Genomic DNA, 119,808 nt, shown 5'->3' on the forward strand with positions numbered 1-119,808 from the left:
GGCCAAAATGTCCCTAGTTGAGTACAAGTGAAAGAATGGTTACCAGCATCTAGACAATCAATCTCTGAAAGGGCACATTGTCCAAGAAAAATGGGAACCAAAGAGAGAACACTTTTACATTGTATAAGAATTGCCATTTTGTGTTGCAGACATGCTATGCTAAGCAAGTATTCATGGGTACAGAGACAGGGCTTTCCCTGGGAGAAGCCTTTCTTACATGACATGGAGTCTCAGGGTAAGATGGAGTCGGTTTGGTCATTGCCTCTATAGCCTGAATAGAGTGCAAGCTAATTAACCAAGCTAACATATCTGTCACTCAAATACTAATTTTTTTTTTTTTGTGTTGAGAACATTCAAAATTTATTCTTATCAGTTTTGATAGATATACACACTATTAATTACTATACTTTCCACACTGTGCAAGAGATCAAATAACAACATTCACTCATCCTATAACCTTTGATCTTCATCTCCTCACTCCTCCCTTTGCCCCCATCCCCACTGCCCCTGGTCACCTCTGTAACCACCATGTACCCTCTGCTTCTATGAGTTCAGTTGTTTTGGATTCCACATGGAAGTGAGAACACGTTGAACTTGTCTATCTGTGACTGGCTGATTTCACTTGGCATAATGTTCTCCAGTTCCAGCCATGTTGTCACAAATGATAGGATTTCCTCCTTTTTAAAGGCTTAATAGTATTCCTTTGTGCATATACACCATATGTCCTTTGTCTGTTCATCTGTGACACTAAGGTTGATGCCATAACTTGGCTATTATGAGTGGTATGAACTTTTATTGGCTTTCTCCTTTCAGGGGCAATGGTCCTATTCAGGGTCATTATGACTTCCTGTGTGTCTAGAACACTGTTTTGTATGTGGTAGAGCTCCCTTGATACCAGTTGAACAATCACAGGAGCAAAGGTGGAGGTGGTGACTTTGGCCTTTTGCAGTAAACCTTTCCTACTCTTCAGGAATAGTGGGCAGTAAATGAGGGGCACATGGATGGCAAGAGGAAAAGTCAGGGAAGCCATGCCTGCTTCAACTCTGTATATAACCACCCCTTATGCTTTTGCTCCCTTCATCGGATTTTTACAATAAGTGACCCTCAACCTCTTCTCTTTTGATCCTAAATGAAAAGAGAAGTTTTGCACTTATGTTAGAGAAAGGTGTTCCTTGTCATTTGTTTATTTATGTGTATTTTAAACTGTTACAAATGAAAGAAAAGAAGTCCAGTGTGATTTAACTTATGGGCTAGGCAAATTCTATACTTTTTTGTTCTTTCTTTTTAATTTTTTTTTTTTTTTTTGGCACTGGGGATTGAACCCAGGGGTGCTCTACCACTGAGTTTTACTTTTTATTTTTTAGAGACAGGATTTTGCTAAATTGCTGAAGGTGTGAGGCTTGAACTTGAGCTTCCCCTACCTCAGCCTCTGGAGTTGCACTAAATCTTAGTAGTAGAAGGGAACAAGTGCTTTTACACACATTATCAGTTGGATTCTGATTGCATGCAAATGCTTTTAAAAACATTGTTAGTATTTTCATCTTATAGATGGGGAAATAGACCCAGAAAGGATAATTTTCTTAATGTCATTTAGTAAGTGGAACATTCAGAATATGGACATAGGTTTTTGTCACTCCAAGGTCCCAGTGCTTTCCACTTTACTACGTGGGACCCTACGGGGGCAGTTTTCTCCAAATGGTGTAGACAAAAAGGCTTGAGTTGGCAGTTCTGTGTAGACTCTGTGGCTGGTCACCCAAGCACCTTTGGTGGCCTTTTCTTGGATTTTTCCTTTACTCAGAAGGGCAGCCTTACACAATGATTGTAGATAGTGACATGGAGAGAGCTTCAAGAGATCAACCTCAGGCTGGGGATGTGGCTCAAGCAGTAGCATGCTCGCCTGGCATGCGTGGGGCCCGGGTTCAATCCTCAGCACCACGTACAGACAAAAATGTTGTGTTTGTTTTGTAACAAACAAAGATATTGTGTCCGCCGATGACTAAAAAATAAATATTAAAAAATTCTCTCTCTCTCTCTCTCTTAAAAAAAAAAGAGATCAAGCCTCTTTTTTCTCTGGACTTATCCTCATGTGTTTGGGACAGTGAAAGAGAAAAGCAGAAACCCACTTCATTCTTTTTTGAGCAGCTGGATGTGAAGACATGAGGTGAGAGGGCTCCATGATGATCAAACTCAGGACTGTGATGTTCAGAAAGCTTAGCACCTTACATCATGGCCTGGTGAACTGTCCTATCATGTCATGGACTACAGAATTCAGAGACTGACATAGGTATTTACTTTTTAGTTCTTAAAGTACAAAAGAGGATGGGAATGGAGAGTAAATTAAACAAGGAAATTCAACAACTACTCAAGCACAAGAGCTTATCACTGCATCTCAGGGGGTCTAATATTTTATACCTGAAAGTGCATATGGTGATGGTGGTGGGAAAGATAAATGTCAATCAGAGCATTGGTGCCACTGCCAATGTGCACTCTGTTTCCCTGACATTTGTGGCCCTTGGCTAAGTTGTAGATGAATAGGCACAGAAATAATGTCAAAGATTATTTAATATGTCCTCCTGCTGACAGGCAGAACGGCACCTTGAAAGAAAGTTGATATGGAACGAGCTTGGCTAAGTCATGGTAATTGCTCACAGGAAGGAAAGTATCAGCAGAATGAAGTAAGGTTAATGGAAAGGGATGGATTTGCTTTGGCACCGAGGTTTGAAGCATGGTCATTCTCAGCCTTTTACATGAACGCAAAAATGTTGATTTTTTTTTTTAATGGACTTGCAGATCCTGAGAGCTAAACTCTCCGTGAGGCCTTTGAATAGTTGTCAGGTGATTTTAGGTGGCCTGCATAATTTTCCCAATTCTAAGTCAAACGAGTGACAAGCTGAATTCTGAGTGTAATTCCACCAGAGAAACCACTGAAAGGCAGAAGTTTCTGAAGCCTGGGACTTTGTCAGTGTGCTGGGCACAGCAGTCCCTGTACAATCTAAGATACTCTTGAGCGAGATAAGCAGACAAAGTAGCTGACTCATCGATTCAGTGAAAAAACAAAAACAAAAAACCAAACACTTGGATGTTTCCTCCAAATTACATAGAAATTAACAATTTCAACTAAATTGACAGTATTGGCTAGCAGTTCCAGTGATGAATTAACATCTCTCATTGTCTCTTTAATATTTTCAACATTGTAGAGCTAATCAATTTTCCAACATGTACAAAATAGATGCCTGTCCTGTAAACCCAATACCAACACATGGTATAATATGAATAATTTGATTCTAAATGAGTCAAAAAGGAAAAAAAAAGTTATTCAAGTGTCAGATTCTTTTACTAAAAATAACCTGGGAATTTGAGAATTTTGTCTATACAGCTCAACACATATAAATAAAAAAATAATATAAAGCTTTTCCTTCTTGAGGTGGTGAGATAAGTGGAATTGGATATTTTTATATTTTTACATATTTTTGAATAGTCTACAATAAATGTTACTTTTTAATTGGACAAAAAAATAGTTTTGAGTGGTTAAAAAAAAAAAAAAAAAGGACAGAGGTATCTTGGTGACCAGGAAAACATTCCCAGTATTTGAAACAATCTGGCAAGAGGTTGGAAGCAAACGGCAGAAATCTGACTACACTCAAGGAGTTTGCCAGATGGCAACAAATGACTGCCAATGTTCAGTTGCACTATAATTGTTGTACACTATCTGTCACTTGGAGAGCTATCTTTTTACAAGACAAGTGGTGACAGAATGCTGTATTAAGATTACCCAAGAAATGAAAAAAAAATGAAATGGAAAGTCCTTCTTTTAGCAATGAGCCTGGGGTATGAGGACTTGTGGGAAAGGTTTGGCTGAACACAATTTACAGATAATTTTTTTAATGCCTTCTGAGATTGCATTATTTTGATTGACTCTAGTTGGGAATTCAGAGGGGAGATTTGTTCTTTTATCTATAGAGAAACTCCATATCTGGAGTCATGGTTAAAGGGTTAAATTAATCTCATTTCAAGTCCAGTTAAATGTTTCAGAGATTCCATTTACTTTCAAACATCTGATTTGTTGATTGCAAACTCATTTTATTCAGTTAGGGGTTATATTTGAAAATTACATATTTTATTTCTTTCAGATATATTCTATGTATCTCTATTAGAGTTTACATATCATGTCTTTACTATCTTGACCAGCTCCTCTTCGACCCCCAATCTACCCCAATGACTGGGTCTTGCTGTCTGATTTCACTCCTATGTTAGTGTACTGACAGAGATATTCAAACCAGGGCTTTCTCAGCTGTTTCAGATGAAACTGTAGATGAATGTGTAAACTTGGAGCGACCGGCTTAGCTGGGAAGTTATGTGTAGCAGGTGACGGGGGAGGACTTTCACTACCGGAATTGAAGTCAGTTTTCAAGGAGTGCCTATAGAATTCTTGTGTGTGGGGGAGACTGGCGGTGTGGGTGCAAGACAGAGACCTCTTCACATGTCAGATAGATAAAGATGTGGGTGGTGAAATGAAGTCACATTTCCACACCTTCACGTGCTGAGTGGGGAGAAGAGCCAAATGCAGCATCGATTGGTTAAAATTAGCTTATTGCTTTTGGTTTATGATGTTTTAAAGACATGCTAGAGATATTCATAAAGATGTAAAAGATAAATTTAAAATCCACATAAATTACACTAAAAGGTCACTGTGGGGTTAATACAAATTGGTAACCAAAGGAATAAGGTCTTAGTCAACACATTTCCATGTCCCCCTGAACACAAATAGCCTCAGACCTTCCGAGGGTGTTCCTTTGAGATGTTTCATCACTGACGTCATAGTGAGTGCCACCTCCCTCAGACTACTTTAGGCCCTGCCCAGAGTCGGGGAGTTCAGACAGCCTGGGAGAGGAACAGGAGTTGGGGCCTGAGTGGGAGAGAACAAGGAGAAGTCTACTCAGCCAGGGCGTGTCCTAGACCCTCTTCAGGTAACCCTGAACAGGATTTCCTGCTCAGCAGATGATGTGTGTTTGTGTGCACAAATTACTAATGAGGGAGACAGAGGAGAGCTTCTATATCTCAAAAATAGATGACGCTCCTTGTACATGGTATTTCTTAAGATGTAAAGTGAATATTATTGATTCTTGCTTTTCTTTGGTGTGCATTTTCTTTTTTTCATATCGTGGAAGAAAGTTTATCTTCCATCTTCTCAAAGTTTCTAATGAAAGAAAGCCAATGCCAAGCTTCTTGTACAATCTATTCATAGCCTTTTGGTGTTTGGCTCATCTATATGACAATCACTTCAGATCACAAGACATGAACTTGATGCTAGGGAAGGTTTAGAGTGAAGTCAAAGCTGTTTGGTGTATTAACAGCAGAAAAATAAAACACTGCTGATCTGAATTTCTAACTTTGGTCTGTTCTTCTTAAAGGGTGAAAAAAAAGTCTACACCTTACATTCAGCACAGACATTGATTGGATTGGGTTCCTTGAAAATTCTCACTTTAATTATTTATGTTTTGTTCATTTAAAAATACACAAAACAATAAATATTTAAAGAAGCCATTGAAGTGCAATAAATTGTAAGAGGTGAACCACAGTAGACACAGAAGTGTGATGGGTAACCTGGTAACCTGTCAATTCAGAGAAAATTGAAAAAAAACTTGTGGAGTCCATAAACATATGCAGTTTAAACAATAATTATAAGTTTCATCAAGAAACACATTTTTGCCAGCACCCAAGAAGTCCAATCCTGATCACCCCTCTTCTGCTCCTAAAATGTTAAGATTGTCTTGTCCCTGCTTTTCTTTAAAGTTTTACCATGTCTGTATTCCTATACTATATTTTAAATTCCCTATTTCTGATTTTGTCTAAATGGAGTCATATTCTATGTTCCCTTTGTAAATTCTTTTTTTGTTCAACAATCATGCTTGTGAGATCCATTTATCCTGTTGTGTGCAACTGTAGTAGTTCCTGTACTTTCTTTACTCTGTAGCATTCAAATATATGCACCACTGTACTGCTGATGAACATGGGAGATGTATCCTGTTTGTGAACATTGTGAACAATGTAGTGAACATTCTTGTGTTTGTACCTCAGCACGTGTGTGCTTGAGCATCTGGGGGTAGAAGGGAAATTGTTAGATATTAGGAAGAAAGCCTTTTACACTTTAATTTTTAAAATGTCAAATTATTTTCCATAGTGGTCGAAAATTCATACTAACTTTGTTTAGCCATGGCAGTTAATTGCAATAATAATTTGTTCTTGTAATACGTTGGTGGAGTGATCACAATTCTGATAACTAATTCTAGTCTCCCACTTTTAGCTCTGCTTCCTACTTTCTGAGAGTCATTACACAAGCAACTTCTCTCTAAAAGTCAATTTCTCAGCTGTAATTTTGGCAAAGACAAAAATCACAATAATACTTGCCCTAGTGTACAGGTAACATGAACAGAGCTGTTGGAACTGCTTTTAATAGCATCTTTCTCATTATCCAAGTATATTCCTGTTGGATCGCTATCCATAATTTCCTTATATAATAGCTTAATCTAATAAGCAGATTTGATGGGAAAGTTATTTTGCTTTCCCTAGATTGGATTGTTTTGATCACTATAAATAGGGTTTCATAATTTCTGCTTCTTCCCCCTGCCCACCTTTCTTCTCTCTCTCTCTCTCTCTCTCTCTCTCTCTATCTCTCTCTCTCTTTGGGGGGGGGTAAGGGGATGAACCCAGGGGTGCTTTACCACTGAGTCACATCCCAGTCCTATTTATTTATTTTGAGACAAGGTTTTGCCAAGTTGCTGAGGGTTTCCCTATGTTGCTGAGGCTGGCCTTGAACTTGTGCTCCTCCTTGAACTTGTTAGCCTGCTGCCTCAGCCTCCTGAGTTGCTTGGATTATAGGCACACACCATTATACCTGGCTGTATCGCTGCACTTCTTGAGAACTTAATCCCAAAGTAGGCATTTGGATCAGGGTTTGATTTCAATTAGTAAGTTCATAAGGAAGAGTCTGTCTTTGATTCTCATTCCTTTGCCTCCAGCCTCCTTGGCTGGATTCATTCTCTTCCTGCTCCCCTCTGCTCTTATGTGCATTCTTATATATTCTCTGTTATTTCTTTACCCATGAATCTTCTGTTTACTTTCCTTTCCAAGCAAATCTTTGTAAAGTTTTTCATTGGCAAATTACTATTTCCTTCATGCTGAAGGTCAAAAGATGGATAAAAATTAAATAGGAAATTAAACATAGATTCACCATTATTGGCCATTTTAAACCCCAACTCAACAGTCTACTGGTTGAAATAATCTGGTTTGAACCTATATGTCATATTAACATAATTTAAAATTTGATTATTCAGCTGAAATTTACACAGCTAATAATTTGGTCTATTGATGATATAATAAATATTATTAATAATTGAGTCAGGTTAGATGGTTAAAAATACCATTCAGGTCAAAACCTTGCTAACAAACCTCTCTGTCCCTTGCACTCCCATCCTTAGCAAATAGAATGTCCTTTCTGCCTAAACTTTTTCATTCTGTAGTAGAATTTGGTCCAAGATATCTAAAATATATGTATCTACATAAAATTATTTAACATAGAAATCTTCTATTTTATTGGGCTGGAGCTGTAGCTCAGTGGTAAAGTGCTTGCCTTGCATGTGTGAGGCACTGGGTTTGATATTCAGCACCACATAAAAATAAAATAAAAGATACTGTGTGTCCATCTACAACTAAAAAAAATTTTTAAAAAGAAATCTTATATTTTATTTATATTGCAAAACAAAAGCCGATTATAATATATCACTGAAGCTAATAATTTGATTGACTGCATTGTGTATGTTCTTCAAGTTTGATTTCCTGCAGGTACAATCTGTACACACTCTGAAGATACCATCCCTGCTCTTTGAAATGTTTACAATTTAGGCACATCCTGGGCCTAACTAAAAATAGCTGGCACAAGCATTTGTTGAAATAGGAATACCCATTAAGTTAACACTTGCTTCTTGGACTGAGTACCTGTTATGTGAGGGACTTTTGTTTGACCCCTGTAGGCTTTGTGCCCAGTGTAGGCTTATACAAAAACCATGCAGCTGTTGGAACTACTTTGTGCTTTCATCAGGGTTAGATAAAGACCTATAGCAGCCTGAAACCTGAAGGATTATGATATCCCACATCTAAATGTTACCCAAAACAAGAACAATACTAAATTGTAACTTTTTTTTTCTGTTTTGATGCTCCTACTTAGTGATATTCAGTTAGCAAAGTGAATACATGCATACACCCGCAGAAATTGAAGAGAGAAAAATGTAATATTTTATATTTTATTGAAAGCACCAATACAATCATCCAAGAAGAAAATCAGAACAAAAGTATTGGTGTTTATCACAGTGGGCAGAGAAACCAGGCTCTCTGTATTAGAGTTCTTCCGAGAAACAACTGTATGTGTGTGTGTGTGTGTGTGTGTGTGTTTAAGGAATTGGCTCCTGTGGTTGTGCAAACTGATAAGTTCAAAATCTTCAGGATAGGCTTGCAGGCTGGAGACCTAGAGAAGAGTGATGGTTCTAGTCAAAGAATCTGAGGCTACATGTTAGAAATCAGACAGTCGGCAGGGTTGGTTTCTTCTGATACTACTCTTTTTGGCTTGGTGATGTTCATTTTCCTGTGTTTTCACATTGTCTTCCCTCTGTATGAGTCTGTCCAAATCCCCTCTTCATATAAGGACACCAGTCATATTGGATTAGGGATTACATTAATGACCTTATTTTAACTCAATTACCTTTCAAAAGACCCAAATACAATCACATTCTTGGGTACTGGGGGTTAGGATCTCAACATACGAAATTAGAGGAAGACACAGTTCAGCCCCAAACCACCTCCTTTCCCACAATACTTCAATTTCCTTTGGAAAAGAATAAGCATCATCTTCCAGGAACACTTGTTCACCTCCCCATGTTTTCTTTGTCACTTTCTGTTAGGAGGTGAGGACAAGCCGGAGGTCTTGCTGTGCCCCCAGAAGTCTACCTGAAGGTCTCATCCAGCCACTCTGAGGATGGAGCTATCCACCCGGGAGCTGTTTCTCAACTTCACCATTGTCCTGATTACAGTCCTCCTCATGTGGCTCCTTGTGAGGTCCTATCAATACTGAGAGGCCATGCCTCACTCCTGGGACTGACTGAGATGCTCTGGAGCTGCCTGCTGCATACCCTGAGGTCCCACTGCTGTCACTGTCATGGGAGGCCATTCTGGACACCCCAATGCACCTCTGATCTGCACTCACAATGCCTGACATGCCCCAGCACTAGGATTGATTGTTTTCTCTAAGATGCTGCTCTCGCAGGCTGCCAAGTGCTTGCCAGTGAGTGTTAGATTTATTCCCCAGCTCTTACTGCAAATGTGTCAGACAAGCCTCAAGGTTAAAATTAAACGGGATTCATGATGATGTAGAATTATAACAAGCCCCTGATCTGTCTCACTGCACATCCCTCCAACCCACACTGTCTGCAACCAAACTCTAATTCAACCCTCCAGAAGAAATGTTAGAGGAAGTCTTTGTCAATCTCTCCAGCGATCATGTGAATAAAGTTAAGTCAACCACAAAAACAGATTTTAGAATTTATTTTAGTTACTAGGTGTGATACAGCATTTGACCCTTGGCTGGGATTGAAGTGACAAATGCTACAGTATTTCTAGCATTTGAGATAAGCCAAGATGCTCCAACTGCTGAGGATTTGAAACCAAGTCAAGTTAGAGTGTCACATTTCAAATAATCCCATTGGTTCAGAGCTCCTCAAACTTTTCCCTTAACTTGTCCAAGGACAGAAGGAGAGTAAGTTTATTCCACTATGAGATCTGGACCGGAACCTGAAGTGCCCACTAAAAGCACAAAATATCTTTGAAGTATTATGTTTTTTCCTTAGAATTCACAAGAAATGTGTATTCTACTCTGTAGCATCTCCACGTTTGCCTTAGTGTTTTAAAATATTTAGAATTCATTATCTATTATTATTATTAAATATTTAGAATTCAATACCCTATTTACCACTGAGTAAATCAAAGTCATTTCCCTAACAGCAGCATATTCGGGTTTATTGTTTGTATACAAAGGGAGCTAGTCAATAACTACCATTATAAAAGGAGGAAAATGGAAAATACACATTACTTATGTTTATGAAAGAGACATGAAATGGGCATTTCTTAAACATGTTGCTAGAATTAGATGTTCCTTGGGTCAGTTCTGAGGTGACATCGGGGACAGAGGAATGTGGTTAGGCCTCATCTTTCCTAGCACCTCTCATGGAGGCATTCCTTGCTATGAACTGGATCTATCCTGGGGAACTGCCTATGTAGCATTATGGTTCTCAGGCCTGGGAAAGTCAACAAAGAAAGTCAACAAATCTAGGGCTGAGTTTTCAAGATCCTGATGCTGGGTTCACTTCAGACCAACTAAATGCAAATATAAGGGGGCAGAACCCACACATAAGCTTCATTAAAAAAATACTCCCTGGGCTGGGGTTGTGGCTCAGTGGTAGAGTGCTTGCCTAGCATGTGTGAGGCACTGGGTTCGATTCTCAGCACCACATATCAATAAATGAATAAAATAAAGGTCCATCAACATATTAAAAAAAATGTCCAGAGGATTAAAAAAAATACTCCCTACCCCAAACCCCCAAAGTCCTCTAGATGATTACATTGTGTAGCTGAGTTGAGAGTCACCGATACCTACTAACCATTGCTTCTCAAACTGACGTGATTGTGAATCATCCTGAGATCTCATTTAAATGCAGATTCTGGTTCAGATCTGATTCTGATTGTCAGAGGTGGGTCCTGTGAGTCCACATCAAATATGCTCCTAAATAATGCCAGTGCTGCAGTTCCACAGGTCACTACACTTGAGTGGCACCTCAGAATCCCCTGAGAACCTTTGGAAAAACACCCAAGCTTGAGCTGTGTTCCTAGGAGTTTCTAATTTAATTGGTCTGGAGGTAAACCTTTTTTGAAGGGGTCCAGGTGATTCTAATGTGCAGCCAGCATTAAGAATCTGAATGCAGTTAGAGAAAAAAAATGGGTATTTTGAGAGGTTCTCAACAAAAGTTGGGAAATAACAGTGTATGGTCCTCAATGTCTTGGGCCTAATTTTGGAGTTAGACTACACACATGGATGTACAACTGTTAATGATTCATATACAACACACCTGCTCAGAGGCACGTGGCTTGAGGGCCCTTTTGAAGGTTAGTAGAATCTCCTGGTGTGTGTGTGTGTGTGTGTTTGAGAAGGTGAATGTGTGCTGGTGGGGAAGGGAATGGACAAGACAAGAGGAGTGACACATTCCCTCCAGACAGTGGACCATCTGATTTTTCCCTGAAGTCTCTGTCCTGGTGCCACATTTACAGGGGGCACCATTTCGTGAGTCCACTGTAGGTGAGCCCCGTGCTGGCCACTTTCCACATATCAGGCCATTTTGTGGATGTGGGAACTGAGGGTCAGACACCTGGCTAACCAGACATAGGTGGTGAAGTTAGGATGTCAAATAGTGTCATCTCATCATTGACGATTGTTTGATGATAGATCTCCAAACCATTTGACCATGTTTTAAGTTTTATTCTCATATGCTTTAGCTTTTGAATACATCAGCCTAATTAGGTAAAGGTAACAATTGTAATTCTCTGTTATTTCTCTTGGTTTATCAATCTTCATCTTTCTTTTCCTAATTTCCTGTGAGTAGATCTATTGATATTTTTAGGTCACATTGTGGTCATCTTTTCAGAGGTAGGATATCATTAACAATTTTCAGTTGTGGGTCTAGGAATCTATGTCTAATATCTTCCATATACAGGAGTCCTTGTCATTATGGCTAAATAATGACTGACTCAGAAATCTTTGATGCATAACCTTCCCTGGGACTTTGGGTACTCTGAATCATTGCAGTACTTTTCGCTGCCCTCTTGGCTCTGCCCACTCGAAAGGGGCCTGGTTACCCTAAACCAAATATTAGCTCTTCTCTAGAACCAGAGCTCTGAATCTTAGTTGTTAACTGAAGTTCTAGCCCATGAGCTTGAGCCTACCATGACTTCTCTCTCTTTTAGTTCATTCATTCATTCATTTAAGTACTTATTGTGAACTCATGTAGAGGGAATTGTGTTAGACACTGGGGATAAAATGGCTAATAAGACAGAACTGAAACAGGTGTTGTGGCACCTGCCTGTGATCCCAGAAGCTCTGGAGGCTGAGGCAGGAGGATCATCGAGTGATCAAAGCCAGCCTCAGCAACCTTGTCTCTAAATAAAATACAAAATGTGGCTCAGAGGTCGAGTGCCCCTGAGTTCAATCCCCAGTACCCCCAACCCACCAAAAAAAAAAAGAGACAGAGTTGAAACATAGAGCATCTCTCCAACAGCTGGCAGTAATGATGCTTTATGAGGGCCAGTCTCAAGACTCTGACCACATCTGTTTGACTTCCAAGTTGGACCACTGCTGAGATCCTTTGGCACCATGCTTCACACACTGGAAGGGACCTCATGCCACCAACAGTTGTTTGGACCATGATTATGTTTACAGAGAGTTTAGACACTGGGCCTTGGACCACCTGGCCACCTCTATTGACAGCAGCCAGACCGGTTCTCCCCAGTACCATCTCACCTGTGGAGCAGCTCCATGCTGGGTGATGTTCTCCTCTTTCTGTCATAAGTCCTGGGATGCCAATACACATCACATTATTGGTTTGTTTGTGCCTCCCATGTGTATTTCTTGTCTATGGGGACTCTTCAGTGTTTAATTTTTTGTTCCTAAAATTGTCTTGGAACTGAGTTGCCCACATTACAATGCCAACCAACTATTTGAATTAAAATAACATCTTTCAGAGCTGGTTTGGATTTTCCTTCCAGTATTCTCTAAACTCAAATAAATGGGACATTCTTAGAAACATCCTGTATTTTTCTAACTATTCTCTCACATTGAAATAAATAAACAAGCTTTTAAATCCATTTCTGGCAGTTCCGACACTATATCTGCCCCCAAATCTTCTCCCTGGGTCTAAAATATGGTTGTCTCCATAAGGTATAAAAATTATTCAAGTAATACCAATATTCTTCAAATTATTTTATGAAATAAAAAAAGGAGCACTTCCAAACTCATTGTGTGAGGCCAATATCATCCTGTTCAAAACCAGGCAAAAACACATCAAAGAAACAAAAATTCAGACCAATATCTCTAATGAACATAGATGCAAAAATTCTCAATAAAATTCTAGCAAATTGAATACAAACACATATCAAAATGACAGTGCACCACAATCTTGCAACCCAGGGATGCAAGGATGGTTCAACATAGGGAAATCAGTAATTGTAATTCATCACATCAATAGACTTAAAGATAAGAATCATATGATCATCTCAATAGATGCAGAAAAAGCATTTGACATCATACAGCACCCCTTCATGTTCAAAACACTAGAAAAACTAGGGACAACAAAACATATCTCAACATCATAAGAGTTATCTGTGCTAAGCCCCAGGATAACATCATTCTAAATGGAGAAAAGTTGAAAGCATTCCCTCTGAAAACTGAAACAAGACAGGAATGCCCTCTTTCACCACTTCTGTTTAACATAGTTCTTGAAACACTGCCCAGAGCAATTAGACAGATGAAAGAAATTAAAGGGATATGGATAACACTATTTACCGATGATATGATTCTATATCTAGAAGAACCAAAGAATTCCACCAGAAATTTTCTAGAACTGGTAAATGAACTCAGCAAAGTATCAGTTTATAAAATCAATACCCATAAGTCAAAGGTATTTCTGTACGTCAGTGACAAATCCTCTGGCACCATGCTTCACACACTGAAAAGGAAATGAGGAAAACTTCCTCATTTACAATAGCCTCAAAAAAAAATACTTGGGAATCAACTTAATGAAAGAGGTGAAAGACTTCTACAAGGAAAACTACAAAATGCTAAAGAAAAATTAAAGAAAGACCTTAGAAATGGAAAAATATACCTTGTTCTTGGATAGGCAGAATTAATATTGTCAAAATGATCATACTACCAAAAGCACTATACAGATTCAATGCAACACCAATCAAAATTCCAATGACACTCCTCATAAACAGAAAAAGCAATCATGAAATTCATCTGGAAAACTAAAAGGCCCAGAATAGCTAAAGCAATAAGAGTGAGGCACGTGTCATCACTATACCAGACCTTAAACTATACTACAGAGAAATAGTAACAAAAACAGCATGGTATTGGCACCAAAATAGACCTCTAGACCAATGGTATAGAATAGAGGACACAGAGACAAACCCACAAAATTACAGTTATCTTATATTAGACAAAGGTGCCAAAAACATACATTGAAGATAAGATAGCCTCTTCAACAAATGGTGCTGGGAAAACTGGAAATCCATATGCAATAAAATGAAATTAAACCCCTATCTCTCACCATGCACAAAACTCAACTCAAAGTGAATCAAGGACCTAGGAATTAAACCATAGACATTGAGCCTAATGGAAGAAAAAGTTGGCCCTAATATCTATCATGTGGGATTAGGCCCCAATTTACTTAATAAGAGTCCTATAGCTCAAAAATTAAAATTAAGAATCAATAAATGGGATGGATTCAAATTCAAAAGCTTCTCAGCAAAAGAAACAATCCGTGATGTGAATAGAGGGCCTACATTTTGTGAACAAATTTTTACCACATGCACATCAGATACAGCTCTAATCTCTAGGATATATAAAGAACTCAAAATCTTAACAACAAAAAATCAAATAACCCAATTAATAAATGGGCCAAGAATTGAACAGACACTTCTCAGAAGAGGATATACAATTAATCAACAAATATATAAAAAAGGTTCAACATCTCTAGCAATTAGAGAAATGCAAATCAAAACTACTCTAAGATTTCATCTCATTCCAGTCAGAATGGCAGCTGTTAAGAATACAACAACAATAAGTGTTGGCAAGGATGTGGGGGAAAAGGCACACTCATACATTGCTGGTGGGACTGCAAATTGGTGCAGCCAATATGGAAAGCAGTATGGAGATTCCTTGGAAAACTGGGAATGGAACCACCCAGCTATTCGTCTCCTCAGTTTATACCCAAAGAACTTAAAAACAGTATACTATAGAGACCCAGTCACATCAATGTTTATAGCAGTACAATTCATAATAGTTAAACTGGGGAACCAACCTAGATGCCCTTCAGTAGATGAATGGATAAAGAAAATGTGGTGTATATACACAATGAAATATTACTCAGTAATAAGAGAGAATAAAATCATGGCATTTGCAGGTAAATGGATGGAGTTAGAGAATATAATACTAAGTGAAGTTAGCCAATCCCAAAAAACCAAATGCCGAATGTTTTCTCTGATATAAGAATGATGATTCATAATGGGGTTTTGGGGGCACATGGGAGGATTAGAAGAACTCTAGATAGGGTAAAGGGATAAGAGATAGGGCAAAGGGGTGAGAGGGTAAGGGAGGGGCATCGAAGTAGAAAAGATGGTGGAATGAGATGGACATCATTACCTTATGTATATATATGCAGACTCAAATGGTGTGACTATACTTTGTATACAATCAGAGATATGAAAAATTGTGTTCTGTATGTGTAATATGAAATGTAATGCATTCTGATGTCATATATAACAAATTAAAATAAAAATTAATAAAAAATTATTCAGATAATTCATGTACTAATCCATGGCTCTAAGAAAAGAGTCCTGTGGTACTTCAATATAGAAAACAGGTTCCATAATTACATTTTTATCTTTGCCTCTCTGACTCAAACTAGGGGTGTATGAATATTGTCATAAAATTGTAAAGATTCCATTGTTCTCTAGACTAATTTGGGGCTCTCAATCAGTCTATAAGAAATCTCAAGGAGATAGTCCATTTTTTCATTCTGCTATTTCCTTAGCCCTCCACTGTCCCTTTTGTTCCCCTGGAACATAATTCTTTCTGCCATTCCTGGCTCCCTCCAAAGATGTTTTGGTGCATGATCCTTGCCATTTCTACCTGGCATCCCTAGAACCTTCCTCAGCAGGTGGATATGTCCATTCTCACCTTGAAATCCCAATCCCCAGAATCCTGTTTTGAATTCCTAGAGAACCCCAGAAAGCACAGAGACAAAATAAACTAACCATTTAGTTCTATTATCTTTTTCTCTGATGTTATCTAACATTTTATAACTTTCCTATTTTCAGACTCTGAAAATTTTTTTTTTTTTGGCACAGAAGACCCTTCTTAGCTGTGCCATGTTTACCTGTAACTTCTCTTTTGTTCACCTGTCCCATGTGCCCTCCTCTACTCTCATTTCCAAATATTTATCACTATTTGTAATTTTCAAGTATGGCCTGGTCTCCTCTGCTGTGGTTTCCTTGTAAGGCTATTCCTTTTCCTGAACTTACTACTTTTTATTTTCCTGGCTATCTCCTGATCATTTGCTAAGATTTCAAGTGTCCTTCCCTCTTAGAAGTTACCCCCAAATAATTCCCTTCTCTGGGCCTCATGCCTAAATGCTTCTAGAACTCACCACATTGTGTTGGTTTGTTTGTGCCTCCCATGTGTGCTTCTTGTCTATGGGGAGACTTTTCAATATTTAATTTTAGTTCCTAGCTCATCCATCATCATCACTGGATAAGTGTCTGTTGAACACATCAACGACTGGCCAGATATAAAAGCCTTTGGAATAGCCAGGTACCATTATCTATGGCTAGATCTGTGTCCAACACAGAAGGATTTAACAAGAGGCATTTAAAAGTTCTACTTCGAAAAGTTCCATTACATTAATGAGCAAACCAAACTTTTTAAAAACTTTAAGCTGTTGAAACAGCTTTTTCAAAGGCAGTTATGAAATATTCATGATGCTTACTTCTTTTTGATCTGTCTATATCAACCCCTGAACAATTTGACAATGTTTATGAATTACTCATCAAAGTACAATGTGTTCAGCATATTTTCAAGTTCATCCATCAACAGGGTGATACTGGAGAACTTTCCATTTTTCTAGCTGTGTTAAGTTAGAGTCAAAGTTCACAAATATTTACTGCATGCCTACTGTGTGTTAGAAAATTTCGTGTCCTATTTTATTTAATTCTCTTTTATCTTGTGAAGCATTCATTAATTTATTTTTTGAGATGGGGTCTCACTGTGTTGCCAAGGTTAGACTCAAAACCCTGGGCTCAAGAGATCCCTCTGACTCAGCCTACCAAATAGATGGAACTACAGGTTCACTATGGCTAGAGATAACAAAGTATTTTTGTTTATTCATAATTTAAAAGTGAGAAGACCGAGGCTCAGAAAGGACAAATGATCAGCCATAAAACAGAGAGTGTTAGGGTCGGTAAACAAGTCAAGATGGCGCCTGGCATTTTGCCAGAGGGAGTGGTTTGCGAAGTAACGCCATCGAGCCATTAAGATGACAGAGATTCCTTAATGACCGACTGCTATATCTAGTTTATGTTAATAAAGTTAAGCTGTGTGTAATCATTAAGATGATGATTCCTTATTGGTTAACCGCTATATCTAGTTTATGTTAATTAAGATAAGCTGTGTGTAATTAGTTATGTATATATACCCCTACTGTCCTACAATAAATGGCTCCCACTCCTGCTGTATCAATCTTCACAAGTTCCTCTTCACCCCTCGGTTAGTTTGCTGCAGCCAGACTGTGGCAAGAGAGATTAGAGGTAAATCTCATTTTCTCCACCTCTGAGATCAGCAAATGTACCTTTCTCTAATCATCAAGGCTGACCCTCTGCACTATAAGATAGGAAATTCTGGGAGGCAAGACATGTTCTCTTATTCTGGGCCAAAAATGTCAAAGAAATGGTGTATATCAGAGGCCTTCAGATATGTGGCTTACTGGCTCTATAGCTCAGTCATACAGGATGTACAACTTGTACAAATTTTTCTGTCCCAGGAGTTTAAAACAAGCCCTGGAAAAATCTTTTCTTGTCAGTCAAGTGAACACTAGATAATAAGAGAGGAGAATATTGATGGCTGATTAGCTATTTTCAGTGTGTCAGTGTTATCTACAGGGATTAAGTGGAAACGACAGTTCCATCTACAGCATTAACTGGTTATACACACTTGCAGAATTTTGTCAGATGGTAATTTTCATCTCCCACTCATTAGATTACTTGAAAATATTGCTTTGGAAAAAGCTTGGTCTTTTGGATTCACAGACTGAATTTTGCTTACTAATATGTGACCTCACACAAGTTGCTGAACTTTGATGGGCCTTAAATTCCTTAGTCGTAAAAATAGAAGAAACTGGTGTATAGATGAGTGGTAGAGTGTGTGTTTAACATGTGAGAAACTCTGGATTCAATCCTCAGCACCTCATCCCCAAAATGGAGAATAATACATTCTACATAGGGTCACTGAGTTAAATTAGATAATGTTTGCAAAGTGTTTAGCACAATGCATGCCAATTAGTAAATGCTTACAAATGATGGTTAATGTTATTACAAGTAAAGTGTTAACAATGCTTGGTACACAGTAGGCCCAAAAAGTGTTAAGTATTGGTAATATTGTGGCTACTGCTATTTCAAGAGGCAATAATGAAGCATTTTGTGAAAGTTTTTTTTTTTTTTTTTTTTGTGTGTGTGTGTGTGTGTTTAGCACTAGGAATAGAAGCCAGGGCCTCATGCATGCTAGGTAAGTGCTTTACACTAAACTATACAATTAGCCCCATTGAAAATACATTTTAAAATATTTTGTAGTTGTAGATGGACAGAATACCTTTGTTTTATTTGTTAATTTTTATGTGGTGCTAAGGATTGAACCAAGTGCCTCACATATGCAAGGCAAGTGTTCTGCCACTGAGCTCCACTCAGCCTGGAAATATATTTTTGAAGCAGGGGAAAGAGGTGAATTGGAGATTCCTTTGCTCTGAAAAGTACACCCTGTTTCTCAAAATGTGAGCATGATTGAATTAAAATATATGAAATACTTGTTTAATTGCAGCTTCCCGTACCAACCCCAGATCTACTGAAAGGGAATTTTTAAGAGTGGGTTCTGGATTGCCACATTTTAAACCAGCTCCCTGGTGATTATTAACTAAAGTTTAAGAACAATTAATGTACAGCATCCTAACATACCAGCTCTCAGGATTTGCACTTCTAATTATTATCAAGGATTTGGGCAGTGGTTGGACTGAGAAGGGCACACGTTTCTACTTTCTCAGAGGGATCACAGAATTCTTACTCCCATTCCTTTACATTCTTCCAGAGAAAGCTCTCTTTGCATCTTGTACCATTCTTCCTAGTCAGTTTCCACACTGGCTCTGTGGATTCCCTCCTAAACAAGTTTCTTTCTTTGCACCTGCATATTCAGACCAACTACAGCTCTACTTTTTAAAAAGTTAACATTTTTAAAACTGAGGTTATGTAATGTGTTAGCTTGTAGGTAAAAGTTCTATTTTGACATTTTCAAAGAAGATGCTGAAACTGTCATTCAAATTTTAATAGCTTTTAAACATTAAACATCAAAAGGTTTTTCCCATTTATGTCTCCCTTTGACCCTCACTGTTTTCCCTGCATGTCAGACAGGTAATGTGCTAACCTAAGCAATAAGGTCTGAAGGAAGCACATGCCACACCATGATGTGAAGACCTAATCATCATACTATGAACCACAGAAGGATCTGACTCTTATTTTATTCCTCCCAGCAGCTAGTCTACACCCAAGAATAAAAACAAACAAACAAAACAAAAACAAAACAACAAAAACTCAGCATAGAAGTCTTTACTTGAGACTCAGATTTTCAAAATTCAGAAATGTGTTAGCTTCTCAGTAGATGAGTAAAGTGAAAATAAATTTAATTAATTAATTTTTTTTAGTTATAGATAGACACAATACCTTTATTTAATTTATTTATTTCTATGTGGTGCTGAAGATTGAACCCAGTGCCTCATACATGCTAGGAAGTGCTCTACCACAGAGCAACAACCCTGGCCCTGAAAATGAATTTTCTCAGCAGCAGAAATTTCATTCTAGTCTGCATGATGTGACATCGTTTGGGGGACAGCGTTCACAGGCCTAGCCAATACTGTGGCCTATATCCTACTGTGAGTTGTCTCTTTTCCAACTGCTTACCCACTTTATATTCCTCTGACACAGCCTCAAAAAGGACAGAGAGAAAAGAGTATTTTCAACAGATGCTGAGTCTATAATGATGACATACATAGTGATACTCAACACCCAGGGATTCACATACACTTGCCAATCCAAAGCCAATTTTTCTTCATAATGGCAAACTTTTCAGATATCCAAAGGTTTCACGGTGATTATCAGACAATTCAACACAAAAGCTGCTCCTGTTCTTTGCTGCATCCCTATTGGGCTTTCCATTCATCCAGAATGACAATGTCATCATAGTGCTTTACAACCAATTTTAAGATTTCTCTTGAACATTAAAGTCACACTTGGAATCAGGTGACATTGCAAAACCCTTTTTGAAAGTCATTACTCCCATCCGACCCCACCCTGTCAGAATGACAGGGTTACATTCAGAATACAGACCAACACAGTAAGTGGGAAGTTGAACTTGTAGGATTTGATTTGGTCACATGATAATTTCAACAAATCTTGACTTTGGGAATGGGAGACAGCCATATGCAATTTGATAGACTGCCAATCTCAGATACATTATGCATTATACCGTATGTCACTGACTTCAAGGATGATTTTTGAACCAGTTCATTTTGAATGCCACTTATGAAAGATCACATCTTTGACATTTGATATGACTGATGATTAGTCTCTGAGCTATAAAGCATTCCATTCCAGAGAAAGATGTGTATAGTGAAATAAAAATCTTTCCCCTGAAGAACTCTGCTTGGTTCTATTTTTCCTTTTCCAAACTTTTCATGATATTTTCAGTGTCCCAGATATGCTTATTCTGACACAGTCTTGATTGACATAGACTTTCACCCAAGGTTCTATCTAATCTGCAAATAAATTCTCCAGAATCAAGGGACATATTTCTATCTACAGTGAAAAGTAAAGCAAACCCAGTTTTCAGACCTGTCTGTACAAACCGTATAGTTACTCACTTCCAGGGATGAGGATACAAGGATATCTCTGCTGGGAGAAAATGATGTATTAGTATCTGGCAAGCAGGACATATATTTTGATGGGCCCCATTTTATTTGCAATTCAAAACTGGCAAATGTTCTTTTAAATATTAGTTCTGATGACTTGAAAAAAAAGACGTCGGAATTTTTAAAAAAGATATCAGAAGCTGTGGGCCCTCCTTCCTCTAGTTTGAGTGTCAATCAGAAAAGAACTTTCTCCCAAAATATAAATTGCTCTAAGTTACTGTGCTGTTTTAATTACAAATGATTATAAACCATCATTATAATATTTTATATTTTCTGGGGAGAGACAAATCGATTAAATTGTATTTGGCATAGCCATATCTGTGTGATTAATTTTCATGGAGAAATAGGGAAAGAGAAGCAGTGTGGTCTATCATTGCCTATTTTCATGTGGTGGACCTTTGAACTTATGGAAAATGTGGAGTCATTTCAAATGAGTGCTTTACATGGACAGCACCCAGTGACAGTATTTATACCAGACCACCTGGTGTAGGCATAAATTGCAACAGAGAGGTAGAAGAAATAACACTGTAATAATTGGGGGTTAATTTCAAACACAGGAAATAATTGTTTCCTTGTCACAAGAACTCCAATAATGTTTCTGGGATATTTTTGCTAGAGGGATTTCAAAGATATTTAATTCAACAGTGAAATTTTATTGAGAGGAGACAGGCTGAGAGAAGTTATACAACTACTTATGATTTATTGATGGCAATGCTGGAGTGAGAAGCCAGATTCCTAGGTTTAGGCCAACATTTTCCCAACTGGCAGCTCTGAATAATTGGATTCCTCTACTGGAATCTGGCTTCACAGCTCTTAGGCGGGAAGAAAGGGAAAAATCTGGTTCCCTTAGGTTGTGTCCCAAAGATTGTATCCCATTCCACACATATGGTCAGAGGTGTGTGATTATGTAGTTACCCAAGACCATGTTTCTCTTGCAGTGGGCTGGAAGATGGGTTGACATTTGACCTGACTGGCTGGATATCCAGGCATCTGTACTGAAGATTCAGCTTTCTAATAGTTTGGTTACTTGAAAAAGGTGTGCACAGGGTGCTGGAATCAGAATCAAAGGACATATTCTTATGAATTTCTCAGAACCCTTTCTTATGGCTATTTAATAAGGGACATTTTAGTTGTCATTAGGATGAAAAGTGGAAAAGAAATTTAGCAAGGTTGAAATTAGCTGTGGGAAGAAATAAACAGCTCCCATGGCCTCTGAGAGTCCCATAGTAGGATGGTTTTCTTGAGAACTTTATTTACAACTCTCAGATGTTAAAACCAGCTGCTTACAAATATCTTTCATATCTTTCTCTACTCTCAAGGAACATGATCTAAATATGAATCATCACAGGCACTGAGATCTTGGCTAGAAAAATCTTCCTAGTGACACAGTATCCTGTTCCTTAAGAAGTGCCAGAGGAATTCTTTCCATTGCTTCTTCCTCAGAAGAGAGGCAATGGGGTGGAATGGAAAAAGCACAGGTTTTGGCGATAATTAGACTTGAGTTTTAATTTTGACTCAGCTGCTTAGTGATTGACCTGACAAGTAAATTAAACTCTTTGAGTCACAGTTTTCTCATCTAAAAATGGAGATAATGTTACCTACTTCAGAAGTTAGTGGCAAAAGTGGCAAAAGTGTTTATAAAAATATATGTGAAAGGTTGAGGTTGTGGCTCAGTGGTAGAGTGCCTAGCACCTGTGAGGCACTGGGTCCGATCTTCAGCACCATATAAAAAATAAAAAATAAATAAAATAAAGGTATTGTGTCCATCTACAACTAAAATAAAAATTAAAAATATGGGTGAAGTACCCAAACAGTAGATTCTGAATAAAGCATAACTTGCAACTATAAATTTTTTTTTTTAGGTTAGGCGTGGCTAACTAGAGCAGAGTACTGACTTCCTGTATCACAAAAGCTTTTGAGAGTTTATTGCCCTATGAATTCTTAACACTTGCCAGTGTTGGTATGTGTTGGGGGTGGAGGGCTGGATGAGAGCAGACAAAGCAAGACACTGGTTCTTATCTTTTTTACTAAAATTTTAGTACTTTGTAAAACCTTTTTCTTTCTCATTCCTTTGTTTCTCATTTGCCTTTTAATAGTATTTACTTTTCAAATAAAAATAATACATTAATACATTCTTGTTAGGAAATGTGAACAGAAGCACCCCTGTCATTCCTTTTTTCTGACTAGGGGTGAATCAAAATAGCTGCTGCTATAGAGATGAAATGCTAGCAAGTAAACAGTCAAGGCTGGCTCTTCCTGTGAGAAGTCAAAATTGTCTTAAGTATTCTTGTGGGTTCATTTTTCCATATGAAGGTTAGAAGCAGTTTTTCAAGTTTTGTCAAAAGTCCTTTGGGATTTTGATTTGAGTTACATCGAATTATAAGTTGATTTTAAGAGAATTAGCACCATTAAAATGTTGAATATTTTCCATTATAAGCAGTTTTTCTCCAAATTTTCTAGTTTGTTTTTATTAAAAAAGCTCTTCAGTAATTTTTTTGGTTTAATTTAAAAATTAAAATTAAATGTGAATATACATAAAGACCATGAGATTTTTTCCTATGTACTTTGTAGTTCTTTTGCTATTAGAAGTGGAATCATTATCTATTAATTTATAAATAAGATATTTTAAAAATAGCAAAATTAATTTTGATATTAACAGCTTTTTTATAATACTATGTTTACTTTATATCTAGCCACATGACTAAATTCTTTGTTAGTTCCAATAGTTTTATGGTTGTTGCTTAGGAATTTCTAGGTGGGCAAACACACTGGGCAAATGGGGCAGATTATTTCTTCCATTCAAAGTTGTATACCTTGTGTCTTCTTTTGTTGTGGTTCCTGTGGTGTTGGCCAGATTTTCCAGTAGTAGGTTGATGAACAGTGATATAGATCCTTCTTACTTTATTATTCTTAATTTATTATTCAGTAATTCTTCCTTACTTTAGTGAGAATGCTTCTGTTTTTCCCCACTAGGTATCATTTCAACATAAATTTCTAGTAGATAATTTTTATGTGATAAGAAAAGTTTTTTTCTGTTCTGAATTTGTGAATTTTAAAAAATCAGGTTGTGCTTTTACCTTTATTAAATGTTTTCCCAGCATCTATTGAGATCGCCATGAATTGTCCTCATCTGACCTGGTAACCATCCTACTTACATTCATGGGATACATCCTATTTGATCACACTATACTCTGTGTACTGTCAGAGTCAACTAATATCTTATTTTGGATGTTTGGTCTTGTTCCCATCCCCAAGATATCTATTATATATTTGTGAATATTCTAAAATCTGAAAAATCCCAAATCTAAAACTTTGAGATATAATTCACCTTCTACTTAGGGCTAATATTTGACAATTCAAATGGGAAATAAAGGGAGGCCCCTTTATCCTCCTTTCTTTACATTTGCATTGTTTTATGTATATTTCATCTACATAATTAACACCACCGCAGGCAATGTAATGGTTTTTCTTCCCATAGTCACACGTTTTAAGCAATGTAAGAGGAAAAAATAGTCTACTTACCTAGATATTTATATTCTTTATTCATCCACACATTCCCTTGGTGTGTGTCATGTGTGTCATTCTCCTTCCACCTGAAGAATTTCATTTAGTGTTATTTAAAGATAGGTAGGCTACCAACAACTTCCCTTAGTTTCCTGTCTCAAAATGTCTTTATTTGCCTTCATCTTCAAAAGGTGTTTTCATGAAATATGGAATTCTGGGTAGTCTATCGTTTTCTCCCAGCACTTTATTCATCTGTCTTGTGCCCTATACCTAAAGTTTTATTTGTCTCTGGTTGATCGCAAGCTGTATTTATCGAGCTTGCTCCTTTTCATGATTTCCCTGACATTCTCTGACTCTCAAGGGCCCCCTTTTCGTGGTCTTTTGATAGGAAGCTGGTGTTTTAGCCTCTCTATGTTCTTACATATTTCTCGTAACTGGGTCTGCCTCAGTAGAAGAGGGTAGAGAGAAAAGAGAAAGAAAACAAGTAAGAGAGATTCCCCAATACTCTCCAGAGCACAGGGACTCCCTTTTCAATTCCTCTGGTAATGAAGGAGTTTCTCAGAGTGCAGGTGCCTGCAAACTCACCACTGCTGCTGCTGTTGCAGTTTCATGACTTGCCATCAGGTAAGGCCAGGGGCTTAATGAAAGAAAGAGAAAAGGTACACTTAAGATCCTGCAGGGTTCCCTACCTGGTCCTCTGGCTAGAAGAAGAGAGCCTGTCTGGAGCTTTTCTGTTCCCTCCTGCTATGCAGTTCCAGGATTTGGGTTGCCCTAGAGTCTAGGTTAGGAGTTATATGTAGAAAAATAAGAAACAGGAAACTCACTCCTGTACTGATTGTTCTATGAGTTTTGAGGAAGAGATAGAATGGAAGAATTTTACTCATTTTAGTCAAAGCCAGAATTCTGTAAGATCAAAATTTGAATAATCTAATTTCCCTGATTACATATGGTGATGAAAGATTGCTAGTGCCACAGAGGCTTGCCAAAGCATATGAAAACTCTTGGAGAAAGGTAACAGAAGTCTAGGCTCAACTTACTAAATTTTTCATTTATAATATCTGGTACTGAATAAAATATAATCAGACATAGTTCCAGAATCCACAGAGCACTGTCAGTTGTCTGCAAATTTTATTCTTTGAATTTGGTAGACAAGGTTGGAAAGAAGTTGGCGGGGAGCTGCTGGGGTCTCTGCAACACTGGAGGGCATAGCCTGCCCACTCGATAGTAGTGGAGAAGAAGCTGGCTTTGCCAGCTGTGACTTTTAAAGCTGAGGCTGGCAGGCATCTCCAGCTTGATTAACTGCTAACACCAAAACAGGCTTTCTTAGCTTCAGAGGCCTGAAGCTTACATATTCCCCACCTGCCAGAAGAAGTGTAGAAACTCTGATTTCAGTATCTGCTAATATAGGAATTTCATACCTTTTCAGGCAAGTATATTATTTTAAATAATTTGGTAAAAGATTAATTGTAATATTTTCTGTCTGCTGTTTAAGTAAATGTTTATTTTCTTTATAGTAATATGAATAATCACATCATATAATCTGATTTATAAAAAATGTAACTACTATAATCTGTAAATTTCTTTACTCCCTAAATTGAGAGACATCTATATTTAGATTCCTGTAGATAAAACTTCAAGTGATGGACATGTGCCATGTATGTAGTTGCTTCCTCCTCAAGGGAACTTATGCTTCATCTGCTTTACCATCTCTATTTCTTACTACTTTATTACTTATAGAGGGCTTATTTATTATCTAAACAAGAGAAAAGCCTGAGACAAAATATTTTATTTATTCAATAAACAACACAGGTAGTTGCAGCTATAAAGTAAACCTGCCACAATTATAGCACTAGAGAGGGGTACAGTACTCTTCAGTTAAGGTTATGGATCCTTTGCGTGGAATGAACCCTTCTGTGAACTTTTTTTAGAGCTCCCTTAGGAGTTGCTCTTCATACACAAATGTGTGATCAGACACAAACACAGTAGAGGGCGCCTCAACATAACACAAGAGCCCTGGGGCCTCCAAATAGCTCCGTGATTATTGGGCCTTTGCTCAATTCTTACCCTTATGGTTTTCTTTCTTTCTTTTGTACCAGGGATTGAACTCAGGGGCACTGGACCACTGAGCCATATCCCCAGCTCTATTTTTTGTATTTTATTTAGAGACACTGAGTTGCTTAGCACCTCGCTGTTGCCGATGCTGGCTTTGAACTCGCAATCCTCCTGTCTCAGCCTCCTGAGCCTCTGGGATTACAGGTGTGCACCACTGAACCTGGCACACTTATGATTTCTTGACCAGCATCTGGAGAATGTTTATAATGTACAAAGCATATTGAGGTGCAAAGATGAATTTGACTCAGTTCCTGCTTGAAAGAAGCTTATCTGCAGTCAAGTAGAGGAGATGAATGTGTATGTTAACTAACTAAAATAACAACAGCTTACTTTCCACAATGTTTTGGGCACCATGCTTAGGGCTTGGCCGTTATTATCTCAACTCTTCAAACTAAGAGTGCTTCTAATTAGGTATTATTGATAAGTCTAGCATCATATTGAGAAGTGCAATAGTAGAAGAATGAGAATGCTTGGGAAGAAATAAGAATCTACCTAAGGAAGTTAATAGAAAGGAAGGGGGAGGTGGCATTAACTATTTACCTGTTTGCTTTTTCCTCATCTGTGAGCTAGTGGGGTGCACATACTATCTTGTTCAGTTTCAAACCTCAGTGCCCAGCCTCAATAAATACCTGATAGATAGATAAACAATGTTTGAGCTGGATCTTCAATGGTGAGTAGATTTTCATGAGACAGAAAACAAAACAAAACAAGACAAACAGACAAAAATATCACCCCCTCCCTCAGGCCTACTAAGCAGAGGGTGCATCCTAACAAAGCCATTGAGATAGGATGTGAGAGTCAGAGAATATCAAGTAGTTTGAATTAAATAGATTGAATGAAGTGGGGGAAGAAGCTGGTTGGTTTCTCAGCAATCGCATAACAAATATCCTAAATGGAGTGGCTTAAACAACAAGCACTTAAAATTGCTTATGAGTGTACAGGATAGCTGGGGGTGAGGGTTCTACTGATCTGGGGCAGACCTGATTTTAGCTGGACTTGGTCATAGATATGCAGTGATGTGGTGGGTAGTGTGGGGCTGGTTTGCTTAGGATGTGTGGTGGTTGACTGATGTTGGCTGGGTGGATAGAAGCAATGGAGCCATGTGTCTTTGAACATTGACTATGACAGCCCTGGCTTGTTCATGTGGCAGTGCAAGGGTTCCACAGAGGTGGGTAGATATGGGCAAGGCCTCTTGAGATGTGGCTTGGACGTGGTACTTTCTCTTTCTGCCACATTCTACTAGCCAAGGAAAGTCACAACCTGGCTTAAATTCAAGGTTGGGGGGATGGACTACATCCCTTGATATGAGGAGCTACCAAGTCAAAATTGTAAACATGGGGTGCAGGGAGGGGAGCAGGCTTGGAGACATGTTTGGTTTCAAGCTATTTTAGTTGAGGTCGCATACGGTTATGGTTTGGATCTGAAATATCCCCCAAAGTCTTATGTATTGAAGGCTTGGTCCCCGATGCAACAATATTCAGAGGTGGAGCTTTTCAGAAATGATCATATCATGAGGGCTTTGACCAGTGATTAATCAATTCAGTGAATTAATAATTTGAATGGACTAGTAGGAGGTTATAGAAACTATAGGCAGGTGGTGTATAGGTCAGAGGGTTGCGGATGTAGATATAGATCAGTGGTAGAATGCTTGCCCTTGGGGACTGTATCTTATTCTTGGTCTCTTCCTCCTGGCTGCCATGTGTTAAGAAGCTTTCCTCTACTCGATCCTTCCACCATCATGTTTCTGCTTCAGAGACAGTTGACTGACCCTCTGAAACCATAAGCCAAGATAAATCTTTCCTCCTCTAAGTTATTTTTGTCAGGCATTTTGATCACAGCAACAGAAAGTTGACTAACACGGATACCAGAGGGTTATCACCATCTGAATGCCAAGTATGCACTTTATTTTGTAGGAATCGGAAGCTCTCAAAGGCCTGACATAGGTTTGCATTTTCAAAAGATCTCTCTGGCAGTGGCATGATAAAAAGTTCAGAGGGAGAAAGCTCGAAGGCAAAGTTCCTTTGAGGAGCCTAACGCAACTGTACAAGATAATATGGGTTTGAACAGCATTCATGACATTAATTTATTCCATCTAGTCTGCCGAGTTAGATCAAGATCATCTCCTCTATTCTCTGCCTCCACTAATTCATTTCACACAGAGATTTACAGAAGTGAGTTTAAACATGTGGGTCTAGAAATTAATTTAGATGGTCTCTAAGTTTTTTCCCTATGTTATATTTTCATCATTCTGAGAATCAGAAACTTGTCTATGGTTGTTTCAAATGCTTTCAGCATGAAAACTCTCTTAAAGTCATTATTTTACATGAAAGAATAGTTTGTGGAGAATCAAGAAAGTTTTTTTGAGCCAGAGAAAAATGTGATCAGAGCTGCTACTTTTGGTAAGTTAAATTTCACACTGGAATAGGATGTATTAATTGGGGAAGTTGTACTGGGGGACCTATTTTGAGACTGCTTTGGTTTGGATCTGGAATGTCTTTCAAGGGCCTGTGTGTTAAAGGCTTGGCCCCCAGTCTGTGGTGCTGTTGGGAGGTGGTGAAATTTTGGGGGAGGTTGGGCCTAGTGGAAGGAAGTTGGGTCACTGCGGGCATGTCGCTGAAGGGGATATTGGGACTCTAGCCTCTACCCCTCCAGCCCCTTTGCTTCCTGGCCACCATGAGCTATGAAATCTTACCTGCCACATACTCATACTATGACATATTGTGCTACCACAGACCCAAAACAACATGGCCAAGTGGCCTGAAACATCTGAAACTGTGAGCCAAAGAAACTCTTCTTCCTTCTAAATTGACTATCTCAGGTATGTTGTCATAGTGATGGAAAGATGGTGAATACCGAGACCAAAAGAATAGTTCATATATAAATTCATAAGGACCTGAATTAGACAGGGAGTGGTCAGTGAAGGATGAGCCGTAAGAGTGGGAAAGGAGGAATGGTCTGCATAGTAGATCTAGTAAGACTGAATACTAGGGTAAACTGTGGTTGACAACAATTATTTGCATGTTTCAAAATAGTAAAGATGATTTTCAATGTTCCCAACACAAACAAATAATAAAGGTTTGAGGTGATGGATATGTCAAATATCCTGATCTGATTATTATACATTGTATCCATGTATTAAAATATCATTCCACACTCCATAAATATGTACCGTTGTTCCATGTTTTATTCAGATTATACTCCAAGCACTGATTCTCAGAAGGTGAATTACACCGTTAAAAGTTCAAACATTCTTTTGGGCTTCATGGCCTCGTGATCTGACTTTCTTGTTTGGCTGTCCATATAAATTAAGCAACTAATTGTGAGTCTCCACTGGGTGATCTGAACCTAGGAGACTCAAGCCTGGCTCTAGGCCAAGCTGAGGTGAATAACATTCACTTTCAACGTTCTTTTCATCCCTTTCTCTTTCTTCAGTCCTTGATGAGTCTGCAGAGAATGTGCTATGCAGGCACTGTTCTGGCACTACCTGAACAAAGAAACCCGAATTCCTGGCCTGGAGGAGCTTCAAGTCTGGGGAACAATTACAATTTGGTGACACTGTTTGTAAAGGACAGGCACTGAGCTGAGCTGAGGGAATAATAGAGAGCTTCCTCAACCAAGACTTGGAGGTTCAAGGATTTTCAGAGGAGCTAAAATTTGAGTTAAGGCAAGCAGAGGAATTAGACACTGGCATGAAATTGGCTACACCATTGCTATGTACTAGATGTAAGACCTAAAGCAAGTTTTGAGCTTCACTGAACCACAGTTCTCTCATACATAAAATAGGGATGATTACGCCTACTCCACAAATTGTTGTGGAGGGCGTAGAGAATGCTTGTCAAGTATTTGGTACATAATGATAATAGTAAACAATTGTGTAGCATTTACCTGTACCAACCATTATTCTTATTCAACAGTTATTTGAATTTCTCAGGCAGTTATTCTCAGGCAAGTAAGATCATCAAATCCTTATAAAATCCCTCGGATGTGGGTGCTTCTTTTCTTCTCATTTTATAAATGAAGACACCGAAGCCAAAGGTGTTAAATAAGCAGCTAGCTTTTTCGTCACTCGTAAGTGGTTAGACTGGAATTTTAACCTATGCTTTTAATTGCTATCCTATAGAGTCTCCATAAAAAGTGCAAAAATAAGGGGTTATTAGTAAGAAGAAAAAACACACAAAGCAGAGGAAACAGTATGTTTTAGCACAGGAAGTAAAATATAACACTGTGGCTTATCAATAAGACTGGTTCTGGTGGGATATTACTGTATTCAGTTAGGATTTTCATTAGCCAGATAAGGAAAACAACTCAAAACAGCTTAAGATAAAAGAGAATTTGTTAATAATGTCAGGGGCTCACCTGATGGATAGGAGGTTGAAGAACCAGGCTTTAGAAACATTTAGGATCCACAGAAGCCTATGGATACCAATAGGCATTGTGGGAAGGGAAGAGTTTAATGAGCAGCACCTAGAAAGAACAACACCCACCCTAGCCCAGCTGGCTCAAGTTCAAAGCCCTTGGAAAATGCCCTAATGGTGGAGCTTAGTAATGTGTTCTAAGGATGGGGGAAGGAAGATCTGAGCTTCTCATCTTCTACTAAGGGAAATGGTTTCCAAGAATTATCCTCTCTCCAAAACACGCAGTGAAGAGTTATCTCCCACCAGAAAACTGGGTGGTATTGGCATGGACTATTAGGTTGGGATGGATATCAAAAGCTCGGTAATGACCTGGAGAAGTACGTGTATTCAGATTAATGATAGTTGATAGAAGTGTCATTCCTGATGTCATCGAATAAGTATTTATTTGAACTCTGAGGCTTTGAGTTCCCAGAAGAGACATTTGATCATTTTTTCTCACAGTCATAAAAGTCGACATGGCCTCATTACTCTTAGGGGATTTGAAACATTTCTGGAAAAAAGATAATACCCAAAAGATTATTCTTTTTTATCATATTTGAAGCCTAATATGTATAGCTCCCTCATCCTCAGCTTTGAAATGACAGTTTTTTGGCTTTTTCTCTCTTCTTACAGTTCCCTGGTAAAGAGCTGATTCTTTAACTAAAATTAAGGTAGATGAAATATCCCAGAAATTACATGTTCTGTTTTATGGCTGGGTTCTTTAATACAGAGTGAGAGAATTTTTAGAAGTGGAGGAAATGTTAGAAATTGCCTAATGTCTTCATTTTCTGGATGAGAAAACTAAGCTCCAAAGACTTTTGTGGCCAGCCCAAGGTCAAACAGAAACAAAACTCAGGTTGTTGATTTTAACTCCCTACTTTTTCCATTCTGATTCAGATTCTTCAGTAAACTGTCTGAGCTTCAAAATTTGCAGGGATTATATTCTCTCTGGGGATTATAAAACGGCTTCTCTCCATTTTTCCTGCATCCCAACATTGTCTCTTTTTAGTTTCTACCTCATTTAGCTCTTGCGTCTGGCCAGTGAGTATTTGATCGTATTGGAAGGATCATTATGTTCTCTACACTCTGAGTATTAGTTTCTTCTTCTCTGCTCCTTTATTTTTTGCCCAGATACCCTGTGCCACATAACAGTATTTCAATACATGTGTGAATGGAAATTTGTAGATTGACTAGTTTGATTTCCAATCACTCCCCACCTCCCCCCAAATTTCTGTACTTCAAGCCTCAGGCTGCCCGCATGCCTGCTATGGCAACCTACTTAGGCTACAGCTATGTGTTCATCTCTTTCCTACTCTGTTTCTAACCAACAAAATGAACCCACTATCTTGGGCTTAGTTACCCTTGTTAACTTTGATAACCTCATTATTAGGCATAAATGGAGAATGTCAGTTTCAGATACCTTCAGCTGCATCATAAACTGCCATGGAAATTAGTGGCTGATAAACCCAATCATTTATTATTTCTCATGAGTCTATGTTTGGATGCATCTGCTGCTGTGGTAGAGCCTGGTTAATCTTGGCTTTTTCAAGCATCTGCCGTTGACAGACCAACCGGGGACGGGTTGATCTAGGATCACTTTGATAAAAACAGCGTGGCTTTTGCCACCTGGTCTTTGGCCTTCTGGAAGGCTAACCTAAACTTGTTTTCATGGCCAAGCTCAAATAGAGAAGCAGTGGAAAATTCAAAGGTTCATTTTCAAGCCTCTGCCTGTGTCATGTTGATACTATTGGTGAAAGGAATGCACAAGATAAGCCAGTAGTCAGTGGAGGAGAGTAGACAGATTAAATCCAGGAAATTGTGAAAATTGGGATGGTCTAGTACAACATCCAAATTGAATTAAACATCAAATTTTGTGTGTGTGTGTGTGCACACGCACCCGCGCTCTGTTTTAGTGCAAGATAATAATAGTAATCAGTGGAGTGTACTTTAGTTGTTGCTTTGGCCCTCTGATCCTCTGTTCATTTCTACCATTTCTTGCAAAAGTACCTGTTTTCCTCAGTGACTCCTCCTCTTCGTGGTGTATGTAATTTGGGAGAGCGGCACATGACCACATTTCATCAATCAGAATACCACCTCCCCCTAGCCACAGTGTTGTTCAGGGATGGACATATTTCTCAAGTAGGGCTAGTAAGGGTCTGTATTCAAGATCTTTATTTGAAGCAGCCTTTCCCAACAAACTCCTTGTCAGGGCACAAAGCTAAAAGTATCAAGCTTCGTTGCTTTAGTTACTGACACTGTGGAGCCAAGAGATGGAGACAAACTCAATTCAGTGATGTTTTTTGAACCGCTAGATGTATCTATATCTGAAGCTAGATGTATGACTTATTTTTTTCAGTCATGTGTGTAACCGAAAAAATACCATCCCTAACCTCATTTTCAGTCATGTGAATTAATGTCCTGTCTTTTTATCTAGATGAGTTCAAAGGTTAAAAACACATAAATAATTAGATCATTTACTGCAATAATAAGCACTTAATATGTGTTATTGCTTGTTTATACCAATTTGAGTTGGGTTTTCTGTGGTTTGCAGCACAAAGAATCCTAACTGATGCAACTAATGAGAAAGTAAGATGTCAAAAGGATCCATTTACAAAAGCAACAGGAAAAAAACTTAAAAACCAAAGCTATAGGGATTAACCTACTGAGAAATAAGAGAGACAAAGGTGAAGACAATGACAACACTTTATTTAGGGACCAGAATAAGACTTAAGTATTTGGCCTGGGAATGTGGCTCAGTATTAAAGTGCTTGCTTGGTGTACATATGGCTCTGGGTTTGATTCCCAGCATCACAATAAATAAATAAATCTGAATATTTGAAAAGAGGCAACCAGAGCCTGAATAGGAAATTCCTCATTTTAAATAGATAAAATTTCCATAAAATAATCTACAAAAATGTTTCTTTATTGGCCCCTTATTCCTTTCCTATACACTGATCCACCTACCCCAACTCTTTAAATAGAAACTCTTCTCCTTCTGTAATCATGGACTAATTCCTTCTGATTTACTCTTTCAAACATTTTCTGAGTCTGTTTCTTCTTCTGCATGCCTGCCCCAAACTTCCAGTTTGGGTCCTTATAAACTGTCACCCATAGTGCAATATCAACTTCCCAACAATCTTGCAGACACTTATTTTTCTAAAAATTTTACCGGTTCTTTTTAGTTGTACATAATGTTAGGATTCTTTTTGACATAATTATAAAAGCATGGAACATAATTTGCTCTAATTCAGTCACCGGTACTTCCCCTTCTCCTCCCTGCCCCTCTCCCTGTTCCCTTCTCTCTACTCTACAGATCTTTCTTACAGACTTATTTTTGATGCTTCAAATTCACCCTCTAGTCCCAGCTCTTTAACAAAGCATTGAAGACCGTCATCATCATCGTTGTCATTCTTACCCCATACTCCCTGTTGTCTGACAACACTCAGTGGCTTGCAATGCTCTGCCTAGACTCTGCTCTACCTTGCCTTCATCCCTTAGTTCATGTTGTCCCTGAGAGTGGCTTCTCCCACAGCACCCAATGTTCAGCAACAGACATTCCAGTTGCCTCCCTGAAGGGCAATGACCTGTTTGTGTGTTTACCTCCCAGCTTAGCTTGCAGGTAAAGAGTGTCTATCATTCATTTTGGTATCCTGGTGCCTAGTACAAGGCCTGGTATGTAGCACGCCTTCCATGAAGACTTGCTGATGAGTAGATGAAAGAATGCATCTACTCATTGGCTATCTAGCTCTCTGATTGCACAAGAGCAGGAGAAGTGACTATTTCTTTGATGGATTTTCCAACTATATAATAGGACCATAAGGAAGCCTTCTTCAGGCTGTGAGTGGGAGGAAACAAAGAATATTCAGGGTTGAGCAGTGAGTTGGAAAATGAATGTGGTCACTTGTGCTGAAACTGTCATTCTGTGCAGCAGCAATAATAACAAAACATAAATATTCATGTTCATTATACAGAGAGTTATGAAGTGTTGGCAGAGGATGTGCTGTCTGGAATTTTTGCTTCAGTACCTGAAGTTATTACTGATTAAAAACAAAAACAAAAACAAAACAAAACCTAAACCTAAACCCAGTGGTCTCTGAGAGCCAGCAAGGTGATGAGAAACTCTCCCAGTAATGGCTGAGCAAAAGGAGGTTCCTGGTGAGTACCAGCCCAGAGGGCTCCTGTCTGCCAAGACTTTTATTGGGAATATCATTAGGGTCAGCCCCAACTCCTGGTTGAAACCCGAGCCTGATTGTTTAAGACAGTTACTTCTTGTCTACCAAAGAACATGCAAACATGTTGGCTCCTGAAGCTATTCTTTCTTTCTCAGAGAGTATTATTTTATTATTTAAATGAAAAAAAAATTTAAAGATTATAGGCACTATGTATACTCATGGAAGAAAATGTGGAAAAAATAAGATGTATAAGATAAAAGTAACCACTAATACTTCTACTCAAAGATTACTATTTTAGCATATTTTCTTTCAGTTATTTTTCTAAAAAATACAGAATTTAACTGCTGAACTGGTGGGATCTGGTTGTATCTGGAGAGGGTTAAAAAAGCTGGTTTTGCAACATATTCTTGCCAGTTGCTGGCTGAAAAACTGTGATTGGGGCTGTTCCCATTATCATTATTTTTAATAACTTAAGTCATCTAGTGTCAGAAGTCATCCCATACTCCTCCCTATATTGCATCACTACAACCAAGAGTTAGCAAATTCTATTGTTCTCACATAGTTCGTACTACTCAAATAAATTTCCTCCTCTTTGAGGGACACAGTCTTATTCCCTCAATCTCTTTGGTTCAGGCCCTTGAACCAAACCTTGACCTAATACTTGACCTCATAATTAATGCAAAAATTAGCTCAGAATGTATCACATATTTAAATGTAGAGTATGCAACTATAAAATTTTTAGAAAACAAATGGAAAATCTTCAGGTCTTAGGGCTAAAAAGAATTCTTAGGCTTATCCAGGCAGGGAATGCACACCTATAATTCTAGCTTCTCAAGAGGCTGAGAATTGAAATTTTGAGGCTAGCCTGGGCAACTTAGAAAGACCTTACCTAAAAAAAGAAAGAAAGAAAGAAAAGAAAACAGGTATATAGCTCAGTGACAGAGTTCTTGCCTAGCTAGCTTGTGCTAGGGCCCTGTGTGTGATCCTTAAAAACACACACACACACAAAAAAAAAAAAAAAAAAAAAAACAACTTACACTTGACACCGAAAACATGATTCATTAGAGGTACATTGATATATTGGGCCTCACCAAATTTAAGATATTTTGTTTTGAGAAAGACTTCCTTAAGAGGATGAAAAGAAACTACAGACTGGGAAAACATTATTTGCAAACTGAATACCTGACAAAGAAGTAGTATCTCATATATACATAAAAAAATCTTAAAATTAACCAAACAATCCACTTAGAAAATGGGCAAAATCATGAACAGACATTTTACTACAGAGGATATAAAATGGCAAATAAACATATGAAAAAAGATTTAAAATCCTTTGTCATTAGGTAAGTGCAAATCAAAACCACAATGACACATCCCTGTACCCCTATTGGGATTGGGGATTGAATCTAAGAGTGTTCTACCACTGAACTACACCCCCATCTCCCCTTAAAAATTTTTTTTTTTTGGATACAGGGTCTTTTTTAGTGGCCTCAAATTTGTGATCCTCCTGTTTCAGTCTCCTGTCTCAATTTTCTGAGTTACTGGGATTACAGGAATGTGCCACCTACCCAACTTCCTTCTATAACATTCTTGAATTGATCAAACAATAACAATGGAGTGGTTGCCAGGGCTTAGAAACAGGGATTGAAAAGGAAAATACATACAGCTATAAAAGGGCAGTGCAAAGCATTCATATGGTATTGGAACCATTCTAAATATTGACTGTGATGGTGATTGTATGATTTTTTTTTTCTATAAACATGAAAAAACACACAAACACAAACACACACTTCCAAATTAGTACATGTACATCTGGTAAAATCTGAACAAGACAAATGGTTTGTTATTGATGTCAATTTTCTAGTTGTTATATTGTAGTACAACTATGCAAGACATCATTGGGGAAAACAGAACAAAGGGTAGATGAGATGGCTTTATGTTATTACTTATAACTGAATATTGTATGAAATGCAATTCTTAAGAAGTTTAATAAAACATGCTTTCAAAAGTTGGAAAACACCTAATTAATGTGATTAAAATGTTAATCCATAAAAACAACAAACCCACAGAAAATTAGTGGTATTTTAGATAGATCCTGTTTAGATGGTCCACGTATACATACTTTTGTGTAAATGGAGGTAATTTTTAAAAAGAAGACCCTTCACATTTATGTAGTTTATTCATTCATGTTAATTCAGTTTATATTTAAAAAGGGTCAGGATTTAAATGGGTAAGAATGAGCAGGGAAAAGACATCAAGCCAAGAAATTAGCTATGTGGCTTATAATAAAGATACATATAACCTCAAATCTACAGCTTCATAAGGATGTTTAAGTAGCTTTCTTATAATTGACATGTGTTTAATATTGTTTTAAGTTCATCATCTTTATTCTAGATCATGAAAAAATGTTCAGATTATTGTTATTCTGTGTGATACTCTTTGGTTTATTTAAGAATGGACTCTATCTTGTTCTGCAAATGTTTTGTTCCTCTCTTAAAATAAGGTCAGAACAGTTGAACCCTCAGAATTGCATTATTTGGGTTGTATTGTTGCCTTTAAAATTCCTGGGTTCATTCGAGGAAGCACAAGGCTTTTGAAATAACTTCCACGAATAGTCACTTTTATTGACTGAATTAAGCCCCCAAATCCAATAATATGTATTAGAAATAGTTATTTGGAACAAATTAAGGAAAAATGAAGTCATAAAGGTGAGGCCCTAATCTAATAGGATTGGTGACCTCATAAGAAAAGATCTCTTCCTCTCTCCTCCTGTCTCCATATGCATGCAGCGAAGAAAGGCCATGTGAGCACACGGTGAGAGGTTGGCCATCTGTAAGCCAGGAAGGAGGTCTTCACCAGAACTTAACCATGCTGGTACCCTAATCTCAGACTTTCAGCTTCCAGAACTGTTAGAATGTTGTTTGAGCCACCCAGTCTATAGTATTTTGTTATAGTACCCTGAGCAGACTAATATAGTTGTCATGGTACACCTAGGTAGTTCTATTCACTGAGAGGAAAACTTTGACTAACAAGAGTTTGTTTCCTCCAGCATCTAGGAGGCTGGCCATCCTGACAGACATCTTGAGAGAAGGAAACTCTTTGAGAAAGACCATCAGTGGGAATCTGTACCTGAGGCAGCAGCAGATTTGGCTATTATAGAAAGGTTCCTAAGAAACATTCGAGATGGGGAGGCAGCCCATCCTCCAAGGCTGGTGTCCAGGGTGATGGCCATCCTCCTCCATGCTAACTTGTTTGCACCTCCAGAGATGAAAATAGAATGCACAGTCCTTCTTTGTTAGAGGTAGGCACAGGGTCAAGTTACACTAACAGGAAAGTTAGGGAAAACAAAGGGTATGTTTCATTCATTTCGAAATCATTAACAGCTAAGGCCAAACCTTGTCAGGTTTCAGTGGAGAGCAACCAGATCAATATTCTCTAAAGCAGTACTTCTCAATTTAATGTGCACATAAATCACCTGGTGAGGATGTTAAAATGAAGATTCTCAATTCAGTTGGTTTGAGGAGGGGCATGAGGTTATTAATTTTTAACAATGCTCATACTGAGGGGACAAAGACTAGATTTTGAGAAGACCCTAGACTATGAGGTTACTGAGAACAAGGCCAATATCTTGTTTCTAATTTGATCCCCAGACTTGGCACGATGCCTGGCATGAAAATAAATTTTTGATAAATATTTGCTGAATTGAATTAGTGGGGACACTGACTATAAGGATAAATTTTATAGATTAATTTTCTGTTAGAATAAGCTCTTAGCTAAAAATCAAATGGACAAAAACCAAACCATAATTAAACATATATGTATTACTTTGGAGTTTCCCAAGCACTTTAATTAATAATACCTTATTTTATTTTTGCTGTTACCACAATCCTTTGAAGAGCAGTGATCATTATTATTTTGTTATGGATGGTGAAGCAAAGTCAGAGAGGTTAAGACAGTGACTTAAGGAAGGCCAGAGCACATACACTGACCAGTACATGTTTTTTTTCTGTTGTACTCTGCAGAAAAGATAAAACTTGACCAACAAAAAAAGATACTTTTGGTATCCTACAATTTGAGTTCATGTCTGTATTTTTCTATATGTTATACACTTGGCGCAGAAGAGCTAACATGTCAAAAATGTAGTATGGTGTGAGGAGATTTGTCAAAAATAGCCAGTGTGCTCTCTGGGCTACTTGGACAAACCAGCTGCCACTGAAGCCTCCTTTCTCCCAGCAGAGTTTGCACCTGGACTTAGCTTCCCCTAAAACCAAAGAATTTCTTCCCAAGGGCAACATCCCACAGACCGAAAGTGTTGGGAGCCAATCTGGACAGGAGCTATGTATATACCTTTAAGTCCTGAGTAAAGAGGTACTGAACTGGTATTGCACTCATTGCAATGCAATTGGACCTTACCTCCACTTGGATAAAAGAGGTGCAGATCCAGGAGTGGGCGTCACCTGATGGAGTTGGATTACATCCACATGTTTGTTGTAACCCTACCCCTTGCTTCATTTGAATGGCTTCTCCCTAATAAAACCCAGTGTGCTCTTTCTCTTTCTTGCCTGCCTTGTCCCCCTCATGGGAGCTGTGTCTGAGGAGCAGTCACTGAACCCAAAGAAAAGGTACTTTGTGTATCTGCATCTTTATTTAGTCAGCCCAAATTCACTTGGAGTGACCCTGATTGGTTTAGTTTCGTGTCCCCCAACCAAGGACTCCAGGTGCTGGGCTCCACCTGGTTTCCAACTAGCTGGAGGTAGATCCAGCTTGCCTGGCTCATCACTCCTCTGATACAGCTGCTTTTCTGCTTACCATAAAAGAAAGACAAGTGTGATATGTCTCTATATACCTGAATTCATATCTGCTGTTAGAGTTTGGATCCGAGGTGTCCCAGAAAGCTCCCGTGTTAATGCAGGTGGTGAAGTGATTAGATTAGGAGAGCTGTAACATAATCAGTCCATCTTAGTTTGAATGAACTAACTGTAAGCAGGGAGTGGTTGAAGGAGATGGATCACTGGGGATATGCCCTGGAAGGGTTTATCTTCCCTGCAGCCCCTTCCCCTCTAACTCTGCTTCCTGGCCACCATGAGGTGAACAGCCCGTCTCTGCCACCACCCTTTCACCATGATGTTCTGCCTCATCTTGGGACTAAAGTGGTAGGGTCAGCTGACCTTGAACTGAGACTTCTGAAACCATGATCCTAAAATAAATATTTCCTCCTCTAAATTAGTCTTTTTAAAAATATTTTTTTAGTTGTTGATGGACCTTTATTTTATTGATTCATTTAAATGTGATGCTGAGAATTAAACCCAGTGCCTCACACAAGCTAGGTAAACGCTCTACCATTGAGCCACAGCTTCAGCTCTCTAAATTGGTCTTTGTCTGGCTTTTTGGTCACAGTGATTTAAAGACAATACCTACAGTGTGTCTAGTACAGTACCTGTCAAGCCTTGGGGCAATGGAATGCACTCATACTTTCCTCTCTTGCTGATTCTGACTTCAGAAATTTCCATAAAAAAGTCTGTTTCAAACCCGGAGCCCCATGATGCTGCAGAATGCATCTGAACCCATGTGTGCTAGGCAATCAGAAAGGGACCCCTTACCTGGTACTGCATGGGGGGGCAGGGAGAGGGGGGTTAATTATAGTTTTACAAATTTAATTTGTTTTCCCTTCTCTTTGACACACTTTCCTAATTGCCATAAACCTGTCTTCTATGTCCCAAAGCATAGCACAGTCCTAGGTAACAGATAAAAATAGCCAACATTTCAGTCTTGTAACCTTGCCCTGACCCTTATCTTTACCATCTCTGCTGAGTTTCCATGAAATATCCCAGGGAATTAAGGACAACACCATTTCTGTTAGTTTTTCTGATTAGCAGCATTCTGGAGGTTATCTTAGGTTGACAGGTCACTAGGGAGATTTTCTTTCTGAAGAGTGCACCTGTCCAAAGCCCCTTGTATTTCTCTTCCCACAGAAATGCCCTGCAGCATCCGGCCTGAGGATGCCCTCAGCTATGCCCCACAAACCCAGCTTGATGAGGTTTCCCTCCAGGGAGCAGGAATGAAATATGCAGCACTACACCACCTGCCTAGGAAGGCAAGGATCAGGAGAAAGAGCTTAAAATACTATCAGAACTGTCATGTATCAAAGGGAGAAAATTCTGATTAAAAAAAAATGTGGGAAGTCCTGAGGAACAGTGAGGTAGCATTTGTGATGTGCAGGTTTGAATTCATCTTGCAGATATCTGAACAAGAAATATTTATTAACACATATTGCTTGGGGCAGTATGGTGTGTGTGTGTGTGTGTGTGTGTGTGTGTGTATATAAGCACACACATGAGTGGGTCTGAGCATCGTAGGTGTTTATAACCCACCAGTCACCTGGAATAGTAGAGAAGAATTCTAGTTAGATAGATTGCATAGCATAATGATTAGATGTCTAGGCAAAAGGCCATTTGTCTAAAGGTCTAGCTTTTCCCTTTACCTTTCTCTTGAGACCCTTAGCAATAAGTCAAGAAAAGAAAGTAAGAGTGCACACCCACAATCCCAAAGACTCAAAAGCTGAGGCAGGAGGATCTCAAGTTTGAAGTCAGCCTGGGCAATTTGGTGAGGCCCAGTCTCAAAATAAAAAATGGAGCTCAGTAGTACAGTGCTCCTGGGTTCAATTCCCAGTACTAAGAAAGAAAGAAAAGAAAGCAAACAAAAACCATTTGATTTCATAGATTGTCAGGAGATGACACAGTCCTGGGACATGGCATAAGAGCTCATTAAATCTTAGCTCTTGAAATGGAATCCAAGCCAGCATCTTTTCCTTCTTCCTGGACTTCATGTTATCTCTGTTCTGCTTTCCTGCCTTTTGTCTCTAGATTAGGGCAATTATCTCTGTTACTTCCTGGAGAGTTAGAGGCTTGGCTTTGATAGAGTACTTGCCACTATGGCTCAATTTCCCACATGTGGATGTGGGTTCGCTGTGCTGAGAATTTTAACTTTTCTTTTCGTCTGTCCCTTTCTCTTCTCTCTATCATCCCCCATCCCCTGTCCTCACGTTGTACCAACTCTGGTCCAGTCCTCACTCCCAATTTGAGTCTTGTCCCTTATGTTTTATGGGTCAATGTAATCTGTAGCCATGAAGTTGGAGTGCCAAGTTTTATTTCCCCATTACTAATTTTGGCACAGTTTTTGAAGTTGAAATTCTCAGCACAGTCTAAGCCCATACCTTTGAAAGGTCTCTGTGATTTGGGGTAGAACCCCATGATATACTTCTCTTGCCAGAGATCAGAAAGTTAAAAAAAAAAAAAGGTTGTATTTGCCTAACAGAGTTGAGTGGACAATTCTTACATTTATCTCTTGGTCTACTGTGGTCACCTAACATCACAGTTTCTTAAACTTCCCAGTTTACCTTGATGTACTAAAGAAATTAAGAGCATCTTCTTTATCTCTCAAAAGTGACCTGGCTTGGAAGATATGCTATAAAATTCACTCTGTCTTTAGGAGTTGGTGTATAGTTAAGTTTCTTTTCAAATATAGGAGAAATGAAGACTTTTTTTCCCCATTACATTAAAATAACAAGAAGTGTGAGAAGGAAAGTCAGGTTGAAGTATCAAGTTCCAGAAATGGTGTTCAAAAAACATTTTTTTTCTTTTCCTATAGTCCAAGCTGGAATATATTTTAACCATAGCAAGCAGTGTTTGAAAAACACTTGCAAGAAGCTTGCTACACGATTTACATTTTACGTGGTCAATCCTTGTTCAATGGAATAAATATAAGCAAGCTAAAAATACTCTGGGGAAACACATGCGCGCGTGCACACACACACACACACACACACACACCACATTTCTGGAGCTTTTGGAAGCTTCTCTTTCTCACCTTACTTTGTGTTACTGGGTAGCAGGCATCTTCCAGAAAGAGGTGTGAATGAGAAATCTAATAATATTCAGAACTAGGAGGAGTTGGCAGAGCTTTTTCAAAATTGTGCAGCCATGTTAAGATACAACAGAGAGACAGCATTAAAGGAGCTGAGAGGGGAAACTCTTAGCTTTGTTAATGTCAACTATCTCTTCCTGAACAGAGGAGACATGAGCTGGTGTAAGTGCCACACACTATCAAGCCATGGCAGTGACACGGGACCACAGTGGATAGAAAGAGACAGTGCCCACATGTGGCTGACAGAGGCTGAGCTGCATATACAATAATGCCTTCATCTCCAGCAGCTGCAGTTGCACTGGCAATTGAGCATTCTTAAGACAGGCCGCTTACAAGGCTTGCCGTTTCTCACTTCCCTGGAGAGGAATACACATTCTTGTCATTACTCATGATATGCATCACATGTTAACCAACTCCTTCTCCTCTGCATTCTAAGAAAGGGCAGGGATTCTAACAGAGGCAATGCAAAATGCTGCCACCAGGTACAGGATCAAAAAAAGGCAGAGGATGAATCACACAGTCCTGGAGGAACTAGATTAGGTGAGGAAACAATGGGTGGTATGTGTTTTCCTCAGCTGTCTAGCAGTGGCCACGCAAGATGGTATAGGAAATAAGGAAGAAAAAGCTGGATCTTATTCTTTCATTAAAGCACCATAAGACCTTGAAAATAAAGAAGTTTTTCAGACATAATTCATGCTAACTCACGCCCAGTTAATCTGAAAGATGGCATGATTTACAATCAGCTTCAGGTCATCTGTCTTTGACATTCTACCCGATCACATATTTGCATATTCAGAAGCTGTACGAGCACAAAAATTATTAATATGAAATCCACTCTCCATTACAGTAGAATGACATGTAATTTATTCATATATCTGACAGGCAGTACTCAAAATTCATTTAAATAAGCAAGTGATTACACAAACATCTAATAATACTAAAATTGATAGTCTGAAAGTATAAAATACCATGGGTATGAAATGCCATGGTAAATACTATTCAACAGACTACAATCATAATTCCAAACTAAATCACATTTTTTGAAATGATTTTTAGCAGTTTTGGAATGATTTCACTTTACTTTTTCCAAGCAATTTACTTCTTCCACTGATAAGATCATTATTTTCAAGAAATATTGCAGAATGACATAGTTTTGGTTTCTCTCTTGCAACACATTTTCTTGCAAATTGTTTTTTAATATTGCCCATTGACATAGAAAACAAACCAGTCAGCACTCAGTTCCCCAAGCAAAGATGCTTGGATCAGAACAGTGCTGGGGGATAACTCTGAGTTCAGCAAGAAGAGGAGGGCAGTGAAAAACCTTTTGCAGCTTTTGAAATTGGCTTACTTCTCTTCTGAGGCTCCAAGAATCATGAACATATTTAGACATCCAAGCCAGTGAAATTATGAGAATAAAAAAAAAATCATTTGATCACCAGATGACCATGATACAATTGCAACTGGAATTAAGTTACAAAATAATTCTGCAGAACTTCACACAAAAACAGCTCCTACCTAAAGTTACTTCTTGTAAGCCTCATTACATTTTTGTGAAGCACAGCTAGGTTTGCAGGAAGAGTTTGGCTTATCATGTGTCTGTCTGTATTATGTTAAAGTCTTATACTTTATCAGAAATGAGGTCCAAGCATGAACCTGGCTTGAAAAGCTAGCAGCAGTAGTCATGAAACATATCAATAAATTAAAAGGCTTTCACAGAACAAGATTCAGCTAAACCTCTTACATACAAAATACAGCTAGTGAAATACAAGTCTTTAATGTTGAGTTATGAGGGGGAGGAAAAAATTTAAAAAAATAGAAAACTCTTTCCATACCTGGGTGTCAAGGCAAGATGTAACACTGTATAATGCCATAATATGAGCAGTCACTGGAGGACAGATAGTCCAGAAATAGTGATATTTGGGGATCTTGGAATTATGACCAAGAGATGAAAATACTGTATCAAAAGGCATGCATATAATCACTGTGTGCATTCAGTGAATGAGCTGTGACCTAAGCAGAGACCTAACACGACAATGAGGCAGTGTTCCAGGGTATCCATTAAAATCAGCGTGGGTGACTACATGTTGATTAAACCTTCAGAGGCAGCAAAATGCGGGCACAGTGCCATGTCTGGATTTTGCAGCTGTTTTATGATCCTCTTGCGGAATTTCTCCCTCACACGATTAAATTCCATTATGTCCATGGGATCTTCTTCAATCCAAAACTTGTGAAATTCATGCATCAAATAGCCTGTTAGAGATAAGGCAGTGATAAGAGCACAAGAGATAAAGGTTCTTAAACATATTAAACAACCATCCTGAATGAGTTAGGCCAAAATCACAGAACCCATGGAGCTCAAAGAAACTCAAAATTTAGCAAATAAGACTATTTAAGATTATTTTGGGGTTGGAGGGTAGCTTGGTGTTAGAGTCACTTGCTTAGTATGCTTGAGGATGTGGGGTTTGATAATCAGCACATCAAAAAAAAAATTCTTTATTCTTTAAGACCAGTGAAGCAGAAGCTAGCAATTGGTTAAGATTTTTACAGTTGGTCTTAGAATTATTCTCAATTTCAGGAAGCAGGAAGACAAATCAGTTCTGCCATCTCTTGAATATGGATCACATGGGGAATATATTCTGAAAGGCCAACAGTGACTACTTCATCCTTCTCCTCCTAATTAAATTAATACAATGGTTCAATTTTTCAAAATTACTCTGCTCCACCTTTTCTGTTTTGACTTTTGATTTAACTGCATTTTAAATTACCCTGACAAATCAAACAAATGCATTTTGACAATCTATTATGAGACAATAAGAATGGTAAATCAACTCTGAACAACCCAGACTGGTCATTAAAGTATGTGAAATTGATAATAAGACTACCTTGCTCTGAAACATAATTTCATATTCAAATCAAAAATGTTATCTATGAATGATCTGGAGTGGGAAAATTTTGGAAAAAATGTGAAGTCCTTGATACAAGAATCTATTGTGTCTGTTTCCCATAGTGCCCCCTCCCCTCCACCACATTTAAAATTGAAATGTGGATTGTTTTTTTTTTTTTAAAGACAATTATAGGTATTTGTATGTAATAAATTCATTGCAAACTCTATCTTAGAAAAGATAGAAATCTATCTTAGAAAAGAGTATTTAAGGAAATAATCCTATCAAAACAAACATTACACAAGCTTTTTTGTTTGTTAACTTTAGAAAGTATTTGAAAACAGGAGCCAAGACTGGAGCAAGACACCTGGTTTAAATATCAGCTCTTTTACCTCTTTATGTGAACAGAAATGAAGACTCATATTAGAAAGAATATACTCAGTTTGAATATTAAAAACTTAACAACTTTTGTTTTTCTGGTAACTAGCAATGTATGGGAATCCTTTTGACAAAATTCCATAAACAGATTTTAAAAATCCTTATTCATATATATAATACAAATTAGAAGTAACCTCCCCCCAACATATATGGCCAGGTGTTGACCCACTTGTACTCTTGTTCCTCCCATCAATATTCTTCTCATTATTTTTGTTAGGTATGCTCATACATCCATAAGTACACGGTCTCTACACAAATATAGGACACAGAGAGAGAGTATTTATTTTATGTTTCTTTTGGGTTCACTGTTCCATTTCTTTTAGGACTAGTCTGTCTTTGGGCTCTTCACATGCAGTAATTGACATGACTGCTTTTAACATATCTGATAAGAGACACAATCCACCCTCACCCAACTGGCCCGTGGTACACACACTAGGGCTGACTATCAGAAAATACTCAGATCAGCAGTATCAGTCACCTGGGAGCCATCTTCTCTGTCTGTGTTCATCTGATGCTTGGATTCCCCAAGGCAGCCCAAGGTGGCATCCAGGCTTGATGGTTCCATGGATGAGAAGCTTGTCTCTTAAAATGGTTCTCACATGGAGCCTAAAGCTTTAGGTTTTATGGAGCAAATTCAATCCTCAGTCAGATCCTTCAGATCCAAGTATCTGAAGTGTGCTTTATGCCCAGTGCTTATCTCATCTCCAGGCTGTGCATCCCTATTTCTCCTCACCATTTCTCACATACCCTGTTGGAGTTTATTTATCAGCCTGGTTGTTTTGGTGCACACCAAAGAGAAACTTGTTTCCTCTAACCTCAGTCTTATCCAATGAAAAGAAATCAATCATCTGCCCATTTCAGTGACTGAACAAATTCTTAAAATATCCCAGGAGTGATTTGGGGTACCAAACTTGCAATTCATTAAGAATCCTGTGTTACTAAAGCTTGAGAACCTATGGTCTAGAAGATGACATCTTTTTAAGTTTCCTTGGCTTCCTTCTAAATATTAAGATTTCTATGGTTCTAAAAGAAATCTATGATAATGTATAATTTCTTCTCTTAGTATATAAAATACGCATAATTTTCCTGACTGGTTTTTGAGCTCAAATAAACATACCTGAGCTATTTTGCATGGAAAGTCAAGTTTCTAATACTATGAATTAAAAATGTCCATGATGTATCTCATTAATATCTTATGAGTGACAGCATCTTTACTCCTGTTGACAATGATAAATACGTACTGTGAAAACTTTTAAAAATTTTATTTTTAATTGCACTATTTATAGGGTACAATGTAATAATTTGATACATGTATACAGTGTGGAATGATCAAATTAGTGTACATAGCATTTCCATTGCAAATGTTTATCATCATCTTTTAATAATTCATTTTTCTGCAACAAACATAAAAATGTTCATTCTTCTATAATATGTAGATATATTTGGCAAATACTCTAAAGATGATGTAATGTGGCACAGAGTTCTAAAATAACGCAGTTCCATTTAGTTTTTTTAATAATGCTTTCATTTATAGTATCTTTTATATATTATATATATTTTTAAGTTGTCGTTGGACCATTTATTTTATTTATATGCAGTGCTGAGAAATGAACCCAGTGCCTCACACAGGCCAGGCAAGCACTCTACCGCTGAGCTATAACCCCAGCCCAGCTCCATTTAGTTTCCCCTGTTTTCTATCTTATGCACAATTACAGAACAACATCTTGGAAGTTTTAAAAAATTGGCTAGATAAAGTGGTTCATATATGATACCATTCTCATGATACCTCCTCTTAAGGCTACAAATTCAAACTGTAGAGCTTGTAGACAGATTCCCTGGGATTCTCTCTATTCATTAGAAAAGCAATTATAGATCATATAACATGATTGTAATAAAAATGCAGAAATAGTGGCCCAGAATCCCAGGTACATATTACAGTCATAAAATTCTTCTCATTTTATATAACATGGGGTGTTCAAAAATTCATTTGGCCAATTGGTCAGGTAATCCATCCTCCAATTACAAATATGTAACAGATACAACATTAGGTACTGAGGATGAAGAGAAAGGTCGAGTTCTGTGTTTCCTAATTTCTCAGTCTCCTGGAGAGAGGGAGACAGGTATGCAATTTCCACTGATGATCTGTTAGCTCAGGAAGCTAACAAAGCAGTGTGGAAAGCAGGAGAAAACAGAGGCCAAGCTATGGCTAACAGTCTCTCACTTAATTCTTACAACAGCTTTGTGGGGTAGGCGATGGAGATTTTATATCTCTATTTCACACCAGAGGACACTGGGCTTAGATAAGATTCTTGAATGGTGCATAGTTACACAATGACAGCAGGAAATCAGGACCACAAACCAGTTGATTTCCCACAGCCGCAACAGCCAGCCTTTCCTGTGCATTCTGTTCCTCTGGTTCTTATTCTTATTGAATAGTTCTTCTTCTGAAGGTCAAAGAAAAGACAATTCCTTTTCCTCTTCCGGCCATTGTGTGTTCCTTTGCTCACTAGCCTAACCTCACTCCATTTCAATGGGGGCTGTGTGTTCAGTAGAGCTTTAGATTGAATGCAGTTTTTGTAACATAGTCCCTTGGCAGTGCAGTGTTCACAGAATAATGCTGTGAAGTCATAATGATGGAGCCATTATGTTCTTATATTCTTCCACCTAGATGAAATACTTATTTTGAATACTAATTTGGCTTTCCATCTCAAGCCTGCAGCAAATTTATTGCTGCTTCAATGTGTCTTGGTTTTGCTTCACTGCATCGGGTTAGTAGAGAGCAGAGACGTGTGCAAGGACACAGGTAATTACAAAAATATTACAGAGGAGACGTGCAGAACTGATCATAGTTGGTGAAGGAATAATGAAGCTAGGGCACAGTTTGCTTCCTCTAAAGACTCCCCAGTTCCTCTGCCTATGAGCCAATCCACAGGGAACTGCTGCTGTTTCCAAAACCTGAGGAGTGCCTTGGGAAATAAGTAATCCTATGGCATGCTTACTCATCTGCTCTGGGACTCTCAGAAACATTTCAATCCAGGACAAGGCTAAAATTTTCCAGATCATATAGTGTCCCCTTCCCCCTATAAAGAACATTGCCCAATATTGTAGCTTCCTTTCCATTCACCCATCCATTCATCCATGCATCCAATAAATAGTTACTCAGTGTTTACTCTGTACGAGGTTCTGTGCTGAGGGTATGGCAGTGGACAAAACAGAAATGCTATTTCTCTATAATTTTAACTTTGATTATTTTCCCGGGAAATGCCCTTCACTGTGTGGCACTGATTTTCTTCCTCAATGCTGATGAATTTCAAATCTGTAGCTTGTGCCATTCAGATTCTTCAGAGCTCCAGAGCCTTATATTAGAATGTCCATTCTGTGGCTCTACATGGATTTCACTCTGCTTGTCTAAAATTAAACTCATTTTATTTTCCCTCAGAATTTCCCTTATTTCCATAAAGAGCATGGAAAACACAGAATAGGCTAAGTGTAATGGACTAAGGAAATGTAGCATGAGGTTTTATTTAGCTATATGTTCATGCTCTTTAATGTGGCCTTCAAAGCTCTTTGAGATCTGGCCCCATTCTACTCTAATATTCCCAGTATCACCTCTAGTCACACTCTGTCTCCTCCCCGACACTCTCTGCTCTACTACTTGATTCCACTTTCTTCGGTTTTGTGACCTTTGCCCTGCTACTTCCTCTGGCCCAACCACTCAGCTACTATTGCTTTATTTTCTGCCACTCGTCCTTCAGGTCTCATTGAAAGTGGCAGTTGCTTCAGGGAGCTTTCCTTAATTCCCAGACTTAGTGAACTAGGAAAGCCATAGGTATTTGCAATTTTTAAAAACTAGCTTTACTTTCTCAATCACAAAAGTCTTGCCATAATGTTTTACTTTCTTGTTTAGATGTCTTTTTCCTCCCAGAACCTGACCTGCAGTAAAATCTCAATATTTGTTAGAGATGGTCAGAGTTATTACAGGAGTAAATATAATCATCCAATTGTCAAAATAGGAGCTGTAATGACATTATATGTGGGACTCACATTTTCTATGGACAAGTTATAAAGTATATGCATCTTTAAATTTCCTTTTAGTTTCTAACCTAAGTTACACATGCATATTGTTCAGAGTCAAATAGTTTAACAAGTCTAGTTTCAAAAAAAGAGAACAAAACAAAAATATTCCAGTTTCACTTGCCCTAATTCTTGCATTTCAACTCTTTGAGCTGATTATTTTGACTACTGACCTCTATAGTTCTAAATAACAAGGTTTCCATTGCTTGATATTTTTTAAACTCTTTTTTATAAGAGATGAAGACTTTGCTCCCTTTCACCCACCTAGACATATGACCATTTATTTTCTCATCTCTTCTTAGATTTTTTAACTGCCTTATTTCTTATTTGCTTAGTTTTCCACTTTAACCTTAAACCATCTCTAAAGTACGCCAATGTCCTCTTAATGTGCTTGAACGTGATAGATACTATATTTTTTATGGTATTGGGAATGGAACCCAGTGGTGCTTTACCACTAAGCCACATTCCCACTCCTTTTAATTTTTTATTTTGAGAAAGGGTATCAATAAATTGGTAAGGCTAGCCTCAAACTTGAAATCCTTCTTCCCCAGCCTCCAAGTTGCTGGGATTACAGGTATATGTCGCCATGCCTAAACAAAAAATGGTAGATAGTCTATCAGTTTTATATTCTGCAAAGAGTCTACCAGAGCCTTCTGTACCTGCTAAAATAGAAATTTCTTTGAGCCCATTGCACAGACTTTATCTTGGGCTTTCTCTTCACATTACCCTAAATATCCCCTTCACTTCTCTCATGGGATAAATCCTGTCTTCTGGATCCATTTATTCATTTTAAGATTATTCTCAGGGCTGGGGATATAGCTTAGTTGGTAGAGGGTTTGCCTCCCATGAATAAGGCCCTGGTTTCAGTCCCCAACACCACACACACACACAAAAATATTCTCTTGTTGTGTGGAATTACATCTATTAGGAACTTCCTGATAAAAGTACCAGAAAGTAAACTGTTCAAGATCTTGCATTTTAAAAAGTGTTTATTCTATTTCAGTATTTAACTGGTAAGTTAGATGGGGACTAGAATTATAAACTAGAAATCATATTCCCTTTATGTTTTCTTAAATATTTGCAGACATTTTCCCATTGTCTTCTAGACTACAAGGTTGCTATTGAGAAGTCCAATGTCATCTCTAGTCCAAATTCTTCATATGACAACTTTGGAAGATTTCAAGATCATATCTTTCCAGTGTCATGATATTTCACAGTGGTATTTTGGTGTGGGTCTATTTTCATCCACTATGTTGGTGCTTAGTAGTTTAAATATGAAAGTCCATCCTTCAGTTCAGAAAATTTTTCTGATCTATTTCTTTGGTTCCCTTTCCTTTCTTTTCCTTTTTTCCAGGACTCCTGTTTTTCATCAATGCCTTTTTTTTTTTTTTCTGGGCAAGGTTTTCAACCTTGTCTTGTAATCTTGGAGATTTCATTTCTGCTAAAACATAGATCTGGCAGTCAACTCAGGCTGTGTAGAGAGCTGTACTCTTGAGTGCTATACCATGTGGGATCAGAGGGAGAGAGGCACTTGCAACTTCTTTAAGTCAGACCAGAAGCTGACACATTGAATATCATGCAAAGCTGGAAAGAGTAAAATTCATGAAGCCCAAAAATATGAGTGTAGTTTCTGAGTGAGAAAGTAATCTGTTTTAGTCAGTTTTTTTTTTTTTTTGTCACTGTGATCAAAAGACCTGACAAGAACCACATAGAGGAGGAAAAGTTTATTTTGGCTCATGGTTTCAGAGATTCAGTCCATGATTGGCTAACTTCACAGCTCATCATAACAGAAGGCAAGCAGCTCAGGTTATGGCAACTGGGTAGCAGAGAGAGAGAACTCTGTTCACCAGGAACAAAATGTAAACCCCAAGGTCATGCTCCCAATAACCTACTTCTTCTAGTCACACCCTGTCTGCCTATAGTTACCACCCAGTTAACCCACATCAGAAGATTGATCCACTTGATTAGGTTGCAGTTCTCATGATATAATGAGTCATCTCTGAGTATTTCTGCCATGAGTGGGGGATATCAAATAAAAAATTCACAACCAAATAAAAAATTCAAAACCAAAGGAAGGAGTTCAAAGGGCCCAAAGCAGCACAAAGATTTCTCAGCTTTGATCCTTTTCTGGAGTGCTCTATAGACACTTGTATTGATAATTAAATGACAGAACACTTACAGAACGTTTGTTGGAAGTGAGACAATGTTGGAGCTTCTGGAGCGATGTTGTAGAAGTGGGTTTTTAGTGCTCCACTGACCAGTAGATTATATGCCAGATCAGTTATATTGATGCCCACAATTGCAAATGAGTACCTGTGAAGTGAAAACCACAAAACCAATAGTGTTGCATATATGGGAAATAAGCATTTTAATGATAACCTGGGTTTTCAACTCCTATTACATTATCAGAGTGGCAAATTGCTCTTTCTTTTCCACCCTATCAAAACCTTGACTTTTATAATTGATCATAAGGTTTAAATAATGCATACCCAAAGAGTTGAGAGTTCATATGGTTTGACTTGGTAATTCTACTTCCAAAATATCCAAGTGGCCTGGCACGGTGGCACACACCTGTAATCCCAGTGTCTCAGGAGGCTGAGACAGGAGGATCACGAGTTCAAAGCCAGCCTCAGCAATAGCAAGGTGCTAAGGAACTCAGCGAGATAATAAAATACAAAATTGGGCTGGGGATATGGTTCAGGGGTTGAGTGCCCCTGAGTTCAATCCCTGGTACCCCCCACAAGATAAATAAATAAAAATTTTAAAAGCCCAAAATATACAAAGTGGGCAAATCTTTATACACAAAGATATTAATCACAGCATTATTTATAATAGCAAAATGTGAAAACTATTCAAATATCCTAAAAAAAGATGACTAGAGAAATAGATTGCAGTAATATCATATACCATATTACAGCTGACTAAAACTATATTTTTAAATACTATTTAAGCAGGATATAAAACTTTATGTATTTAACAAGCCAAGTTTAAAATATATACAAATGTGCATGAAAAAAAAGGCTAGAATGAAATGCCACAAAATATTAATATGGGTACACAAGAATAATAAGATCAGGGTGATATTTTGGTTTACTTTCTATGCTTCAGAATAAATCATATATCATTTAAGTGAGAAAAATTTAAATAAGCATATTATCACAAAATGTATTTTATAGTCCCTTTTCTATATGCCTATTTAAAATGAAAGGAGAAATAAGTTTTAAATACTCTTTCTTATTACAAACCTGCACAAAAATATTTTTGGATGAAATGGGCATTTTAAAAGAGTTTCTAAAGTAAAATTTTATCTAATAAGTTCAATACTTGGTAAAAATCCTTCAAAGAAAGCTACCAAATCAAATTCTAAGTGGTGATTTCTAAAAATCCCTCCCATACAGTTATAACTATCTAAACCTCATCAGTTGGTTCCAAAGTGGTATAATGAAGTCATAGAAATAAATCCCAACACATATAAATGGTCCTTTTTAAAATTCAACAGGCTTACATATTTCCATCAGGACAAGTGGAATTCCATCCTTGTCACCTTTCACAGCACTCTTGGGGCACTTTTGCTCTGTTTGTGGTTTAGTCTGTCATTCTTTGTGTATGAAATTCCATACTCACCCAATTGCTTTATCCATCCTTTTCTTCTCCCATTCTGTTTTGCTGAATTTGCTGAATAAATGAATGAATAAGTAACATTTAATCCTTTATGGGTTCTTGCTTTCTTTTACTGCTTATGTTAAAGTAGCTAACTGTATGCAGAGAAGTCTAGAACTTGAATCAGTTCGAGTATTGTCAACTTCTAAAGCAACAGTGAAAGACAGCCTTAAAGGCCAAACATTAAGTACTCCTTTATACCCTGTCATTACTTATCAAGTACTCCTCCTCCGAAAGTTTGCCTGGCATCTCTTTTCCCCTAAACAGAGGTTGCTTTACACACTCATGTTTCTTCACCGAATTTTGTTGGGTTTTCATCTCATGGTATTCATCCTGCCCAGCCCTATATGTGATGCCTGGTTCACAGTAGGTGCCGAATAAATGTTAGTAAGTAAATGATTGAGTTAGGAAAAGAAGGAAAGAAGAAAGGAGGGGGAAGGGAGAAGAAGAAGGGCAAGAGGGAGAAAAGACAGTAGATAAGTTTTAAAAAATTCTGTTCTCCAAGTGCGATGATACTTCTTCTAATTGAGCTCCATTTTAATCTATTTTATAATTTGAGATCCTGAATATGACTGTTTGAAGAATTTTCTGAAAATCCTGCCTTACATTCTATTATTTTGCATACTGTGTATCTGCCCCTTCCCAACAACATCTTGTAGGCAGAACAATGTTCCACTCTTCTTCATGAATGATGTAACCTTCTTTCAGTGTTTTATGCTGAAAACTGACATTAGCACTGAAATGAAATAAAATGTAAAAACTAAAGACATGAATACTTAGCTTCTGTCTAAGCAAAAGAAAGGAGAGTTCTCTCAAATACATGGCAAAACATGCAGATAATACACACAGCACACAACCACAAAAACATTAGGCAAAACTGATATTTAACTCTGTATGCTTTCTGGCTATGTAAATGACTGGCTATAATTAAAAATGACTGCTTTTAATTCATTTAAATATGCCATCTGTTTTTAAAGTATAACTTCTAACCAACAAACCAGTCAGCCAGAGAGGCTTCAGAAGATTTTTCCTTATAATACTCATATACAGCTGTGCAAGGTGGCATACACCTATAATCCTAGTGACTCAGGAGCCTGAGGCAAGAGGATTGTAAGTTTGAGGCCAGCCTCAGTAACTTAAAGACCTGTCTCAAAATAAAATTTTAAAAAGGGCTGGGGATATAGCTACATGGTAAAAACATCCCTGGGTTCAATACCTAGTAACAAAACAAGCAAGCAAACAAACAGGAAAAAAAAAACTCATTCAAATTAAAAAGAATTTTGTGTGAAATTTTTAAAAATTGTATGAGAATTTATAAGCATCATTTCCTCTTTAACAAAGTCTTTTTAGCACGTAGTGTCTCTGTTTGTTAAATTAAATCTTTATTTGCACTGGAAACTACTGAAAAGGCCAATATCTTCCAATTATTTGATTATATAATACAATCCTACAACCAACAACAAATAGGATCATTTTCTTCAGAAAAAATAAATCAACATAAAAGTTCACAGTCATAATTCTCCTTATAAACTGATTTACTTGTATCCCTCAAGTTCTTTCTAGACTCTAAAGGTAGATATTTGGGACAGCAGTAATATATCATGCTTGTTGAAAGACAGGGAAAGAACTTTCCCTAGTGTGTATGTTGACTTTTCACTGTTGAGCACCTGAAATATTCAGGGTCTGACAGAACCTACGTTGATATCATAATTGACTTCTTTCAGACATCACTGAAGAAGAATAGGAATATTTTCAATATATTTTGATTTGTATCCAGTGACATTTACCATCAATCTGAAACAATAAATACACAAGCTTCCTTTATTCAATTGTATTGTAACTTGAGGGATAAAACATGGTAATTTTACAAATAAATTTTTTTTAAAAAAATTATAATTTTATCTTATGCTTAGCAAGCACAGGACATACTCATTAGTCTCTTCTTAAATGAGAGTAGTCACATAAACCTGCAAGTAATTCCTCTCTGATGGTGGATACAGGAGTCAACAACTATAAAGACTTTTTTTGAGAATGGTTCACAGACAAAATCTCTTTCCAATGGTTAATCAAAAATATTTTAAGTTTGACATTAGTCAACACAGAGGAAGGGTGGTGCAGTTGGCACAAGCTCTTTTAACAGATATATGACTGCTGCTATAAAAGATGTAGGTGTTCAACCTGAAGACATATCCTATGTCAACACACATGCTACTTCCACACCATTGGGAGATGCTGCTGTAAACAAAGCCATCAAACATCTCTTTAAAGACCATGCATAGGCCCTTGCAGTTTCTTCAATGAAGACAGCCACAGGACATCTTCCTGGAGCTGCAGAGGCAGCTGAGGCAGCTTTTGCTGCATCAGCTTGTAATTATCGAAATCTACCACCTACTTTAAACCTGGATCGCACAGAACCAGAATTTGATCTCAATTATGTTCTGCTAAAGGCACAGGATAGAAAACTGATAAATGATGTATTGGACCCATCAATTCCTTTGGTTTGGGGGGTATTAATGCAACACTTTGTATTGCTGGCATATAGTCATTTTTAATTAAACATTGGTTTTTAAAATGTTTTTAAAAAATATTTTTATTTTGAGCTAACCCACATTCTACCTGGAGTGTGCCTACCTTCACTTTTCACTTTCTAATAAAACTCTTCCTTCTTTTGATAAATAAATGAAGCAAATGAATTTTCAGTCTTATAAAAGATTATAAATGTAAACCTAGGAAAGTGTAATGTAATTTCATGAACCTTCACCAAATGGAACTGTAATGAATATAATAAGGAGTGGGAGTCTAAGTCATCCTCTCCTGAATTTTGAGAAAGTCATGATAAAATGTTAGATTTGTTTAACCAACATGAACACTAACAACTAACCTGCCATCATGCTGAGGGAAAAAAAGTGATACAAAACCATGACTGCAAAATAGTGGAACTACTTATAAGAAGAGCAACTAATAACACACAGAGACACACACATTAGCTGTTATATACAATCAAATCAGATACATAAAACAGAAGGGAAGATTTGCTCTATGTAATGAAATTCCCACATGAAATGTCCTTCCTGGGGTCAAGTGTTCCCCCTCGAGGTAAAGGGTTTAAAACTTCCTGAAACCGGGTACAGTCATGGCTATCAAAAGACACCTTGATATTTTCCATCAGGTTTGTTTAGTCAGATTTTCAGCTCATTAAGACACAGCCCCCAAATAATTAATTATAACAGATAAAAAGTTGAAAAATGTTTGCTTTTTGAACATTTTTCATAAATTTATATTTCCTTTAAAAAGTCTTACCACTAATCATTCTCAAATAAATAAAAGCAATAAAACATGAAAGCAAAGGGGAAAATACCTTATTTCATCCTTAGTGATATCCCTTCATGTAACGAATTAAAGAAAAACATTTAGAAAGGTAAATTAAAATGCAAATAAGTTAGAATCCTAAAATTTACAAAAAAAATTAAAAAATTAAAAAGCTTCAATAATTCCAGACTTCCTCAGTTGGTTTCTTACTTCATGACTTCTGTTCCTTCTTTCTCCCACCACACTTGCTTGTTTCTCTGAATTCTTTCTCCTAACCCTGAACTTCTTCCTTGCCTACCTCTCAATCTTCCTGGACCCAGTGACATTATCAGTCTCTTTAACTATATATCTTGCTTGAATGGTGCCACTTTCCATCCTAAATCCTGGAATAGTACCTGAAGTTTTGCTCCTCCTATTCAGCATTTGTCAAAAGGGCTTGTTTGAGAGAACTTTAAATCTCATTCCTGGTGGACTGACTCTCCTGATAATCTTTATCTACAGATCCATGTAAGAGGTCATCTTTACCTAATTCATAAAGCCTAATCCATCTTTTATTTTCAACAGTTACCTGCATTTTGGATGAAGAGAGTCAGAGAGGACCTGCTGAGCTGCTGTAGAATCCCTTTCTGCAAAATACCTGCAGTTGAAGAAAAACAAAACAAAACAAAAGCCATAATTCTGTACCGGCAGAATAAATTCACTTTTATCCAGTTTGAGGATATTTTGAACTCAGAGATGGGTACTAGCATAAGATTATTACTAGTTTCAGCTCCTTTAGAGAACAGTTTTTTATAATAAGTGCCACCCCCCCACAATCTGACATGGCAGGGTGGTTGTGAAAGCCACAGTTTCTATGTGTCAACTAAGGCAATGTAAATTGCTGTGGGATTTAATTTGCAGAAAACATCTTTTAAAAAAGCATAAGAGGTTGAGGTTCATTGGGATTTTCAGAGAAAAGGAAAAAGAAAGATTGCCCTGATGATTAAGACCCCACTCAGCCAGGTGCAGTGGTGCATGCCTGCTAAGGCTGGAGGATTTCGAGTTCAAAGCCAGCCTTAGCAACAGCAAGGCACTAAGCAACTCAATGAGACCCTGTCTCTAAATAAAATACAAAATAGGGCTTGGGGATGTGGCTCAGTGGTTGAGTGTCCCTGAGTTAAACCCCCGGGACTCTCCCCCACCCCCAAAAAAGACCCCACTCAGCATATACTTTTCTGCTCTGCTCCTCCTTCCCCTCCCTATAAAAGTCCATTATGTTCCTGGGTCCCCCAAGATGAAGCTGTGAGGATATAGCCCCTCCATCTTCTTCTGGGCTGGCCCTTGAATAAACCTGATTCCTTCCTGCCAACTCTGGTTTCCTGAGTATTGGCCTTTGAGCAGCAGCAGCACAGACCTTGTCCTGGTTACACTGTTCATATTTCTTTATCTAGTGTATCAAAACAATTCTCAAATAATAAGACAAACAACCTCACAGAGAATAATGGGCTGAATGGACCCTTCATCATTTACGTGAGTGCCAATCTTGTCTCATTTCATTTTCTTTTTAAACAATGTTTTTATTTTTATTTGTTCTTTTTAGATATACATGACAGTAGACTGTTCATTTCACTTTCTTTAAAAAAAATTTATTTTTTAGAAGTAGTTAGACATAATACCTTTATTTTATTTATTGATTTTTATGTGGTGCTGAGGATCAAACCCAGGGCCTTGCACGTGCTAGACCAGCGCTCAACCCCTCATTTCACTTTCTTTATGGTGGCTTGGCTCACAAAAATAATCAGTTTTAATATGTGAAAATTTTTAACCTTTTTTTTCAGTCAATACTTTTTTTTTTGTCTGTCTGTAAGAGATCCCACCTTACTCATGTATCTTAAAGATTTCCTCCAAAAGGTTAAAAAACCTTGTTTTTACTTTCAATTTTTAAATTGAGATGAGGCAGAGATTTAACTTTTATTTTTTCTAAACGGAAGGCAAATTGTCCCAGTTCCACTTGTTCAAAAACTCAGCCTTCAACAGTAGATTGTGACATCACCTTTGTCATTAAAGTCTGCTTTCTGTTCAGTCACTTTATATGATAATGTAGCATTTCAAACATTTTATAAGAGAATAGGTGATGATTAAACTTCCTAAATTTAAATCAAAGGGAAGAATCTAGGGAGAAAATGAGATGACACAAAAAGTGACTAAGGTTTCATTCCTTTTAAAAGTATATTACTCCCTCTCCTCACTAATAGGTTTGTGTCAAAAGACAGAAGAACTTATTCAAAAGGACTCTGTCTTGAAAAATAATGACTAGTGATAGCTGAATTTAATCATAAAAAAATTAAGTACAATTAGTCGGATCACAGTAAACATATAAAAGCACAGAGTTAAGAAGCAGTATTCTAAAAATAGAGAAAGGAAAAAAAATGTCAACCACTAACAAGGGAATGAAGACACCAACTTCCCACCTGAGAATTGGCAACTAAATAGAAAAATCAACCATCTCTCCACCTGTATTTTAGAGAAACCAAATAGCTATAGTTAATAAGAAAAACTTCTTACAGAATTCCAGGCAACAATTGTGGGAAGAATAGCAGTAGAAAGGCTTTTTTTTTTTTTTGCATAATAAATTAATTGGTTCAGCAAAAACCATGGAAGGAGGAAAGGCTGATGGGGGATATACAATACAGCCATCAGGCCATGACCCATCCCAGCACAAGGGCTGAGAGTGCTGGGATGACACAGACTCCTGCTGTGATGTCAACCTAAATCTCTTCAAGCTTTTCTGAATACCTCCAATTTTCAGGAAATTCAGGGATGGTTACAAATGCAAGCAGACAAATCTGGACCATGGGACATTTTACAGGACAATTGACCTGAAATCTTCTCCAAGTTAATGACAGAGGAGAAGAGGTGAAAGAGGGAACAGTGGAGAAGAGACTATTAATTTATAAAGACCCAAGGGACATATTCACTAAGTGCAATGCATAGGTCTTATATGGGACTGCATTTGAACAAAAACCCACTGTAAAAGACATTTTTTTGAGCTGGGCGTGGTGGTGCATGCTTGTAATACCAGTGGCTCCGGAGGCTGAGCAGAAGGATCAGCAAGTTCAAAGTCAGCCTCAGCAACAGCTAAGCGCTAAACAACCCAGTGAGACTCTGTCTCTAAATAAAATACAAAATAAGGCTGTGGATGTGGCTCAGTGGTCAAGTGCCCCTGAGTTCAATCCCCATACCAAAAAATTTTAGAGAATTGGGCAATTTAAATATGGACTAGTTATACATTGTTAGCAGTAATAATGGTATTGTTGTTAATGGAATGCTGACACTTTTTAGAACTACCTATGGAAATACTGAATAAGATTGGATAGGTAATGGTCCCCAATTAGGGAATTTTTCAAATGTAAAGGCCATTCCATGAGAATGATCAGAAAAAATTCCAAATATTCCAATCAAACCTTTGTCCTGGGGTGGAGGTAGAAGGGTAGGTGTGCACAGAAGGGAGAGGGAACCTGAGTGGAGGTTACAGGAAAGTTCAAACTCAAGGTCTATAAATGCACAGCCAATTAGAAGGTCATGGGCAGAACCAATACCATTGGTACTTTTCCAATACCTGTTTTGCAAAGATTTTGACCATTAGCTTTTGTACTTTTCCAATACCTGATTGGCATAGATATAGATCAATCCCCCTACCCAGTAGCTGTATCAGCTCCTAGCCTAGTATGCTTAAGTGGCAACCCCTACTGGGTCCCCTCTCCCCCTGCAGGAGCGCTCTCTCTCTTTCTCTCTCTCTCTCTTTTCCAGTATGGGGATTGAAATCAGAGGCACTCAACCATTCTGAGCCACATCACCAGTCCTATTTTGAATTTATTTAGAGACAGGGTCTCACTGAGTTGCTTAGCACCTAGCTGTTGCTGAGCCTGGCTTTGAACTTGGTGATCCTCCTCCCAAGCCGCTGGAGTTACAGGCCTGCACCACTTGCACCTGGCTTTTTTCCTTTTCACTTGAATAAATCCTACTCTTTTTCCTTACTCTTCCTTGTCTGTGGATTTCATTCTTTGAATTCAAGATACAAGAACCCAGAAAGATGCCACTGGCAGGTGGATGGGATCTGCTGCAACACTACAGCAGCAGAGGCTGAAAATCCAGTTTCAATATGAGGGGTGAAATGACAAACAGTATAGGATTTTCATTAACATACTTCTGTCAGAAAAATAGGATTGCAAGTATTTCAAACCTTGACAATTAATGAATCTGAGTGGTCAACATAAGATGTTATAACATCTTCCTTATTTTTTGCATATGCTTAGAGTTTTCATAATAAGAAAATAAAAAATATATTTGACAACATTTTAAAAAAATATGTGAAGTCTGCTGAATTAGAAGAAGATGCTGGTAACTTTTTAAATTTTATCAATGTGAATTACCTTTGAGAGAACTTGAATATTTTCTTGGACTTTTTGGGAAGTGACTTTTATAAACAGTAACTCCACTTTGTCATTTCAAAACATCACTCTAACATTCAATTATTCTTCATTTTACTTACTGCAAATTGTATAGTCCCAGAAGTCCCATTCCTCGAAAATCTGTCTTAGGATCGTCACCTTGGAAACCTATTTCACACCACTGCTTAGAAATGCGAGATTCCAGTGGAGTATTAGGCTTCAGGAATTTCCATAACTGAAGACAAAAGAAAAGGGAATTTCCCTGTTGATATGCACATGTAAATATCCTTTCCTACTGGTTTAGATCATGTAAACTACATTATGAGAAAGGAATTTACAAAGCTGAATATGTGCAAATATATTATAATTAAAGATATGACCATCTTTCAGTTATCTATAATAACAGGTCTCAAAGTATGGTAAAGTAAAGACTCCTTGGAGGTACCAAAGACCTTTTCAGCATAGGTAGTAAAAAACCAAAACCAAAACCACTATTCCCTAATAAAAGTAAAAGATTAGTTACCTTTTCACCCTCATCTCAGGAGTGCTCTGAAGGCAATAGAATGTGTACTTGTGTATTTTAGCATTTTAAACCTTCCTGACTTGATTTCTTAATGGAAATTAGGTAGGTGACAATCTCCCACAAAAAAAGCTCTTTGGAGTTCTCTAAAATATTCAAGAGTATAAATGGAAAGGGGAAATTTTGAAGCCATTTATTATTCATTTCCTCAGAAAGCACATTTCTAACATTAAATTAAGACATTTAGCTACATTGTTAACAAAAAGAAAAGTGAAACTACTTGAGTTTCATTTATTAAGTTTTACCTATAACAGGAGTGAGTTACGTAATTATTGTCTAGCTGAACAAAGGAATACCGGTGAAGTTCATGATTAAATCTCAAAGGATATTGTCATGTTTAAGAGTTACAAAAAGGATATCAATTAAAATCAATTATATTCTAATGGAAAACATAAATTATAAACATTTTATACTCTTTACTGCCTACTAAACTAGTTTTATTTTCCTAAGTTTTCTATAGACAACCAGATTTAGCACATATCATTATGAGAGAGGGAGGGACAGAGGGGGAGGTAAAGAGAGAGATTGAGACTTACAGTTATATAAATATATAATACTTAAATTATTCTTTATTTAGAGAACAGTAATACAAAATTACCTTTCTTTACAGTGAATTGTGCCATGTTACACAGTATAAACCATAATATTCAATGACAGAAAGTATGAACAAATAGAAATTTGCAGTTCGTTTTCCTTTTTTTAAAACTCATTTAAAATGGATTCACGACTTTATTCTATCATCTCTATTTTTGTGTATGCTGAACATTTTTCACAATAAAAAGTTTTAAAAATTAAATTTTAAAAATTACATAGGTGTAGGTTGAAAGAACATTTAACGCCAGAATTTTTTGCTTATAATTGTAACTTAGTACCCACTGATCAACCTTCCCTCATCCTTCCCTCTCTTCCCCAGCCTCTAGTAGTCCCCAGTCTATTCTCAACTTATGTCAGATCAATGTTTGCAGATTCCACATATGAGTGACATCATGCAGTACTTGTTTTTTTATGTCAGGTTTATTTACTTAACATAATGATCTCCATTTCTGTCCATGTTGTTGCTGATGACAGATTTCATTCTTTTTTATGGCTTAACAGTATTTCATTGGATATACGTCCCACACACTCTTTTATTTCTTCATCAGTTGATGGACACTTTAGTTGTTTCCACTTCTTGGCTATTGTGAATAGTCACAGTGAACATGAGAATGCAGATGTCTCTTTGACTGATTTCATTTTCTTTGGATATATACATACTAGTGGGATTGCTGGATTATATGGTGGTTCTATTTTAATTTTTCGAAGAATCTCCATACGTTTTTTTTCACATGGCTGTACCAATTTGCATTTCCATCAACAGAGCATAAGTATTTCCTTTTTTTCCAGGTTTATGCCAGAACTTGTGCTTAAATCTTTTTAAATTTTTTTTTAAAAATTCTAATCTGCTATATATGACAGTGGAATTCATTACAATTCATATAGAACACAACTTTTCATATCTCTGGTTGTATACAAAGTATATTCACACCATTGTGTCTTTATACATGTACTTAGGGTAATGATGTCCATCTCATTCCAACATGTTTTTTACCCCCATACCCCTTCCTTTACCCTCCCACCCCTTTGCCCTATCATCTATTCTTCCCATGTTCCCCTTCCCTACCCCACTATGAATCAGAATCATTATATCAGAGAAAATATTTGGTATTTGGTTTTTTGGGATTGGCTAACTTCACTTAGCATTATATTCTCCAACTCCATCCATTTACCTGCAAATGCCATGATTTTATTCTCTTTTATTGCTGAGTAATATTCCATTGTGTATATATACCACTTTTTTTTTTATCCATTCATTTACTGAAGGGCATATAGGTTGGTTCCACAATTTAGCTATTGTGAATTATGCTGCTACAAACATTGATATGGCTGTGTCCCTGTAGTATGCTGTTTTTAAGTTCTTTGGGTATAGACTGAGGAGAGGGATAGCTGGGTCAAATGGTGGTTCCATTCCCAGTTTTTCAAGGAATCTCCATACTGCTTTCCATATTGGCTGCACCAATTTGTAGTCCCATTAGTAATGTATGAGTGTGCCTTTTCCCCCACATCCTCGCCAACACTTATTGTTTGTATTCTTAATAGCTGCCATTCTGACTGGAGTGAGATGAAATCTTAGAGTAGTTTTGATTTGCATTTCTCTAATTGCTGGAGATGATGAATATTTTTTCATGTATTTGTTGATTGATTGTATATCCTCTTCTAAGAAGTGTCTTTTCAGGTCCTTGGCCCATTTATTGATTGGGTTATTTGCTTTTTTTGGTGTTTAGCTTTTTGAGTTCTTTATATACCCTAGAGATTAGTGCTCTATCTGATATGTGAGGGGTAAAGATTTGCTCCCCAAATGTAGGCTTTCTATTCACCTCACAGATTGTTTCTTTTTCTGAGAAGAAACTTTTTAGTGTAAATACATCCCATTTATTGATTCTTGATTTTAATTCTTATGCTACAGGAGTCTTATTAAGGAAATTGGGGCCTAATCCTACATGATAGAGATTAGGGCCTACTTTTTCTTCTATTAGACGCAGTGTTTCTGGTTTAATTCCTAGGTCCTTGATCCACTTTGAGTTGAATTTTGTGCATGGTGAGAGATAGGGCTTTTAATTTCATTTTGTTACATATGGATTTCCAGTTTTCCCAGCACCATTTGTTGGAGAAACTATCTTATCTCCAATGTATTTTTTGGTGCCTTTGTCTGATATAAGACAATTGTAATTTTGTGCGTTAGTCTCTGTGTTCTCTATTCTGTACCATTGGTCTACCAGTCTATTTTGGTGCCAATACCATGCTGGTTTTGTTACTATTTCTCTATAGTATAGTTTAAGGTCTGGTGTAGTGATGCCACCTGCTTCACCCTTCTAGCTAAGGATTGCTTTAGCTGTTCTGGGTCTCTTAGTTTTCCAGATGAATTTCATGACTGCTTTTTTTATTTCTATGAGGAATGACATTGGGATTTTGACTGGAATTGCATTAAATCTGTATAGTGCTTTTGGAAGTATGGTCATTTTGATAATATTAATTCTGCCTATCCAAGAGCAAGGTAGATCTTTCCATCTTCTAAGGTCTTCTTTGATTTCTTACTTTAGTTTTCATTGTATAGGTCTTTCACCTCTTTCGTTGATTCCTAAGTATTTTATTTTACTTTTTTGAGGCTATTTTAAATGGGGTAGTTTTCCTCATTTCCCTTTCAGAGGATTTGTCATTGATATACAGAAATGCCTTTGATTTATGGGTGTTTTATATTTTATATCTTGCTACTTTGCTGAATTCACTTACTAGTTGTAGAAATTTTCTGGTGGAACTTTTTGGGTCTTCTAGGTATAGAATCATATCATCTGCAAATAGTGCTAATTTGAGTTCTTCTTTTCCTACCCATATCCCTTTAATTTCTTTTGTCTAATTGCTCTGGCTAGTGTTTCAAGAACTATGTTAAATAGAGTGGTGAAAGAGGGCATCTCTATCTTGTTCCAGTTTTTAGAGGGAATGCCTTCAATTTTTCTCCACTTAGAATGATGTTGGCCTGGGGCTTAGCATAGATAGCCTTTATGATGTTGAGGTATGTTCCTGTTATCCCTAATTTCTCTAGTGTTTTGAACATAAAGGGGTACAATATTTTGTTGAATGATTTTTCTGCATCTATTGAGATGATCATATAATTCTTATCTTTAATTAATCTATTTATGTGATGAATTACATTTATTGATTTCCGTATGTTGAACCAACCTTGCATCACTTGGATGAACCCCAATTGATCATGGTGCACAATCCTTTTGATATATTTTTGTATTCGATTTGCCAGAATTTTAATTGAGAATTTTTGTATGTACGTTCATTAGAGATATTGGTCTGAAGTTTTCTTTCTTTGATGTGTCTTTGCCTGGTTTGGGAATCAGGGTGGTATTGATCTTATAGAATGAGTTTGGAAGTGCTGCCTCTTTTTCTATTTCCTGAAATAAATTGAAGAGTATTGGTATTAGTTTTTCTTTAAAGTTCTTGCTCTTAAAGAACTTGGCTGTGTGTCCATGAGGTCTTGGATTTTCTTTGTTGGTAGGCTTCTGATGGCATCTTCTATTTCATCATTTGATATTGGTCTGTTTAAAATGTGTATATCCTCCTGATTCAATTTGGGCAAATCATATGACTCAAGAAATTTGTTGAAGCCTTTGATATTTTATATTTTATTGGAGTACAAGTTTTCAAAATAATTTCTAATTATCTTCTGTATTTCTGTAGTGTTTGTTGTGATATTTCCTTTCTCATCACATATGTTAGTGATTTGGGTTTTCTCTCTACTTCTCTTCGTTAGCATGGCTAAGGGTCTGTCGATTTTATTTATTTTTTCAAAGAAACAACTTTTTGTTTTGTCAATTTTTTCAATTGTTTCTTTTGTTTCAATTCATTGATTTCAGCTCTAATTTTAATTATTTCCTGTCTTCTACTGCTTTTGGTGTTGATTTTTTTCTTCTTTTTCTAGGGCTTTCAGATATAATGTTAGGTCATTTATTTGTTGACTTTTCCTTCTTTAAGGAATGAACTCCATGCAATGAACATTCCTCTTAGTACCGCCTTCATAGTGTTCCAGAGATTTTGATATGTTGTGTCAGTGTTCTCATTTACCTCTAAGAAAAATTTTTAATCTCCTCCTTGACATCGTTTGCAACCCATTGTTCATTCACTAGCATATTATTTAGTCTCCAGATGTTGGAGTAATTTTTATACTATTCAGATGTCCCAGTCCTCAAAATCCTAATTTATGCAAAGTACTTGGTTTCACATGTGTTGGGGATGTGAGGATGGGAGAATGGATGGGGAGAAGAAAAAGAGAAAGAATAAAAATATCAAAGGAAGAAACCAGGATTGTTAATTGTTTGGGTTGGAGATCAGTATTTTTCCTGCTTCCCTTTTCATCCAATAAGTGGGGTTGTCTGTTGTTAGCTGGTATCTCTGCACTCAGGATGGTGAAGGTAACCAGAGTGAGAAGGCTGGTCCTGGTGCAGGACACCTGGAAGTGAGGTGTGGCACCTGCCAGTCCCTGAAGGGACACTGTACCTCAAGGGTCTGTTTTTGTATCTGCTCATATGACTTAATCTTTGCTGAAGATTTCCAATTCCTGGTCTTTCTGTTAGTCTCCAAAATGTTGCACTCTCTCCTTCTCCCTTACTAGTTCCCAATTAAGGGATCTCTCTCACTGGGGCTCCCATGGGTGGTGCCCTGGTTGCACTGCGCACCATCTCACTGAGAGCTGTTTTGTGTTGGGGAGTTACAGTGCTGGGTTACAGGCCGCTGGGGTGAGGGGGGAGTTGGAAACTGGGTACCTGGCCAGCTGGAGTTCCGATCTGGGAGCTTCCCCCACCAAAGATGGTGAGGAAGTTGACCCAAGATGGAGGCGGGCTGCTTCCAGCACTGGGGTGTCAGGTCAGGTGGGGGGAGCCAGGCGATGGCGTGCCACGAGTTCAGAGATGAGCTCTGTGGCATGCAGTGTTGTGGCTGTTGGTTGTCTTCAGAGCCTGTGGGATGTCCCCAGGTGCAGGCAGACTACCACACACAGGGGACTATAGTAGTAGCTGCCAAGTTGCAAGATGGAGGCACCTGGGGAATCCTTGGTTGATAGATAGGGGTCCACAGGGGAGTGGCAGCCGGAGTTCCTGTGGGTGGGTAGCAGCTGAGTGTCCTGTGTGGGAGTGGAGCGGAGTCTGGGATTTCTGCACTGGTGCTGAGGCAGTGATCCTGCTGAGGCACTCGGGAGCTGGGTGTCAGGAGCCAGGAGTCCTGCTCCAACGCTAAGGCCTGGAACCCTGCGCAGGGGGCACAGCACTGGTGATTTCTGCGCGGGATCAGCTGTGTAGGGGTCTTCTATCACTCTCAGAGAAGCAGTATTCCCACTAATTGAGATCCGGGTCATGGAGCGACACAGAATGCTGCCTCCCTCTGGCCTGCCATCTTGGATTCCCCTCATTTTCTTTTATTACGGTTATTTTAGACATTAAACAAAATTACTTACTATTCATATTATTCAATATTTTATGTTAGTGCCACAATAGGTAATTTTATCCAAAGGGTGAAAGAAAAAACCTTAGAATAAACTTGTCATGCCTGAAAACAAAATTCAAACATAATGTACAAAATATACTTATATAATCCATATAAGAATTTTCCAGTGCTCTGCATTCATCGAAACAGAATGTTTGAGTTTATTAGAAGACACCAAATAATGAAAGACCAGGTAATGACCCTAAGAGAAAGATCTCTTTAAAAAAATTCTTCAGGAACTGATTTGGTTATTACCATAATTGGAAGTCAGTGGGGGAGAAAACAAAACTATATATGGAAATAACATTAATTTGAATAATAATTTGAAGCAATCTCAGGGTCCTACCCTGTTAAAAAAAATATGGAGTTTCATCCGGTGAGTGGAGTAAAATGGCAAAAGGAAGCATTTCATTTCGTAAACAGGTTACAATCCTCATCTATCGCGTAAATGCTAAGTTTGAGAGAGTTAAATTTTAAATAATAAAATGCTTTAAAAAGAAATGTCATTTTCATAGTTTATTGCTTTGCTATCAAAGGAGAAACATAGAAACTTCTTTCTCAGAGGCTGAGATTCCTCTCATCAGGGGAAACAGGGTTTTTTTGTTTGTTTCGTTTTATTTTTTGTTTTTTAAAAAGAGGTGATCCAGAGGAATCCTGTTTCCTCAATTACAGAGGGGAGCCTCAGGGAGGAGAGAGCTTTAGAGAGGAGAGGATCAGCAAGGAGAAGGTCAGGGAGAAGGTTGGAAAGAAGAAAGGAGGGATACAGTTAAAGTACAAAGTGAATCACTGTTATAATGGCAGACTAGACTAGTGGCTAAAATTTCTTCTTGAATAAATTGTTAATCCTATTTGCTTTGGTGAGGGTCACTTTCTTGGAAGATGAAAGCCAGTTATGTTGAAATACTTAGATGACGTATCTCTCTATGCATTTGTATATTTCTGTAAGAAACCTTGAGCTTTTTCTCTTCTAATAGGCTCTTCCCTGAAAAAGTAAGGGTAGGAGGCAGAGCACTCTTGCAGGGTGAGCTCATTTCTTGCACTAGGAAGCCAACTTTACACTCGAACTCAGGTGATGGGCCTTTTCTATGGGGGCCCTGAGGAGTCCAGTCATCTAAGACTGCGCTACTTGGAGTTATTACAGAACCACCTGCCAAGTGCAGGAGACCAGGGGCTAGAAACAGTGGTGCTCACAGCAGATGACAAGCTACAGATGTGGAGGCTGCCCTCTGAGTCAGACTATCAGGCAGCATGGGCTGTCTTCTCTGTTGATTCCCCTTCTCTTTGAATGGAGCCCTTACACAGGCTTATTTGGACGCTTCAGTTGTCTCTCTGCTGCAGAACAGAAAGGATGAGGTGGTTCTTCCACCCTGGAGCCAGAGTATTCAAAGAGAAGCATCTTTTCATGGAGGCCACCATGGGACTATCTCTTCCCATTAGTAAAGGGCTTTTTAATTCTGGCTTGTATGTTTTCTAGTACATGCATGAATCCACCTAAATTTCTGCCTTTATTCTTAACTTGGTAGAAAACTTTTAATAGAAACACATCTGCTTGAATAATTCATAAGGGCAGTGGTGTATGAATATAACAATATTATTCAATTTAATTCCAGTCTGTGTTCAAATGATCATAAAATCTAGAATTTTTGTACTTAAGGACTCTAAGTAGCAACATTGATAATTCTTACCTGTTCTTATAAAGCAAAGCACTTAAACAATGTGGCAATATATTACCTGAGCTTATAAATCAAGGGGTCACCAAACTTTGGAGAGAACCATCTGGTAGAGGTTTTGGGCTTTGTGATTCATATGATCTCTGTAACAACTATTTAACTTTGCCTTTGGAGTAGGGTGGCAGACAGATACTATATTAAAACAAATGCATGTGGCTTTGCTCCAATAAAACATTACTTATAAGCATGGATGGAAATACAAACTTAGCCACAGACCTTGGTTTGCTGGCTTTTGCTCTGAATAATTTTGTGAAGTAGGTAGCAAGGGTATTCTTATCCATCTTGAAGATAAAGAAGCCAAAATTTGGGCCATTAAACACAAGCCATTGGTCAGCCCCCAGGAAACAAAATGGATAAAACATGGTTTCTCTCCCAAGGACTTGTGCAGTACTACAGTTAATAACCCTTCCTAAACATGTGAGTTTGCACAGTCACTCAGCACTCAGCCTCAGTTTCCTCATCTGAAAAATGGGGAAAGTACCAGTTATATCAACAAAGTTTGTTGTGACAACTAAGTAAAAATGCTATAATATTAGGCTGAGGATATATCTCAGTTGGTGGAGTGCCTGCCTTGCATACACAAGGCCCTAGGTTCAATCCCAATCCCCAGCATTCCCCCCCAAAATGCTGTATATTTGGTCCATACCAAACACTCAATGAATGTTTTATTTTCACTGCATAAAGATCCCACTCCTATGTTTGCTTAGAGAGCTAGAAAAGGTCTCCAAATTCTGGGAATGAGGATTTAAAAAACAAGCTGGCTTCTGCTGTGAGAATAATGGGTAGCGAAGGGAACAGCATGAATAAGTTCATTGGCATATGGGATGGCACGTCCTATTCTAGGTCATGGTGACTGACAGAGCATGGCAGAAATGCACTGTCTGTAGTGGAGATGCATAAGCTGTCGCTAAGGAAAATATAGTGGAAAGGGGCCAAATGCCAGGCTAAGGTTACATGGGCTTTCTACTATAAGACACAGGAAACCTGAAGGGTTCGATGTAGGTAATTATATGACTAGATCTGTATTTTAGAAAAATCCTTCCAGCAGTATTTTAGAAGATGGAAGGGAAGAATATAATGGTTAGTGACATAATTAAAAGGCTACAACACCCCACGTTGGAGATGATGGCTAGAATAAGACAGCGGGAATAGAAAACATTTGAGAGATATTTGGGGATGCTCTATGGAAAAGACTGGGGTATTTTTGTAGATGCAGAATATATCCCAATTAGCCTGCAAGTCATTGAAAGGCAGAAAAGAAGCCTTTCCTCAAAGTGCCTAACTCAGTGCTGGACATCACTGCTTTGTCATTTATTAAATATGTGAATTAGAATCTGGACTAAGACACTTATAGTTTTCTCATCCCCCAAATAAAGATAACAATCATTCTACTGCTTACCTAGCTGTAACAACCAAAATAACACATACATAATAAAATTATAACCATTGATAAAAGTCATGTCATAAAAATTCTTGACATGAACTAGAATACCTCAAATATTCACCTTTATTTGTTAAAAACCTACTAGATGTGAGCCCACATGCAATAGATCAGCTAAAGATGCTGCATAGCAGGCACCTACACCAGAATTTATTAATTCTGAGGCTGTCTTAGCCTTTTTAATGTATTGTTCAGGCACTTGTGACCAGTCTGCTAATTATACCACCTCTTCTTTTTACTTTAATTCACCTGTTAATTCCCACTGTTAGATCCTTTCTTTGAACTTGACTACCTGAATCAGAAAATGGTCAGGGAAAAGAAGGCAATGAAATAAGATGGAATTCATCCAGTGAGTTAGCTAAAATTAAGCAGCAAAAAAAAAAAAAAAAAAAAAAAGGAAGAAGAAAAACCATTGCCAAGAATGAGACTTCTTCAATTTTTAATGATTCACATTAGATACTGCACTAATTAGTAAAGACAAATGTATCATTTGCTTAAGTACTTATATACACAAAAACATACACTCCTTCACACAAAACACAACAGAATACATTTTTAAAATTATGTCTTCTATTGACATTTTTCAGTAAAGCAAAATTAAGGCAGCTAAACAATGCTTCATTCCAATTTTGTTACTATATTTTATAATTCTAGGAAGAGGCAAAGAAGCACCCTAATTCTTAAAATCATCTATTTTCAGAAGTGAATATACCAAACATTTCAGATAACTAGTTCTAAAGGTTGGTCTGAAACCTATCCTTTGGTCTTAATTTCTTTAACTAAGAATTCATTTTTGTTAATGGTTCTGGGGATTTAACCCAGGAGCATTCTACATGACCTTACCAAGTTGCCCAGGCTGCCCTCTAACTTGTGAACCTCCTGCCTTATTCTCCCAGGGAAAAAAAATATGTGTGTGTGTGTATGTGTGTGTGTGTGTGTGTGTATATATATATATATATATATATATATATATAATAGGTATAATATCTATAATATATATAGGTATACATCACCATGCCCAGCAAAAATTCAGCGTATTGTGGGAAAGTTTTATTAATGTTTCATAATGCACCATTGGGGGATGAAGTTTAGTGGTAGAGTGCTTTTCTAGTATGTTGAGGCCTTGGGTTCAATCCCCAGTACATAACAAAACAATACATTATGAGATTCTCTAAGATTTTTAAGGTTTTCTTTGACAGCCAGGAATAGTTATTACTCCATATTATTTTCCAACAGTTTTAATATGCCAAATATAAACCTTTACCTCCTCTTTGAACACTCTCCAAGTCACATGAATAAATAATCAGCATTAAGATCTTGGGTAATTTCCCCCGAGAGCTGTTGCTGAAGCAGAAATCAACTTCATCTTGTTTGATGTGTATTAAAAGTCATAAGTGAAAATCTCAGGACACTCTTTGATAAATGTTATTTCTCCTATTGACTTTCAACACACGTGAAACAATCTAAACTTGAGCCAAACATGAGAGCCACAGAAATCACCTCTGATGCTTTCTCAGATTACAAAGTAAACTGGCTTTAAAGTCAACTTCTCATATGACTTTTCTGACAGGAAATTTACCTCCAACCTCTGACGCAGCAAGAGAACTCGGTCTTACCAGCCAGTCACCGTGCCCATGTCTTACTCATCCCCATATCCCCAAAGCCCAGAGTAACATGTAGCACATAGCAGGTGCTTGGCCAGCGTTAGCTGACTTACGTGACAGGCTGAAGTGTATTCAAAGACTAACCTTCAAAAGCATTTCTTCATGTTGGGGATTATCAGAATCATAAGGTTCCCTGCGCAGTTTTTCCACATCTGCGATAAGGTTTCTGTAACCAACGATTTGAAGAAGGCAAGCCTGAAGAGAGATTCCCAACCTAAGGTGTTCAAAAAGAGAGGAAACACCCGTGAGGAAGAAATCAGACACATACTTTGGTCTTTGCTCACATGACATATACATAATAGAACTTTTCATGTAAATAGAATATTCAGGAAATTGTTCAAATATAACCTATTTAATAGAAGCACAGTATTTACTGAAACTTCACACATAGGTAACTTAGAATATGGCTAAAATTTGTCTCCCATTCTGGCTTTTTCTTAAGCTACACTATGACAGTTTGGCTTAAATACAAGGGCACTCTTTATGAAGGTGACTTGAAAGTATGTAGAAAATATAGGTAATGATAATGTAGGTAATAATAGGTTCTTAGGGATCATGTAGACCCCCTAGATGAGAATATAAGAATCACTTGAGAAGGATGTATATGAAAGGGTGAGGGAAAAGGTAAGGGGGGGAAGAGAGTGAGAAAGTGTGAGAGCGCCCCCCCACAGGGGCTTTGGGGCAAGAAAATTTCAAAATGAAACAGAAGGAAACAACACTAGCACCACTGCCATCTCTGGGGAGTACACCCAACAGATGAGCCAGTGACAAGAGAAGTCACAGCTTTACAAGATTTCCCAGCACATTCAAACTACTCTTCTTGTCTGAACACACAATCTGCTTTGCTTATTATCAAGTAGTTCAAATTCTGTCCTCCGAGCAGATTCATTTCTATCATTCCCCTGCTCTATCTTCTTATTTTCAAATAGTTTCTTCTAATCTCATTTCCAGGACTCAAAACAATTCCCTATTCCTTCAATTTTCTCTCACAGGACATGGTTTTTAGATGCCCTGTCATCTTGCTGAGCCTGCTCAGAATGAACACTACTTGGTTAACAGCTCCCTGGAGCCATATCACTGAAACAGGAAGCAATCTGGCCACACACAGAGGACCATCACTTCCACTCATCAGAGCACCCTTTCCCTCTTCCTACAACATAGGAGGTAAAACAGGATCTTTCTAAGTAGACACATAATATTATAAGTTCATTAAACAAGTGACTGACTAAGCACCAAGATCTGTTTTACATAAAACTACCATCATCCTATGCAGCCTGTTCTCATTTGTGACATTTTAAAATCTGAGGGTAATACTTCACATTTATTTATTCTTTTTTCTTCCTTCCTTCCTTTCTTTTTTTTTTTTTTTTTTGGTACTGGGGATTGAACCCAGGGGCACTTTATAACTGAGCCATATCCCGAACGCTTTTTTAATATTTTATTTAGAGACAGGGTCTAAACTGAGTTGCTTAGGGCCTCACTAAATTGCTGAGGCTGGTTTAGAACTTTTGATCATCCTGCCTCTGCGTCCTGAGCTGCTGGGATTACAGGGGTGCACTACCATGGTCGACTTCTTTATTTATTCTTTCTAAATTATTTTTTACTTTTATTTCTTTCTAAATATTTTTTTAGTTGCAGATGGACACAATACCTTTATTTTATTTGTTTATTTATTTATTTTATGTGGTGCTGGGGATCGAACCCAGTGCCTCATGCATGCTAGGCAAGCGCTTTACCATTGAGCCACAACCCCAGACCCCTCTTTCTAAATACTTTAGTCATGTATTTTTTTGTGGTTCAAAAATGACTGAATGTTGGTAATTTAATCTGATGCTGTCCAATATATTCTTGCTCCTACTTTACTCACTCTGAACATTTTTGTCATAATAGAGGTGGTCATTTTAATCACAGTGATGGTGACACTATCATCATCATTGGGGGGGGGGGGTAAATGAGATGCATAGAATTAAGTCTAAAATTGGGGCAAAGGGTCTACTTCTTCAAATATAGAGGAATAGAGGGTAATTTTAGAAAATCCAGAAACACTAAGCTCAAAATTATGTGTTCAATTAAATGGCCTTCATCATGACACTTATTACCATACTAACAAAAACTAAAAAAAAAAAAAAAAAATCAAATCCTTGGGCACTTTACCCCTGAACTCTATCTCAAGCTCTTTATATTTTTAATTTTGAGATGGCCTCACTAAATTGCTGAGGCTGGCCTTAAACTTGCAATCCTCCTGCCTCAATCTCCAGAGTCACTGGGACTTCTAGCCAATGACACATTACCTGTCAAGATATTTAAATTTAGGAAAGGGCACAGCAGCATTAGTCATTCAGAAAATCAGTGTAGGACTGAGAAGAGAGTTACTTTTGAGGGAAAGAAGAGGATGAAAAAAAATGAAAGAGGCAGGAACAAGGTTAGTTAAATTTTTTGTAGTAATTTTTAGTACTACTGTGAGCAGCACTTAAAAAGAACGTAATTAAAACAAAGTGAGATTAACAGTAGTAAATCTTTGTGATTTAAAAATGTTTTCCCCAACTCTAACCATCTATTTCTTTATTTGCTTGGAAAAATATTTAATTTTTTTATATCTGGTTCTGTCAATAATAGTACAGGAGAAAAGAAAAGGTTCTGGAAACCACATTGAGATATGAAAACAAACAATGAGACAAACCATAATGAAAAATGCCTAATGCCTATTCCTTTTTCTAAAGGACATGAAAAGAACAGATGCAAAGAATGTTTTCCAATGTAACTTATGTAAGTTTCATAGGACAGATAAAGAAAAGACTTGCTATTCAATGTAATCCAATCTGTAAATATGATTAGAGGACTAATATATCCCTTATGCCCAGTTGTAGTCTTAAATTTTTGGTTCAATCTCATTTAGAATGAACTGCCTTTTTATCACCTTCCCAAAGGAAATACATGTCAGAAGGCTTAAAATACATTTATTGCCCAATTAAGTCAACCTTAATGGCTGAATAAGGGAATGGCAGTTAATAAGGTGAAGTGGCTACAGAAGAATGCTACGGAGAACAGATAGAAATGGAATTTTTGTGACGAGCCCCTGGACAGCTAGTATCTAGAATCCTTACAAGAGGTGGACCTGTGCCAAGCATGTTCTGACACTCCCTTCAACTCCAGCTCCCTGTCTTTGGTAATTAAAAGCCTTTCTCAGAGGTAACATCTAAAGTTCTCATGTACATAGATCTAAAAGACAGTTTGATTGTTACCCACCTAAAACTGTCTCTAAATGTATCTGAATTTGAAATTTATTCTAACCAATGTCCTAAGCCCCAAATTTTACTGAAAAATTGCTGTTCCCCGTGGAAAATATAAAACTAATTTTAAATGTCACGAACACTGCCAAATGCATTTTAATACTTCCAAGATGAGAGGAATAAATTATAAAGTTCTGAAGTCTTCATACAAAAACCATCTCTTCCGCCCACACATGCCTGTCTTCTTGATGAGCAGGTAGGAACTGTCTCCAAGAATATCAGCCTGTTGTGAAGGAATATTCATGAGGGAACTGAAGGAATATTCTAGCAGAATCAGCTTAGGTATAGTTATGATTTGAACGTTTACTGTTAATGTAAAACAGGCATTGAATAGAGCCGATGTCAATGAATGGGCTTCCTTTGTCTCACAGTCCCACGCCAGGAGTATCCCCCGCCTCAGAAGCTAAGCATACACCATAACAGAATTGTCAAGTTCCTGCCAGTTACAAACATGAAAAGGCACCTTTTTTTTTTCTTTATTTTCATCTGAAAGTTGACACACTGCAGATGATTACTTTAGGATGAGAGGGAAGGACAGGGGAGTGGGAAAGAGGGAAGAAGAGAGACAAACAGGTGGCCACATGATTCGTGTTCCAATTTTCTAACATACGAAACATATTCTTACTGTGGATTTATGTCGGGATTAATTTTTTTCAGTTCCATGATGTCGTCTATAGTTTTTTCAATGGCATCAGGGTGAACACTCACTGAAGTCTGCAACAGCTGGAAAATACACTTTGATCAGTTCCCTTTTGGTTAATGCCAATGGCTTGAACAGGGTCTACTGGAATAAAGGCTTCAAGTGTTAGTTCAAGCTTTTGTATGAAGGTGTAAGCTAAAAGCAAATACTGATTTAACCTATTTGAATTCTAACAAATTTGAACTTTTCATGATAAGGTTAGTGCCATTTTCCTGAAAAAGGTAATTGATGTAAAGCAGAAATATATAAGACTTTTGTTTTGTTTTTACTATTGTCATCAGTTTCAATGTTGTATTTTCTTTTCCTCCCTCGATAAAGTCCCCACTGTTAATGGGCATTCTATGACTAAACAGGGAAGAACATTGGAAGAAGTTCTTAAGGATGCAAAAATTAAATATTAAGATAAAATAACCAAACAACTTGAAAAAAAGCTTTTTTTTTTTCTTTTATGTGGATGCTCAACTATGTGCCATAAAGGCTAATGAAGTGACTTCTTTATTTTACTGGGAGACCTTAAAGTTAGTATAAAGTTAAATCATTTGAATAGTGAGGAAATCCTAGAGAGTTAATATTGTTCCTATATTCAAGAAATATTTCACAATGTGAGAAGATATATAAAAAAGGGTTCATTCAACAATGAAACTATAAGTGCCTCACAACTCTGCCTAGAAATTCAAATGTAGAAAGTACAGTGGTTTGTGATGGGCAAATGATTCTTTCTTTTTAACTTGCATTAGTTTTCAATCAATTTATAATTTTGTTTCTTAAAATTTTTACTTTTTATGATAAGCCTCCTATGCACAGTTGTTGAAAAATAAGGAAACAATTTTACTTACCTTACTTTTAGAATCCCTCAGTGATGTTTCTGTTAAAAAATAACAAAAAGTCACTCAAAAATTACCCTTTACAAAAGGCTGAAAATTACTATAATGAAATTAACATTGTGTCCTCACTCCTGTCAACTCTGCATTTTTCTTTTTTCGGCTTACCAATCTTCATGGTTCTAGAAGCTCCAGGTTTGGTATTGTAGCAGATCCGCTGCAGTTCACATCTTCCAGTTAGCTTCCTCATTACAAACTTCAGGCAGCGCCACAAAAACTTACAGTAAAAATACAGGCACACCTGGATCAACATTCTATAAAAAACAAAAGAGAGCACCCTTCCAATAGAACTCTGGAAGAGAACAGAAAGCAGCCACCACCAGCAAGAAAAGCACCCCACAAGAAAATCAGCAATTAGATGTAGGGGTTTGCAGGTGTACATCTGTGACTTTATTTGCAGGAACTACACTTTCTGTATGAAACTCCAGAATCCCCCTTTCTAGAAAGTTTGATATTCCAACAAACTGAGGATGAAGCATTGGAATACTTTGTCCCTCCCTCTGCCTAAAATGTTTTGGAAATAACTAACCGCCTTGCAAACAGAATTCTTCAATATTTTTGTGCTAATGCTCTATCTAATATTAGAGCAGGGGAAGAAAGTCTTTGCCTTTCCCTTGAGTGAACAGCCTCTCAGCTCACCCTTGTTCTTTTCTAGCCCTTCCTAATGGCATTTATTTATTTAGCCACTACCTGTATTTGTTTCTTCCCCCACTTTCATTCTTTCTTCCTTCATCCTGTTCTCCATTAGGCACTGCTGTCCTCCCTGAAGACTTGGCTGTGTGGCCACCTTTTTCTGCCAACCAATCCCAGCATTCATTCCTTGCACTTGTAGGAAGATTTCCCTATCAAGTCACTGAATGAGCACTGCTGACCTTCAGTTCTCTTCAGAAGTGACAACATTCCTTGATTAAACTTTTCAGAAACTATAAAAAAAAAAAGTCTGTTCTTGGCTCTTATTATGTGAATTTGTCTTTCATGCTGACTTTTTGTTTTAAAAATGTAAGCGCCTACTACTTTATGGAGACTACTGGTCAGAGCCTCAAGTGACTCAAAGTTTTAGAAATAAAGAGTACTTGTCACTCAGGACCTTACATTCAACCCATCTTCTCTTTATATTATTCATTCCTGGGAGGCAGAAATATTTCTATTACTTCCTGTCAGTGTCATTTCTAAAAGATTTTTTTCCCCTCAAATGCTCACTGAATTCTATCTTCAATCACTGCCCTGCCTGGGTTCTGAAATAAGGTGATCCAAGGCCATTTAGATTAGTTAGAGTAGTTAATTAATAGCCTTGACAATGTGATCCATCCCCCCAAATGAACCAATTCCTCGGTTGCTCAAATTGTTCTGGTTCCAATATCTTTAATAGCCTTGTGTTAAAAATTAAAATTCCAACAGTCTTATTTGTACAAAAGCACAGGGTCTATATCTTAAAGTGAATGCAAAGAAATATATGACCAAGCTGATACATTAAGATAACAATGCAGGCAATAACAGTGTCCTAGAATATCTAATAACATGAAAATGTGCATAATATGTTTTTCAAGTAGAAAAAAGTTACAAAGAGATATGTATAGAATGATCTTTTTCTTTAAAAAGCAAAATAAAAAAGTTTTAATAGTGATATATAAATACAGGGGGAGAGAAGGGCAGGATACCCATCAAAAATGTTAACTGTGGTATCACTGCGTAATGGTATTCTCAGTAATTTTTATTTCATTTTTTTGATTAAGTATATTTTCTTTTTTATATAACATATATGTATTATTTTATTGAAGAAAAAAAATGAAAGTTATAACAAAATTTAGAATGCATAAAATGATCACCCAACACCATTACAATAGTGCATATGAAATTTCTATATGTAGTCAGTTACTATAAAATCAGTTGGATTCTGCTCAGACAAAAAATGAATTTACTATGTTATAAAGCCTAACATTCAACTTCTCAAGTCAAATATGTTTTAAGATCTGTTAGGATTTAGGTTAACAGCTTAAAAAAAAAGTAACACTAAAAATAAATTTCGTGGAACATTTTAATTAGACAAGTGAGAAGATTTATAAAATCTCAACTTGTTCTCTTGGAAAATGTTCTTCATTTTTCAACTATTGGATAGCTATGCCAGAAAAAAAAGATTGAGCAGTGTCTTTGTTAACTGGTCCCCTGCCAAATGACAATGATATTAATTACTAGGAGACATTATTCCTATTATTAAGTCAGGGATAAAAGCTTTCCACGATTATCTCTTTCATATGCAATTTTCAATAAAGTCAGCCTCACACATGAGCCAGAAATCAAATGAAGCCATGTTTCAAGTCTGTGGATTAGAACTCTGACACAGCTGGGATCACATGATCATCCGGTTATTGTAGTACTAATTCCTCCTAGAGGAAAGGGTCCTGACAATTGTTTATGGAGTGCTACATGGATCCTAAATGTCCCTCAAAGGCCCATATGTTAAAGGTTTGTTTCTCAGGGTGTCACTATTGGAAGGTGGTAGAACCTTTCAGATGTGGGGCCTACACATGAAGGGGCTGTGGAACTCTGGCCCTCTTTTCATTCTTTTTTGCTTCCTGGTCAAGAAGGTGAGTGGTATTTCTGTCAGGAGTTTCCACCATGATATGCTGCCTTGGTACAGGCCAAAAGCCATAGGGCCAACCCGTCATGAACTAGAACCTCCAAAACTGCCTCAGGTACTTGCTGTCGTAAGGGAAAGTTGACAAACACACAGAGCATGTTTGTATTCATCCTACTTAGGGTACAAGGCACAAACTATTTTATAGTTTAAATTAAGCTATAGAAAAATTTCCCCCATAATCATTATATCAGATCTATGCAAAGATGTGGCTATAGGCTTAGAAGTGTCATTCTTGGTGGCAGGAAGTGCCTATATGTAGAATGACCTATAATTTCTCCCACTGATCTCCTTGTGTATGGGAAGAAAATGCCTGTATTGCTGTTTTGCATCAATACAGTTTGACATAAAGAAGGAAACAAATTCTGTTGGATTTTATCTTTTTCTTTTTTAACTCCTCTGAGGATGTTCATACCATAAGATGGGAAAGGTGGTGCAACCCAGTAGAAATCCAGTGAGGGTTAAGAATGCAGCATCATTTCTGAGGGTTCAAACACTCTGTGAAAAGTATGACATCCTCTCCCATAACCACATAAACATTACAAATCATGGAAGAAAATGCCCATTTTATTGATGAAATGACATTTATACACTGTTATCCTTTTGTAACTTCTAGGCCAGCAGTCCTGATAATGCTATTTATTATTTAAGATATATTTAAAATTTTTCACTTATTCTAATGGGTCAGCATAACCCACAAATATTTCATTAAAAGAATGGCTTGCCTTGCTGGGCACTGTACTTTTTTGCTTGCTAAGTACTATACTTTTTCAATTCAGATAATTAGATTAATGTTTCGACAGACATAATTTCTTTTGCATTTAGGTCCTAAGCCTGGTCGAGGAAAGACATGGTCAGAGAGGGAAACACCAGAGTCATCTCTTACGTATTTTTGATGACAGAAACAATACTCAATTGACTTCCTCATGAAAGGATGAGATGAGCAAATTTGCCATATGCACAACTCAGGATGGGTGCTCACCCACACTGCCAGGAGCTCGCTTCTTAAATTATTTGAACCTATTTGGCTCCCTAAGTCATAAAGTTCACAGGAAAATTGTTACAGGTTGAAAGCAGAACAATAAGAACAATTAAGTATTGAAAGACTGATAATTTGGTTTGGTAAGTTTACCCTGAAAAGGAAGAATCTAAGAAATAGAGTTGCAAATGCTCTTGACTGGTTGGTGTTGGAAGGAAATAAGGAGGGAAGGGAAGAAGAAGAAAGGGAGGAAAGGAAGGAGGAAGGAGAAGAGGATGGGAGGAAGAAAAGACACATCTCTTTGGAAGTTTGGGATTCACTGTACCCTTTCCTCCTCCTAATTTCCTTTGTTTTACATCCTGATCTTTCTGACTGTGTTCTCCCAGAGGAGGCTTTTCAAATAGACCTTGAGACAGACCTCCTTTGCTTTCACTTGCAAAGACTCTCACCCTGTCCGCCTAGGCTCTGCTCCTTTCTCCTCCCAGCCTGAATCAGCAGATCAACAAAGCTGAGTTTTAACTGGGACAACTTTTGCTCTTTTTTTCTTCACAATTCTAGTCTAAGTGTTTTTAGTTCTGTTGGAGGTTTTCCACTCACTGCTGATAAGGTTGATTGTTAGGTTTTATATGAACAACAATTACACCCGCAAGTCTAGAAGGAGAAAATACTGACCACCACTTCATATTTCTAATCACTACATGCATAGGCAGTGTCTCTTTTGCATCTGTTTCTTGTTTTTTTAATCACAGCTTTTTGACAGTGTTCCAAAAAGAGTTGCTGCAGCTTCCCGAGATGAATACCACACTTAAGCACTGGGAGAATCTGATTCAATAATAAGAGCTACTACATGTCCCATTTCCAATATTTTCTGTTACTGCTGTTTATTTAATATGCTACAGAGTGAATTTTATGGCTGAATTCACACCAGCCTTTTTCCAGAAAGCAATTATGATCACGTTTATTATTTAACATCCATTCTCTAGCTTGAAGCAGAATAGCCACCCAAAGTAAATTATTTAAAATGGATCATATCTCTGCCACCAAATAAAAGCGACCTCCTGTCTTGTGCTGCTTTGTTAACAGAATCCATTCATCAGGGATGGGTCTGGAAAACAGAACATTCACCTACAACCGTGTGGCTCCTTGCCTGAAGGTGAGGGGAGTGGGTACCTGTAGTGCAAACTACTCCATCATCTTAAATTTGTGACTCAGATGTCTTCTTTTGGAAAAATAAGAGAAAAGTGGCTTATTTTGAACAATTTCAATGAATGTGCTAATGAAAGTCAATTCTTGCTTGAAGAAATCCTGTAATAAATAAGAAGTATACTATTGGTGAGAAAGGAGACATACAAAAAGAAAAAAGAAAAAGAAAAGATCACATTTCTTAGCTCAAATTAGTTTCCCAAATAAAACACTTTTCATCTAAATTGCCAAAAAGAAGACCAAGCTTCTCAATGTTTCCAGAATTAAATACACTTTCAAAAATGACTTTTTAAAAAATTTTAGTTATTCCATTGAAGTTCTTTATTAGGGACACTGGCAATTGTTGGGGAATTAATGTATCAAAAAGTGTTTGGCCTACTAAATGGAGCCATCTCTAGAAAGAGCTTTCGACCAGGAAGAGAGGCTTCAGAGAACTGGACACATGAACTGGAAATGTAAAATTCCATAGAGAAACTATCTAAGAGCCGCTAAGTCAACAAGCTTTTCCCTCCCATAGAGCAGGGCTGAGGCACAAAGACCCTGTGCCCAGGTATATTGGGGTCCCAAGGTCTTTCCCATCCTTCTTTATCTATATAGATCACACTGCCTTCTGATAAGCAAAAATTAAGGGGGTTGAAGGGTAAATATCTATCATAGACCAATATTATTCCAATTCTATTGCTATAGCAAAGGGCACTATCTTTACATTCCTGGGAAATTTTATCTGTGGGCATGGAGACCAACAGTTGATTGTGGGATAATTAAAATAATAAGTTAATGATTTATCTTTTCCGTTCAAGGAAAAGGAGACACAGAATAATAAATTTAATCTATTAATGACATTATTATTCAAATTAAAAATCTAATGCTTGGATACATGTATTTTACAAGATTTGTTTTTAAAAATCAGATTTTTTTTTCCTTTTTGGATAATATATGTAAGGGAAAGCAGCAAACACATTATACTTTCACATTTATAAAGTATTTAAGTACAATCTCAAATGTACACTTTTATTGGTAAATAAAAAAATATTTTAAAAACAACCAAAATTAAATACATATGTAAATAAAGGGTTGTCACCAAAGGGTAACATTAATCCTTCATCATCCATTATAGGCCTCAAAATAAGGGATAAGGGGAATAGCCCTGTTATTATTATAGATTTTCTACTTAATTTAAAAAATTTAAACCACCAGCTTAGAGGAAATTAAGTTAATTTCTGTCTTAAAGACCTAGAGGAGTTGAAGGAAAGTGATTATGAATAAAATGAAGAGAAGCTGAAAGAAGATAACTGGAAGGTAGTTTACTTATTCCTTCGTGGAATGGAAAAAAAATCCAAAATGAAACTGGCAATGACATATAGAAGAAAAAAAAAGCAGGCACTATGGCAGTGGCAAAAGGGAACAAGAGCCAAGGACTTAATTTTACTTCAAGTCATGTGATGCTGCAGTAAAGGAAAATGACAAGAAAAACTGATAATTTGAGAGAGAGGAGGTGAAGTACCCTCCACTGAGACTGGACAGAAGGTCAACTCTTGATTGTCCTGCAAGGAGGACCCTCCCGGAAAATCAGCATGCCTTCTCACTTCAGAACAAGAGTGAAAACTGCAGTAGATACATGAATGAAATTCAAAGCAACATTTATTGAGTGCCATGGCTTTCACTGATCTTGTTAATGCTCTGCAGGAGGGGCTTAATAAACAGTTACATGTACAAAGAGTTGCCCCTGAAAAACTGAGGGAAAGCAAAGGGCAGGAGAACTGGGATGTAGACGACAGAGCTCTAACAGCATCCCTGGCATCAGCTCGATGGCAATAAGCAGGCTCAGGGGAGGCCACCTGCAGGAAATTGCCTAGAAAGAGATTTAGGTGAATGGATTTTAATGAGTGTGGAAACAGTTTTTGTTTTGCTGCAGGGAAAATAATTTAAAGTATATATGCATATACATATGTGTATATTTGTGTGCATATCTATATAAATGAATATACACATAGTTTGTGGGGGTGTATAAATGTGTGTTCTATATACACACATATAAATATAGTACATACATGTATATATTTGTCCTAAATGAGAAAACTAACTGGTGGAAACACAGTCTATAGTGACAGACGAACTTGGGTGCACAGGCCAAAAACTTTGCCCTTTTCAGGATTCAGCTTTTACATCTCATAAACTCAATCAATGTCTCAAGCAATGCTAATCAAAATCTGGGGCAGCTGAACAGGCATATGCCTTCGGCACTTCAAAAGCAGTGGTGCTGAACAGAAAGTATGCCTAGACAGTCTAGAAATCACACTTCAGATATAGTCCCCACTTGCCACTATTGAGCTGTGTGACTTTGGACAAGCTACTTTGTTTCTCTGGTGAGTTGCAGGGATTGGAATAGATTTCTGGCTCTAAGAGAAGGCTAGACATGTGTTGAAACAGAAAAAGATTTTTGTCTGACTCTCCCTTCTCTTGGTGGTCCACTTTGAAATCGGGGTAAAAATGCTACCATACTTCAGGGCTATTTTATTCTGGTTGCAAAGGTATCTAAGAACTTGAACTCTGCAATGTATTTTCTACTCAAGTCTAAACAGAGTCTACATCCCACAAACCTGGACCACTTATGCTGTGGCACTTAGTCATACTTTCTTTGCTTTGTTCACAGTATCTTTACCTCCCATGTCTTCTATCCTTATTTTAAAATATTAAAGTTCTAAGGGGCTGTGCACGTAGCTCCCTGGTGGCCCTGGGTTTCATCCCAGCACCAAAAAAACAAAAAACAAAAGTCTTAATCCTCTTTATCCCTCAACGAAACCTCTACATGGACATTCCTTCACAAAATGCCTGTAATCTGCCATGGATCACACTTTGTTTTATGTCTTAGTTTTGAATGTGTACACCTCATCTCCTTACCAGACAGTGTGTTACTTTGGAGCAGAGACCATCTCATATTCATTTTTGTATCACCCACAAAGACTCCCAGTGGGCACACAGCAAGAGAGTAACATGAAGCACAATGAGAAACAGGCCTGTGTTCAAATATCTTGTGCCTTTGAGCAAGTTACTTAATTTTGCTTTGCTTCCTTGTCTTGCTCTGTAAAATGGGCTAGTAAGTCCTATTTAATTACGATTTCTATGAAGAGAAAATAAAAGTAGCATAATACTGGCATTATTAGCAGCAAATGCTTACTGAGTGAATCAGAGGACCAAGATATTAGTCGAGTATGAGTGACTTATAAAATCCCATTTACAGTTATTTTTGCTAATGATATGCCTTTATTTACCTAATCATAATAGTAAAATACTTTCCTCCCTCAATTGCCAGGATGAAGGGATAAGTCTGCTGTATGGCTCAAACATTTTCTCCCACAGAGGTTTGAGCTTGACAGATGTTTTCCTTTATTTGCATCTGCCTGAGGAAGGAAAATAGGCAAAGAGGTCCTTAGTCAAGAAATTGAGGTTACAAAGCTGGAATGGTTGGTAGCAATTATTTATATGGCATTACTTTCAAATTCCATTTATTAGAATTTTCCAAAATTAATAATGCTCTGATTATTTAAAAAAAAATGTATCTTGGTCTGAGGATGCAGCTCAATGGTACATTGAATGTAGGTAGGAGATAATGGATAAGTACCTCATAGTCAACCATTTGACTTTAGGCATGTTCTGCATGAAAGGAAAACAAAGTATAAAATGGATAAGAAAATGTGCTTGTGGTTGAGAACGGTGGCACAAGTCTGGAATTTCAGCAACTAAGAAGGCTGAGGCAGGAGGATTCCAAGTTGCTTAGACAACTCAGCAGGACTCTGTCTCAAAATAAAAAAATAAAAAGAGCTAGAGATGTAGTTCAGTGGTAGAGAGCCCCTAGGTTCAATCCCCAGTACGAGGGGGAAAAAAAAGAAAGAAGATCTTCAGTACGAATCTGTGTCCTATCTATAAAAGTGTATCAATTGAATTAAAATTCATAAAATATACTATAAAAATTAAACTCTACCCTTAGTTATATTTGGGGCTTAAAAAGTGCCCTCTCACCACATAAAATAAAGATTAAAAAAAATCCCTTTCTTTTACTGATCACCTGTAGGCTCTTTTCCCCCTCCTCCTCTTCCTCCTTCTCTACCTTTTTTTTCTTCTTCTTTCTCTTCCTCTTCCTCTCCTCTTCCTCCTCCTCCTCTTCTCCTTCTTCTTTTTTATTTTTTCAGTACTGGGGACTGAGCCCAGGGTCACATTTCCTGTGATCTACATCCCTAGTCTTTTTTATTTTTAAGGGTCTTGCTGTGTTGTCCAGGCTGGCCTCGAATTTATGATCCTCCTGCCTTATCCTCTTGAATAGCTGGGATTATAAGCATGTGTCACTGTGTCCAGCCACAGGAACATTTTCTTATCTATTTTATCTTTTGTTTTCTTTTCATGCAGATCTGGCTAAAGTCATATTTGGGTACTATGAGGTACTTATCCAACATTCCATATGTACATTCAATTTAAAACACACTCTGGCCGGGCACAGTGGCCCACACCTGTAATCCCAGAGGCTCACTCAGGAGGCTGAGGTAAGAGGATCACCGAGTTCAAAGCCAGTCTCAGCAAAAGCAAGGCACTAAGCAACTCAGTGAGAAACTGTTTCTTAATAAAATACAAAATAGGGCTGGGGATATGGCTCAGTGGCTGAGTGCCCCTGAGTTCAACCCCTGGTACCTGTAAAAAATAAAAACAAAAAACAAAAACAACCCACATTCTTTAAGCCAGTGTGTTGGCTCACACCTGTCATCCCAGCTACTCAGGAGGTTGAAGCAGGAGAGCAGGAGTATCACAAATTGAAGGTCAACATGAACAGCATAATGTACTCCATCTCAAAAAACAAAGAGCCATACACTTTAGTTGAGTGTACTAAGATTGTAGTATTTACTTCTTTTATCTCAAGTAATTCTTTTCAAACACCCTAAATGTTTTCTCCATTATTTCATACTCACTAATGTATCTAATGGTGGCAGTGAGCCACCGTTGGTGAGGCTTGAATGGCCCCACCAAAACTTATATTGAAATTTCATCTCCATTGTGAGGTATTTAGAGATGGGACCTTTAAGAGATGATTGTGAGGTATTTAGAGATGGGACCTTTAAGAGACGATTAGGTCCTGAGTGCTTTGCCTTCGTGAATGGATTAATTCACTCACCGATTAATGGATTAATGGGTTATCTTGAGAGTGAGTAATCTCTGTGTGCCCCTGTTATCATATCATACCCTGCATAGTCTTGGGACTACAGAATTCCCACCAGCCAGTAGAGCTTCACCAGATGCAGCCCTTCAACCTTGGACCTCCCAGCCTCCAGAGCTGTGAGCCCAACAAACCTTTATTTATGAATTACTTGATCTGAAGCATTTAGTTATAGCAACAGTAAACAAACGAAAACAGGCACCACAAATTTTAAAGTGAATTAAATCTCATTCTTTCCTTCAACCTGCTTTCTTTCAGATTAGCCTAGTTTCTTCTGAGGCTGGGCATACAGCATTTCATTCTAGAACATCTCAGAAGTTGACAGATTAATTTCTCTGTGGGTTTTTAAATAATGCTGAATTCTCAGTAAAAGTCAGCTTCTCATTCTTCATAATATATTTGCTGAGTTCAGGATTATCACCTGATTTATTCAGGCCATGTTTACATAACCTTCTCCTTGGTTCAGATAAAAAAAATTGCCAAGATTGTCCAACATCTGTGGGAATGGACTACAGGGAATAAATGTCAGTCTAAATCTGATGGAGTCAGTGAAGCAGGATTATTACTTCTTGCCCTCTTATCCTTCCAAATTCCATAAACGTTAACATATAGTGAAACCACACGTTATAACTTAATAAAAATACTAGAAACAAAAGCTAAAGGATGGGTAATGACTGAATCTACTTTTATTACTTTAAAAATCAATGGTCAATTAAAATCCTCAAATTTTTTTCTTGATGCAATGTTATCCTAGCTTTTGTTTCACATAGTCAATGCCAAATAATATTTAGAAAATGTGAGTGCCAAGTTAAGAGAAATTTTGTACCAGAATACATAACTGATAGGGATGTACTGGTTCTATTATCATTGGTGCTGGGCTATGCAAAATTGTAGTGGTAGATTTTCACTATACCAGTTCTAAATCATTATATACAAATTGATTCTAAAATATAATCTCTACTAAATGTACTGTTGCCACTATTCAACAACAACAACAAAAACTAACAGAATCAAAAGCTACAATCTCTCCTAAAATGGCTGATTCTGAGTCCACTCAAGTTTTTCTAAAACAAATAAGACACTGAAGAAGAAATTCAAGTGCAAGGCTTGGCACAAACCTTACCACCACCATTACCTCTTACACAGGGCGCTCCTGACTTCTAAGCTTCAGCTAACACTAAAGCTTTCTGTTAACATGCTTCTGCAGTGAAAAGACCCACATTGACATTGGAGAGGCATTCATAAATTCAAATTTTTCACGGATGTGTAAACAGATGGGTTAATTACCATGGCAACCAAAAACATAACAGGTCAAATACTTGGCTGGCAAATGTCTTAGTGATATTTCAAGTACTATCCTTTTAACATAGCTGAGATAAACAGGCTGGAGAGTATTCTGTGCAATAAAACAAACCGATGTCTGGAAGTGGTTTCACAGTGACCTGCGGATAGGTTTCCACAATTCTAAGATCCAGTAAACACCAGCAGCCATATCAAAGCACAGTAAATCTACACAACCTGTCTGTGCCTCCAGAGACAAGGGAACCAAGATCAGTGGGAAAAATAAAATCTTAGATTGCAGCCACTGAAAGAATCAATTTCCTAAAAGAAACAAGCCCACTAATGATTTCCTTAGAGAAAAATCAGAGCAAAATAAGAATGTGCATTAAGGTAAGTCACTATCTTGAGGCAGAGAATGCCAGTCTTCTGGAAAGTGTGTTGAATTTTCTAACATTCAGGATGAGAGTGACTTTATTTTGTTATATTTTAATATGGTATAAAATTTCACAGGGAATTCCATTAGTCCTCTTGAAAATCATCCTAAATATAAGTCTCAAAACAAAAACACCCTAAACACACCATCATACAACATACTCAAGCTATTCAGTCTTCAGAAAACCAATCATAAATACAGATTTCAGAAATATCATTGAGGTAGCAAGAGCAGAGCCTAGAAGAAACTAGGCTAATCTTGTTCAGATTGGCCAGCCAACCAAAATCTAAATTAAGGGATATTTAAAATTACTTATTTCAGGAAATAATTTTATACAAATGTATTAGTTGGTTCCTTGACTGCTGGCTCCTTAAGCCTCAGCTTTCAGCCCAGCAGCATACCATACCATTCTTTAGAGACACACGCCATCAAGGTTGTCCAAACTACTCATGATTTTGTGCCCATGTTCTTTTGTCTCCTACAAGTGCTCTGTCACAGGATCAATGTGCATTGAGGGTTGGCAGAGGAACTTTATGACCAAATTATTCTTGTCCAAAATGACAAAACAGCAGACCTGGTCATAGGATTACAAATGGTGAACAGAAATACTACCCTAACTGGCAAAAAAGTTTCTTGGCTCTAGTGGGCTCATCCAGGAAGCCACAATCACTTACCTCAAGAAGTGCTTCATTGTGCCTCTGTTGACTATCCAGATGCTAGGCAAACCGTACTTCCAAATCTGCTTTTGTCTAAGTAAGTGTGAACTGTGGGAAGAAATTAGATATATTTACTAATTAGGGGACAAAAGACCCTAAACCAAAAATTTCTGCTCCTGAGGTAAGTGGACCAGAACACCATCCACACAGTTCACAGAGTTCAGGGGATGAAGATTACAACTATAGCCTCTCACTTTATAAATATATAATATATAATAAACCTTTCATTTTAAGTCACTTGCTGGAGAAATTATTAGTTTCATGAGCTTCAGTACTAAGGGTTTTTTCCCTCTATTTTGGGCATTATTCTTGTATCTTGAGGAAGGGTATTTATAAGGAAAATAAAAATAAAGAACAATAGATGTAACAAACTATCTTGATTTCCAGATACCCACCTTGGCAGCCTCAACCCTTCAGAAGTACAATTGAAGAAGAACTAGAAACAACTGATAATGTTATTAAGCTCATACTATATGCATATTTGAAAATATCACACTGAGCCCCACTAAAAAGTACAATTAATACAATATTAATAAAATAAAAAAATAGCTATAAGGAGTCAGGTACTCCAAACAAATAAATGATTCTCCAGGTGCTATTTTCTGGGGCGTGGGGTGGGCAGAGCTATAAGATTTTTATTTGCACAGCACTTCTAAGTTTACAATTTGCTTTCACAAAGCTTACAACATCAGTCTTCTTCATTCTGAGATGGGATAAGACAAACTGGAGAATACAGAGTGTCTGGGAAGTGACAGCAGAGAGGAAAGGAGTCACCTCTGGAGAGGAGAGACAAGTGGAACAGCAGCTCTAAGAGGATCGTGAGGAAACGCATATATGAACAAATGGCAGAAGACAGACACACAACTACCAACTAGAATAGCCCAGAAATGGGGGAACTCAGCCCCAATCAAAGCCAGTTTTTCAATAATATATTTTTTTCTGCAAACATTCCATGCATAGTTGAGAGAAATGTCTATACAGCAACTTAAGATTGTGGTTGGTTCATTACCTTTGGGAAAAGACTCAGGGCTTAAGCATAGGGAGAGGGAAAATAACCTTTAATTTTATAAGTTTTTATTTTTCTTAAAATAAAAATGTAGGAAAATAAAGAAGGATTATTCATTTTTGGTGGTGGGAACATACATTATTTTTTGCAATTTTGTGGCTTTTAAATATGAATCTGAATTTTAATTTAACTTGGTTAGTGCCCACCCGGAACTCTGATCATGGCTTATAATACATTCAACAATAAAGGGACCCAGGGATCCTTGGACAATAGTTTATTTAGGGCCGGGGGAGGGCAAGATGAACCTGAAGTGCTCAAGACAGACAATGTAGGGTATGTCAAATAAACACAGCTGCAAACTGAAAGAGCTCTCAATGCCCAAAAATTAGAATAATCTAAGCAATGAAAATAAAGTAGAACTGATTATGGCCCAAAGCATAACATAAAGATTCATGGTTTCATACTGATGTAAATATATGACCAAATAAATAAATGTGGAGAATATATAAATCTCTTATACAAAAGAATTTCAAATAGTTTATGTGGATAGTCTACACTCAAGGAGGTGAAATGTAACTCCTTACCCTTTAAGTGAAGGCAGGACTTACAGATTTTCCCAGTACAGTATGCAAATTGACCCCCCAAAAAAAGCAAAGTAGAGAAATCTGACAGGTACTGCCTTGGTTAAGTGTTGAAGGCTAATATCACCAGTGAAACATCAGGTTAACAGCAGGTAACTTGACTTAATATGATGAAAATGGTACTTTACTCCTAAGGTTTCCCTTCACAAAGCCCCCCAAAATCTAGTCTAATCATGATGAAAACTTCAGATGAATTCTAATTGGAGAACATTCCACAAAGTACCTATTTAGTACTTCTCAAAACTCTCATGAGCATAAAAAAAAAAAAAAAAAAACAAACCAAGGAAAATCTGAGAAACAATCAAAGGAGATGTATGTCTAAGGAGATATAACTTTTAAATGTTATGTATCCTGAATTGTATCCTCAAACAGAAAAAAAGACATGAGATAAAAACCACAGAAATCTGAATAATGTATAGATGTTAGTTAATAATAAGGTGTCACTACTGGTCTATTAGTTGTGGTGAATGTCTTAAAGTTAACAATATGGGAAGCTGGGTGCTAATATAAGGGAATTCTCTGTAAATCTAAAACTATTCTAAAATAAAAAGTTCATTAAAATGTGTTTTAATAACTATTATACTCTAGACACAGAGTTAGGCACCAGGGGTCAGGGTGAACTAAAAGGGCATGACTCTATCCTTCAGATTCAACTGTCTTGAGGGAGGATGGGAGAGAAGATGATATAGAAAAGCAAACCATATGTAAAAACAGCATTAACCCAGGAAATGGGTGACAGTGAGTAGGAGAGATGCCAATCCTAGCTGAAGGGCTTAGGGTTTCCCCAGACAACACATGCAAAATACTAGAAGCAAAACAAAACACAATGTGTACAGGGAGAAATGTTCAATGTGACTTAACTCATTGAGAGAGACAGGGAAAAACAGGGATGGCAAAATATGGAAAGGTAGACACTCCAGAAGACCCCACCTACAACTGTTGAGAAGAGAAGCTGAGAATAATTTGAACTGCAATGGAAAGAATTCTTTAAATTTCATCAAAGTTATTATTATTATTATTATTATTCACTGTTTAATTGTGACCTTAATGCTACATGGACGTTTATACAGTTTCCTATTTTTTTTTCTTCTCATCTCTAGCATTTTTGAAGCCAGTTATTTTACATGGATTAGTTTTTGTAAACTTAGGATGTCTGATTAGTATAGTTTAGTTTTGTTTTATATTCTTTTATTTTTATTTATTTTTGGCAGAGCTGGGGAATTATTCTTTTATTTTAATTTAAATTTTTACTTTATATAAATATTTTTTCCTGCCTGTTTCCCTTGATTCTCTCTTTTCTTCTCCTAACAGCCAATCTCTATTATTTCTTTCTTTAACTCTTCCTTTAACCTTTCACTTCAATCTTTCCTTCTCCCTCATAATCATCACATCCTATATCACTTCTGTTCTCTCCCTGTATACCATTTGAAAATGTAAATCTTTTTGCACACTTGCTGTTTTTATTATAGGCATAACTGATCATATCATTTCTGTTTACTGTGATAATTAACATTGTAGATGTCACAGTAGGAACTATTTGGTCAATGCTGTAAATTGTTTGCATTGGTTGTTATTATTTGTCTCCCCCTAAACAGAGGCATGGAAAACCTTCAGAAACACTATAAGACCACAGGGTAGAAATTCTACTGCCTCAGATTCATACTGTTAGATGGGCAGACACAAACAACATGAAAAAGCAAGGGAACAAATCACCCCTAGCAAACCAAGATGCTCTAAAAAATAGAATCTGTTGCTACCATAGTGGAAGAAATGTCAGAGATGGAGTTTAGAATGTACTTAGTTAAACTGATCTGCAAAGTAAAGGATGATGTAAGAGAGCAAACACTGGTAGCAAAAGATCACTTCAATAAAAACATAGATAGTCTAAAAAAAAAAAAAAGAAAAACAGAAATCTTTGAAATGAAGAAAAAAAATAAACCAAGTTAAAAATTCGATAGAAAGCATCACCAAAATACTAGACTACTTGGAAGTCAGAACCTCAGGCAATTAAGACAAAATATATAATCTTGAAAATGGAGTTGACCACAGAGAGAAGATGTTAAGAAACCATGAATAGAACTTTCAAGAATTTTGGGTAACATAAAGAGACCAAATTTAAGATTTATTGGGATAGATGAAGGTGTGGAGATACAAACCAAAGGAATGCACAATCTTTTCAATGCAATAATATCAAATTTCCCAAATCTAAAGAATAAAATAAAAAATCAAATACAAGAGGCTTACAGGACCCCAAATGTACAAAATTATAACAGACCCACACCAAGACACATTATAATGAAAATGCTAGCAAACAGAAAAAATAAGGATAAAATTTTAAAGGCTGTGAGAGAAAAACATCAGATTACAAATAGGAGGAAACTAATTCGAATCTCAGCTGATTTCTCAACCAAGACCCTCAAAGCTAGGAAGGAGTTCCTGGAATAACATATATCAAGCTCTGAAAGAAAATGGATGCCAACCAAGAATCTATTCTATATTTGGCAAAATTAAGCTTCAGATTTGAAGATGAAATAAAAACCTTCCATGATAAAACAAAAACTTAAAAAACTCACAGCCAGAAGTCCTGATCTTCAGAATATTCTCATCAAAATACTCCATAAAGATGAAATTAAAAAAAAAAAAAGAAAATCAGCAAAGGGAGAAACTACACTAAGGAAATATTAAATCAAAGAGAGAAACTAATTTAAATTAAAAAGTAGAAATAAACCAACATGACTGGGAACACAAATCATATCTCAATGATAACCTTGAACATTAATGGCCTAAAGTCATCAATTGGATTGGATTAAAAAACAAGACCCAACAATATGCTGTCTCCAAGAGATTCACCTCACAAGGCAAAGACATCCACAGACTGAGGATGAAAGGATGGGAAAAAAGGTATTACTCACATGGATTATGTAAACAGGCAGGGGTTTCTAACCTCTAAAATAGACCAAGTTATGTAAGCTATATAATTGTAATTATGCAATTGTAATATTACCTTAATACGTTTTTAGGGGTTGTTTTGATAGCTTCCTTTCCACTGATATTAATTTTTTCTTGATTAGACTTGTTAGATTTTTATCAACTTTTAGCTGTATTAATTCTTTTCTATTTCACATATTTCTGCTCCTACTTTTTTTCCTTCCTTACTAATTTGAAAATAATTTGATTGCTAATATAGCTTCTTTCTGATACAAATACTTTAAGTTATAAGTGTTCATCTGAGTACTATTTTGTTCCCAAAGATTCTGATATTTTAAGCTTTTATTATCACTTAGTTCAAAGCACTTTTAATTTACTTTTCTTGTGCTTTATTCTTTTATCTGTGAGATATTTATAAGTGTGCCATTTAATTTTGAAGTAGTTGAGATGTGAAGGTGGGGTTCTATATATCTTAAGGTGATTGATTTTCCATGGAATAAATCATGCAGGAAACAGTCCACATGCTTTCAAAGTTTTTAAATTTCTCAATGCTTATTTTATGACAGAGTATAGTCTACCTTATTAATTTTCTACTTGTCATTTTTGTGTATAGTTCTCTGTAATAACAAGTAGGTCAAGATGGCTGATAATGTTTAGCCTTCTATATCATTACTCCTTCTTGCAAAGTGAAGGGACTTACAATCTCTAAATACAATTGTGGATTTGACATTCTAGTTTTATTAATTTTTACTTTATGTACTTTGAAATCTTGTTATTAGGTACATATACATTTAGGATTGTTATACTTTCTTGAAGAAGTTTCCCTATTCTGGTTATGAAATGTTCCCCTTTATCTCTGAAAATACTGTTTCTTGAAATTTATTTATATTAATAGCTCTCCTTCAGATTTCTCATGCTAATTTCCCCCTTCTTTTGCTTTTAACCTATTGGTATATTGATATTTAAAGTTTGACATATAGTTATTGTTTGCTTTTTACACATGTTGAATATTTATACCTTTTAATTATAATATCTAGTTCATTTATATATTCTTTAAAATATTTTTTTAGTTGTCAATGGACTTTATTTTGTTTATATATAGTGCTGAGAATTGAACCTAGTGCCTCATTCATGCTAGGCAAGCACTCTACCACTGAACCACAATCCCAGCCCTAATTCATTTATATTTATTATTGATATTGTTGGAAATAAAGAACATCTGACATGAAGGTCAGTGAGAAATTGGGTAAATGATAGGTTTGGTGATGTAATATTTTGGAAAATGGGTTGAATAGTCCTCCTGTCAGGTTCAGAGAGAAGATTGTTGGAATGCTTTTGTTGCAATTGTCATTCTCTTATTTGTCATTTGGTACACAACAACAAATTTATTTTATTGTTTGTTAACACTTTTTATTTTGCAAATAAAAATGATATATACAAAAACTTTTAAAAATATAGAAAGGTAAGGAAGGGTCAGGTCACTTATTTCACAATGTCAAGAAGTTTGAACCTTATTCACTGTGAAGGAAGAACTACTGAAAGCTTTCAAACTGAGATGTGAAATGATTAGATTTCTACCTTAAAAAATATACTCCAATTGTAGTATATGAAGAATGAATTGTACTATCATTTTTGGTAGCGACACCTTTGAAAAGCTTGCTACAATACTATAGGCAAAGATAATGGAAGGATAAATCAATGGACAAAGAGTGAAGGATTTGACAAATATTTAGAAGGTAGGATTGATGGGACTTTTAATTGACTGATTAATTGGTGGGTGGTAAAGGAAAAGGAAGAATCAACATTATGCCCATATTAATGAATGGCATAATAGATGGTAGAATGATTCACTAAGGAATAGAACTTTGAAGAAATACTTATGGGGGTCTGGGTATATTAGAGATCACCTAAAAACTCTCATTTCATAATGATATGAATAAGGGAAAAAGTATAATCTTGAAGTTAAAAAAACCACAAAGCTTGCTTTTTTCTGTATGATGGATTCTAAATTTATCCATTAAAAAAAACTTTCTTGAATGCTTATGTGCTGGGCACTGTGGTAGTAATGCAATATGATTTAAATACTGCAAGGAAGCTGTACTACTCAAGGTAAAAAAAAAATTGGCAAATGAGCAGGGACTGTGTATGGTGGTTGAGAGCACTAATTTTGGAGACAGAGTTTTTGTGTTGGATCTACTACTAGCTAACCAGTAGCTTTAGGCAAGTTGCCTAATCTCACTTAGGCTAAATGGGGAGAGTAATTATAACTACTTTGCAGGGTTTTTCTCAAGGTTAAATGAATTAAATAAAGCATATAGGGTACTTAGCATAGTTACAGGCATGTAATTGGCACTCTGTGAGTGGGTACTCATTGATATTATTAGTTTGTGATTCTTATTATATCCTCATCTAAATTTAAAGATGATTTGTTCAAAAATTACTTAGGAAATTGTCAAATTCTGACATGTTGAAGTGACTTGAACTGGGACAATGAAAGAAGTGAGGAATACAAGTGAACAGAGGTGAAGAAAATTTAGGAGGTAGAATCAATTGAAATTACTGACTGGATGGGGAAAGTGAAGGAAAGGAAAATAACCATTAGCTTTAATTATCTGTCTTCCAAACAGGAAACAAAGATAACAATTAGATGTAATGTCCCCCAAAGAAAATAAAAACAAAAAATGGCTTTGGGAGATTGAAGACATTCTGTGCAAACGCTATTTAATTCATTTCTTATTGGAAACTCACTACACAACTTTGCTAAATGTTTTATGTAGAAAAACAAAAAATAATTTAATTTAAATTATTGGGGGTTTTTTGTTTGTTTTGTTTTAAAGGAGGGTCACTTGTTAATGCCCTATATGGTTAGCTGGATAATTGGTGTAATAAATCTAGTCTGGGTGCAGTGTATGGTACTCTGAGCCATTATTGTTAAGAAATACCCTTTGATACGCTTTTCCATGAGTGGTGTCACAGTTTATTTACTCATTTGTGACCAAATAGGCATTTCCCAAGTGGCTGTGCAGGGCCTACAGATGGGGAGAATTCAAGTTTGCGCATCATCTGTACCATATTCTAACAACAGTGTGGCCACATAAACTTCTTAAGTACTTTACACACCAGCCTGTTAACTCTAACTTGGTTAAATGTAAATTACTTACCTGGTTTAAAATCTGTTTTACTAATTGAAAGATACAGATATTAACTTTGTTTGTTTCATTAACAAAAGCTATGCTACCTGTTTCATAGTAATCAAGGAACACTGTTGTGTGCTGTCTCTTCTGCATGATGTCCTCTCCAAAGGGATTTTATCCTGGGATGGACATCAGAATTATGGGCTCTATTTTAAACCTCTAATAGTGTTCCAAAATGATCTGTTTTGTTTCTTTCTCCTCTGGACTCCTGTGGACTGGTGTAATGCCTGGCACAATGAGAACTCAATATGTATTTGTCAAAATGAATGTTGTATCTTTTTAGAAACATGTACCTTCCCAAATGGAAGAAAAATATGTGTATCTTCCTTTAATCAAAATAAAGAATACAATCATAATCCTGGGTTTCCTAACCCCATCAGTGTAGTGTAGTGATTTCTTTCCATGTGTGCGAAGACATTGCCCTGAACTCATTCAAAGGGAAGGATCAAACGATCTGGCGTGCCAGATCAAACACCCCTAGAGATCAGTTGACACTACAGTGCTGGGCTGCCGTTATCTACCTCTTCATTATTTTTTTTTCCAGCTGAGAGGAAAGAGACAGCAATGAGTGGTCTGCTACTTCTGAAAACTCATCCTCCCACCTGACATCAGGGAACTTGCCCTGTCTCCTTTGAGCAAGAAGCCCCCTGAGGTTCTTTGCAAAGTACCACGTACCTGAGGGTAACCTTACCTCTTAGAAGTCTGTCTATCCATTGAACACCTCAGGGGATGAATTAGAGACTCAACTAGAGGGAACAGAGCTTCTTTCTTTAAAATCTTAATTCCTACATGAGAGAAAAACCTCCTTTCTATGGAGCTTTTCAAATTCTGTATCGTTGGTAACAAGCAAAATATTTGTGGACTCAATATGTTTATACAAACCAAAAAAGACAATCTACAAAGTAAATACTGTTTCATTCTATAATCTGCCTGATTTGGGATTACCCCAGAGTTGAAAAAATGTTGTATAAAGAATATTTTTAAAAATCTAATTTGAAACATTCTCAACTTAAGGTTTTGTGAAATTAATAATAACAGTTAATGTTTACACAGTACTTGCCAATGTGCCAAGCAATATTTTATGGACTTGACTTATATTGGCACAGTTAATTTTAGCCATTTTATGAGATGAATAGTGATTATTATCTTTATTTTTCAGCTGAGGAAATTAAGACACAGAGAGGTAAGGAATGTTCCAAGGTCATATGGCATAGCTAGTATTTGGCAGAGCTGAGATCAAACCCAGGCTGCCAGTTTCATAGGTGCTACTCTTCACTGTCATATGCTGCCTTGGGAGACCACTGAGGCATAATTCTGGGTTGATATCAAAGAGTGGAGAATGCATAGCATATTCTCTTTAAACTAAACTGCAGAGCTAAGGATAATCAAGGTCTGAGTGTACACCTGCACCTCAAAACCTAGTGTTCTCTGGGAGCTACCTGGGGAACTCCTATAGACACTTATTACCTGGTCTAACCATATGTACTTGTGGTACTTTTATAATGCAACAAGATCATGATAGTAAAATCCCTCAATCAGGCCATCAGGTAGAGGTTTGGGAATCTAGCAGAAACATATTTAGGCTTCTATCCTGTTCCCCAGTTCTTCAACAATGACTATGTCTGGGTGGAGAAGGTAAGATGAAAACGAAAGACAAGTATACTGGTAAAGGCCAAGACTAACAGATACCTTAAGCCAGTGTAGTTTAAATATGTATTTAAATCAGCTTCCAGCTCCCATTAGCTCTTTATCATGCCCTGCATGTGTGCATGCCTGTGAAAGATTTTCAGTAAATTTGAAAAAGTTCTTCCAAACAAGCCTGCCAGCAGGAAACACATCTGTGTGGGCACACAAGGCAGGGACACAGATGGTTTGTGGATAAGCAGTAGTTGGGAAGAGGCTGAGCTCTGGCTGAGGCAAACCACAAACACAAAAGGGTCAGTCTTAAATCAGCTCTGTCTAGCATCAGACTCAGATTGAGTGAATAGATGGGTCTGAATTAATACATTCAGACAGTGACTGTTTTCATCTTGCTTCATATTTCATTAAGTTCTAAGGAGCACTCTGTCTATGCAAGGGAAACCAGAGAGCTGAGGAACCTATGGTCTTCAAGGATATAATGCAATAAAACTTTACCATATGAAACAAAAAGACACAGAAAGGAGGGAAAGGGAATGGAAAAGAAAGGAAGAAAAACATTTTCTAAGGCTCTGAGTATTTGAAGAACATATGAAAGAAACATAATTTTTGACTTTATACAGATATGCACATGAGGAAAAGAAAGTAAGCATTATGAAAAATTACCACCCCAGAGAAATGAAAAATCTTTCAAATTGTGCATTTACAGTTCAAACACGCTACCCAGCACATCACATTAGAGGTATAATGCTCCTACATAATGATCTCTCTCAGGCCACATTCCAGAACCTTCCATTCCTCCTTCTCTGACAATTAGCTTGAAAAACTCTCTGCTGATATGCACTAAAATGACATCTAAGAGGGTTTTTTCCTCCTTTCTTGGGGAATAAAAACTCATCCAGAGTTTATCTTTGTGTTTTATAGCAATGGAAGTTCAAGCCAACCCTAGAAATCAGGGCTGCCTGTAAATTTACTTATGATCTGCTTCAAAAGTACAGTGGTTTTTCTGACTTTCATTGTGGTCATCCACATCCAGACACTGGTTTCATGGAGGCAGCAGAGTGTGGGGTGGCAGGGGGAGTAGGGTTGATGAAATTTGTTTTGATCTACAAAAGAATAGGAAATTTCAAAATATGAAAACATCGATCCATTTGGCACAAAAAATAATCTAGATTTTTATATGTTCTCAATTATATATTCTAGTTTTAAAAAACAAATTTCTAAATAAAGTCACAATATAAAATGGTAAACTTAACATTTGCATAAAAATTAAGTGGATTCAGTTTTGTTGCTGTAAAATGATGTTTGGGAAAGATTTTTGCTTTTGTATGATCAGAACACATTGGAGGCATTTATCTAGAAACATCTGACAGAAAGACTAAGTAGACTGGGTCATCTTCAAGTCCTTGGAGGTAAGCAAGGTACCCTGCTGTTAAGGCAACTGCTAACCCTGACCACACAGAGGAAGTCATAGAATTCATTTATGAACTAGACTATTAGATGGGGCTTTGCAATGAACTCCTACTATAAAACCAACAACAAAAAAAATAGTTTTTAACTCACTTTAGAGCTATGATTATGCGTGACTTGATAGATGTTTTCTGAGTGATTTACAGTGTTAACAAACACTGAATATTTATTGAGTAAAACAGTGATATTGAAGAAGGAAAAGTGGATGCATACAAGGTGTGATCATATCTGTAGTAGATCAGTAGACCTGATACTTTAAAATATTGAGAAGTAGCAGTCAGAACTCAGGAGTCTGAGACAGGATCACATGTCTGTCTGAGGCTAGCCTCAATAACTTAGTGAGACCCTGTCTCAAAATAAAAAATAAAAAGGACTGGGGATATAGCTCAGTGGTAAAACATCCCTGGGTTAAATTCTTAGTACAAAACAAAACAAAAACCAAACCAAACCAAACCAAAACAACAACAAAAAAGCTGTCAGTCAATATAAATGCTAGAACACACCCAAAGAAACAGTTAACATAATTAAAATGGGTTCTCTTGAGAAACAGAAATCTGGAGATGGATTAGGCCATGAAGATTGCTGTCTTTCCATTGTAAGTCCTGCAATACTATGATTTTCTTTTTTATACTGGGGACTGAACCCATTGAACTACACTCCCAGTTTCCCCCAGCCCTTTTTTAAGTTACTGAGGTTGGCCTCAAATGCATGATCCTTAGCTCTCAGCTTCCCAAGTCACGGGGATTACAAGTGTGTGGCACCATACATAGACTGTGATGTTTTAAATGATGTGAAAGTGTGATTTTAACATAAATAAAAATTAAACTTAAAAAGAATGCTGCTGGGTATGGAGGTCCACACCTATAATCCTAGTTACTTGGAAGAATGAGGCAGGAGGATCACAAGTTCTAGGCCAGCTTGGGCAACTTACTGAGACCCTGATTCAAAATTTTAAAAAGGACTGGGAATGTAGCTCAGTGGTAGAGTGCTTGCCTAGTGTGTGTGAAGCTGTGTGTTCAATCCTCAGTAACATACAAACATACATACACACACACACACACACACACACACACACACACACTTCCCACCCAAGCAGAGGTACTAGAGATACAGTACCAATAAACCCCTTGAGATACAGTACCAATAAACTATTACCTACTCTTTTGAAAAACAAAGAAACTAAGTCTCAAGGAACTATAGTGTTGCACGCAACAAATGGATGAATTTAACAAATGCAAGCTACTTCTAGAACAGTATCCATCCAGGCCACACATTGCAGAATTGTGTTGGATTTGATATAGAAGAGGCATGGGAAATATTTAATAGGAATGTGGAAAAGTTTGAGTTAAGAAACATTGACATGGTTCAATGTGATAAATGCTCAGTAGCTACCAGAATGTCCATGTAATCAGATATAGTAATTATGGCCTCCTTTGGGGACCAAAAAAAATAATCAAGTGAAAAAAATATGTCTTTTCTAGAGAATACATTGGAAAGAGCAAGAGTACTCTTTACATAAATCCTCAATGAGAGAATATAATCAAAATAAAGTAACAGAATGAAAATATCAAGATAAAATAGAAAATATCAGATTATTGCAGATCTGTGATATAACTTTTCAGTATCCTACAAATTTCATAAATAGAAACCAGTGGATATAGAAGTAAACCTAATTCGATTTTCCTTTTAAAAACCTCCAAACATAAAAACGAAGCTTAAAACCTAGTTAAAATAAATGAAAATTTTGTCTATTAAAAAAGTACCACAAATTATAAGTATTTTTCCAGAGGTTTAATAAAGATATTGTTATTATGTATTTTTTTTTTATTTTGTGCTAGGGTTGAATGAAGGACCTTATGTGTAGCTATGCAAGCCCTCTACCACTGACCTACATCCCAGCCCCATGACTAATTATATATATATTTTAAAGTCCTTTAAAGACTTTATCTTTTAGAGATACACATTAAAATGCATACAAATGAAAAGATGATACCTGGGATTTGCTTCAAAATAAAATAGGTGCAAAGAGGGTAAGTTTGTAAGAGATCAAACAGCATTGGTTATGGGCTAATGATTTTTGGATATTGGGATCTATCACACTAATCTACCTACTTGTGCATATATATATATATAAAATTTTCCAAATATAAAGTAATCAAAAAAGGTGTTATCCACAAAATTGAGAATCATTGCAAGTAAGCTAACATTTTCTACAACCAAGAAAGATTATGATTAACACCTGAATTTGTTCATAACAAAAGTTAAAGGTAAATTGATCACTCTTTAACCACTTTGTGAAACTATGAAACACAATAAAAATATTTAATTTGGTGTTTAACTCACATCATTTCCATGATTGACTTAGTTCTCTTTAGCTCTCTTTGAATCCTCTGGTCTATAGCTCTCAATATGCTGTTTGGCACAGTCATTATTTAAACAACTACTTAATGAGTTCTTACTTAGTGGTACAAAATATAATAATGTATATTGATGACATCTTAGGTTCAGTGAAATATAGTAGATGAGTTGAATAGATAAAAATGGCAATTAAGACGTGACACATTCTAACAATACTTCATAATTTTATAAAGTTAAAAATGAAAGAAAAAGTGTGCCTCTTGGAACTGATGAAGCATAATATTTATTTTCCTGAAAAGTATCTTTTATTATTCCAAACCTTTACCTCCATACTAAATCAATCTTTAAAATCAATTGAATTATACATTAATATTTATCTCCACCTTAAGTTTGCCAGTGGTATCCCTACCTCCTCCTCCTACCCCCATATCACTAGTTTGAAGATACTAGCTTTGTATATCTCTCTCCTTTTGTCCAGCACCAAGCAAGGTGCCTTATCTCATAAATAATTAAGAGAATGAATAAACACAGAGTACATTTCAAAGTGCTGTGTGCTCAGTAGGTCCTAGTGACTGACAAATATCCCTCTGTAAACATGGACTTAAACCTTGTACCAGTCAGGGTATATTATTCAAAAACAGAAATTAGCTCTACCTATTCAAGCAGAAAAGGAATTTCTTCTGGAGATGGGTAACCCACAGAATCTTTAGGTGGACTAGGGAACTAGGTTTGCAGGTTATGTAGCCAAAATGAGGCTTGAAATGATGACACAGAAGAGACCAGTAAAGACACCTCTACTGCCACCACCAGGCACAGACTGGTACTGTCCCCATTGACCCTCTGGCATTGAATAAGGGACTTTACTGACTTGAACATGGGCCATGGAAGAGTTTGGACTGAGGGCCCAGGTCTATGGTGCAAGGATGTCTAGGAAGGAAACATAGGAATAGGTTCTGCCTTATAATGCAGGAGAGCTGGTTAAATTTAGGTGTCAGGTAGGTTTTCCATGGAGTACCCAGATTCAACATTACTTCTGGGTAGTCTGTAAAGGAATTTCTGGATGAGATTAGCATTTGGATTGGTGGATTTGGTAAAATATATTGCCTTCTACAATGTGGGTGGGCATCATCTCATCTGTTGAGGGCCCTAAAGAGAACTAAAAACTGAAAGAAGGCAATAAGGAGAAATGAGCTCCTTGCCTACTGGTCTTTTCTTGCCCTTGGACTAGAATTACTCTAACAGCTTTCCTGGATCTCCAACCTGTACACAGTGTATCATGGGATTTCTCAGCTGCCAAAAATGAGCTTCTCAGCTGCCAATTCTTCATAGTACAGTTCTTCTATACATATCTCCTATTGGTTCCCTTTCTCTGAGAACCTTGACTAATAACAGTCCCTAACATGGGACAGGGGTTCAGATGGCAGTGTTGGAAAGAAATAGCAAGTGTCCACTCTACATTGTAAACAAATACCTTTGAAGCCAAAACACAATACAGAACGATGATAGAGTACACTCAAGAGCAAACACATATTCACCTGGTATACATACAAATGAAAAGATGATACCTGGGATTTGCTTCAAAATAAAATGGGTGCAAATAATTTGTATGAATTATAAATTAATATTTATAATTTAGTGATTAGGTACACTGGGCAATTTATTTTAGAACTAAGACACTTAGCTATTTTATAGCTAATCAAAATAAATATAATCATTTGGAACTAAGAATTTCAAATATGATCTGAGATAATTTTTTAAATGTCTAGAAATTGACACTTTAACTTAGCAGTAGTAGTTACAGAGTAGATGCATTTATTTTAAGTTATAATCAGTCAATTACCTAGGAAATAATTCAGTGGAAAATAATGTTTTATATTCATTATAAATCAAAGAAATGAAGTAAAATAGTTACATATATGTCAATAAGGCTTAATTAGACATTGGTGGGTTTGTTTGTAGGTGCCTGGAAACTCAATTTAAACTGCACAACCAGATTTAGAAGATGCTTTTAAGGTCATCAAAGCTAACATCCCACCTAGTAAAGGCATTCTTTCTTACTATATCCCTGACAGGTGGTCCAAAATACATCACTTTATGGACAACATGCTGTAATTTTTGTTGCTGACCTTCTTTAATCTGGACTTTATTCATCTATGAGTCCAAATAAAGTATAACACTAATTTCTTCTCTACTATTAGCTAATATTCAAGTGAACTAAAATTATTTTTAACAACCCAATTGTTGGTAATCTAGGACTTCAAAACCCAGTTATTTGGTGACTGCTTTTAGAAACTAAATGGACCTCACATCTATCCTTTTGAAAATATAATCTTAGCTTCAGTTCTTGCTCTAAGCTAAGAGACATCAAGTTTGAATCTGGTTATTATTCAAATTCACTGTTTTATTTTTGAGCTTTTTGAGATGATTTCTGCATATTTGAATCATTTAGAAAATTTTAGAAATGTTATTATCAAGTAAAGAATTCTAAGGCAGGTCAATAGAAATCTTCTATGTTGGCTTCCACCTCTATGAACATTCTTTGGATACAGATGACCAGCTTTGAGATGACATCTCAAACCTCATTTCTGCATTACACTTACAAAAATTATTTAAGAGCCTAGTTGATAGCTATGTTGTATAAATGTAAAAATTGTATGAGTCTGACTGTATTTTAAATACTCTAGGTTATCTTAAAGTTAGAGGAATAGTAGGGGAAATACTTGGTCCTTTACAGAACTCTTCAGTGAAGCAAAAACTATAACCCAATCCATCTATTTTATAAGTCTTGATTTTCATTTATTGGGCTCACACATTGGGCTAGGTACACACACATCATACATGAGACAGACTATAAAGTCAAAATTCCATGTTAGGTATTTGAGTGAAGGTTTTAAAAATGTAAATACATGTATATACATTCCAGTTGAAACAGTTCTGATAAATGTTTACCATTTTAAGAGATTGTAAAGTTAAACTTCTCAATTAAAAGCATTTATTTATATTTTTGCTAATTTAATGGATTCTAAGGCCAAAGACAATCTGAAATTAAAATGTAAGTGTTCTGCTGAAATACAGAATCTTTAGAAAATCTGGCTTCCAAATGATGGAGCTGTAAAATATTCCTCTGCTCCTTTTAAAGAAAAAAAAGAAGAAGAAATGTATAGTAAATTAACTCCAGAGATTGATTTACATTTTAAATATTTATAAGGCAAACTGGCAAGTGAAAAAGATTTAGGGAACAGAGTTTATGTCGATGTTGATATCTGTGAAACTAAAACACAGCTGTAGAATAAATAAATTATTAACTTCTTCATGAATGAAACCTTTAAAACATATGGCAGATTTTCACCAACTACTTGCACAAAGAAAAGTAGGAAGGAGAATTACAGTAGCTGAAATAAACTCTTAAACCAAGCATATTAATTAGTCAAGTCCTAATCCCAAAATTAAAATAAAAGCTGGGGTTGTGGCTCAGTGGTAGAGCGCTCATCTAACATGTGCGAAGCCCTGGGTTCGATCCTCAGCACCACATAAAAATAAGTAAAGAAAATAAAGTCATTGTGTCCAACTACACCTAAAAAATAAATATTAAAAAAAAATAATAAAAAGATAAAAGCTACATTAAAAAGTTATGTAAAGAACTTTGAATCTGCAGTCACAAACTTGTTTGAGACTGATTTTTTTTTTTGAGACAGAGAGAGAGAGAGAGAGAGAATTTTTAATATTTATTTATTTATTTATTTAGTTTTCGGCAGACACAACATCTTTGTTTTTTTTGTATGTGGTGCTGAGGATCGAACCCGGGCCGCACACATGCCAGGCGAGTGCGCTACCGCTTGATCCACATTCCCAGCCCCGAGACTGATTTTTAAAAAGGGAATTTAATGAGATGTTTCAATGGCATCTGAAACATCATATAGAGCACACAGACATTATACATCCTTAGAGCCCTAGCAACATTTAAAGCTCATTTTATAGATATAGATATTGAAGTTGACACAATATTATTATTTTAAATGCTCATATCTTCCAATCTGTAACACAAAACTGACATTAAATATGATTTGATTTGCTCATTGTTAGCATAAGTGAGCTGAAAGGTTAAATCTCCTTTCAAGAACATTGCGTCTTTAGGATCTTTAAATTCAAAGTTTTTACTAAGGACTTAGAATGTGAACTGAGGATACAATTTCAGTTGAGGCTTTCCCTGGGTAATGGTCCATATAAATTGTCATTTGAGATCAATAAAGTAAGCCTTTCTTTAGTAAGCTGTATCCATATGAAACCTTGTTGAAAATGAAACCAATGGTCTTTTTGCCTTGAAATTTTAGCAACTTAAATATGTCCTGATCACTACTTTTTACATATACTCTCAAAAATATTATGTAGGACATGTTTGGCTGATACTGCAAAGAGGAACAGTATAAATAATACCTTCTGTATTTTGAAAGATGATTACTTGATAAGAAAGTCCCTGATGGGAGTGATGGTGCATACTGGTAATCCCAGCAGCTTGAGAGGCTGAGGCAGGAGGATTGCAAGTTCAAAGCCAGCCTCAGCAACTTAGTGAGGCCCTAAGTAACTTAGCGAGACTGTCTTTAAATAAAATATTTTTAAAAAGGGCTAGGATGTGGCTCAGTGATTAAGCGCCCCTAAGTTCAATCCCTGGTACAAGACAAAAACAAAAACAAAATGCTGATGACAGCTTATGTGGACTATCACCCAGGGAGAGCCTCAACTGAAATTATGTGCTCAATTCATGTTCTATGTCTTTAGTATATACTCTGAATTTAAATGACCTACTCATCAGATATTTTTCATAAAGTAATTTTTATGATTTCAAAAATTTATTGTAAAATATGAAGTAAAAATTTAACCATATATATGGATACTCAAGTATATGATGAGGGCCTTCTGAAGGATGGTCCTTATTCCAAATTTGTTGACAGCAGTATAATCTAGAATGGTACTCTATTATCGGTTGTTGTAGTTTTCCCATTTGGAATCTTCAAAAAAATGAGTTACTGTTCTGTGCCTAGACTGTGTTGGTCTGATCTTCAACTTCCCTCGAATCTTCCTATCCTGAGTAATTGTGAAAGTACTTCTGGGTCTTCAAAGACACAAATGTAAGTGGTGTGCTACTGCTTTGGAATTAATTGCATTTGGAACACTCTAAGTAGGTACTCTTGGATACTACAAGCATATGGTCGTTTTCACATAGTGCTATTTCTGTAAAATATACATTCTTCCCATCATCAAAATCTGCTTCCTTAAAGATGGATCAACCAAATCAGAAAATGATAGCAATTTAATGTTTTTTTAATCTACTTGAAGCAACAGATTTGCTAACATCAAAACATCTGCTTATCTTATTTCAGGAATTTGTACCAGAAGTAAACTGAATATTGATCAGCATCTCAAACATTACATTTAAATATCTACTTTTATACAAAAGTAATAAAACTTTCAAAGAATACATTCCCATATCATGTCATCACATCATGACTTTCCCTGAGGAAACCAGGATAGTAGTGGAATAGTGAAAGAGCACTCAGTGCGTTCATCAAAGGGTAGATCAACTGCCTTTTTTGGGTGGGGCGGGGGAGGGTATCGGGAATTGAACTCAGGGACACTCAACCACTGAGCCACGTCCCCAGCTCTATTTTGTATTTTATTTAGAGACAGGGTCTCGCTGAGTTGCTTAGCACCTCGCTGTTGCTGAGGCTGATCTTGAACTTGTGATCCTCCTGATTCCACTGGGCATTACAGGCATGCACCCAGCCAGTATCTGCCTTTTAAAATACAACGAAATGCATTCAGCTAAGCTCCAGTACCAGTCCCTGCACTTTTCCTTTCCTTCTCCCTCCCATCAGCAACTACTTAAACTTTTTCTTTTAGATTCTCCTTCTCCCTTCCCTCATTCTCAGCAGACCTCTGTGTCTTTTGAGACCATCAGGTAAAATTCTTCAATTTCCAGCTCTACTCCACTATCCATAAACCTATGACTTTTTTTTTTTTTTTTTCCTTCCAGGATAAGATCTCACACTTTGTTCTAGGCCAGCCCAGTCAAAACTTCTGGGCATCTCAATTGTGATTGGAGCTGTCCAGCAGAATTCAGTGTCTCTCTCAGGCTCCTACAGCAGACTCCCTTCCTCTTACCTCCTGCTTTTAGCATAGCAAATCCCCCATCTTATGTTGCAAATCCCTTTCCTACCCCACTTCTCAACTTTGCATCCCTGGCACCTCCCACAAAGCCTAGCAAACAGAAGTATTCAGCAAATATATATGGAATGAAACTACTCATTTTTAAGCATGGGTTATTTTCAATAGCTTAAACCAGCACTGAGCTTGTCCCAGATTGTCTACAGAACAGCATATGATTTCTGCTCTACTTTATTTTTTTCAACCCATAAGTGACCCAAAAAGGAGGAATAAAACATTTCCATTAACTAGAGTTGCTAGGAAAAAAATACAGGCTGTCCTGTGCAAACTGAATTTCACATAAACAACTATTTTTTTTTTGCATAAAAATATCCCAAATATTGTATGAAATAGATTTAAACTAAAACAGTATTCACTGATTTGAAGTTCAAATTTAACTGGGCAGGGTAGATTTTTTTATTTGTTAAATCTGGAACCCCTACTAGTAACTGTTTAAAAATTCTCAAAGGACTCAGGGATTGCTTCCTTAAGACACCTAGAAATTTGTATCTGAGCTCTTCAAACTTCTCAGATAGCTAGATTTTATGTATGTTAATGCAGCTGTGTTTATATCTGAGTAGCTCAGTAATACACTTTAGGAAATGCTGCTTATTATGTAAGATTTTCACTTACTGTGTTAATGTCATTGATTCCTTTTTAATACCATCTATCAATTATTTTATACAAAGAATACTATGATGTTGGCTCAAAATCCTTGAAAAGCTAATATTAATAAAAGTTATTACTAACCTAAGTTAAGTCCTGGCTATATGTATTAATAAAAATTTTTGAAAATGTCCTATTTTCAAGTAAATCAGCAATATACAATAAGAAATGTATCTAAAGCTCTCATTCTGGGATTTCTTTTCTTTATTAATCAAGCACAGCAATACATACTGTTCTCACTAACAGACTGGGAGAAACAGTCTGGCAGGCGGAGGTGGAGCCAGTGATGTAACTGCAGTAGGTCTTTGTTGGGAGAGCTCTCCCTAAATGTGAAACATCTGTAAATGGGAGAGCTTCAGCCTCACTATGTTGGGCTGGCAAGAGAAAAAGAGTTCTTCTTTGATCATCCTGTCCTGGGAGGTGTGATATTTTAGTTAACAGAGGAAATCCTCATGGATCTTTAAGAATATTAAGTGGACAGGGGTAGCAAGGAGTACCATTTTAGAGTACTGACTGTGTGTCTGTGTGCCTGTTTTCTGATTAAGGGTAATGATGCAATGGAAGTTATATTCTAAAGTGTAGGGGAAAATGACTGAACCTGTTTCTATCCTGAAGTTCCCTACAGTAATGGGTTCTTTTCTCAGTGTTCTTGACAGTGTTGTCCTACAGAGAAGGCATCCATTTTTAATTCCCATCAAAGAGATTAAGGAGAGAGAGAGAGATCTCCCAATGTAGAGGGATGTACAAGAGTGTGCCTTTGCCAAAATTTCAACTAGACTGTCCTCAGAGAAAACTTCTAGAGAGAGAATGACTAAGTCTGCTGTAACTACATGGTGTTGTAGGATGATAATGAATTAAGATGTTTATCCCAATACCAGCACACTACCTTCTTTCCACCATAATGGCAGCACCAGTAAAGGACGGTTGTCAAGTGACGGACACAATACTGCACACACTGCAGAGATGCAGAACAATGCCTGGAACTCTGCCCACAATTGGTCTTTCCAAATGACAGGTTCAATTTATGGTACCAATCTAGAGCTCACTGGGTGTTAGTGACATCTTTTTCCTCCTTGATGAGGGAAAGCGATAAAATTTAGAAGGCTCACGGCACTGGTTTGGGGCTTCCACCTGCTTGTGCAGAGCAAAAAGGCTGACAAACATACTCATTAAACTTGATCTGAAGCAAGTGAGATCGTAAGGTCGTTTCTGAAATATTCATAAGGCGTGTTACCGGACTCGCCACTTAGAGGGTGAGCTGAAACACCGTGAGCCGGAGCAGCCAGTGCCCACACTCGGAAAACGCACTCGGAAACACAGCAAGACCCACGGCTACACTCCACTCTTCGGGTTTTAACAGCTCTGTCCCCCACTCGCCTGTTTAATCCTACCTGCTCTGGAAAGAGAGCTGTTTTAAGTGCAGAGTTTCCCAGCAGTTGGAGGAGGCGCCAGCCCCTCATCAGCTCCTCCAGGTGGAAGCGCCAACGACCCTAGCCCGGCGACTCCACTCATCTGCCTTGCCCAGCCTTTAGTGACCAAGCCCACAGGGAAGAGGGTTCCTCGGGATCCGGACCGGCCACTCGTCCCACCCAGGCAGCCCTTTGTCCCGGCTTCCCATTTTGGCCTCTGCTTTGGATCCCTCCCACCCGATTCCGGTGGCGTTCAGTCGCTAGGCGACCTGCGCCCAGGCCGAGATGCAAACAGCCTCTGCGCTGACCTGCGGCGCGGCTGGTGTAAATCTCAGGGGGCAGGATGGGGAAGAGGATTATGATCCCGGGTGACCCCAGAGCTCCTGCACCGAAGCAGTGTGCACTTTCATCCAGGTCCCCTCTCTGCCTCCAACCCTTAGAATTTCTGCTGCGCCTCAGTCAGCGCAGCTCGCACTATGCCTGACGTCCTCGCAGCCACCTCTCTCCTCTTCAAGGGCATTAACCTTGCCCCGTGGATCTTCTGGGGCCACTACTCACCTGAGCTTTTGACAGTAAAAGGCTCAGCAGCTCCCAGCGCTCAGTAGGGCGGTCTCCATCTCTGCTTCTTCCAGCGTTCGGGCGGCGCGCTTCGCGGCCCTAATCGACGCGGTTGGTCTCTGGCGCCGAAGCTGGACAGAGGCTGCCGCGGCTGCCGCACTGGCTGCGGGCGCGGGAGGGGCGGGGGCGGGGCAGGAATCTGGGTCGCGTGGAGCTGAGCAAGTCGGGATGCACCTTGGGCGGCCGGCTCCGAGGAGGCGACCAGGAGCAGATGGGGAGGGCGTGCAGAGGTTTCCCTGGGAGCACCAAGCGGGCGGCGACTGAGCATGCTCAGTCCGGGAGCCCCGGGCGCGGGCGCGGTGCAGGCGGAAAGAGCGTGGCCCCCAGAATCAGAGTCTTGAGGGAAAGGGTTAAATCTGCGAACCTGACTTCTGTGGACCTATTGGCATGGTATTGGTTGCAGTGACCCAGTTTAATTGCGCCTGGGTAGTTGAGTGGAGGCGTCCACGACTGGAAGATGGGTGAACCCAGGGAGACTTGTCAATGGGAATTTCGAGCAGTTCAGCTCAAGGTGTTTTCCCTACCCGCTTTCTAGAGAATTGTCCAGAAGTCAAAGTTTGTTTTTAGTTTAGCTTCAACCTCCGACATCCCATGGAGCGCGAGGCACTTCCCCATCCAGATACCCAATCCTCATCTGTTTTCCTGTGACAGGAGACCTCAGACAACTTCCCCCTCCTTTTCCTGACTCCTGGACCTGTCAGGTCAAGTTGTCAAAGAGCCAGCTCTTTAATTAGGAGTAATTAAAGAGAGATCGTGTCAGTCTTCCCAGGTCCATATCTGCGTTTCAACCAGGGCTTGTGAAACAATACCTTAACCCCTCTGTTCATTATAATGGAATGAATTATAGGCACAGTGGTCTGGGGCTATTTGGGGAACATCGTTTCGCAGGGCAGTAGGTTGGCCCTAGAACCCACTTCCTCCAACCCCACCCGCATGCTCGTGTGTGCACACTTGCACGCGCGCGCGCGCACACACACACACACACACATACACACACACACACTAGGAAACTTGACCTACCTTTCTTGGGGATTGTATTTCGTGTTTCATGAGACAGCATTGGGTTGGGCAAAGAGGATGAGCTTTGAAGTTAAAGTTGATTTCAGTCTTATTTTTCACCCTCAAGCAAATTATTTTGTTATTTAGCCATTCTGCACCTCTGCCTCCTCATCGTGAAATGGAGGGTGGTAATAGCTACCTCTCTGAGCTGTGTGGAGAATTACCCCAGGCAGCAGGCTGCCAGAAAGCCACAGTAATCAGTTCTGGTAGAAAAAGCCCCTGTCACATAGTAGATGTTCACTGAATAAAAGTTTGTGGGTTCTACTTCCACTATTCTGTTTTTATGAAAGTTTGGTTTAGTGAGGTCCTTAAATGGTGAATGTTTACCTACCATCCCACACAGTGAATGGAAAGTGATGGGGGAGGGACAAAAAGTTTAATCTCCATACTAAAATATTTCCTTTCTCTATACCCAAGGACAGCATTTCTGTAATTGCCACTGTCAACCTGGATTGCTGGACTCATGTCCTAATCATCTCTTCCAGGATCTTATACCACTTGTAGTTCCTTACCTTTACCCACCTTTAGCCTCTATTTTTGTCAATAGTTATTCCCTCTATCATATATCTACCTACTGTTTGAATAACTTAAGTTTTTCTCTCTGATCCTCTTATTGTCTGACAGTGAGGCAGACTTGGCACCACTTAGAACCAACTTATCCAAAGCATATCTGTCTACATGTACTCCATAGCAACTAGTGATTACCTTGCCATTGTTACAAGTGAGCAACTCCAGGCCAAGGTCTCATTCATCTTTGTATTACAGAACTTAGAAGATGATCATCATGTATGCATGTCCTCAACTCTATTTGCTTCCTCAGACCATAGTTCTTTTCTGATTTGTCTTTATGTTAACTCTAGAATTAATTCACTAGCATTGGGCTCTATTTTTTTTTTCCTTTTCTTGGTCTGTTAATTTCCTTCTAGTCACAAATCCGTATGTTTCTTTACTTCTGGATGCTGAATTATTTTTGTATAAAAAATCTTATTTAGCAGATTAACGCACAACAACAGAGATGGTAATTGTAGAAATTGAGATTATATGATCTAGCATTTGCAAGTAAAAAGTAAAGAATCCATAGAGGAAGATGTTGTGCCCAAAGTTAAATCAGGAAAGCGGAAGAGGAAGGGGAAGACTTAGGAGGTGCTGGGCTGTGTCATCCACTTTGACTCAACATTGGCTCATTACAAGTGACACAGAGGTTGAGTCTTTTCCAGGCAGGTGGATATAATTCTTTGTTCAGGAGATCTCTTATTGAACATCATCCTGAGGAATGTATTTGAATAAAAATTTGTCCACCCAGAGATTTATTTCTTTAGCAAGTTAGATTGAGCAACCGGCAAGTAGGAATTTCCTGTTTGAATCATTTTGTGGGTGGGGTAGAAGTCGTGGCCCATTTTTATTTTCAGTCTAGCTCTGATCCTAAGCATTGTGACTTGGGGAATTTGTAGTAGGAGACTATTCTTTGATGCATTTGTTTGATAACAAATCTAGAAAGAAAGCCTCTGGATTTAAAAAGTATTGAGCCTTGTCTAATTTTATTTAATTGTGTAAAGTTTAGAAATTGACATAAACCTCTCTGTCTTCCAATAGAATGAATTTTATAGACCTATGGAGTTCTGGGTACAAAACTGAAGTGGCAGTTGGACTCAACATGCCTATTAATTAAGCTATAGTGATAAAATTGTGACTGGGTTTACATGCGAGTTAATCATCACATTAGAGAGCAATTTAAACCAAATAAGCTGACTCTTAGACATGCTGCTGTGGCAGTAGTTCTTAAAATGTGATCTAGAGATAGGCTTTTCCAGTGGCCCAAGGACTGGTCCAAAATGCAATTCATTTAATCATATATCCCCAAGTATATATGCCATGCTAGATGGCTAGATGTTGGAAATACAAAATGGGTAAGACACTGTCTGAGGTATGCATATTTGGAAAGTTGCATCTCTCTCTCTCTCTCTCTCTCTCTCTCACACCAAATGTGAGATTTTTCTTAAGGTTTGTTTCTAACGTAGAATTAAATTCATATTAAACTCCCTTATCTTCTCATCTCAATCATCTAGACTCTTTTGTGTGTGATCTTTGTTTAAGATATCATTCCCCCATAACAAAGACCTTAGTTTTTAAACTCAGTTGAATGTTGGTGTACAAGTCTCTACTCCTGCCAGGTAAGTTTAAGGGAGTATAATTCACCTTGAAGAAATAACTGATCTTGCAAGAATATAAAAGAAAGAAACTGATGTCAAAGAATGGGATAAAACTTTAAATACTTTGTAAAGTACTGACACTGTGTATAATGTTCCTGTTTAGAAATCATAATGGACCAATCCTTTATTGGCCTTTACTAATGGGAAGCTACTGAGAAAGGCATTGATATTTATAGGTGCCAGCTCCTATATCAGAATTTATTTTTAAGGAGGAAATTTACATTTTTAAGGCATAAAGTTTAGTCAAGTCTAGCATATGGGAGAAAATTTAGGCTTCTGTAAATCTATGAAAATCAGGCTACAAATCAGATTAAGGAGCTGTATTATTTCTTCCTGAAAATAATGCAGTGTTGACGTGAATTCCTTTGGTGAAACTCTGGAATGTTTTGATGCCAAGATAAACTTTGGGGACAGTGCAAAATTCCCACAAAATATTTGGCATGACCAACAAATAAAAAATGTATCTCTTGAAAATAAAGAAACCAGATGTGGTCGAAAATATACAAAACTAATCAGCTGGGCATGGTGTTGCACTCCTGTAATCCCAGCAGCTCAGGAGCTGAGGCAGGAAGATCACAAGTTCAAAGCCAGCCTCAGCAAAAGTGAGGCACTTAGCAACTCAGTGAGACCCTGCCTCTAAACAAAATATAAAATAGGGCTGGGGATGTGGCTTAGTGGTTGAGTGCCCGTGAGTTCAATCCTTAGCACCACCCCCTCCCCCCAAAAAAGAAAATATACAAACCTAGGTGGGACTATCATTTACTTTGTAAATGGTGCTGGGCTAGACTGGCTGGCTGTGATATCATTTCCCTTAATGGTCCAAAACGCAGCCAGTTTCTTTGACCTTAGCAGTGGTATAAAGGAAGCTCAAGTACTAACATTTAAATTGTTCATTGCTGATCCTAAGTCTGAAATTATCCCAGCATTGTTTTAGGTGGAGTAGTGAAATCTACTATCATTGTCAATGCCATCATTAGTGACTACTGAGAACTAGAACTCACGGCCTCTCTGGTGGTCAGGTTTGAAGGAATCAATGTCTTGGAGTCTCAGAATGAACTAAACAACATCCAAATTCCCTTTACTTCTGTTGTTGACTTGGAGGATAGAGTTGAAATGGTTATGGCTAACATGGCAAATAAATGGCCCCTTCCTTCTAATCCACTGGAGAAGGAAATCTTCATCCTACAGAAAGGGACAGGCCCCTTATCACTGGGAAGACAATAGTTATCCACTAGGTAAAAAAAAAAAAAAAGGGAAGGGTGGAGGAGAGTTTGTAACGAGGAATTAAGGATCTCATATCTATTCTTTTCTCAGGAATATATATCTAGATAACCTAATAATTCTGATTTCACATGTAGTCTTCATGACCATAACAACCTCTTTCTTCATGTTATGGTCTTTATCAAAGTAAACCTGTCAGTAGATCATACTTTGCTGACTTTTGGCACAATTTATATAGTCAAACAGTGAGAACATAGTGAAAAATTAGAATCAGGTCATTTTAAAATTATTTTTTTATTGAGGGGGATGGGTACTGTGGCTTTACATTTCATGGCATCATGTATTTAAGTGTATTAATTATAACATTGAGCCACCTGGAGTGAAGTGCCTTTGAAAGTCTGACTTTTCAGCTTTCGAAATTGCATAAAATAGATGTGTTTAGAGTACCTGTTCTTTCTTTTGTTGTTGTAGAAAGGGGTTTCTTCTATGTGAAGCATCTAGGAAACTCAACATTATGACTGCACAAGCATTAAATTCCTTCATTTCAGCAAGCATTTCTTGAGTGCCTACTACAAATAAGACTCACTTCTAGGAAGGATTCCACATATTTAGGTTCTAAAAATTAGCCATAGTCCAAGGATAATATTAACTGAAGATAACTTAAAAATGGTAAATAACTAGTACTTATACATGTTCTTACTATAAGCCAGGCACTATCTGAAGGACTTTACATATTAACTAAAATGACATGAGGGATTCCACTAATCTCTGACTTAATTGTTTTCCATAAATTTGAGAATAAAGGAGATCATAAATTATGTCAATGTACTGAGAAATAGTTCCCTTTTAAAATCCCTCTTTTTTCTGCTCTCTTCAGCCAGGTTTTCTTACAGCCTTTAAGGAAGGGACTACTTTAGATAGCTGGGTTATTAATATTTTTTGTGGGTTTTTTTTTGTAATTTTTTTACTTGTTCTTTTTAGTTACACGTGAGAGTAGAATGTATTTTGACACATTATACATACATGGAGTATAACTTCCCATTCTTGTGGTTGTACATGATGTAGAGTTACACTGGTCATATATTCATATATAAATATAAGAAAATTATGTCCAATTTGGTCTACTGTCTTTCCCATTCCCACCCTTCCTCCCTTCCCTCCATCTCCCCTTGTCTAATCTGTATTAACAATTTTTAAAAGCAGAGAAGCAGCCAATGAAAACAGGGAGAACTTGGAGGCTCTGGAGCCATCAGTGGGTGAATTAATATGTTTTTTTATTTATAACAACTATGCTTTTTTGAAACTAAAAAACATACTTTAGTTAAATAGAATAGAATCCGATTATATTTTTCCTGGTTTCTATTCTGCTCTTATCTCTTGATCAAAGTCCTTAGTGACTTGAGTTGTTCACATATGAAGGTAGACAAGTATCCTAAAATAAAAACGTGGGGGATAAGCAAGCATCCAAGAGCAAAACAGAAATTGCAACAGCAATGCCATTATCCTTTCAACATCCCAGTTTTCAGGCAAAAGAAGTGAGTTGCAGTATCCACAAAGGCTTTTGTTGTTTTGTAATTCTCAATAAAATAGCAGAAGAACCCACTAGAAGAATGACTAGAAGCTCAATCTTAATGAAATAAATTCATGGTATATTGAAAGATGAACTAAAGACATTTTCATTTGTGAGTGGAGAACCTGATAAGAAATTTCTAGTACACTTCATTATTTGGGCAGTGCCATCAAAATTGTGGATAGTCTATATTCCAGTTTAAGCTGTTTTTTGTTGAAGCGGGGAAAAGGGTCCAGGAATGCTTGGAAGAGTAGCTCTGATTCAGAATCACTTGGGTAAATATTTTCCAAATAAACATGCCAGAACATCACCTAGGCCTCATGAATCAGAATCCTTGGGGGGATGGGGCCCAGGCCTGAATATCTTTTAAAAATTCCCTCAGGTGATTCTAATGCACAAAGCTGATTAAGAACTGCAAGGAGATGAGCCAAGTCCTCTAAAAGCAGCCACTGAAGCTCATTTGTTTTATATTTTATTATATTCTTACAATTAAATAATAAAATTTATATGTTGCCTCAGGCTGAACCTTCTAAACAGGCCTATTGTGGATAGACTATATTGTGGTTATTTCCTTTCTTTGCCTATGTGAAACAAGTATTACTAGCATAACACGGAGAACATTTAATGGGCATTCCACAGAGAGAAGCAAGAATGCTAGTTTCCCCCAAAATACTTGCCATCCTTTATCATTAACATTTATTAGGCTGTTGTAGGCATGGTACGGCCACAAGGGACTGGGCCAATTTATTTACAAGGAAACATGATATAGCAGACAGAGATGGGGAAAGAGTTTTATAGCAAAACATTTT

The 119,808-nt window shown here is 37.3% G+C and overlaps 2 protein-coding genes, 1 non-coding gene and 1 pseudogene across 9 annotated transcripts; 2 read left to right on the forward strand and 2 right to left on the reverse strand.

Annotated features, from left to right (window-relative positions):
- The first annotated feature begins 4,833 nt into the window (after positions 1–4,833).
- Positions 4,834–9,579, forward strand: Sln (sarcolipin). The gene is made up of 2 exons (XM_046467147.1): positions 4,834–4,967; positions 8,955–9,579. The coding sequence occupies exon 2, from the start codon at positions 9,029–9,031 to the stop codon at positions 9,122–9,124; it is 96 nt and encodes a 31-aa protein (XP_046323103.1). The 5' UTR covers positions 4,834–4,967; positions 8,955–9,028; the 3' UTR covers positions 9,125–9,579.
- A 9,953-nt stretch (positions 9,580–19,532) lies between these two features.
- On the reverse strand, positions 19,533–19,636 carry LOC124108814 (small nucleolar RNA U13). The gene has a single exon (XR_006856786.1). It is a non-coding gene; the product is annotated as a small nucleolar RNA U13 (small nucleolar RNA).
- Positions 19,637–44,041: 24,405 nt separating this feature from the next.
- Elmod1 (ELMO domain containing 1) lies at positions 44,042–113,177 on the reverse strand. Of its 7 annotated transcripts, none has more exons than XM_058586560.1 (13): positions 112,880–113,177; positions 90,769–90,858; positions 83,145–83,279; positions 78,469–78,652; positions 78,316–78,344; positions 77,405–77,502; positions 73,574–73,703; positions 62,095–62,228; positions 58,132–58,200; positions 57,613–57,636; positions 54,219–54,269; positions 52,774–52,907; positions 44,042–45,450 (listed from the first exon to the last, which is right to left on the reverse strand). In XM_058586560.1, the coding sequence occupies exons 4-13, from the start codon at positions 78,611–78,613 to the stop codon at positions 45,278–45,280; spliced, it is 987 nt and encodes a 328-aa protein (XP_058442543.1). In that variant the 5' UTR covers positions 78,614–78,652; positions 83,145–83,279; positions 90,769–90,858; positions 112,880–113,177; the 3' UTR covers positions 44,042–45,277. The 7 variants fall into 7 exon arrangements, with proteins under 7 accessions (XP_058442543.1, XP_058442544.1, XP_058442539.1 ...); XM_058586561.1 differs by having other exon boundaries at positions 78,469–78,614; positions 83,100–83,279; positions 112,880–113,176; XM_058586556.1 differs by having other exon boundaries at positions 78,469–78,614; positions 112,880–113,175.
- On the forward strand, positions 96,610–103,377 carry LOC124108423 (rRNA N6-adenosine-methyltransferase METTL5-like; annotated as a pseudogene).
- Positions 113,178–119,808: the final 6,631 nt, after the last annotated feature.

Source organism: Marmota monax, unplaced genomic scaffold, assembly GCF_021218885.2.
Source record: "Marmota monax isolate L192 unplaced genomic scaffold, Marmota_monax_Labrador192_F-V1.1 WCK01_AAM20220418_F8-fsc00045, whole genome shotgun sequence".
NCBI lineage: Eukaryota > Metazoa > Chordata > Mammalia > Rodentia > Sciuridae > Marmota > Marmota monax.

Bases quoted from the DNA above. Each gene is read 5' to 3' on its own strand.
- Sln (XM_046467147.1), top strand. From the start codon at position 9,029: ATGGAGCTATCCACCCGGGAGCTGTTTCTCAACTTCACCATTGTCCTG.
- Elmod1 (XM_058586549.1), bottom strand. The intron at 58,201-62,094 runs GTAAGTAAAATG...CTTCAACTGCAG, and splicing joins CTGGGACTATACAATTTGCA to GTATTTTGCAGAAAGGGATT. The intron at 57,637-58,131 runs GTAACTGTTGAA...CGTTACATGAAG, and splicing joins TCTCTTCATCCAAAATGCAG to GGATATCACTAAGGATGAAA.